The following is a 132634-nucleotide window of genomic DNA, read 5'->3' on the forward strand; positions in this document are numbered from 1 at the left end:
ACGATGACGAGAGGTTAAATTTCGAGACCAATTAGACACTTGCTTGATAAAGGTGTTAGGATCTACGCCGAAACGTCGCTCTAATTGTAATAAAGAAGTTGTTCATCCATAGAACTCGTCTTACTTTAAGCAAAAACTAACACTTAACAACATGTTAAGTCCAATACTTGTTGATAAAAAGAATTAAATATCTTTTCTATTGCATATTTGTCCCACCTTGTGACAGGAATTTTCACGCAAAAATCAAGAAATGAAACTGTTTACAATTGTTTGACCACCCCACACGGCTAGTGATGTTCCTATTGTATATCAAGAATCAATTTACACTTCCTTGTCCAACATCGCGTTCAGTGGCTCAGTGATCTCCCCCACCGAGCGCTTGTTCGACATGGAGATACATCACAGACAACGCCTATTGCAACACGGTCTGAAGACCCTATGTTCCAGAGAACACCTAATCCGCGTAAGACATATGATATTATGTTAATACATGAACGGGATCACAGCTTTGTTCACTGTCGGGGGTCGTCAGCCGTGATACAATCAATCTCTTGATTATCGACCGATTCGCACATGCGCAGAACTAATTGAAACGACGACGCTATACCCCGCATTGTTGTGTGGACCTGACAAGGAATGGCCAGACATACCTGGTAGTTAATCTGAGTATAGTTTCCAACAAGGTAAGGGCATTTTGTTGCTTGTCTTATGTTGTATCTATCTACCTGTGTAGCGTCTTTTGATCTTACCGTCAAAACGTGATGATGGAGATGAAGACGACTATTGATCACCTCCCCGAAGATAGGTAACAGAAGTAAAGGTCAGCATGACCTCCATATAGATCACCTGGGATACTCAAAGACGCTGAAGCTTTAGGAGACAGTCGTTCTACGCGAAACACGTAGTTGTATTTTCTGCCGATGTTAAATGTGTTACCAATGCTATGACCCATATCTTATTTTCGGGTCATGAAGAAAACGCTACATTGTATCTACATATGTGTATTTGAGTATGTGAGAACGTAGAAACGTATTTTTTTACATGAACCAGGAATGTTGCTTACAGGTAAATCTCGTGTCTCGTTCAAAAACACATTTGAACAATATGGTATGTTAAAATGTTCATAAGTAAATCTCCATGTCTTATTCAAAAACCATATGGTGTAACTAAGAATGCATATAAGAACATATTCCTGTCTCGTTAGCAAACACTTATTGCCATAAGGTATTACGTAAAACGCTTTTCAACTGATTGATAAAGTCAAAGTGATTTTTAATAGTCGGATAGTGTGTTCAATTAAATTAAATCAGACTGATATATGGAAATTAGCTCGAGATTACTAAATTCACCTGTTTAAACATGCCATTCGACGATTAACAATTAACCTCATTGTATTGCCGCGGTAACAATGCTACATAAGCTTTATTTAAGCCGTGTAAGTATGTGGGTACATAATTCCTCATCCCCATGTGACGTGTTTCAGTAACGCTTCAATATCCCCCGATATAGCGCCAAACCTCTAATAATAATAATAATAATTCAAATACAATGCGCGTTTTATTATTATTATCATTATTATTGACCCTAAATACCAACTGTCCCCTTCATCTTAACCTTGGCGCGGCATTTAACCAAACAGGGATAGCTATTCCTTTGTTGCATAACTGTTGCCATGACAGCAATAATAACCGCATATGTATTACCGTTATCACCATGCGCTGTAGATGCTCATCTCAAAATCAATCGTGATTTTTTAATCCCGTTGTGGGCATTTGTGTTTCATTTCCGTTTCTAAATGTCTGGTTGCAGATTAACCCATCGTCTGTCGCACAGTCCCTGAACCATATTATTTTCCCTTCCGCTCAGCCCTTATTTAACCCCTTGTGTTGACGTCACGCTGATGCTGTTACAGCTGATTCTGAGCCAGACATTCACTGACCATTTTGAACGTGAATTTTATCAAGTAAAACTGACGCAAATAAAGGTCATTATGCAAAATTATAGATAAATAATATCAAGCATAACATGGTTTAAGTCGGAGAAATTACTAGAATCTGTTGATTCCGAAAGTAGAATGAAATCGGGGGCCATTGATTCTCATTAGCAATCAAAAGATTCTCTTGAATTCTCCATTACGTATTGCTATAGCAATAAATGAAGCAAGTCTAGATTTCCCACAGGTTCAGGTTCTGAATCTCCCATCTCACTGGGGCTCCTTTTCAATTATGTAGTTGCTTGTTTCTATCACAGTGTTAACAACAAATATCTAATTTTGATCCCGAAAAGTGAGCACATTTTAAAGAAGTGTTATCACACCGACTCTTTCTTACATTGATACCATTATCTGGACCCTGTGAAGATTCGGGTTTGAACTGGACTTCAGCAACCCATGCTTGTCGATCGGGTGGCCAGGCTCGCTGACTTGTTAATGATGTCAAGCATTGTATTGTTTGTTTGTTTGTTATTCAACGCACTCAGCAATATTCCAGCTATATGACGGCCGTTTGTAAATAATCGAGTCTGGACCAGACAATCTAGTCATTGACATCATGAGCATCGATCCAGGCAAATGGCATATGATCCCGTTAGTCGCCTCTTACGACAGGCGTGGGGTGCTGAAGACCAGTGTATCGTCTGGTCCAGACATGCTGGCCGCCGTCATATATAATATTGCTGAGTGCGGAGCTAAACAAACAAACAAAACAAACAAAACGTTTTATGTTTATGGCGAAACCTGATCCAACTCTTCGCTTCTCAACCCCATTTCCCCATACATCAGCGACTCCGCTGTCAACGTTGCGATCTATTATATACCTACCAAAGCTCCAAACTAAACAAACCTGAAACTATGGGTAAATATTGTCGTGCGTGACATTTTCAAACGTTAATTGCCTGGTTCATATACAGTCAAGTATTTGCTTGACGGCCTTAAACATGTGTATGCATGAGACTTGAGTAGATTTCGAGTGTGCGCTCTGCTAGCGGCCAGGACGGCTGTATCTATACACCTGTGTTTCCCTGCTCAGTTTTTACTTTGCCGTCTTAAGGGCCATAAAACAATCCCAATACGGCCTACGTTAGTGTTTCTGAGTTCTGCGAAGAGCTACTTATGTCCACAGAAGAAAGCTCTCATACATTCACACTTTTATTATGCCAATATATCTTAAAACATTTCTAGCCCGTGAAGATCCGGGTTGGCATAGTGCTCAGCAACCATGCTTGTCTTAAGGGGCGACTATGCTTGTCTTAAGGGGCGACTATGCTTGTCTTAAGGGGCGACTATGCTTGTCTTAAGGGGCGACTATGCTTGTCTTAAGGGGCGTCTATGCTTGTCTTAAGGGGCGACTATGCTTGTCTTAAGGGGCGACTATGCTTGTCTTAAGGGGCGACTATGCTTGTCTTAAGGGGCGTCTATGCTTGTCTTAAGGGGCGACTATGCTTGTCTTAAGGGGCGACTATGCTTGTCTTAAGGGGCGACTATGCTTGTCTTAAGGGGCGACTATGCTTGTCGTAAGGGGCGACTATGCTTGTCGTAAGAGGCGACTATGCTTGTCGTAAGAGGTGACTAACGGGATAGGGTGGTCAGGCTCGCTGACTTGGTCGATGCAAGTCATCGTATCCAAATTGCGTGGATCGATGCTCATGATGCACATTTCTATTTAGTTGACCTTGAGCTAGTCGAATTCTTAAGCCCCTTTTAACAATACTACAGCAATACATCTATCCACTTTCAAAATCGAGGGGCGGGGAAAATTCAAACTGATGGCCTATAAACGTCCAGCTTTGACTTGGTCTGTGTAATGACGCTTCTGCACGTTCAAAAATAGTACTATAATTAATGATTAGTGTACCACTTCTGTGTGTTAAATACAAAACTGTTTTCCTTAGTTTTAGTCAGGTTGAGAAATTGTCCCGACATTCACATTAGGACTGATCGTTTGCACGGAGAGCGGAAGGTCGGTGGTTCGATCCCCGGCAATGTCATACCGAACAACGTTAACAGACTGTGCTTGGAATTTAAAGGTACTGGTCGGCTCGGTGTCAGTATAATGTGTCTGGGTAGTGTATCTATGTGGCGTGGTATCTCAGTGGGGTAGCTCTCTAAGCCGACATTAGTCCGTGCAGGTACACGCACCCAAACAATGCATGCACGTCACTATACAAATGCAAAAAACTTAAACGCGACGTTATAATTTAAGACCCATTCCACCTTACCTCACCCATCAGGCTAAGAGACAAAACGGTCATGTGGCGAATTAAGAAGGTTACAACAAAGTTAGTTGAATATATACGTTTTATACCATGTGTCTTAAGTTTAAACTTATAAACAAATATTTATCAGTTGAAACCCGTTAGTCCGGACACCTCGTTATTCCGGACGGTTCCTATTGTAAACCTATGGTAATAACAATGAATCAAAGGTGGTTTATTTCAGACTGTCGTCAGCCACGGGGACAGGCTGTGTATTCACACGCTGTTATCATAGGGAATGGAGCGTTACTGTCCTCTAGGCTTATCGCTAACAGAACACATAGATTACATCAGTAGGGTCTTTTAATTACAAAGTTTACATTATTAGCTGTGATGGAATGTCGTACGATTACAACGCTATATTACTCTATGGGGAAGTCTGTTATACAAGAGGGTGGTCGGGTAGCCTAGTGGTTCGCTCGTCACGCCGAAGACCCGGGTTCGATTCCCGACATGGGTACAATGTGTGAAGCCCATTGCTGGTGTCCCCCGCATTGATATTGCTGGAATATTGCTAAAACAGGCGTAAAACCTCACTCACTGTTATATAAGATGGTTCCTGTATTTTGGGTATGTACAACCTGCCTTGTATCAATGATGAACAGAACTCTACAATGAGGTTGTAGCTGGGTTTGATACACATGCCCTTCCTTGGCTGTAGGTTGGGACATGACATGGATCCTACCTGTACTTCATAATCTTCCCGAGCAACAGCGTCCACTAGCTTTTTGTCAAAGTCTTTTTTATCATTGTCTTGTAGAAACAAGGCTTTGACATAGGCCAGTGGACACGCTTGCCTCGGGAAGATGGTGTTTCATCAGTGTTATCAGATTGTATAAACGTTTTGTTTTTTTGTAATCTGATCTAAAATCGATTCGCCCGTAAAATATTCATGTGGCGTAATGGCTCGACAATCAGATACAAGAGAAATCATAAATTTGTAAATCTTGGTTTGGAACCCTTTGTTCCACTAGACAATGATTTGGAATTTGATAGTTTCAGAGCTTAAACGCTTATCATTGCAATCATAAATTATGAAACCTGTAGATTCGTCTGACAGGGTAGATAATATACACAGATAATCTTGCCGGATATTAGTTAATGCGGACAATTTCAACAGTAAGAACGGTACCGAATTGAAAAAAAGTTTTGTTCTTTGCATGTTTAGAAAACAAGCCGAGGTATGATTAAACATGCACGTAGGTAAATATTTGATTGAAGACACGCGTGACAAACACCCCCTCATCGCGGACAAGACTCTGTTCAGGTGGTTAAAAACATAACGAAAGCCGTCGTATCACATCAGCCTTCCAAGTGAAATAGAATATGTTTTGAATGTCGGGAGACAAGACGTTTGTTATACACTTGTTTGTTCTTTTGTCAGATAATTGATTTGCGTTATACACGAAGTCCATCACACTGCCTGCCCCGTGTAGTCGGCTGTAGCTGCGTTATACACGAAATACATCTCATTACCTGCCCCGTGTAGTCAGCTGTAGCTGTGTTATACACGAAGTACATCACATTGCCTGCCCCGTGTAGTCAGCTGTAGCTGCGTTATACACGAAGTACATCACATTGCCTGCCCCGTGTAGCTGTGTTATACACGAAGTACATCACATTGCCTGCCCCGTGTAGTCAGCTGTAGCTGTGTTATACACGAAGTACATCACATTGCCTGCCCCGTGTAGCTGTGTTATACACGAAGTACATCACATTGCCTGCCCCGTGTAGTTACGAAGTACATCACATTGCCTGCCCCGTGTAGTCAGCTGTAGCTGTGTTATACACGAAGTACATCTCATTGCCTGCCCCGTGTAGTCAGCTGTAGCTGCGTTATACACGAAGTACATCTCATTGCCTGCCCCGTGTAGTCGGCTGTAGCTGTGTTATACACGAAGTACATCACATTGCCTGCCCCGTGTAGTCAGCTGTAGCTGCGTTATACACGAAGTACATCACATTGCCTGCCCCGTGTAGTCAGCTGTAGCTGCGTTATACACGAAGTACATCACATTGCCTGCCCCGTGTAGCTGTGTTATACACGAAGTACATCACATTGCCTGCCCCGTGTAGTCAGCTGTAGCTGTGTTATACACGAAGTACATCACATTGCCTGCCCCGTGTAGCTGTGTTATACACGAAGTACATCACACTGCCTGCCCCGTGTAGCTGTGTTATACACGAAGTACATCTCATTGCCTGCCCCGTGTAGTCAGCTGTAGCTGTGTTATATACGAAGTACATCACATTGCCTGCCCCGTGTAGCTGTGTTATACACGAAGTACATCACATTGCCTGCCCCGTGTAGTCAGCTGTAGCTGCGTTATACACGAAGTACATCTCATTGCCTGCCCCGTGTAGTCGGCTGTAGCTGTGTTATACACGAAGTACATCACATTGCCTGCCCCGTGTAGTCAGCTGTAGCTGCGTTATACACGAAGTACATCACATTGCCTGCCCCGTGTAGTCGGCTGTAGCTGTGTTATATACGAAGTACATCACATTGCCTGCCCCGTGTAGTCAGCTGTAGCTGCGTTATACACGAAGTACATCACATTGCCTGCCCCGTGTAGTCAGCTGTAGCTGCGTTATACACGAAGTACATCACATTGCCTGCCCCGTGTAGCTGTGTTATACACGAAGTACATCACATTGCCTGCCCCGTGTAGTCAGCTGTAGCTGTGTTATACACGAAGTACATCACATTGCCTGCCCCGTGTAGCTGTGTTATACACGAAGTACATCTCATTGCCTGCCCCGTGTAGTCAGCTGTAGCTGTGTTATACACGAAGTACATCACATTGCCTGCCCCGTGTAGTCGGCTGTAGCTGCGTTATACACGAAGTACATCTCATTGCATGCCCCGTGTAGTCGGCTGCAGCTGCGTTATACACGAAGTACATCTCATTGCCTGCCCCGTGTAGTCGGCTGTGGCTGGAGGGGGATAAGTGCGGCATTAATTGTGTATACACGAAGTCTTGTGTGTTTATCTGTGTACTTAACAGTGGATGTTTCCTTGTTGCAAGAATCCAAGCAGTACACGTCCTTCCAATACCAGTTCTAACAACACAATTTAGGTTTTAGGAAAGACATAGGCTATATGTAATAGCTATGGTTTGGGTTTGAAGGTCACTGATCTTTCAGGTGTTAATCTGAGTGAGTGAGTGAGTTGGGTTTAACGCCGCTTTGAACATTATTACAGTTATATCACGGCGTTCAGCTTAATGTGGGAGGAAAGCCTGAAGTGATGCAGGTCTGAGACCTTTACCTCTTTGGTGAAATGTTACGCTGAAAATCACGGTATTAATCATGAAGGTTGAAAATAGTTCCGCCTTAAAAAGTCTTAAATATCACACGATAGACTGACATTGAGTCCCAGAAATAAAGTTATATCTTAATTATATCTATCTAAAAATAAAAACAAATAAAATACAAATGAAGCCCAGAACAATTCCTAATTTCGGAGCTGAGACAATCTAGACTTACCAAATCATTCCAGACTTCGGATGGAGTCTTTCTCTAGGGTCTGGGAGACAAATCCCTCGAGTTTCATACATATTTCAGATATGTTTTTTGTTTTAAAAATGCGAACTTTAAGTTGTTCCGGACAAGTTTTTAGCTCACCTGAATCATTCTGGATATACCTGTTGTGATTGTTTTATGCGGAACCTTTTTTAATTTATTATTTTGTTTGACTTTGTTCGTATATAAGATGTATTGTTTTCATTTTCATCTTTGACAGTTTCTTTTTCATATTTGCATCTTTATTTTATCTTATATTTAACTTTATGAATGGTAATTTTTACGATGCAGTATGATGTGTATATTGTATGACATACAGTACCTGTTTGACGTTGGAACGCACGCACGCACGCACGCACGCGCGCACACACACACACACGCACGCGCACGCGCGCACACATACATTTATGATATTTTCATCGGCGAATGAAGTAATTCCAAAGAAAAACTTCACCCGGGTGATATAGAAGTCTTTGAAAGGCATTTAGAAGTGATACATATCAGGAAGAGAATTTATGGATGTCAACTTCTTCATTATGAGGAACACAACGTTTCAGAGTATACATGTATGCTTACTCCTCAATCAGATGGATGAACTCCTTCGCCTGATGAAGGAGTAAGCATATACTCCGAAACGTCGTGTTCCTCATCATAAAGAAGTTGACCTACATAAATTCTCTTCCCGGGGGATATATGCTTATCCAGTTAAATACAGCACTTCATCACTAATTACAAGTATGTACGCTCAATACCAGACGACAATACTGAATACAAAGACAAGAATCTTGTATATTGCACAACAACAACAACAACAACAACAACATCAAGACTACATAATACATGACGAGCAGCCTCCAACCCATGTGGTTGTGTACGTTCAGTGAAAGCAATATATAGCATGTCTCACAAGCCAATTTGACTTCAGAGAGATAGGGCTGAATAATTCATTGTCGCCTTGTCTCCTTAGCTGGAGAGGTCTGTCTCATTATGTGAAATCTGATACATGCCATTATCTTAAACAGGAACAACATCAACACAAAAATATATTTTCAAACGCGGTTCCAAAATCTTGAACCAATTCAGAACGGTCCAATAATTAAAATATATTATATCTATTTATTAAGTACTTTGTTAATTGATCTTGTAAGCAACTGGATCTAGCCATGACGTCGTTAGCCAGAGATGTCGTGACATGAACTGCCTGTCGCAAAATACCTGCGTTATACGAGTATATCAAATTTTTTACAGCAAGTTTCGCGCACATAAACAAATCCTATGAGGCAGGTAACCCGCGGACTATCAATCAGCCAGTATATTGAGGCGTCCCGTTCTGTTGAATGCCTGTCAGACTGGTTACCGAATAGGAACTCTTAATGATGTTTTTAATGATTTTTAGGATTGATACTGAAGATTTCTATACGGTTCTGCTGTAGATAATCACTGATCCGTTTATAGCAATCCAAACACACACTGAGTAGTCTCATGTGTATTACCGGCATGGGAACAGCTATTTATACCATTTGTGAAGTGGAGTGACTGAGTCGAACACTGCTTTGAACAGTATTTCAGTTATATCACGGCGTGAGAGGAGACTTACTTTGGTGAGATTCACGAGCACGATCTGGTGCTATCAAACCCGGAAACATAATCAGGGATTCGAACCCACAATTACAAGGTTCTGGCACGCCCAATGATGTATATCACGTGATATATCTGGAATACTGTGAAGTACTCGTGCCTTTGGGCGCTGCCACAATTATGTGTCATATTCCACCTATCCAATCACGTGACACACCCCATCTGCCCAATCGCATAACATAATCCACCTGTATATTATATCCTTTATTCTCTCTGTCCACGCCAGAGAACAAAACCGTCAGCTCAGCTCTGTAATTTACTGAAACCCTTTTCGTAAATACCTTCTCATTTGCCATTAGCCTCAACCGCCTATTTAAAGGTAGACCCCTCTCCCATTATTCGACAGCTTAATGACTTGCCCTCTGACGTTAATACCAACGGTGAAGATTAGACATGGTCTTTACATAGACGGGTGTGCTGTATTGAGGACAACACGAGACTATCTGAACCCGTTTACGTCGGCATTCTATGGCGTGGGTAGGCAATATGGGGGTCTATTACCCGTGATCCTGACAGTGTAGGGAAAAGATCAATACACATGGGAGCGTGACATTCACTCTCATTACTAAATCGATCTATTGGTGCGTTAGGCTTGATTGATTTCTCCATGGTAAAATAAACAGACGAGATTTAAGGTTACTCTCATATCTAGGCCAAAATATTGTTATCGATTTCTCAGGATCTTTGTTAATAATTGATCTTTTTAATGTGTTTTCGTGACAAATCGTGCGAGGTACCCCGGTGCGTTTGCACAGTAGCGTTGTGTATCCTCGATCAGGGCTTTGACTGATGACAGTACCGGCCCTTCTCAAAAAGCGCTAAATGTGATGCATCATATTTACTGTTGTTGGTCAACACATATTTTATACACATAGTTTATTCCTCAATATATTGATCGATGTATCTAAGATTTGATTTACTCGTTTCTGGTAGACGAAACAGTATCCTATGACTTGCAAATAGTAGGGCACAGAGAACGTACGAAACAGTCTCTTATGACTAGCAAATAGTAGGGTATAGAGAACGTACCAAACAGTCTCTTATTTCTAGCAAATAGTAGGGTACAGAGAACGTACGAAACAGTCTCTTATGACTAGCAAATAGTAGGGTACAGAGAACGTACGAAACAGTCTCTTATGTCTAGCAAATAGTAGGGTACAGAGAACGTACGAAACAGTCTCTTATGACTAGCAAATACTAGGTTATAGAGAACATACGAAACAGTCTCTTATGACTAGCAAATAGTAGGGTACAGAGAACGTACGAAACAGTCTCTTATGTCTAGCAAATAGTAGGGTACAGAGAACGTACGAAACAGTCTCTTATGTCTAGCAAATAGTAGGGTACAGAGAACGTACGAAACAGTCTCTTATGTCCAGCAAATAGTAGGGTACAGAGAACGTACGAAACAGTCTCTTATGTCTAGCAAATATTAGGGTATAGAGAACGTACGAAACAGTCTCTTATGACTAGCAAATAGTAGGGTACAGAGAACGTACGAAACAGTCTCTTATGTCTAGCAAATAGTAGGGTACAGAGAACATACGAAACAGTCTCTTATGTCTAGCAAATAGTAGGGTACAGAGAACGTACGAAACAGTCTCTTATGACTAGCAAATAGTAGGGTATAGAGAACGTACGAAACAGTCTCTTATGACTAGCAAATAGTAGGGTATAGAGAACGTACGAAACAGTCTCTTATGACTAGCAAATAGTAGGGTACAGAGAACGTACGAAACAGTCTCTTATGTCTAGCAAATAGTAGGGTACAGAGAACGTACGAAACAGTCTCTTATGTCTAGCAAATATTAGGGTATAGAGAACGTACGAAACAGTCTCTTATGACTAGCAAATAGTAGGGTACAGAGAACGTACGAAACAGTCTCTTATGACTAGCAAATAGTAGGGTACAGAGAACGAAGCGAAGATAACGAGTACAGCCAACACCTGAATATAATCAAAGGATTACCCGGATATAACAAACAGGTATAGGGAACACCAGAGTATAAGAAGAATGGTATATCGAACACCCGGGTATAACAATATTGGTATAGTGAACACCTGGATATAATAAGAGGTGTATAGGGAACACCGGGGTACAACAAGTGGAGTGTAGCGAACATCAGGGTACAAGAGGAGTATAGCGAACACCAGGGTATAACACGAGGGATATAGCGAACACCAGGGTATAACAAGAAGGGTATAGCGAACATCATGGTATAACACGAGGGATATAGCGAACACCAGGGTATAACAAGAGGGTATAGCCAACACCAGGGTATAACACTAGGTGTATAGCGAACACCAGGGTATAAAAAGAATGGTATAGCGAACAGCAGGGTATACCAAGAGGGATATAGCGAACACCAGGGTATAACAAGAGGGATAAAGTGAACACAAGGATATAACAAGAAGGGTATACAGCGAACACCAGGGTATAACAAGAGGGATATAGCGAACACCGATTATAACAAGGTTGAAGTTAATACAGCGACGTAATTTATTTAAATGGGTATTATCGTTATTTCCCCAACTCATCCTGGCAGCCCGCTGGAAACACGCGCCTCTGTGCATGCACGTTCTGTTCTCATGGACCAAATACTTTTAATAACGCTGAAAAATTAGTGATACTTTCAGTTACACCGTTGAAAGACATCAGTTTTAGTGCAAAGTTAATTTTTGACCGATCTTTTTCATATATTCTTCTCAATATTTACGAGTGTGTAGCATGTTAACTTTTCTTATTAAGAATTGACATAGCGAATTTCCGCAAAGTGTGCAATAAAATCACGTACAATGATTTATTTACCCTTAAGAGAGAACGACCCGGCCATGGAAAGTTTCTGGACAAATTGGCTTCCAGAATTAAAATGGAAGGTTTCAAATTCAACGTAGTGCCAGGAAATCACTGAACTAAACCCAGTATGAGTATGTCTTAAACGTCTTTCGTTAACTTCAATATTATATCCCAATTCCACGCAAATATCAGCCCTATATACCTACATTTATGAAAAAGAGGGTTCAACAATTTGATTACAGTGAATGCGACAAACATGATTCCTATGATAATATGAAATCTTTACTACAAGCAGTGTATTGTACGACTCCGACCACATCACAAGCATGTTTTTATGAATCACTTTCAAATAGTGATGATGTGTCCGCGAAAATGTTAGCGTATCCTGTCCCACATGTGACACCCATCACAAACACATGCAAAGGCAAGACAATTGTTATCTGATAACTGACCACTTTTGACCAAGAGGAACATGACTCTCTTTCACATCTACGTAGAAAGCGGATGTTCGATTGTATCACAGAAGTTGTGAATGCAGACACCACATGCTGGAAGCTGGCCCTGCTCGACATAAAGGAAAGTTGTCCTACAGTCTTGTGGAGCGTTTTTCTGTCACCCTGAATCTTAATGCATAGATCTAAATATGAAACAGATGAGGCTGTTTCAGCTGGTTTTGTTTTTCTAGCTCAGGTGGGTAAATCAGTGGAAGGAAATTGTCTCAGAAATCCTTAACATACTGATGATACACATGTTATACTGAACGAAAAAGTTAGGGGTCATCAATATTTTCTTGGTCATTTTATGAAATTGTGTGCTTAGTCGTCACCACAAACAATATCCTAACTTTTTATTCAGTCTGCATACTTTGTTTTACAGCCATAATATTTTTTAGTGGGCGATGGGTATTCAATATGTCTATTCCACTTTTGTCGTTCCTGTACTTGCGCCAGAATTATTCACATTAATATCGCTATTTAAAGCAATGGCGTTTTATTTACCATTCTCTTTGAATAGAACAGTGTTGCAATAATATATTGATCATATCTCTAGATACAAAAAACAACACATACATGTACGAAGCAGTAGTGTTTTTGTATGTGTTTACTTGAAGCATGCCCAAAGTGGCCACAATGAAGCAATTTCGTTGTCCAAAACACCATGAAAGCTTCAGCGTTGAATACCGAACGTACTGAGTGTGTTCAATGATGCGTGACAGCGGTTGACGTCACGAGGTCAATCGTCGAAGAGAGAATAGGGTTATATGACAAAGCGCACCTATATAACGGAGGTGTGATAGCACGCAGCGAAAATCACTGTTCACCCGCCGAAACCCTACAAGGAATTTATTCTAAACCTTTTGTGTACAGGTAAGTTGAAAATTGAACAGCGTGATAATGCAATATATCATTTACATTTTGAGAAAGACTATTTCGTGTATGATATAGTGTATCGTAATAAATCTCATTATTGCCTGTTTGTGTCGGTGTTTGTAAAGATATGATAAATAGTTGTGTAAACCAGGGACGATCTGTACTCGTATGCAGGTTTTATTTGTTCGTGCCACGGGATATCACTCTAGAGTATAATCTTGAGACGAAGTGCTCTTTACAGGAGTCGAACGGTGATTATGATTCCAATGAAAGGGTAACGCCACCCAAATTGCTTTATTCTGAAACATGATTTGATCGACTGTTTTGTTATTTTCACTCAAGTACACCCCAGGTGATATAGACTGAAATTTGACTGACTTACACAAAGGTGAACAGTTAAGGGCTTGATGTGGTCAGCAGTTAAAGGGGGGTGGCACTCAGGCAAACATGGCTGTAATTAATGTTTATGTGTGGCAGGTTGGCCCGACCTCTCCGTCACAACTCAACTGTTTACAAAACAAGTGTTTTATTTAAACTTGGCTAAACATGCATTTCTTCCAACATCAGCTGTTACAATAAGCAACGTCGTTGTCGCCACATGCCGTGCAGGTCTAAACATCACCATGTACTTATTTATTAATCGGTCGATCCTTCCAACATCACACATCTGCCATTCATTTCACTTATGCCTCGGGGTACTTGATCAGGGGAGGGAATTCTACTCAGTTAACACGGGATTCAGTTTATCCGGACAATAATTGAGAAAACGCAATTGTCCGGATAAGCGAGGTTCGACTGTATAAATAGATCTAGCAGTTCATGGCTATCCTAATTATATAGTGATACTGTTTCAGTACTAAATTCTCGGGCAAAAAAAGTATAACTTGAAAAGTGGGTTTAACCATGAAATAACAAGAATTAACTACCTTGCTAAGTCAACGAGAAACTGCAGACTTTAGGTCCCAAACTATGATACTTGTATTAAATACATCTACATAGAAAAATAGTTTATTGTTTGTTTCATTTTTAGCCATCGTCAAATGTAGGTGGATAGTTTATTTTGCACGACAGTGTATTTACAAGACAAAGATCTAGAGTATAACCCATGCTTTGAAGTGAGGTCCTTCTTTCGTCAAGCATACGAGATCAGATATAATTGTCGTGCATAATTTATAAGTAAGAGCTGGTTGCGTTCAATAATGTATTTTACATGTAAAAACTAGATTAGTGTTAAAATATTGGTAAGGAAATACTAACCACATTGCTAATACCTTAGTATAACCCAGATCATGGATGTGTAACATTTGTAGTGAAAACCGGTTCTTGCAGACGGTTCCGTTGCTAGTACAATCAGCTGTTAATGTATCATGGATACTGATCAAACCATCTGTATCTGCAAGGTTAGAACAAAACAGCCCGCTAGAAGGGGGCGAGTACAAATTTCTGCGAGCGAGTGCAAGTTTCCCAATTTCCCATTGTTTTAACATTACAAGGGCATTTTATGTTTCCCCGGGCTTGTAAAGCTTTTGAGTTTCGTTCTAGCCCTGATCTTCATGCATTGTCTTGAGTCGTTCCCAACAGTAACTGTCCGGATGTCACAGGTTCCGGATAAACAGAGTCCACAATTAATCAAATTTATCATCGTATATCGTAGGTTAATCCTGTACCATTACTGTGGAATATATGTATTTTGTGAAAAAACAAAACAATCTAGATTTATATGAAAGCAAGTCTATCCAGCCCTCGCCAGCTCGGGTAGAGAGAAATGTATTTTGTAATAAAAAAAATCATGGACTATATGTCTAATCGAAGGCCACTGGAGGGTATTTTTGGGATAAACTCAACTGATATGACGTCAGTAATGACGTCAATAATGACGACATAGTGATAAATCGGTTCTCCCCACTACAAACGCCCTACGATATAAAGTTAATACCAGCTCTGTAAAAAAACCGGACAGTATAACGTCAGAAGATCCTTGCTGTATTTGTGCCTCCTATTTTGATACCCCCACTGAGAAACTTCTCCCGGGATCTTTCCTTTGAAGATAGCTTCATGATTTGCTAACCAATTCAACTGAATCATGATTTATTTATTTCTGGAGGCTTACGAGTGAGTCAAATCCGAACATAGCGTGGTATTGACACAACGTGACACATATGATAATATTGGCATTGTGTCAAACACGGTACAATTTACAACATATACTCCACGAGGTGTTGGCCAATATTCGTCTGGGAACTGGCGACCTGGGAGGTTTGTTGGACGAGGGTACCGCGATCTGTATTGTCATGCCGTTTTTCCGGGAATCTGCTCGTCACTGCCACGTGTTTAAGCTATTGTCAGACGCTATGGAGATATCGCTGTTTATGTCTGTTTATACCACTCCCCGCCGTGTTAATAGTCTTAGGATACAAAGGGGCACCCGTTACCCGTACATACGTTCAGTGGTATGACGACTATACCTAGAAATCTCACCTCACAAAGTCGTGAGCCGATAAGGCAATCTGAGCTCTTTACGCAGTTCAGTCGGAAACAGTATCTAGCGGATCTTTGTTTAAATATTACGCAAAGAAATAATCATTATCGGTCTGATCTGTGTACGGTCAGGCCCCGTAATCGGGATACTGGTGCACGTCCGCAGTAATATATTAAAGTATAACTGGGTTATAACCTTTGTATACTTTGTAGACATTCCGAAAACAGTAAACGACAGCTTGTGTTTTTCGGGCTAATGATAGTGAAGATTTAGTAATCAAATGCCTAGGGTGGTCAAACGACAAGTAAGGTTTGTTTTGTAAACATGTAACTTGTACCAGGAACCGTAGATAGGGTATAGAGGGTAGGTGGGGGCTGTGTTGATGGTGGTGGGGGTGGGGGGATGGGGGTGGATGTAGAAGTGAGTGAGTGAGTTGGTTTTAACGCCACCTTAACAATATTCCCTCAGAATGTCGGCTTGATGGGTGGGGAAAGCTTTAAGATAGTTGGCACTGACAGACAAAGGGTGATAATAGAGTCAAATCTGCGATTCGAACCCACGACTCAACAATCTTACTGCGAATTGCGGCACCGTAGAACTTTGCTACTAGGATAAACGGGTGGTCCTGTCGTCGTCCGAGGGGCCGCAATTCGGTGTGCAGAGTTGGGTATGCCAGAAACCAATGACTTTGGGTTCGAATCCCGGTTCGCCCCGATTATGTTTCTAGGTAGGTTTGTAGCACCATACCCGTGCTCATGGGTTCACCCCCCCCCCGCCCCCCGCCCAACACATACACAATGTTGCTGCTTTCTAATATTCATATGCATCCAGAACCGCCCTGTAAACCTCGGGGATCCGTATCACTGCATGTTTTTGTGTCCACTCTTTTCAAACTTACGGGAAAAACCAATAATTTTACATAAGAAATATCTCAATTTGGACTGAAACGAAACCTAATCGATAGTGATTCATAGACACATGTTTATCATACAGCCGGAACTAAACAATTGACTCTGGATTTAGCAAAGATTTCTTCTGGTTATAGAACAGGTTTTGTCGTTTTTATTAAGAAAAAAGTAAAACCAGTTATGTTTTTAGGTGTTTTTCTGTAATGATTATAGATTTTTTTAATTTATACATGGAAATGCTTTTATGAAAAATGGTTCCTTTCCTAACGTGTGTGTGTGTGTTGGCTTGATGATAGTCGGTAAAAGTGCATGTTCCCTTCAAACAAATTTCGTCCAAAATGAAACAGCTTCGTGTGCATGATTAGAATCACAAATGTCTACTTGGTGTGCAGAAGCCGTTCCAGATATCAATATTCTGTTAATGCGTTCTCCATGTACATACTCTTACACATTGGATATTGATAAGGTCCCAGCTTGCAGTCAAAATTTCTAAGAGCTTACGGGTTAGGCATAACTTTGTATATTCATCTGAGGAATGACATACCCACTTTGATAACACCTGGTGTCGTCACTGATTTTGAGTGATCCATTCATATAATTTTCACCGCTATTTTTCATCTTATTCCCAATGGAATCTGTCTCGGTGGAAAATCAAGGCTTGTTAATCTCGAACAATTGTTGTTTACGACAGGAGTATTGGTTGATAACAACATCTGGCGGTACATAGTACCAAATGTAAGTTTGATAAGCTTGTAATGTCGGGGGTAAGCTGGACATGGATATTTTATATTGACGGGTCACATATTTCTGCAAGAAACAATATTGAGGAACAATAGTTAATAATAGTTACCTGAAGGGACAGCTACGTGTCTCATTTTAAAATAACACGTGTTTTAATCAACAAAAATGTTCACCAAACAAAAGTGTATGTTTACCGTTATTCTTGCCTTCAAGCCAGACGCCCGCGTGTACATGTAAAAGAGATAAATGCTGTATACAGATACTGTGTGGTACTGAATACCATATTGACACGATGAACGTGCAACTATAAGACATGCTAATAACTCCATCAGGCACTGTTTGTATTTGGATTATTTTATTTGAAACATGCAAATCATGAAGACGATAGATGTAACTGTAAGACTGTTGAAAATAAGTGAAACGGACATCAACAGAAGACGGAAACTGCCGGCGGTACATGTAATGTGTAAACACGACATAACGGTGCTGATTTTACATGTATGTGGTATGTAAAGAGCATACAGTGTTCACATATAATATCCTCTGATTTCTTGTGGTGTGAAATCCAAATCCAATAGTATATTCTCTACAAGGACCAGGAGTAATATATCATATATATGTTATAGGTATACATACTTGTAAAGGGGGGCACGGGTGGCCCAGCCGTCTGAGGCGCCGCGATTCGCTGTGCAGAGTTACGTCCCTTGGGTACGCCAGAAACCTATGATTGTGGGTTCGAATCCCGGTTCACCCCGATTATGTTTCTAGGTTGTCAGCACCATACCCGTGCTCGTGGGTTTCACCGAAGTGGTCAACGTCTGAGATCTGCATCACTTCGGGCTTTCCTCCCACATTAAGCTGACACGCCGTGATATAACTGAAATACTGTTAAAAGCGGCGTTAAACCAAACTCACTCACTCACTTGTAAAGACGCAGCTTATTGTTGTCATGCGTCGAAGTTTATTAAATGATTATTAAAAAACTAAAGTCTAAATCTTCATTATGACCTTGACCTTGTGTTGCAGGTAATCGTAAGCCGCCATCATGTGTAAGTGTTTCGAGGTCATCGGCAGGATTGTCATCGGCATCCTCAGCGTCATCTTCGCCGTAAGTAGCTGTAGCCCTAATACAGGAAGTACATGTAGTGATATATATATATACATAATGTAGCCCTAATACAGGAAGTACATGTAATGATATATATACATAATGCAGCCCTAATACAGGAAGTACATGTAGTGATATATATACATAATGCAGCCCTAATACAGGAAGTACATGTAGTGATATGTATACATAATGCAGCCCTAATACAGGAAGTACATGTAATGATATGTATACATAATGCAGCCCTAATACAGGAAGTACATGTAGTGATATGTATACATAATGCAGCCCTAATACAGGAAGTACATGTTATTATATATATACATAATGCAGCCCTAATACAGGCAGTACATGTAGTGATATGTATACATAATGCAGCCCTAATACAGGAAGTACATGTAGTGATATATATACATAATGCAGCCCTAATACAGGAAGTACATGTAGTGATATGTATACATAATGCAGCCCTAATACAAGAAGTACATGTAGTGATATATATACATAATGCAGCCCTAATACAGGAAGTACATGTAGTGATATATATATACATAATGCAGCCCTAATACAGGAAGTACATGTAGTGATATATATACATAATGCAGCCCTAATACAGGAAGTACATGTAGTGATATGTATACATAATGCAGCCCTAATACAGGAAGTACATGTAGTGATATGTATATATAATGCAGCCCTAATACAGGAAGTACATGTAGTGATATGTATACATATTGTAGCCCCTATACAGGAAGTACATGTAATGATATGTATACATAATGCAGCCCTAATACAGGAAGTACATGTAGTGATATATATACATAATATTGCCCCTATATAGGAAGTACATGTAGTGATGTGTATACATAATATTGCTCCTATATAGGGAGTACATGTAGTGATATGTATACATATTGTAGCCCCTATATAGGAAGTACATGTAGTGATATGTAAACATAATATTGCCCCTATATAGGGAGTACATGTAGTGATGTGTATGCATAATATTGCCCCTATATAGGAAGTACATGTCGTGATATGTATACATAATATAGCCCCTATATAGGAAGTCCATGTCGTGATGTGTAAACATAATATTGCCCCGATATAGGAAGTCTATGGAGTGATATGTATACATAATATTGCCCCTATATAGGAAGTACATGTAGTGATGTGTAAACATAATATTGCCCCGATATAGGAAGTCTATGCAGTGATATGTATACATAATGTAGCCCTAATACAGGAAGTACATGTAGTGATATGTATACATAATATTGCCCCTATATAGGAAGTACATGTAGTGATATGTATACATAATATTGCCCCTATATAGGAAGTACATGTAGTGATATGTATACATAATATTGCCCCGATATAAGAAGTACATGCAGTGATGTATATACATAATATTGCTCCTATATAGGGAGTACATGTAGTGATATGTATACATAATGTAGCCCTTATATAGGAAGTCTATGGAGTGATATGTATACATAATATAGCCCCTATATAGGAAGTACATGTAGTGATATGTATACATAATATTGCCCCTATATAGGAAGTCCATGTAGTGATATGTATACATAATGTAGCCCTATATAGGAAGTACATGTAGTGTTATGTATACATAATATTGCCCCTATATAGGAAGTACATGTAGTGATATGTATACATAATATTGCCCCTATATAGGAAGTCCATGTAGTGATATGTATACATAATATAGCCCCTATATAGGAAGTACATGTAGTGATATGTATACATAATATTGCCCCTATATAGGAAGTCCATGTAGTGATATGTATACATAATGTAGCCCTATATAGGAAGTACATGTAGTGTTATGTATACATAATATTGCCCCTATATAGGAAGTACATGTAGTGATATGTATACATAATATTGCCCCTCTATAGGAAGTACATGTAGTGATATGTATACATAATGTAGCCCCTATATAGGAAGTACATGTAGTGATATGTATACATAATACTGCCCCTCTATAGGAAGTACATGTAGTGATATGTAAACATAATATTGCTCATTTGTAGGAAGTACATGTAGTGATGTGTATACATAATATTGCCCCTATACAGGAAGTACATGTAGTGATATGTATACATAATGTAGCCCCTATATAGGAAGTACATGTAGTGATATGTATACATAATACTGCCCCTCTATAGGAAGTACATGTAGTGATATGTAAACATAATATTGCTCATTTGTAGGAAGTACATGTAGTGATATGTATACATAATATTGCCCCTCTATAGGAAGTACATGTAGTGATATGTATACATAATGTAGCCCCTATATAGGAAGTACATGTAGTGATATGTATACATAATACTGCCCCTCTATAGGAAGTACATGTAGTGATATGTAAACATAATATTGCTCATTTGTAGGAAGTACATGTAGTGATGTGTATACATAATATTGCCCCTATACAGGAAGTACATGTAGTGATATGTATACAACAATGAATTTCAAGGGTGTTATCACGGCTTTCCCAGATTTAAACCCTAAACAAGTTTATCTGTTAAAAACAATCCTACACCTGTCCAAACTATTGGCCGAGGAACGTGTTTAGGTTTGTGTTTAGGATCTAAACACGTTGTTTATTTGGTGTACCTGTGGGTATGTATGCCAAAAATTCGATGTCTCTCCTCCAGTATGTAGACTTGGTATGTCCCATATCTTCAGGTACCTGTGTATGCACAGGGTTTTATATATTTGGTCTACTTACTATGATACAGTTCCCTTATCGCAATGACTTGTTATGCTACTGATGGGATGGGCGTCCCAGTCTGATGAGGGGCGGTCGGGTAGCCTAGTGGTTAAAGCGTTCGCTCGTCACGCCGAAGACCCGGGTTCGATTCCCGACATGGGTACAATGTGTGAAGCCCATTTCTGGTGTCCCCCGCCGTGATATTGCTGGAATATTGCTAAAAGCGGCGTAAAACCATATTCACTCACTCACTGATGAGGCGGCTGAAATCTCCGTATAGAGTTGCCTCTGTCTATATTTAGACGTGCACTGGACCTAAGGTTTGAATTCCAGTGCCACCCGAATTATGTTTCTCAGTCTGTCAGCACCATACCGTGCTTCTGGGTTCCACCAAAGTGGTAAATGTCAGAGACCTTAGGCTTTCCTCCCACATCAAACTGACACGTCGTGATATAACTGGAATATTGCTTAGCGGTGTTAAACTCAACTCATGTTCACATGTCGTGTTTCAGATTCTGGGCTTCGTGCTGCTGGTGTTTGGCATCATGGTCAAGGTGCAGTCCGACGTCATCCAGAACCTGTTCCAGTCCCTCATAGACATGGCCAAACAACAGGCGAAGTCCGCCATAGGCTCCGGCTTCGACCTGCCCACCGACAACTTCAACATCAACGACCTTGTGGGCGGCCTCGCCATCGTCTTTATCATCATCGGTGTGGTGATGTTGTTTATCGGAGTCCTCGGCATTGCGGGGGCGTGCTGCATGGTGAAGTGTATGATTGTGTTGGTGAGTTGATTCATTACGTAGTTCGTACCCTGGCCATACAACACGTGTTGACGTACACCGATGACGACGCACATTGCGCTAAAGTCCTTGTGACGTACACCGATGACTAAATATGGCTTTGCAAGTAATTTTGACATTCATTGATAGCAAAATAAATGGTATATTAATAAAATTTGACATACATCGATAGCTAAACAATGGTCCTTCAAGGATGTTTGACGTACAATGGTCATACAGGTACGTTTGACGTACATTGATAGCTAAACAATGGTCATACAGATACTTTTGACGTACAATGGTAGCTAAACAATAGTCATACAAGTACTGTGTCACATACAATGATAGCTAAACAATAGTCATACAAGTACTGTCACATACAATGATAGCTAAACAATGTTCATACAAGCACGTTTGACGTACAATGGTAGCTAAGCAATAGTCATACAAGTACTGTCACATACAATGATAGCTAAACAATAGTCATACAAGTACTGCCACATAAATGATAGCTAAACAATGGTCATACAAGTACTGTGTCACATACAATGATAGCTAAACAATAGTCATACAAGTACTGTCACATACAATGATAGCTAAACAATAGTCATGCAAGTACTGTCAAATACAATGATAGCTAAACAATAGTCATACAAGTACTGTCACATAAATGATAGCTAAACAATGGTCATACAAGTACTGTGTCACATACAATGATAGCTAAACAATAGTCATACAAGTACTGTCACATACAATGATAGCTAAACAATAGTCATACAAGTACTGTCACATACAATGATAGCTAAACAATGGTCATTCAAGGATGTTTGACGTACAATGATAGCTTAACAATTGCCATACAATAACAGTGTCCCGTACAATATAGACATACAGACATGGATGTATATACAGTAGAATATGCTTAGAGTCGCCACACCTCGGGACGTTGCTGATGCTGTATGACATGTTTCAGTATCTCATCGTCAACGTCATCTTCCTCATCAGTCAGATTGCTCTGGTCGCCATCGCTGCATCCAACAGAGGCATCGTAAGTATTTCAGACCATTAACTATACAGTGAAACCCCGGTATTCTGCTCCTCTTTATAACGCTGAACCTGCAGTCAGGGGTGTTCTATAAGGAGCATCTTCGTATACACAAGTTGCCCGTAAAACTGATTCGTTCATCCGAACAATTTCATTCAGAAGGGTACCGTCCGGATCAGCTTCGTTTACCGTAGCCCTTCATCTGTTCGTCTAAATTCGCCCCATGACTGTTCAGCCCTAATTATAGCACATTCAATACACAGCGTGTTTGAAATGCAGCAGGATACCCTCACTTTCTAGGTTTCACCACGTTGCTATTACCATATACTCCGGCATTGTGTTTAATTATCTTCAATAGTGCATCATATTTCGAACTGTCATAATGTATAATGTGTTTAATTTTGTTTCTGTAACCGGCACCTAGTTTGTCCATATGTACATTATTATTTATCTTATCTCATCTCATCGAAAGTTATTTAAAAAAAAATGATTGTAGATCGGAAACAAAAGCCGGTACGGGTTTTGGAAACACAACCGATTTCTTTTTTCGATCTAGAATCTTTATTCAAAGTTCTCTTACAATTAAATAAAGTATACGTATTTGGAGGTAAGTGATCAAGGAAGTAGGATGTAAGGAATTGAAGGTGCAGAAAAGCGCTGCGCACTTTTGAGGACCATACTCACGGCATGACCCGTGAAGATCCGGGGTAGAATAGGTCTTCAGCAACCCATGCTTGCCGTAATAGGCGACTATGGTTGTCGTAAGAGGCGACTAACAGGATCGGGTGGTCAGGCTCGCTGACTTGGTTGAAGCATGTCATTGATGCCAATTGCGTGGATCGATGCTCCTGATATCAATCACTGGATTGTCTGGTCCAGACTCAATTATTTACCGCCGCCATATAGCTGGAATATTGCTGAGTGCGGCGTAAAACAACAAACCAACCAACCAACAACAGTGGCACATAGAAAACCGATTCAAAACGAGGAACCTATACCGTAACCACATATGTCACAACACGTTCTACCCTTGCAACGGTCAGCGTGCTTCCCCAGACTAGATATGTACGTGTATACACCTGTTCTGACGAAAGGAGGCAAAAATAGGTCAGGAAATCTACTGAGGGCGGCTCGTGTGTTGAATAAATAGAGGATATTAATTATATTGCCTCTGTGACTTGATAAGTGGGTTACTTTGAAAACCATAATGTCGTTAAGACAGTAGTTCGTCAAGTAGGGGAGTGGCAATCGAGTGAAATACCGATTTTATGTTTTCAGGAAAATATGGTGTTTCAACCCTAAATATGTAAAAACGTAATCAATATCGGTAATCGTTATTACATGATCTATTCGAAAAAATGTCGTTCCAAAAAGATTTAGGTTTTTGTTAGTTTGTGGTTTAATCCCGCACTCAACAATATTCCAGCTATATGGCGGCTGTGGGTAAATAATTTGGACCAGACAATCCAGTGATCGATATTGTGAGCAATCAACCAAATTACCGAGCCTGATCACCCGAAGAATTTAGTCACCTCGTATAACCAGGATAGATTGCTTGGGACCAATCCTAGCCAGGGGGTCCTGACTATTTAAGTCCCTATTTATAACTGAATGCATGAGTGAAGACATCCAGAAAGCGAGTAACAGACAGAGAGCAGCATCACAGTAAGGAGAGTTTTCACTACCGTAACATGACTCCATGTTTCTCCCCAGATCACCGACCCCCCTAAAGCTGGGCTCAAGTCTTCTCTCCAACAGGAGTACCAAGGCGTGAACGGCACCGACGTCACCTCCCTCTTGTGGAACGTCGTCATGAACGGGGTAAGACGCCGCACAGCGGTGATCTACTTGGCTCTGTCACAGCGCTAGAACCAAGACCGTAAAATACAGAATACCTCAACAGTTTTAACAAGGCAGATAGACATTAAAAAAAAGAACACTGAGACGAACAGTGACGCTAATTTGTTTATATTATCTTTTGTAAAACAAGAAGATTAAGTCAATATATGTTTCTCGTGTAGCTGCAGTGTTGCGGTATCGATGACTCTCAGGACTTCTTAAATGCAACTAAATGGACCAGTGTTTGGGGTCCCGGGACAACCCCCAACTTCCAGACCCCGGCTGCCTGCTGTAAGTCTGGTTTGTTTACGGATAGTGACAAGACATGTGCGAAGACCCCGACAACAACCAACAACAACAAAGACACCGTGAGTGGCTTGTGGGGTGGCGGTGAGATTTGTCTTATGACTATCATATTTTGCCGCCCCCTTTAGTTTTATTACCATTTTTCATGCTACCCTATATGTCACATTTTTCGTGACCCCTTCTCTATATTTGTCATGACCCCCTCTCTATATTTGTCATGACTCCCAATCCCTGAATAATGACCAGATGTAGATTTGTTTAATTGAAAACTGGGACCCCCTTAATTTCCCCATATGATATAAGACCACTTCCTTAATACTGGACGTATTAAGTTCTTTCCTTGGTACTATCAATACTTCGGTTTGGTACTCTGCGTAATTGGCACCAATGGTTTCAAGTGCATTTTCGGTACTTTTAGAACCATTGGCACTCTCGGCATCCTTACAGAATATTGCTGTCAGATTCACCTCTAAAATGTCACTTTTTAAGTAGGTAAAAATCATAACAGCAGTAGTGGCGTTCTCAAGCAGCGTCCCATTGGGGTCCAGCAACAGATGATTGCAGTTCTGTGATGTATGTTTCAGGGGTGCTATGAGAAGATATGGGACTTCATCTTCAAGGGCACGACCTTCATCATCTTTGCGTGCGCTGACATTGGTGGTTTTGTAAGTAACCTTACTCGTTCAGTGCGCTGACATTGGTAGTTTTGTATGTAACCTCAATCGTTCTGTGCGCTGACATTGGTGGTTTTGTAAGTAACCTTACTCGTTCAGTGCGCTGACATTGGTAGTTTTGTATGTAACCTCAATCGTTCTGTGCGCTGTCATTGGTGGTTTTGTAAGTAACCTCACTCGTTCTGTGCGCAGTCATTGGTGGTTTTGTAAGTAACCTCACTCTTCTGTCTCTCTTGTGGGTGGTGGGGTGGTGATTTAGGTAACTGTGAAGGTGAGGCTGTCCGTATGGTCTACACAATGACTGGATCGATTTCCTGAAGAAGAAAAAGAAGAAGAAAATTATTTATTAAATAGCCACACATTGTAAAAAAGTGTGACAATTTAAATATTCATAAAATATACACTGCCAGACCATATGGTCAATGAAGCATGCAATACAGCATATATACACATAGGCATTAGATAACAAGATGTATATAAAGATTAAAATATATATTCCTGGGGTTAATATTTAATTTACTTAGGATAAGATAGGGTTATAGCGAAAGTCGTTGTTCTTGGCTGAAACATTTGGGATAATTCAGCGCCCAGGCGTGATATAAACCAATCATTCCGCATTAAGAGTACGTTCTGGTTTTGATTCATTGATATAAGAAGATGTCTTTTAGGGGCGAAATTACTCATTAGTTATATTCACGGTTTCACCGTTCGAGTCCAATCTGTTTCCAATCCTGAGAGTGGAAGAGCCACGCGAGTCTGTGTAAACTAAAGGATGAATAGGCCACGTGTTTAGATCCATGGGCATCAAAGTCTGTATTATGAGAGGCGATCGTACATATTTATGATCTGTTTCATAGACTAGCTCTGTTTAATACCAATAAACCATCACGAGACGACTCTCTGATATCTACCTGTACTGACCATGGTCGATGGGTATCCAGTTGTTAGATTCGATTCTGCTGTTTGTTGATATACCAAACCAAGGAACACCAGCATACTATCCCCTCCCATACTTGCCCTTTTCGCGAACACCACTAATTTGCAGTGATCCATTTAAATAATTGTTAACGCCGTTTAGCCACCCAGGGGGTCTGTTTCGGCGGATAATCGAGACTGGTTTTTTCTTTCGTTGACGTTTAATATTTCTTCACAGGCCCTGCTGACAATTTTCTCCGGGATTATCCTGCATCAGATCCTTCAGAAGAACAAGGTCGGAAACATGGCCTAGACGAGTTACATCTGGTCAGAGGTGAGTCATTACATGGCCGAGGTGAATCATCAGCGTTAGATATTTACAAGGTGGGGTAAGGTGACAGGGGGATTATTGTAGCCTTAGTGCACTTATATAGAGACGTGCATGCACGTGTGTGTGGCTCCGTGTACGAGTCCGGATTACAGTGCTTGCCCACTGAGATGCCCCACTGAGACGCAGTATACTGACTCCGAGCCGACCAGTCCTTGTTTTAGCCCCTTCATGCCGAGAGCCAGGCAGGGTAACAAGCAGCATGTTATATACATTTTGGTATTGCTCTGCCTAGGGATCGAACAACCGACCTCGCGCTCTTCGGGCAGACACTCTTTCCACTAGACCACGTAGACGATCAATGTTTACAAGGTTGCACGGCTCAGTGGACGCCTTCACTACCGGCTGATTTACATTAATTATTTCGTTGTTACGATATTCCTAACCAGGGGCAAAAGAAATGTTTGATTTTCAAATGATAACATATTAAGTAAGCGATATTTTAAAAAGAATGACACTGGCGCATAGACAGCACTCAAAGAATACTTCTGCATTGTTGTATTTTGTGATAATTTTATTTATTTAAAAAAAATTAAAAGTGAAAGAGATATATGGCATAGGACCCAAGTGGTGATAGGTATGTTGGACATGTTATCTTTGTAAAGTAACACATTTGCGTTTCGGCACATATTCACAACATTTAAAACATGGTCATGTTGTTGCAATTCGTTCTTTATTGAACCAATTTATTTTTAACCCACATTACTCAAATTCAGCAACAGTTATTTCCAGTTATAATGACATAAAAACAACTTCAGTATACTTCCATTTGCCCCCAGTCTAGATCTACATGTAGATAACAGATTTACAGCAAGCAGGCTTAAGGGGAAAGTTTGACTGTCTTGTGCCTCTTCACACACCCACTACCCCAAACGACGTGTATTAATCTCCGTGTGTTAATCTCCGTGTGTTAATCTCCGTGTGTTAATCTCCGTGTGTTTATCTTGCAGAACCCCGACGCCTGAGCAATGCTGTGATCTCCCCGAGGCTGAAGTCTTTAGAATCTTGCTGTATTTACTTTAAAAGTATTTGTTTTGTACATTGTGTAAAAATGATTCTTGATTATTGTTGTGTGGACATGTCCAAATGTGACATCAGTGACAGAATCAGGGGAGAGGTAGGAATGGGATTCAGCACCTTTTGAAATCTCATAACGGCCATTATTTCATGCCCATCTCCACCCCCTCCCCCAACCCCCCCCCCCCCCCCCCCCCCCCCCCCCTCCAATCCCCAACCCTCCCAATATATCTCTGTATTAATTTGTTCACCCCTAAACAGGAAGCAGGGCTTCAAACCTTGACCCCTCAATCTATTTGACATTTGTATGCATAAACATGCTGTAAAATTTATTCGAACATTTTGACAATATTTGGTCATTATAAATACGATCATTTTAGGTGTTTTAAGCTTGTAATGCCATCATAGCCTGTAAAGGCTCACATGCGCCCAGGTTTGTTTTAAAGGCTTTGTCTTTCATCACGTCAAATGTTCTGTATAATATAATTTATTAGGAAAGGGAAAATAGGAATATAAATGAAGCATTTACCTATAATTGGTTCTTTACCGGTGACAATTCTTAGTGTTCGAAAGTTCTTAATACACAAGGAATTGTTTCCTGTATATATCACTATTTCCCCTCTCACGTTGTTTGTACATAGATAGGAACTTGTTATCTTTGATATATACATGGCAGACATGAGACCTCGCTAATCCGGACGGTTACAACAAGGGTAAACGGGTTCCCTGATAAACCTTTGTTACAAGACAATCGCATTGAATTCGAGTGTACAAGATTAACGGGGGATATGTATTCAAGCGATGGTTGAATGAAATATTCATGATATATACGTGATATAGGCGAAGCACACGAAACATGCTTTTATACACAGACGTTTGCAATATGACACCAAAACGTCTTCCCGTAGCCGTTACAGTGCGTCTACCGTTACGATAAGGGCTGTGTCGGAAGAATGTTCTGATATCATATGCGTCAGTATCAGTATTATGTTGTATGTTATTCCATGCGATAGAATTTGTATGTATTTATGACTGTATAGAGATGTATTTGTTTTGATGTAGTGCCATCCGTCCGTAGTGAGAAATCTTATTCTTGTCCCGAATATAATTTGTTTACAATATTGATTTTCTTCAGATTTTATGTAAATGAGACAAACCCATTTGCAGCATTATACACCATCCTTTGTTGATAGGTGAGCCAATATACGTGTTTCTTACGAAGGAGAACATTATAAATGTACACTGAAACAGGCCACAATAATATATTAAATTGAATTGAATTGAATTTCGATTACATACATGGCTTTTTGTATTTTTAAAGTAATATTTTCAGACTGACACAGCTGTGGTGAAACTGTCATTATCATGTTCAGTCGACGTGGTTAAAGGAAGGGGTTTCAAATTTCGATTTCGGTTAAAAAACTTGAGACATACCCTCAAACATCCCCATAAACTCTAACTGTAAAACTGCTGACGTCCTGAAATAGATAACACTCATAGTAGCATTGCAAATGTGTTATCGAGCCATAGGACATCAGAAGTGTTGCGCATAAATATGTTTTGAACAGGCACGAGCTTTCTTGTACTTCGTCTAAGTTTCATCTCCGTTGACGATGAGAGCAAAATATGACGACGCCATGTATAAACTTGAAATGCTTTTAAAGAATTGCGAACGTTATTTATCATTTTGAAAACTTTCAAACAACCTCCAAAATGGAATGAAAATGTTTATCTGACGTCGAAATTTCAACCATTACCAATAATCACGCAGTATAAGCCACACGTGAAGAGGGTAGTTGCCGTATTAGACTGTCTGTAGTACTACGCCGTCAGGACCGCTTTACCAACAGCCAGCTTTAGCTATCGATCAATCCGACACACAAAATAACACGGTAAATTGCATCCAAGTATCACGCGGGCGGCAACCGTTCACCCAGCGAGGACAAGAATTTCAAACGGGTGTGTATCTTTCAAAGCGGAAATGATGTGTGAGGTAGGTCTTCGTGCACCTATAGTGCCTGTAAATAGATACTGACAGCGTCGTCGTTGTAGGAAAGTGAGACAGTGCTGTAGAAGATGTTGAAAGGACGTTGTAGAATTAGGTTGACAACGTTGCTGAAGGTAGTTCACAGGTTGAATAACAACACGGTGAATATTCCCACACAACTGAGAATGTTCGTGAAGCACAATTTCCCAACACAACACCAATTACTTGCACTGCTTATTTCATTCGGTGTGATACATGTTTACAAATGTGAAAAGAATAATGTGTACACTTGAATCTGAGCTAATACGTGTTTTGTCATGTTATTCTTTCTCACTCTCGTGTTTATTGGCGTCGAATTGTGACCTGAAGACAAGAACACATTTGGTCACAAACGAATAATTCTATAATTTCCATAAATGAAGTGAAGGCTCACAACATGAAATATTAACCCCCGTTAGCCCACTCCCTTATCCACACAAGCAACATTAACGGGGTTTCACAGCTATGAATACATGACATTCCGTCCATATGACCATCTGCTGTGTCCGTCCATCTGCTTTAGAACTATATTTTTGTACATACTATGTGTATTTGCTGTTGACCAGATTTATATTGACATATTATACGTTCTTGTTAACCTTTGAACCTGTTGTGATTCTCTCGAGACATGTGTGAACACTTGATCCGTCTACACAATTTACCTGCTGTCGTAATAAAGTTAATATTTCTCTTATCTTAATTGTTGTTTCGTCAATCTCCCAAATATAAAACATTACAGGATAGTAAACCATAACATTAACACAAAACACGTACGTGTAGGAAACTATACTGAACCGCAAAAAAAAACGTCACCACAAGTCACATTGCATGAAAAGTTGTCATTTACTGTATGGCAGATGAGAGAGAGAGAGAGAGAGAGAGAGAGAGAGAGAGAGAGAGAGAGAGAGAGAGAGAGAGAATGGCGACTTCGTGGGGAACGTTATTCTGATGCTTGTGTTGTTGAGAGAGATTCGTTGGGTGTTCCGAGCATCATGGTGTGGGGTGGAATTGGTCTTGCACAGAGGGTCGGCCCTGTGGACTTCCAGAACATCGGCCCAGGGAGAGGCAATGGTGTCACAGCAGCTCGGTACATTGATCAAGTCTTGAAACCACACCCATACCTCATTTGGCACGTCGCCGCAACCACGAGTTTCAGCATGACAACGCCCGTACCCACACTGCGAGAGCAACAAGAGACTTCCTCCAGCAGAATGGCATCAGAACCATGCAGTGGCCTGCCCTCAGTCCCGGTTTAAATCCCATTGAACACCTGTGGGACGAGCTTCAAATACGGCTGAATACAGTATAGTAAAACATTACAGTATAGTAAATCATTACAGTATAGTAAAACATTACAGTACTGTGAGTCATTACAGTATAGTAAAACATTACAGTACTATGAACCATCACAGCATAGTAAAACATTGCAGTACTGTAACCCATTACAGTAGGGTAAACCATTACAGTATAGTAAAACATTACAATATCGTATTACCATATTGTAAAACATTACAGTACTGTGAACCATAACAGTATAGTAAAACATTGCAGTACTGTGAGTCATTACAGTATAGTAACACATTACAGTACTATGAACCATTACAGTATAGTAAAACATTGCAGTACTGTAACCCATTATAGTAGGGTAAACCATTACAGTATCGTAAAATATTACAGTATAGTAAAACATTACAATATCGTATTACCATATTGTAAAACATTACAGTACTGTGAACCATTACAGTATAGTAAAACATTGCAGTACTGTAACCCATTATAGTAGGGTAAACCATTACAGTATAGTAAAACATTACAGTATAGTAAAACATTGCAGCATAGTAAAACATTACAGTACTGTGAACCATTACAGTCTAGTAAAGCATTACAGTCTAGTAAAACATTACAGTATAGTAAAAGATTGCAGTATAGTAAGGCATTACAGTACTGTGAACCATTACATTTTTCTGAACCATTAAAGTATTCTAAATCATTACAGTATACTAAAACATTACAGTATAGTAAAACATTACAGTCCTGTGAACCATTACAGTATAGTAAAACATTACAGTATAGTAAAACATTGCAGCAGAGTAAAACATTACAGTACTGTGAACCATTACATGTTTTAACCATTACAGTAGAGTAAAACATTACAGTATAGTAAAACATTACAGTCCTGTGAACCATTACAGTATAGTAAAACATTACAGTATTTAAACATTACAGAATAGTAAAACATCACAGTATAGTAAAACATTACAGTATAGTAAAACATTACAGAAAAGTAAAACATTACAGTATAGTAAAACATTACAGTATAGTAAAACATTACAGTACTGTGAACCATTACAGTATAGTAAAACATTACAGTACTGTGAACCATTACAGTATAGTAAAACATTACAGAATAGTAAAACATTACAGTACTGTGAACCATTACAGTAGATTAAAACATTACAGTATATTAAAACATTACAGTATAGTAAAACATTACAGTATAGTAAAACATTACAGAATAGTAAAACATTACAGTACTGTGAACCATTAAAGTATAGTAAGACATTCCAGTGTAGTAAAACATTACAGTATAGTATACCGTTACAGAACAGACCATAATAGAAAAGTGAACAGGGCCGTACAGTGAACCATTGAAGGATTATGTTTTGTTTCTTGTGCATTCATTGAGGCATAGCTGTCGCAAACTGTACACAATCGGGTTGCGTAACCTGAACCATTTTCTAACAAATTTGAGAGTGTCATAATTCGATGAAAAACACACATAATTGCCAAAGTAGTATTTTATGCAATACTTTGCCGTATCTTACATACTTTCGTCATGTTTATGGCAACAGTTTTGGATTGTTACACATCTATACATGCACAAGAATTCACGACCCTCTTCAAAGGGAAGAAGCGAAGACTTATATCACTACGCTGGGAATTCCATGCGAATTTTCCTATGAGTACACGACGATTTTGTTTGGAATTTTGCAGAATTGCGTCCCTTGGGCACGCCAGAAACCTATGAATGTGGGTTCCAATCCCGGTTCACCCCGATTATGTTTCTAGGTTTGTCAGCACCATACCCGTCATCGTGGGTTTCACCGAAGTGGTAACCGTCTGAGACCTGCATCACTTCGAGCTTTCCTCCCACATTAAGCTGACACGCCGTGATACAACTGGAATACTGCTCAAAGCGGCGTTAAACCCAACCCACTCACTCACAAAAGGAACGTGTAAAGTCGGAACGGTAAGGTACGCATGAAAGTCAAAGAATCCGACAAACAAAATATATTTCAGTGAAACACCGTTAATCCCAGGGGAAGAGTACTCCAACGATTAGCTAATTCGGAGTTTTGTTAATCTGGACGTTATAGCGCGGAACGGTCCGGATTAACTACAATTTGGGGCAGAATAAAGTATACCGAGATTGGTTTTTTATGTAACTGAAAGTCGAAAGAACTGTTGTTAAATTTGATTATGTCTATTTATAGTATTTTACAGCACTCAGTTTGTAAAAAGTGGCTGGGTAATTTTGTGTGGCAATAAACTGGTTCAATGAAGACTGGGTTTGAAATGTGCCGCAAAAAACAATTTTATGATTTTCAAAGATAAGATGTTCGTGATACCTACCAGTAGTTGTGTATTATGCGATTTAAAAATGTTTTAAAGCAAATTATATTTAAAATGATAAAACCATGTCGAAGTAATCTTTCAGTGCTGACTAAGCGCCTGTGCAGCACATGTTATCGATATAATATCGCTTTCTTTAGATATTTTGAATCGAAAATCAAACATAACTTTAGGTTTCATTTTATAATAGAAATATCGAATTTCCATATGGCAGCAATTTCTCATCGGCACCTGATATATACTGGATTCAAATGTTATGGATCATGAATTTTTTAAATATTTTTTATGAAATTATGTGCTCAGTCTTCCCCACAAAATATCCCTATAACTATTCATGATCCCTAACTTATTTTGATCAATATACTTAAACTAATCCTTGTGCACAAAATTAATATTACGGGTTTGTCGAACCTGAAATTCTTTCTTGATACAAATTCGATTCGAACTCGAGTTTTGTTCTTCCGCTATGGCTTCACCGTATCCAGGCTCTCGTATCGTAACGCGGAGAATATTCATTGACGCCCCACCCCAAACCCCCCACTCACCCTACAATGTTTGTGATTTCATAGCCATTCAAATCTTGCCGAACGTTTCATAAAGAGCACGTAGGTTTGCGCAGCGAGTCTTACAACTGGCTCTATACATCAAACCATTATTACGTTGAGAACTTATGGGTCGGTGACGGGTGTCCGGTGTCAGTGCTCGTGAATAGCTTTGCACTATCCGGGTAGCTGAGTAGTCTCCCGGTAGTTACGGTGGGGTACGGACGTAACGGTATTGCACAGAGTACTTCTAAATTGTGGTAAGTATATAGCTTTGGATTTACCACTGTCTTAACTCCTCTCAGGTCGATATTCCGGAGTTGACTTCATATCTGTCGTATATTTGTTTAGACTAAATTATGGAGTGCGCCCGACTGTCTTGTTAATATGCGGCCATTGTACCCGAGGCTTGTACTCCTCTGGTCGTGTTCGACACCGGATTTATTTTAATGTTCTCGTTAAAAGTTTAAGATTCTTTATACATGTATGCTTAGTAAGAAACTTAAATACTTCACGAAATACTTATTTTAGCAGTGAAGTCATTATACTCGGTGACCCAGTGAGGAACTTAAAGCGACAAAACCCTTTCCACAATTCTAAGAAATCCGTGCTCAAAGCGGAGTTCATTGTACGATTCCAACTTTATCATAAGCAGGTGCTTGTGAATCACTATCAGATAGTGATGACACCAGGTGTTCGTTTAAAGGTGAGCATATCCTGCTCCACCTGGGGCACCCGTCAAGAACACATGCAAAGGCAAGTCATATTGTCACTGGAAAAACAAGGGAACATTTGGTCAAGAAGGAGGCAGAGGCATGCAAATCATTGTAAATGTTTATTCAGTATATTTATTGGAGATTACTGAGTATAATATCAACGTTAATAACGGGATTACCACTACGTCTTCTATCTGCTCTGAACGGCTTCTAAACTGGGCAAAAGCAAGTATACAGCCATGTTTGATGGTGGCTACAAAAGAAACAACCAGGAACTGGTTACTAGTATTCGATGGTGATGTACAGTCAAACACCATAATGTCGAACTTTGATGTGTCGAATGTACGGTTGTCTCAAAGTAAAAACTTCGTCCCTTTTTTATTCATCATTTTCGGTTGTGTGGTGTTAAGCAACATGTTTTGGAAACATCGTCAGCAGTGTTCTAACTTATGTACAAATAATATACTAGAAAAACTATTTTATTTTAATCATTATAATCTAGCACGGGTTTCACCTTGCTCAATGTGATGTTCAAGCTTTTTTCATACTGAGTCATAATGTGAGTCTGGGTACTGCGATGCTTTATATCGTGCATGTCAACTCTCTTTGTGGTTTCCTTGAAGATGATTAAACATGTCCAAAGACATAATCTTTCATTCAAACACCCTTTTTTTAACTCCCCAAATCACTCAGTGGTAAGATTTCAGATCTCTGGGCCTTCATCTTTCAAATGAGATGATTAATTCATACACAATTTAAGTTTTATCTATCAATGTAATGAATGATTTATTGATGTTTTAATGCCATAATGAATCTGAGACCCATTGTTTAACTGCGCGATGTCATCATGCCATAGTTTCAGAAAGCTTTTTCACAGTTATTGTCATACAGTAAACTACGGTTGTGACGAACGCAGAGAGACCACTAACTTTAGTTCGTGATAACCTTAGTTCGTTTTAAGCATTTCGACTAAAATGATCGAGCTACACCATCATGTCGCTAAAGATACTGTGTTTGTGCCAAAGCTGGACATCCACTGACAATGTGTTGGACAGTCTCATTAAAATCATGGCATAATCTACATTTCATATTTACATTTTGATGCAAAATCACACATTGACGGTTTCGAGTGGGAAGTGACTGGTCCTGAGCAGCAAACAGAAAGCCTTCTGTTCCACTTTTCATGCCAGCCGATTTCATCCAAGCAAAGGACTCTGCAGGGTTGCTGACCTTCTCAACACACTACACATAAACTTGATGCAGTGGTCGTTCAGATTGCCTCTCCTTGAAAAACTGAGTCTGGGCCGATTTGATATGGCACTTGGCTTGGTTGACACTCATTTCTGTACTGTCCAGCAGTACAGAACCATCATCAAAATCAACACTGACATTGAGATTATGTCCCACATCCTTGGCTCGTTTAAGAAAAATGTGGAATGCCTTGTTTTCATCATGAGTCTTGACATGCTTCACAAGAGGATCATCAGACTAAAAAATGTGTGCAAAAGTGCACAATACAAATCAACCACACCCTACCAGTATAATTGGTAAATATACATGTAAGCTATTGAGGGAAGGGCGAGGGTGGTGGGATCTATTGTCTAACATGATTCTTCGCGTGAGGGTGTCAATACACTGAAGTTAATGTTTCGTCCAAGCAACAACACCAACAAAATATGAAAGGACTTCTACAGCATAAGTATTTGTGGCTTCAACTTTATTGCGAGCGTTCAGCTCTGAACTTCAGATTCTCTTAAGTCCCCATTTGTACTCTGCCCGAAGTTTTTCCTTGATATGACACTGTTGACTGTTCATGTCGGACAGAGTGCTGTAGCAAGATGGTGCTGTCAGGTAGTTGATGCCACGACACACCACCTGGCCTATGTAATGTTGTTGACATAGTTGTTTCCCTTAGATGTGTCAAGAATCTATGGCCGTGGGCTCGAATGCCAATGTTACCAGGTTTGCCAGCACCATAGCCGTTGTTTTGGTTTTCATCACAAACTTTGCTTTGACGGTTTTTTTAATTATTATGATGCTTGTGCTTCTTCATATGTAATACATTATTTGTAGTTTCAGTCTCAATAAAACTGACCGCCTCCGTGGTCTATTGGCTGAGCGTTTGTCCCCGGGGAGCATACAAAAGATGTTAAAAGGTGGTATATGTTGTTACCCTGCCGGATAAAACAATGACTGGACGTCTCGGAGTCAGTCAAGTGTGTCTGAGTGGGGTTTTTATGTTAAACATTAGCCCGGACTAGTACAAGCACACACACACACGCACGCACACACACACACACACGCACGCACGCACGCACACACACACACACACGTGCATCTACGTCGCTATGTAAGTGTAATAATCTTGAACGCGAATCTAACTTCATTGCACCTCACCTAAATAAGATCTTACACCGATACGACCCTTCTCTTCATGACGATCTAACGACCCCTCTCTTCATGACGATCTAACGACCCCTCTCTTCATGACGATCTAACGACCCCTCTCTGCATGACGATCTAACGACCCCTCTCTGCATGACGATCTGACGACCCCTCTCTGCATGACGATCTAACGACCCCTCTCTGCATGACGATCTAACGACCCCTCTCTGCATGACGATCTAACGACCCCTCTCTGCATGACGATCTAACGACGCCTCTCTGCATGACGATCTAACGACCCCTCTCTGCATGACGATCTAACGACCCCTCTCTGCATGACGATCTAACGACCCCTCTCTGCATGACGATCTAACGACGCCTCCTTAAAGGGTTGAATCAGGCGAACCCTTAGCGACCAATCAAAATGAAGGATTCGTTTGAATAAATGAGCTAATCAGATGTCAGCTTTCTAAAACAATTATTATTTCCTATCCCTTTAGGAAATTTCAACCTTTGCAAACAAAAAACGCCATAGAAACACAAATGTAGTTCATGCTTTTCGGTATAGATTCATGACAGGATGTATAAAATATCCACAATATATAAATAGCGCAGCTTTATTATTTTGCAATCGGATCTCTCCAGTTATATTCGTTTTCGATGAACAGAAATCAGCATGTCGGGTATAGATTCATGACATGTTCTATAAAATATCCACAATATATAAATAGCGCAGCTTTATTATTTTGTAATCGGATCTCTCCAGTTATATTCGTTTTCGAAGTACAGAAATCAGCATGTCTGAATGCTTCGTTCACTCATACCGAGAATTTAGGAGCCTCGCTGATAATAAGTCGCCTGACGCGACCTCCCACGGAGGTGTGCTCAGGTCATCAGGCAGTGTGGTGTCGTATCGGGGTGAAGATCTGATTTAATGACATTGTGGTATTATGAACATTGCCTACTCCCTACAAATCAATTTAATTTTCTGTCATTAATCTACGTAATCAGCGTATTATGATCATTGTAAACTGTAGCGATATGTGGAGAATGTCCCCCTTGTGACGTGGGGAAACGAACGTTTATATGCTCACGCTAAGGGAGGGAAGTGAGGTGCTACGATTGTTGTGGGGCGAAATGCTGAGAGTTGAGCCGAATTGAGAAGTCAAATCCGATATTGTTATCTCACAGTAGTTTTCTTGTTTGATTGTTTGTTGTTTAACGCCGAACTTCCAGCTGTATGACAACGGTCTGTAAATAATCGACAATCGGGACCATGCAGACCCCGAGCTCGTGTTGACAGAGACCAGACAATCCAGTGATTGACATGATGAGCATCGTTCCACGCAATTGGGAAACGGTGACATGCATCAACTAAGTCAGCGAGCCTGACCACCCGGTCCAGTTAGTCTCCTTTTGCCATAAGCATTGGTTGCTGAAGACCTATTCTAACCCGGATGTTCACGGTGTTGTCGAATACTTGTACATGTATTAGTAAGTCTATGATTTAAGAGTGAAGACGAACAACGTATAGAGCATGCCCAGGGAAATAAGTACAAGATATATGGGGAAAATGGTTTGAACCTGTGCCTTTTTTATGTATTTGGTAGGTTTTGAGAACGGAGACTTCGGTGCACTGCTGTCAGTGAAATAGAACGCTGCCGGAGTGGTCAGATCCTGCAAAGGGAGATAATTAAGAACAGAGAGACAGTACATCATACCTCAGCCTAGTTAGAGGTGGCACTGCATCTAGTGTTTCTGAGGCTGTGGGGTAGCCAAGTGGGTAAAGCGTTAGCTCGTCACGCCGAAGACCCGGGTTCATGGCTAGAATGTGTGGAGCCCATTTCTGGTGTCCCCCGCAAGTAATATTGCTAAAAGCGGCGTAAAACCATTGATATGACACGGCCGGGAATCGAGTCCCGACCTTCAGCTCTCCGGGCGGACGCTCTATCACTAGGCCACGGAGGCGGTCCATATGTTCAGGGACGCAAAAGGAGCAGGAGATGAGAGATTCTTTTGAACTTTTGAACCAGAGTTGATATATTTCACGTCAAAAGAAATGAGGTTGAGATTCCATTTATCATCCGAAATCATTCTTCCAACTTATTTTTAGTTCGTAAACAGTGATAACATGTGTCGTGAGTGTTAAAATGTACTGCTAACCAGCTTAGTGGCAAATACATTAATGATGTCATTTGATTGTGACGTCAAATTAACTGATGAGATCACATTGGTCTTCAGAGAATTGTGAGTGAGTGACTGCGTGAGGGTAAACGCCACTTTTAACTGTATTACACTTCAATTTAAAACGTATTTGATACGTATCCAGGTAATATCAAGGCGTGTCTGCTTGATGTGGGAGGAAAGCCCGAAGCTCCGACGTTTACCACTTTGGTGAAACCCACGAGCACGGGTATGGTGCTGACAAACCTAGAAACATAATCGGGTCCAACCGGGATTCGAACCCACAATCATAGGTTTCTGGCGTGCCCAAGGGACGCAACTCTGCACAGCGAATCGCGGCGCTTTAGACGACCGGCCACCCGTTCACCCCAGTGTCACCATATCTCCAAGCAGACATCGCTCGATCTCATCCAATCGATATATCTGACGACGTCATGATATGGGCTTCATGTGACAACGCGACGGTTGTTTTACGGGTATCGTAACTCTGACATGGTTGTAGCTTGTAGGTCGCTTTGAGGCCCGAGGCTGTGACGACTGAGCTGGTGCCTTGTTCCTGTCGTGGAACACAGCCGTGGGCGGAGACATGCCGACTGGTCGTAGCAATGTGGCGATCCTATCTCACACAGAGAATTATCTCAGTGTGTCTTGTGTGTTCTTGGATGTCAGCAGCCAGTCATGTTTGGGTCGATATATCGATGTTTCCTGAAACTGTATCGTAACATGTAGAGACAATAAAGATATTGAAATCAAACATTGAAAGCATTTACCTCACGAAAACAGGATTCCATTATGTAGTTTTTTAAAACATGGTACTGATGAAGAAGATATGAAATACAATTTCCAAGGACACTTTAAGACATTATTGATGATACATTCAAATGCTTGAATTAAAAAAAAATATATTTTCGTCTGATTGCGTAAGATTCTCTTAATAAATAATATTATTATTATCCAGCTATATCCAAATATTTATTGTTATATAAATGTTATATAAAAAAATATATTTGTTGCTTAAATCACATCTTGAAATTAATAATTATTGAAATGACAATTGATTATTTCATGATAAATAAAAGAGACAAAACACTTTCCATATTTATAAGAAATATCTGCCCAAAGCAGAGTCGATTGCACAGGTGCGGCCATATCACGAGCATGCATCAATGAATCACCATCTAAGAAATGAAAACATCTTTTATGCACTTGACTCCTCTATCAAACTAATACCTGAACAACATACGGTTCAGATGTTCAACTGTGATTCAGTTCCGTTCATTTCTGTCAAGGTCAAAGGTGACCCAGCCAGCTTGGGTGCGGAAAGTAAACTGTGTAGAGTCGCGTCGCTTAGATGTGCCAGGATCCGCTTCGAATTCGAATAACAACGTATATGGTTACTTCACTATCCATGTGAAATGAGGGGGTAGGGCAAGAAGTAGGCATACCCATGGGGACTAGTGATGCTTCCATCTTGTCGATTCGTCTCTTTATGCATACGGGTGGGCATTAGAGTCATTATAGGGGAATTCCGCCTCATCTGTTTCATGTATAGGTTTATTCTTAAAGATTCGACCCGTGAAGATCCGGGGTAGAATAGGTCTTCAGCAACCCATACTTGCCGTAAAAGGTGACTATGCATGTCGTAAGAGGCGACTAACGGGATCGGGTGGTCAGGCTCATGGCTGACTTGGTTGATGCATGTCATCGTATCCCAAATGTGTGGATCGATGCTCATGATGTCAATCACTGGATTGTTTGGTCCAGGCCAGATTATTTACAGACCACCGTCATATAGCTGGACTATTGCTGAGTGCGGCGTTAAACAAAAAAACAAACATAAAGATTCAGTGACATAAACATCAAGATACTAAGATAATATATCTGCCTTCAATATGTGCACAAAATTGTTTGATAGGTGCTACAACATTCATGGCCTCATTAAAGTTTTCAAAGAGTTTATGGTTGAACATTTCTAAATTTGACGCATCAATAACAAAAATGGTGTCAGATAGCCTATGTTCTGGTGTCATTTCAGGTGAACAACTGGATCGCCTTTACATATTAGTAAAGATTTGAAATGGACTTATATCAGGATGAATCAATCAATAAGTGATATTGGCTTGTCTTCCCAACAGTCGTGGAGCTTAGCAATGGTTGAATGTCTGAGAATGGGGTCGACTTTCTTGGAAGTGTGAACACTGGTGACAATCGCCACCTGTAGCCGATAGGGTATGACCTCCCTGTGAATGGCCTACCGTTGCGTAGCTAGGAAGTAAGATACAATAACACAAGGTCAACAGAGCAAAGAGGTAGCTGCGAAACTTCTTTGACGCTTTTCAGTCCAATTTTGCATGTTACTGCCTTAGCCAATCACCGACCCGTTCCACAGTTCTATATCCGACTGCATTGAATTTCTCTGACTGTGGTGTCTAATGCAATTCCCTATTCTAACTTACTTGTATCATATGTTGCCGTGTTATTTCCCGTGAAAAATTGACTTGCCTTTGCATGTGTGTACATGATAAAATGGACTCATATTTATATTAGTATGTTATTAGATCCGATCATTTGCAAAATACAGTGCATATGTTTGTCACTGGATTTGCATAAAAATTGTGGCGCAAATAATCCGATTACAATTCCGCAGTAGTTATGGTAAATAAAGTAAAAACTTTTTGCCCGGAACTGTAGAGCAGTTGTTATAAGATAGTAACTAGATGCCCCCTCACATGGCGGCATGTACAATAAAAATTATTTCAGGTCAACTAAATCTTTGTCTTTAGTCGGTCTTTCACTGGTGGATTATCTGATAAGCCTGTGCGTCAATGATAACACCGAGGGATTAATAACAAAGGTTGCTGTTTACTTAATCCCTGACGATGAAAACAAACCAACACGTAAATAGGTCGGTCATTGCGCTACAACGTACGTGCTGAAGTCAGTGTTGTCGTCCTCATGGCACCATCGTTCATTCTGCCAGCTTCTTGCATCTCACACAGATACTAAAATAGTCTACCTCAACAAGAACTGTGGCATCCCAGAAGGGACATTGTCGCCTTGTTGTATTGTCTCGTTTTAACTGATTTTAACACGTTTTGCTTGTTTTTTCGAGTGCGACGAGCGACAACGCGACAATGTCCCGTCTAGGTTTCCTTAGGAAGCAGTAAAGATGCATTTCACACTTCATGGGTTGAAGAATATTTTAGCCAGAGTCAAGGACGTAGACAAAAGGTTAAAAACGAAATCGATTAGAAAAAGAAATGCATACTTTAAATTTATAGGAAAATTGTGTGATATTAGTTTTATCAAACGTTTCGATCGGGGTATACATATATATGACGTCAAAGTGTTAATATATCCAGTATTGTATCGGTGAACCGTCAGAATATCTGACCAAATGCAGAACTCTGTAACAGTGGTATACAAAGTACTCGAGGTACCTACTCTATAGGCTATACCCTATTCATTACGGCCGATGTACCCGTATACGCTGCTGACGTCCTATGAATGTTCCATTATGTATTGGAGAAAACACGCTTACGAGGTTTTGGTAGACAGAGCATGCCCTGGGGGTCGGGAAAAACCAAGGGCGCGAAGCCCAGGGCATGCTCTGTCTACCAAAACCGAGGGAAAGTGTTTTTCCATACTTATAAACCGAAAAAAGAAACTTCAAAAAACATTTATCAACATTTTTATGTTTCGAACATACTTTCCATGAACCTTAGGAAACGCGCGTAAAATATCTGTTGCTGGCGTTTGGATCTTGAAATGGACATTCTGAAAAACAACGTGGCCCACAACACCTCTGTAGCCTTGTGGTACACTTACTGGGCTACAGATATGGAGGTTGCGAGTTCGATTCTCAGGAATATAAAGAAAACATTTGTCATTTGATTTTACATTTCATTACAGGTTTCAATCTGAACGGAAGTTACATTAATAAAATACCCAGGACATTATATAAAATCCCAGGGATATTATAGCAAATATGACTAGAATATCCTATAAAATTCCAGGGATATTATATAAAATCCCAGGGACATTACAACGTCCCTGTTTATGAGATTTAACCCGACTGGAAAGTAAAACCTCACAATAGGTTTTAATGCCTATAGAAAGAAGTCTCTTACTTAATAGCGATCCCAATGAATAGGTTTATAAGTAGAATATATGTTGAGGGGGTCGTGGACCTTAGCAATGGCTGCATGTCTGAGAAAGGGGTGGACTTTCTTGGAAGAAGGAACACTGGTGACAATCGCCACCCGTAAAGCAGATAGTGTAGGACCCGCTGTGAATGGTCTACCCTTGCGTAGCTAGGAAGTAAGACACAATAACACAAGGTCAACAGAGCAAACAGGCAGCTGCGAAACATCAAAGACGCATTTCAGAACTTTGTAGCAGCGGTAACTGTCGTCACCGACACGTTACACAATTCCATATCTGATAGCACTGCAAGGTCTCTCTCTCTCTCTCTCTCTCTCTCTCTCTCTCTGGCTCTCTCTCTCTCTGGCTCTCTCTCTGGCTCTCTCTGGCTCTCTCTCTCTCTTGCTCTCTCTGGCTCTCTCTCTCTCTGGCTCTCTCTCTCTCCGGCTCTCTCTGTCTGGCTCTCTCTCTGGCTCTCTCTCTCTCTGGCTCTCTCTCTCTGGCTCTCTCTCTGGCTCTCTCTCTCTCTGGCTCTCTCTCTGGCTCTCTCTCTCTCTGGCTCTCTCTCTCTCTCTGGCTCTCTCTCTCTCGCATGATGACATGAATAGTAGCATCATAATTAGTAGTAGTAACAGACATAGTAGTGGTGGTAGTTTTGTTTTTGTTTGTTTGTTTGTTGTTTAACGCCGCACTCAGCATTACTCCAGCTATATGACGGCGGTATATAAATAATCGACTCTGGACCAGACAATCCAGTGATTGATATCATGAGCATCGATCCACGCAATTGGGATGCGATGACATGTAATTACCAAGTCAGTGGTTTAGCGTGTTTTGAAGCAGTGACAGGAAACAATAGCTCACAAAAAACTGCAGCTCTCTCCCCATCCGCACTCCCCCACCCACCCCCCCACCCCCCAGCCCCACCCCCACCCCCCAATATTAGCTGGTCGCTCCCTGAGGCGGTGGTTCTTATCTGACTAGAAATCACAATGCGCACACGCAAAGGTACAGTAACATTTGGAATAAATTAAGTCATTATCAAGACAAAATGATATAGTAGCTATATATAGCGATATGGTTTTAGTGCTCCTTAATCTTGGGGAGATCGATGTCTTTGTCAACATAGTGAGTGAGTGAGTTACAATTTAAGGTCACATCGGCAATATTTCAGCCATATCGTGACGAGTTGTCAACATAGAAATCCAGTCGTACCAAGACAGCCTGGGCAAAGCAGCAATCCATGTCGGTACACATAGTGCAAGGTCCGACATTTTAACCACTCAATCCTCATTTTGGTCGCACAGTCGGAAGATTGTAAAGAAGACTTTCGGAAACTCGGAATTATCAACACATTTAAAAACACATTGAAAAGAAATCATATACATGCCATTAAAAGACTACTTCTACTTGCAGATAGTGGTACTGTAACACTGAAGCCACCATGTGTCAGTGTCTCTCCATCCTTGGCCGGATCCTCATCGGCATCCTCAGCCTCATCTTCACGGTGAGTGAGTGAGTGAGTGAGTGAGTGAGTGTGTGTGTGTGTGGGAGAGTGAGTGAGTGGGAGAGTGAGTGAGTGGGAGAGTGAGTGAGTGGGAGAGTGAGTGGGTGAGTGAGTGAGTGGGTGAGTGGGTGAGTGAGTGAGTGAGTGAGTGAGTGGGAGAGTGAGTGAGTGAGTGAGTGGGTGAGTGAGTGGGAGAGAGAGTGAGTGAGTGAGTGGGTGAGTGAGTGGGAGAGTGGGAGAGTGTGTGAGTGAGTGAGTGAGTGAGTGGGAGAGTGAGTGAGTGAGTGAGTGGGAGAGTGAGTGAGTGGGTGAGTGAGTGAGTGAGTGAGTGAGTGAGTGAGTGAGTGAGTGAGTGAGTGGGAGAGTGGGAGAGTGAGTGAGTGAGTGAGTGAGTGAGTGTGTGAGTGAGTGAGTGGGAGAGTGAGTGAGTGTGTGAGTGAGTGAGTGTGTGAGTGAGTGAGTGGGAGAGTGAATGGGAGAGAGAGTGAGTGAGTGAGTGGGTGAGTGAGTGGGAGAGTGGGAGAGTGTGTGCGTGAGTGAGTGAGTGAGTGAGTGGGAGAGAGAGTGAGTGAGTGAGTGGGTGAGTGAGTGGGAGAGTGTGTGAGTGAGTGAGTGAGTGAGTGGGAGAGTGAGTGAGTGGGTGAGTGAGTGAGTGGAAGAGTGAGTGAGTGGGTGAGTGAGTGAGTGGGAGAGTGAGTGAGTGGGAGAGTGAGTGAGTGGGTGAGTGAGTGAGTGGGTGAGTGAGTGAGTGAGTGAGTGAGTGAGTGAGTGGGTGAGTGAGTGGGTGAGTGAGTGAGTGGGTGAGTGAGTGAGTGAGTGGGAGAGCGGGTGAGTGAGTGCGTGGGAGAGTGAGTGAGTGAGTGAGTGAGTGGGAGAGTGAGTGAGTGAGTGGGTGAGTGAGTGAGTGGGTGAGTGAGTGAGTGAGTGGGTGAGTGAGTGAGTGAGTGAGTGAGTGTGTGAGTGAGTGAGTGGGAGAGTGGGTGAGTGAGTGGGAGAGTGAGTGAGTGGGTGAGTGAGTGAGTGGGTGAGTGAGTGAGTGGGAGAGTGAGTGAGTGAGTGAGTGGGTGAGTGAGTGCGTGGGAGAGTGAGTGAGTGAGTGATTGGGAGAGTGATTGGGTGGGAGAGTGAGTGAGTGGGTGAGTGAGTGCGTGGGAGAGTGAGTGAGTGAGTGATTGGGAAAGTGATTGGGTGGGAGAGTGAGTGAGTGGGTGAGTGAGTGAGTGAGTGGGTGAGTGAGTGAGTGAGTGAGTGGGTGAGTGAGTGAGTGCGTGGGAGAGTGAGTGAGTCAGTGAGTGAGTGGGAGAGTGAGTGAGTGGGAGAGTGAGTGAGTGGGAGAGTGAGTGAGTGAGTGGGTGAATGGTTGAGTGGGAGAGTGAGTGAGTGAGTGAGTGAGTGAGTGAGTGAGTGAAAAGTTTCATATAGACTACCCGTTTGGTAAAACCTACGCGGATTGGCGTGGTCATGACAAAAAAAATATTATCAGGACGAAGAATGGATCCAAACTCCTGATCCTGACACGGCATGACGCAGCTCCGCATAAGTCTCCAGCGACTTAGAGCACTTGACCACCCTAGGGCCTACGTACTATCCGTTTTCGATGACATCAACTACATGCCAACGTGTCTACAAGTTTATCTTATTATTATTTCAGGTTTATAATATTTAAGATTTTTAATCTCTTGGGCTGGATTATTTGCTGTGCGTATAATTTATCAAGCCCATCTCAATGATCTTCAAACCCAACTCACTCACTCACTCACTACTATCATCGGTCATGAGAACAACACGTCCATGTTGCCATCATGAAAACAAACGATACAAAAAGTTGGTCGTTCACACTTCTCATGTCTCCGTGGTGTAGTGGTAGAGCGTCCGCCCGGAGAGCGGAAGGTCCGGGGTTCGATCCCCGGACGCGTCATACCAAAAGACGTTAATAGATGGTACTTGTTGTTACCCTGTATGGCGCTCAGCATTACGGGGCTAAAACAAGGACTGGTCGGCTCGGAGTCAGTAAACTGTGTCTGAGTGGGGTATTCTTGTTAAACTGCGGCATGGTATCTCAGTGACCTAGCACTATAAATCGGCATCAGTCCGGACTAGTACAAGCAGCCACACAAACACACACACATACATGCACGTCGATATATAAGTGCAATAATCTTGGACGTGACGTTAAACCCCATTTCACCTCACCGCACCTCAATTCACCATATCACATACAAGGACATGTGGCAGCTTTGGTATTTAATATGTTTTGAACACTGTGATTGTATTTTTTGTACAATAATAAACATGTTAGCTGTGATACTTATTCTGTCATTTTGGTAGGTCAATGTCCGGAGGGAATTGTAGAAAGGAAATGAGTTGTGATATAAAAGTGATATTACTCAGACTTTTTTCTTGTAGATGGGAAGATTTTATTGAACACAGCTGTGGGTTATAATGAAAGATCTGCTCAGCACCATACCTGTAATTGTTGGTTGCACCAATCTGGTTCTCGCGGCTATTGTCCCACCAGCTGACACACTGTCAGATAATTCAAATTAGAGGTCACGATACACCTCCCTCACTTATCAACATAAAAGATAGATTCACAATAAACCGCAAAGAACAATGAGGTTTATTGCACAATAAAACATTGTTCTATCATGACATCATTTCTGGAGATTTGAACATGCTCACGGAAAATTGAAGACGTCGTAAATTGGATGACGTTATTTTTTAGAGGGAAGTGTCTATGTTGAGTTGTTCCCCATAGTTGTCCCCCCCCCCCCCCCCCCCCCCTCACACACACACACACTCACACCTTTTTCTTTAACTTTCCTCACTCTGTTTCAGATCATAGGCGTGGCTCTCTTGGCCGCTGGGGTCATGGTCAAGGTACAAGCGCCATTCGTATCCGGGCTCTTCGACACCGCGCTGAAAATAGTTCAAGCACAGGCCGACGCGCTTACAAGTAGTTCAAATACTTTCCCAGAAATAAACCTGGACGAGGTGATTGGCGGTCTGGCTATAGCCTTCATTGTCCTTGGGCTTGTTATGATGGTTATCGGGATCTTCGGCCTCGTGGGAGCTTGCTGTATGATCAAGTGCATGGTCATCTGTGTGAGTAGAGACAGTGTTGACTAATAATAATAATAATAATAATAATAATAATAATAATAATAACTTTGCAGTGTGCACACAGCTGTTTAAGTTCATAACTCCGTATAAACACGAAAAACGAAGAAATTAGTTTTTATAAATAAATATGTCAATAGTTTATACTTAAATTTTCGTTGTGTTCATGGAAATTCCTACATTCTGATTAGCTGAATTGGTCACGTGTTATTGCATTCATTTCCCAATGAATGTAAAAAATTAAGCCACGCCCACCGCGGCGCACTACTTTCATTACTGCGGAATGTCGGGGAATCCCAATATTACAGTCGAGGGAACTCCCTTTCTGCTCACGTGTATCGTCATGCACAGGACATTTAGCGACTTTCATGCATATTCATTGTCCAAACTACCCTTTGAAACCGAAGGTCGAGAATGAATGAAACAGCAAACGTGCAGGCTCGCTCGCCTGATTTTTTCCCGCTCGCCTCGGTTCAACTTTCATGTCTTCGGGTTTCGTTTCTAACTAGCATTTCTCCAACTGTGTTTTACCGTAATCAGGGAAGTAATGTTTGAATCACGCAGTAAAGGACCATGTTATTTGAAACAGCGCCTTTTCTCGGACATATTTCTTCCGGTTCGTTACAGTCTGACTGTTGCAGTTCTTTTCGCCTCTTGCCTTAATTGACAGGTCCAATGAACATTGTTTTAATCCCACTCTCCGTTGATTGGCTCCTGACTGTGTAGGCGTGTCCAGTTATGTGCATAAATTAAACGATCACCTGATTTATGTCACGTAACTGTATGTATTCCTACACCTGGAATGTTTATCAATGTCGTCATTTTTGTCTGTTTTGATATATGCAACTGTTTTGGGTTAAACTATTGTAGATAAAACATGTTTTACGTTGTCGAAGTTATGTACGTAAAACATACATCAGTGTATGCACATGTTTATATTTCGCAGTTACAACATGTCAACTAAGTTACAATTTGTGAGAGGAATATGATGTTCACACAGCTGACTTTAACAGCTCTGATAATGTTCCACGTGTTTGCTCACAGTACATGGTGATAGTCGGTCTACTGTTTGTCAGTCAACTGGCCCTGGTCCTCATCCTGGTCCTCAACAGAGGTCTGGTAAGTAATGATTCTCCCCTTATAAATCTATATATGTACGTCACAGAAACTTGTTAAACCTCCTGGATGTTCCTCCTCTTCAACCCTCACAATTACACAACAGATACACTTCAGAGGTGTCAATTCTGTGGGGTAGCCTAGTGGTTAAAGCGTTACCTCATCATACCGAAGACCCGGGTACAATGTGGGAAGCCCATTTCTGGTGTCGCCGTGATATTGATGGAATATTGCTAAAAGCGGCGTAAAACCATACTCACTTGGTATATCATTATGTTGTTCATATATTAGGCAGTATTTTGTTCGCTAATAATTACGGTTTGCATGAAGCTGTCAATTAAGGAAATATCACTACACAGTTCTTCCACTGCACACGGTTAAGAGTGGCGACGTGTGCTATCACGTTTTAATCGATTTGCGAAAAAAAGATTTGCGTCTTTTTTATATTTAAATTTGTCCTGCAGATTCTTGACTACCCCCGAAACGGTCTGAAGACGACACTACAGAAGGAGTTTCAGGGCCTCGATGGAAAAGATGTGACGTCACTAACCTTCAATTTGGTGATGACGCAGGTAAGTGACAGGTTGTATAATTATATAGAGAGCATCAACTGATGACGCAGGTAAGTGACAGGTTGTATAATTATATAGAGAGTATCAACTGATGACGAAGGTAAGTGACAGGTTGTATAATTATATAGAGAGTATCAACTGATGACGCAGGTAAGTGACAGGTTGTATAATTATATAGAGAGCATCAACTGATGACGCAGGTAAGTGACAGGTTGTTTAATTATATAGAGAGTATCAACTGATGACGAAGGTAAGTGACAGGTTGTATAATTATATAGAGAGTATCAACTGATGACGCAGGTAAGTGACAGGTTTAATTATATAGAGAGTATCAACTGATGACGCAGGTAAGTGACAGGTTGTATAATTATATAGAGAGTATCAACTGATGACGCAGGCAAGTGACAGGTTGTTTAATTATATAGAGAGAATCAATTCATCTTGCAAATGTGGCGACCGTAGTTACATATTAGTTTCTTTAATCCTATATAATGGTTATTTGGAATTTAGATGAATACAAGTTTTCCCTTAACTAAACTCGTTTTTGATAGCGCTTACCAAACAATTAGAACACGTCACCAAACTATATCCCTCAAACAAAATTTTGAAAACAAATATGCATTGCTGTCACTGATATTTATTTTTGGTTAGGTCTAAACGTAGGTTATTTTGTCATAATACCACACAAATCTTTAAAAGTGCGAATAATTATTTCAAATTTCGTTTTACTGCTGGATTCAATATGTTATATCCTTGAACCACATGCTAATTATTTGGGCATCATTCGAGTGGAACTTTAATAGAAAACCTTGAAAATAATGAAAATTAGTTTATTGAATGACAAAAAAAAGTCAACATGGCAATATTTCAGCAATTCTGCGAATTTTCTGTGATAGAATTTCTTTACATCCTTTCGCGATCGCCGAATCGCCGAATTCTTCTTGGACTTACCTGTCGGAGCTGCAACCAAACGATACAAGAATTGCTTTTAGTTTTACCTGACATAGCTTTGGAGCAACACTAGTAATTTGTGTTGGTAGTCGCATTGATGACATGCTTAACGTCTACATCAACTGCGACCGCCTACGTGGTCTTATACTAGAGCGTCCGCCCGGAGAGCGGAATGTCGGGGGTTCGATCCCCGGCCGCGTCATACCAAAATACGTTAAATGAAGGTACTTGTTGTTACCCTGCCTGGCGCTCGGCTTTAAGGGACTAAAACAAGGACTGGTCCGCTCGGAGTCAGAAAACTGTGTCTGAGTTTGGCATTCATGTTAACCTGCAGTGTGATATCTCAGTGGGCTAGCGCTATATAATCGGCATTAGTCCGGACTAGTACAAGCAGCCACACATGCACACACACGTGCATGCACGTCGCTATATAAGTGTAATATTCTTGAAAGCGACGTTAAGCCCGATTTCACGTCTCCTCCGTATCAACTGATCGTGTGCAATGTGTATGCGCCTGTCATCTGACTTTAATTACGTACCCCGGTGACGGTGGGGTAGCCTAGTGGTTAAAGCGTTCGCTCGTCACGCACATGACCCGGGTTCGAGACCCCACATGGATACAATGAAGCCCATTGCTGGTGTCCCCCGTCGTGATATTGCTGGAATATTGCTAAAAACGGCGTAAAACCATACTCACTCACTCTTTTTATAATATGCTTCTTTGTTTTCACACTCGACTGTTTGGGTCAGTGGACAGAAGTTCTGTTTCACCTCAGTGGACGGACAATAACTCGCTCCTGCTGTGGTCACTCTTGTCCTCGCCACTTGCAACAGAACCACGAAATATCGCGATGATTAATTAACGAAAATGGCTACATGTTGTCTAATACTTACAAAGTGAAAACAAGCCATTCCGCGTCCGGTTATAACCCGGGTCGTCTCATTGTTAGAGCTTCACCATGCATGACTGGCTTCTCCACGGCTCAGTGTAATCCGTGTGGTCACTGACCCGTATAAATGTTTGGGAGAGACTATCTATGTACATAGGGGTGTCTGGGGGGTACAACTTCAAATTGAGATTCATAGCATTGTACATGCATGTATTTAATTCAAATTCTTCGTAATGGGATAAGATTAAAATAAAGATTTTTTTTCACAATTAAGGAATGAAAGTAAAATCAGATGGTTTGACAATATAGCTATTAATAGCAGATAATAGATTCAATTTTAATTTCGTGCACCCCTGTTCGCAGTAAAATGGATTGATCCACATGCCAACATGTCTAACTTACAAAGTAACTCATCACTGACTATACATGGGTTGTCTCATAGCTACTGTTTACCTGTTTAAAAAAAATAGACGGAGCGAGTTGATACCCCGCCGATATACATACTACTTACAGTAATGAAAAACATTTCAAAGCGCGCTTTTCAAGAAATGTCAATTGTTTTTGCGATAAACATCATCATTTAGATTTGATCACGTGGTTACTATGGGTTAGGAATTGAAAGTCAGGTGACTTTGAGCGGTTATTTTTTGCAGTGACCTTGGTCAATAGCACTTTAAACACTATGTGTGCAGTATTTTTTCAGTTCGTGCTGATGATGTACGAGCGCTGCAGATGTGTGCTAACTATAGTCACCTTACCCATCAGTCTGATTGTAACCACGTTATCAAATCTCAGTGATGTTTATCGCTAAGAAAATTGTTATTTCTTTAAATGTGCATTTTGCATATTAACACACATGCTGTTATCTTCGTTAAGTAATCATCGCAATATTTCGTGATTCTGTTTCAAGTGGCGAGGTCTACAGGAACCAGCTTGGGAACATCGACGTTCTACATCCCCATTTACTCCGACCGTTTATTCATGATACAGAATGCATTTTTAAAGCCATTAAATGAATAAAGAACTAGAACACGTGATCACAAAAAAGTAAATGGGCATGCTAACATTCATGTAATGTACTATAGTTCGGGATGCTATGTTGATCCCTCAGATCGTGATTTCAGCTGGAGTGTTGTGGCATTGACAACAACAAAGACTTCGCGGAGGCGACGAAGTGGCAAGCAAATTATGGAACGATGTCTACACACATGTACACGGCACCTATTGCCTGCTGTAAGACAGGGGAGTTCACAGCCCCGACTACAGGAGATGCCTGTGCAAGAACTCCTGACGCTTCAAACAGCAACTTTAACCAGGTAATCGATCTGTGTGTGTGTGTGTGTGTGTGTGTGTGTGTGTGTGTGTGTGTGTGTGTGTGTGTGTGTGTGTGTGTGTGTGTGAAGGGTGTACTGATACACGATGTGTGTCTGGGTCGTGAATGAGGTGTGTAGGGTGTACTGATACACTATGTGTGTCTGTGTCGTGGATGATGTGTGTAGGGTGTACTGATACACTATGTGTGTCTGTGTCGTGGATGATGTGTGTAGGGTGTACTGATACACTATGTGTGTCTGTGTCGTGGATGACGTGTGTAGGGTGTACTGATACACTATGTATGTCTGTGTCGTGGATGATGTGTGTAGGGTGTACTGATACACTATGTGTGTCTGTGTCGTGGATGATGTGTGTAGGGTGTACTGATACACTATGTGTGTCTGTGTCGTGGATGATGTGTGTAGGGCGTACTGATACACTATGTGTGTCTGTGTCGTGGATGATGTGTGTAGGGTGTACTGATACACTATGTGTGTTTGTGTCGTGGATGATGTGTGTAGGGTGTACTGATACACTATGTGTGTCTGTGTCGTGGATGATGTGTGTAGGGCGTACTGATACATTATGTGTGTATGTGTCGTGGATGATGTGTGTAGGGTGTACTGATACACTATGTGTGTCTGTGTCGTGGATGATGTGTGTAGGGTGTACTGATACACTATGTGTGTATGTGTCGTGGATGATGTGTGTACTGATACACTATGTGTGTCTGTGTCGTGGATGATGTGTGTAGGGTGTACTGATACACTATGTGTGTCTGTGTCGTGGATGATGTGTGTAGGGTGTACTGATACACTATGTATGTATGTGTCGTGGATGATGTGTGTACTGATACACTATGTATGTATGTGTCGTGGATGATGTGTGTACTGATACACTATGTGTGTCTGTGCCGTGGATTATGTGTGTAGGGCGTACTGATACACTATGTGTGTATGCGTCGTGAATGATGTGTGTAGGGTGTACTGATACACTATGTGTGTATGTGTCGTGGATGATGTGTGTAGGGCGTACTGATACACTATGTGTGTCTGTGTCGTGGATGATGTGTGCTGGGTGTACTGATACACTATGTGTGTCTGTGTAGTGGATGATGTGTGTTGGGTGTACTGATACACTATGTGTGTCTGTGTCGTGGATGATGTGTGTAGGGCGTACTGATACACTGTGTGTGTCTGTGTCGTGGATGATGTGTGTAGGGTGTACTGATACACGATGTGTGTCTGTGTCGTGGATGATGTGTGTAGGGCGTACTGATACATTATGTGTGTCTGTGTCGTGGATGATGTGTGTAGGGCGTACTGATACACTGTGTGTGTCTGTGTCGTGGATGATGTGTGTAGGGCGTACTGATACATTATGTGTGTATGTGTCGTGGATGATGTGTGTAGGGCGTACTGATACACTGTGTGTGTCTGTGTCGTGGATGATGTGTGTAGGGTGTACTGATACACGATGTGTGTCTGTGTCGTGGATGATGTGTGTAGGGCGTACTGATACATTATGTGTGTCTGTGTCGTGGATGATGTGTGTAGGGCGTACTGATTCACGATGTGTGTCTGTGTCGTGGATGATGTGTGTAGGGCGTACTGATACATTATGTGTGTATGTGTCGTGGATGATGTGTGTAGGGCATACTGATACACTATGTGTGTCTGTGTCGTGGATGATGTGTGCTGGGTGTACTGATACACTATGTGTGTCTGTGTAGTGGATGATGTGTGTTGGGTGTACTGATACACTATGTGTGTCTGTGTCGTGGATGATGTGTGTAGGGTGTACTGATACACTATGTGTGTATGTGTCGTGGATGATGTGTGTACTGATACACTATGTGTGTCTGTGTCGTGGATGATGTGTGTAGGGTGTACTGATACACTATGTGTGTATGTGTCGTGGATGATGTGTGTTGGGTGTACTGATACACTATGTGTGTCTGTGTCGTGGATGATGTGTGTAGGGCGTACTGATACACTATGTGTGTCTGTGTCGTGGATGATGTGTGTAGGGTGTACTGATACACTATGTGTGTTTGTGTCGTGGATGATGTGTGTAGGGTGTACTGATACACTATGTGTGTATGTGTCGTGGATGATGTGTGTAGGGTGTACTGATACACTATGTGTGTCTGTGTCGTGGATGATGTGTGTAGGGTGTACTGATACTCTATGTGTGTCTGTGTCGTGGATGATGTGTGTAGGGCGTACTGATACACTATGTGTGTCTGTGTCGTGGATGATGTGTGTAGGGTGTACTGATACACTATGTGTGTATGTGTCGTGGATGATGTGTGTAGGGCGTACTGATACACTATGTGTGTATGTGTCGTGGATGATGTGTGTAGGGTGTACTGATACACTATGTGTGTCTGTGTCGTGGATGATGTGTGTAGGGTGTACTGATACTCTATGTGTGTCTGTGTCGTGGATGATGTGTGTAGGGCGTACTGATACACTATGTGTGTCTGTGTCGTGGATGATGTGTGTAGGGTGTACTGATACACTATGTGTGTATGTGTCGTGGATGATGTGTGTAGGGCGTACTGATACACTATGTGTGTATGTGTCGTGGATGATGTGTGTACTGATACACTATGTGTGTATGTGTCGTGGATGATGTGTGTAGGGCGTACTGATACACTATGTGTGTCTGTGTCGTGGATGATGTGTGTAGGGCGTACTGATACACTATGTGTGTTTGTGTCGTTGAGGAAACCCCTGATGACGAAGGAGGAGTTCCTGTAGGGTGCATTGAATTGCATTGCATCTACGAAGTAAAATGATTAATAAGTTGTGATAACTCTTTAAATAGGAAGCTGGTTATGTAATAGCATCAAATAGCATTCTCATTAGTGAAAGGAATATTGAAACATCCGTCTTTTCTGAAGGATGCTTTCATACAAATGCGACAAAATCATTTTCGAATCAAAGGAAAGCCCATTTTGTTACTGATAAATCACATTTGTGTCTGCCTCCACATGTCTGCCATAATTACTTTTGAAAGCCCTGCTGATGCGGGTGATTAAACAATTGTGGAGCAACCCCATGTTAAGTGTTGTCACTGCGTCTGACTGTGTTTCTGTCTCCCTAGGGATGCTTTGACACTCTCCTGGACTTCATCTTTAAAGGCGACACCTTCATCATCTTCGCCTGTGCTGATGTTGGTGGTTTGGTGAGTACAACCATTCAGGTGTGCTGATGTTGGTGGTTTGGTGAGTACAACCATTCAGGTGTGCTGATGTTGGTGGTTTGGTGAGTAATCATTCAGGTGTGCCGGACTTGACGGAGGGCATGTCGTTGCTTATGATAGGATCAGACACACCAACAGTCTGTGACAAGTACTCACAACATGTGAACCAACACAGGCCTTGATTCTGGAACACTGATGAAAGATATCTTCGACTCCTTGACTTTAGGACATAGTCAACGTGTTCATGTCATAACAAAGCCTATGAATGTGACACACATATCATACTTTAACTTGCTTGCTTCACTTCATGTCGAGTGCGACATCGGGGCCTCTGGATGAAAGAGACCTTCCCAAACCGCAAGAACAAATAAGGGTTTGGTTCCATAAGATAATTGCAACAGAAATTTGGCTTTCCTTTGTGACGGATATGACACTATAAAGTACATGCGTATTTTCTAGATCAAAATCATATCCAGATTAGACTTTACTTGACGACACATGGAAGTAGTAACTTCAACAAGACCCACGAAAGTCCAGGATATAGTTGATCTTCAGCTACGCATGCATGTCGTAAGAGGCGACTATGCTTGTCGTAAGAGGCGACTATGCATGTCGTAAGAGGCGACTATGCTTGTCGTAAGAGGCACCTATGCATGTCCTAAGAGGCAACTGTGCTTGTCCTAAGAGGCGACTATGCATGTCGTAAGAGGCGACTATGCATGTCCTAAGAGGCGACTGTACTTTTCGTAAGAGGCGACTATGCATGTCGTAAGAGGCGACTATGCTTGTCATAAGAGGCGACTATGCTTGTCGTAAAAGGCGACTATACTTGTCGTAGGAGGCGATTATGCTTGTCGTAAGAGGCGACTATGCTTGTCGTAAGAGGCGACTATGCTTGTCGTAAAAGGCGACTATGCTTGTCGTAAGAGGCGACTATGCATGTCGTAAGAGGCGACTATGCATGTCGTAAGAGGCGACTATGCATGTCGTAAGAGGCGACTATGCTTGTCGTAAGAGGCGACTATGCTTGTCATAAGAGGCGACTATGCTTGTCGTAAAAGGCGACTATACTTGTCGTAGGAGGCGACTATGCTTGTCGTAAGAGGCGACTATGCTTGTCGTAAGAGGCGACTATGCTTGTCGTAAGAGGCGACTATGCATGTCGTAAGAGGCGACTATGCTTGTCGTAAGAGGCGACTATGCATGTCGTAAGAGGCGACTATGCTTGTCGTAAGAGGCGCCTATGCATGTCGTAAGAGGCGACTATGCATGTCGTAAGAGGCGCCTATTCATGTCGTAAGAGGCGACTAAGCATGTCGTAAGAGGCCACTATGCATGTCGTAAGGGGCGCCTATGCTTGTCGTAAAAGGCGCCTATGCTTGTCCTAAGAGGCGACTGTGCATGTCGTAAGAGGCGCCTATGCATTTCGTAAGAGGCGCCTATGCATGTCGTAAGAGGCGACTATGCATGTCCTAAGAGGCGACTGTACTTTTCGTAAGAGGCGACTATGCATGTCGTAAGAGGCGACTATGCTTGTCATAAGAGGCGACTATGCTTGTCGTAAAAGGCGACTATACTTGTCGTAGGAGGCGACTATGCTTGTCGTAAGAGGCGACTATGCTTGTCATAAGAGGCGACTATGCTTGTCGTAAAAGGCGACTATACTTGTCGTAGGAGGCGACTATGCTTGTCGTAAGAGGCGACTATGCTTGTCGTAAGAGGCGACTATGCTTGTCGTAAGAGGCGACTATGCATGTCGTAAGAGGCGACTATGCTTGTCGTAAGAGGCGACTATGCATGTCGTAAGAGGCGACTATGCTTGTCGTAAGAGGCGCCTATGCATGTCGTAAGAGGCGACTATGCATGTCGTAAGAGGCGCCTATTCATGTCGTAAGAGGCGACTAAGCATGTCGTAAGAGGCCACTATGCTTGTCGTAAGGGGCGCCTATGCTTGTCGTAAAAGGCGCCTATGCTTGTCCTAAGAGGCGACTGTGCATGTCGTAAGAGGCGCCTATGCATTTCGTAAGAGGCGCCTATGCATGTCGTAAGAGGCGACTATGCATGTCCTAAGAGGCGACTGTACTTTTCGTAAGAGGCGACTATGCATGTCGTAAGAGGCGACTATGCTTGTCATAAGAGGCGACTATGCTTGTCGTAAAAGGCGACTATACTTGTCGTAGGAGGCGACTATGCTTGTCGTAAGAGGCGACTATGCTTGTCGTAAGAGGCGACTATGCTTGTCGTAAAAGGCGACTATGCTTGTCGTAAGAGGCGACTATGCATGTCGTAAGAGGCGACTATGCATGTCGTAAGAGGCGACTATGCATGTCGTAAGAGGCGACTATGCTTGTCGTAAGAGGCGACTATGCTTGTCATAAGAGGCGACTATGCTTGTCGTAAAAGGCGACTATACTTGTCGTAGGAGGCGACTATGCTTGTCGTAAGAGGCGACTATGCTTGTCGTAAGAGGCGACTATGCTTGTCGTAAGAGGCGACTATGCATGTCGTAAGAGGCGACTATGCTTGTCGTAAGAGGCGACTATGCTTGTCGTAAGAGGCGACTATGCTTGTCGTAAGAGGCGCCTATGCATGTCGTAAGAGGCGACTATGCATGTCGTAAGAGGCGCCTATTCTTGTCGTAAGAGGCGACTAAGCATGTCGTAAGAGGCCACTATGCATGTCGTAAGGGGCGCCTATGCTTGTCGTAAAAGGCGCCTATGCTTGTCCTAAGAGGCGACTGTGCATGTCGTAAGAGGCGCCTATGCATTTCGTAAGAGGCGCCTATGCATGTCGTAAGAGGCGACTATGCATGTCGTAAGAGGCGACTATGCTTGTCGTAAGAAGCGACTATGCGTGTCGTAAGAGGCGCCTATGCATGTCGTAAGAGGCGACTATGCATGTCGTAAGAGGCGACTATGCTTGTATTAAGAGGCAACTAACGGGATCGGGTGGTCAGGCTCGTTGACTTGATTGATGGATGGTCGCGATGTAAATCACTGGTCACTGATTATCTGGTCTGGACTCGATTATCCACATCCCATCGTCTTTAAACAACAAACCAACAAAGCAGTCAACAACTTTGTCATGTGCCTTTTTTTTAGAGTTGATGTGATATAATACCGGAGTAAACACCTAGTCGAGTTTTGTTGATAAATGAAAGTCTAAGCTATGCTGTTTGTTTGTTTGTTTATTTTTGTTTAACGCCGCACAAAGCAATATTCCATCTTTATGACGGCGGTCTGTAAATCATCGTGTCTGGACCAGGTAATCAAGTGATTGACCACATGAGCAACGATCCACGCAATTGGGATACGATGACATGTTTCAACCAAGTAAGCGAGCCTTACCACCCGATCCCGTTAGTTGCCTCTTACGACAAGCAGCTATGTAATTCCATGTTATCAGAAACTCACAAAGCTAAATCTCTTAAATGAAAGGGCGTTGCATGTCATACACTTCTGATGTTGTTTCCTTGAATCTCGTTCCAGTTCCTTCTGACGTTCTTCTCGGCTGTGATCCTCTATGAGATCGTCAAGAAGGACAACAAAGTAGGACCTTAGGAGGTGAGTAGAGAGGTGGGGCATAGGTGGGAGGAGAGGTGGGGCATAGGTGGGAGGAGAGGTGGGGCACGGGTGGGTGGAGAGGTGGGGCATAGGTGGGAGGAGAGGTGGGGCATAGGTGGGAGGAGAGGTGGGGCATAGGTGGGAGGAGAGGTGGGGCATAGGTGATAGGAGAGGTGGGGCATAGGTTGGAGGAGAGGTGGGGCATAGGTGGGTGGAGAGATGGGGCATAGATGGGAAGAGAGGTGGGGCATATGTGGGAGAAGAGGTGGGGCATAGATGGGAGGAGAGGTTGGGCATATATGGGAAGAGAGTTGGGGCATAGATAGGAAGAGAGTTGGGGCATAGATGGGTTGAGAGGTGGGGCATAGATGGGTGGAGAGGTGGGGCATAGATGGGTGGAGAGGTTGGGCATAGATGGGAAGAGAGTTGGGGCATAGAGGGGAAGAGAGGGGGGGGGGGGGGGCGCATAGATGGGAGGAGAGGTTGGGCATAGATGGGTGGAGAGATGGGGCATGGGTGGAGAGATGGGGCATAGATGGGAAGAGAGGTTGGGCATATGTGGGAGAAGAGGTGGTGCATAGAGGGGAGGAGAGGTTGGGCATATATGGGGAGAGAGTTGGGGCATAGATGGGAAGAGAGTTGGGGCATAGATGGGTGGAGAGGTGGGGCATAGATGGGTGGAGAGGTGGGGCATAGACGGGTGGAGAGGTTAGGCATAGATGGGAAGAGAGGTTGGGCATAGATGGGAAGAGAGGTGGGGCATAGATGGGTGGAGAGGTGGGGCATAGATGGGAAGAGAGTTGGGGCATAGATGGGAAGATAGGTGGGGCATAGATGGGTATAGAGGTTGGGCATAGATGGGAAGAGAGGTGGGGCATATGTGGGTGGAGAGGTGGGACATATGTGGGAGAAGAGGTGGGACATATGTGGGAAGAGAGATGGGGCATAGATGGGAATAGAGTTGGGGCATAGATTGGAAGAGAGGTGGGGCATAGATGGGTGGAGAGGTGGGGCATAGATGGGAAGAGAGTTGGGGCATAGATGGGAAGAGAGTTGGGGCATAGATGGGTGGAGAGGTTGGGCATAGATGGGTGGAGAGGTTGGGCATAGATCGTAAGAGGGTTGGGGCATAGATTGGAAGAGAGGTGGGGCATAGATGGGTGGAGAGGTTGGGCATAGATGGGAAGAGAGTTTGGGCATAGATGGGAAGATAGGTGGGGCATAGATGGGTGGAGAGGTTGGGCAAAGATGGGTGGAGAGGTGGGGCATAGATGGTAAGAGAGTTGGGGCATAGATTGGAAGAGAGGTGAGGCATAGATGGGTGGAGAGTTGGGGCATAGATGGGAAGAGAGGTGGGGCATAGATGGGAGGAGAGACTGGGCATAGATGGGTGGAGAGGTGGGGCATAGATGGTAAGAGAGTTGGGGCATAGATGGGAAGAGAGGTGGGGCATAGATGGGTGGAGAGTTGGGGCATAGATGGGAAGAGAGTTGGGGCATAGATGGGTTGAGAGTTGGGGCATAGATGGGAAGAGAGGTGGGGCATAGATGGGTGGAGAGGTGGGGTATCGATGGGTGGAGAGGTGGGGCATAGATGGGAAGAGAGGTGGGGCATAGATGGGTGGAGAGGTGGGGCATAGATGGGAAGAGAGTTGGGGCATAGATGGGTGGAGAGGTGGGGCATAGATGGGAAGAGAGTTGGGGCATAGATTGGAAGAGAGGTGGGGCATAGATGGGTGGAGAGTTGGGGCATAGATGGGAAGAGAGGTGGGGCATAGATGGGAAGAGCGGTGGGGCATAGATTGGAAGAGAGGTGGGGCATAGATGGGTGGAGAGGTGGGGCATAGATGGGAAGAGAGGGGCATAGATGGGTGGAGAGGTTGGGCATAGATCGTAAGAGAGTTGGGGCATAGATTGGAAGAGAGGTGGGGCATAGATGGGTGGAGAGGTTGGGCATAGATGGGAAGAGAGTTTGGGCATAGATGGGAAGATAGGTGGGGCATAGATGGGTGGAGAGGTTGGGCAAAGATAGGTGGAGAGGTGGGGCATAGATGGTAAGAGAGTTGGGGCATAGATTGGCAGAGAGGTGGGGCATAGATGGGTGGAGAGTTGGGGCATAGATGGGAAGAGAGGTGGGGCATAGATGGGAGGAGAGACTGGGCATAGATGGGTGGAGAGGTGGGGCATAGATGGTAAGAGAGTTGGGGCATAGATGGGAAGAGAGGTGGGGCATAGATGGGAAAAGAGTTGGGGCATAGATGGGTTGAGAGTTCGGGCATAGATGGGAAGAGAGTTGGGGCATAGATGGGTTGAGAGGTGGGGCATAGATGGGTATAGAGGTTGGGCATATGTGGGTGGAGAGGTGGGACATATGTGGGAGAAGAGGTGGGACATATGTGGGAAGAGAGTTGGGGCATAGATGGGAATAGAGTTGGGGCATAGATTGGAAGAGAGGTGGGGCATAGATTGGTGGAGAGGTGGGGCATAGATGGGAAGAGAGTTGGGGCATAGATGGGAAGATAGGTGGGGCATAGATGGGTGGAGAGGTTGGGCATAGATGGGAAGAGAGTTGGGGCATAGATTGGAAGAGAGGTGGGGCATAGATGGGTGGAGAGGTGGGGCATAGATGGGAAGAGAGTTGGGGCATAGATGGGAAGATAGGTGGGGCATAGATGGGTGGAGAGGTTGGGCATAGATCGTAAGAGAGTTGGGGCATAGATTGGAAGAGAGGTGGGGCATAGATGGGTGGAGAGGTGGGGCATAGATGGGAAGAGAGTTGGGGCATAGATGGGAAGATAGGTGGGGCATAGATGGGTGGAGAGGTTTGGCATAGATGGGTGGAGAGGTGGGGCATAGATGGTAAGAGAGTTGGGGCATAGATTGGAAGAGAGGTGGGGCATAGATGGGTGGAGAGTTGGGGCATAGATGGGAAGAGAGGTGGGGCATAGATGGGAGGAGAGACTGGGCATAGATTGGTGGAGAGGTGGGGCATAGATGGTAAGAGAGTTGGGGCATAGATTGGAAGAGAGGTGGGGTATAGATGGGTGGAGAGTTGGGGCATAGATGGGAAGAGAGGTGGGGCATAGATTGGAAGAGAGGTGGGGCATAGATGGGTGGAGAGGTGGGGCATAGATGGGAAGAGAGTTGGGGCATAGATGGGTTGAGAGTTGGGGCATAGATGGGAAGAGAGGTGGGGCATAGATGGGTGGAGAGGTGGGGTATAGATTGGTGGAGAGTTGGGGCATAGATGGGAAGAGAGGTGGGGCATAGATGGGTGGAGAGGTGGGGCATAGATGGGAAGAGAGTTGGGGCATAGATGGGTTGAGAGTTGGGGCATAGATGGGAAGAGAGGTTGGGCATAGATGGGTGGAGAGGTGGGGCATAGATGGGAAGAGAGGTGGGGCATAGATGGGTGGAGAGGTGGGGTATAGATGGGAAGAGTTTGGGCATAGAGGGGAAGAGAGGTGGGGCATAGATGGGTGGAGAGGTGGGGCATAGATGGGAAGAGAGTTGGGGCATAGATGGAAAGAGAGGTGGGGGATAGATGGGTATAGAGGTTGGGCATAGATGGGAAGAGAGTTGGGGCATAGATGGAAAGAGAGGTGGGGTATAGGTGGGAGGAGAGGTAGGGCATAGATGGAAAGAGAGGTGGGGTATAGGTGGATGGAGAGTTGGGGCATGTGTGGGAGGGGTGTGTGGGGCATAGATGGATGGAGAGGTGGGGGATGGGTTGGATGGAGAGGTGGGGCATGTGTGGGAGGGTGGTGTGGGGCAGACGTGGATGGAGAGGTGGGGGATGGGTTGGAGGGGTGTGTGGGGCAGGTGTGGGAGGGTGGTGTGGGGCAGACGTGGATGGAGAGGTGGGGGATGGGTTGGAGGGGTGTGTGGGGCAGGTGTGGGAGGGTGGTGTGGGGCATAGGAGGGATGGGTGGGGGGGAATAGGTGAGCCGTAAGGAGGGAGAAATGTTAGCAGCTCACGTGAACAAATAACGTGTTTGTTATTCCAGACTGGATGCATATGTTGTATTTACGCCATCACTAATATACTGATACATATTTCAGATTCTTCAATGGAGTGTGGTGTATCTGTGATCTCAAGACGCTCAACGTGGTTGTTCGATACAATTCCTCCACTGACTCTCGTGGAGAGAATGTTGTTGTAGTTTTCCTGTATATAGTGCTAAACCGTTTGCTGTAAATAGTGCTACTTGTCTGATGTACATTAAATTCAAAACCAATGGTCATCAGGACATTTTATTTGTATAAAGGCAAATTGAACCATTGTACAACACACGTTGACATCATATACATTTGATATATGAATGACCAAATGTATACTTTCTTTTGTTGAGGACACGTACATACATCATGGCATCATTGTTTGATACACTGTAATGGACAGAGTCTTTTGGTGAATTTTCCTTGTTTACAATGCAGCTATAATTAAAGATATATACCAACACACCTTTCTAAAAAGAATCTGTAGAATGCACAATATTCGTATTTTTTATCAATTTTGATTTGTCGCAAAATAGCTACCACGTAAATTGAACTGATCACGCAAACATTGTCAATTTGCAATTTTGAGATAATTTGAGGTAAAATATAACATTCTTGAGATGCGAATAATAATCCGATGGTTAGCAATATGTATACAATCAAATAAATCCAAGTTGTTCTGATAAATATCGTTTACTATTAAAATATAATAACTTGGTATCCATTTCGACAAGCCGAATGGACGCTCGTCACATTTTGGATTGAAAAGAAAATTCTTATCAAGAAAAGTGTTCTTACGCTGTGAATGTGATTTCAGGGCTTCGAATTCCATTCAACAAGTGTTTGTTGTCAGCAACAATGTAGCAGAAATTCGTGTTACAATCTTTTATTTGATAATAATATTTTGTTCTTTTTCATAAGACTGTGTTCATATTATAGATATGGTGAATTTTGTCATTCAATTTGATTTTTTCTGGGTTTTTTTACCACACCTAAGCGCACATAGTTGGACACTAACTGATGCCTTATAGTTTAATGTTTGTTAAAATAGTTTGGAAGGACTATGATATTGTAAGTATGTCAATATGCATACGCTCACCCTCGATACATCGGTGCAAGAAGAGAAATGTGAAGGATGTTAAAGCTACTGATCCGAAGTCACAAGACACAACCTAGTGTGTCTGATGTCTTGACACAGCCTAATGTGTCTGATGTCTTGACACAACCTAGTGTGTCTGATGTCTTGACACAGCCTAGTGTCTGATGTCTTGACACAACCTAGTGTGTCTGATGTCTTGACACAGCCTAGTGTGTCTGATGTCTTGACACAGCCTAGTGTCTGATGTCTTGACACAGCCTAGTGTCTGATGTCTTGACACAGCCTAGTGTGTCTGATGTCTTGACACAGCCTAGTGTCTGATGTCTTGACACAGCCTAGTGTCTGATGTCTTGACACCGCCTAGTGTGTCTGATGTCTTGACACAGCCTAGTGTGTCTGATGTCTTGACACCGCCTAGTGTGTCTGATGTTGTTTGGAATCTATGATGACACCTGACTATCCTCCAGTGGAGACCGGAAGTAGTATTGATGCTGTTTACAGGAACAACCCTTTGTTGACAGAAATGAAATAAAATCATGTTATTTGTTCCGTTAATTGTTTTCTCGTGACTTCGCAGACATATTCATCTAAGCATGAGCATGACAACAACAACAACTACTACTACTGCTACCACTACTACTACTACTACTACTATTACTACTATTACTATTATTACTACTGCCACCACCACCACCACTACTACTACTTCTACAACTACTACTACTACTACTATTGCCGGAACCACTAGTGCTACTACTCCTATACTACTACTACTACTACTACTACAACTACTACTACTACTACCTCCACCATTACTACTACTACTGCTACCACCACCACTACTACAACTACGGTCAAGAGTTTAAAAACCCCGTCTTATACAACAGCAGGGAAAATAAATTAAGAAATTTGATTGAGTCGAATGATAATCAACTCAACATCAATACATGTGCACCTTGCTGCTGTGCCCACTTTGTCACGATACACTTTGTACCCACACGACACGTGACATTTAGATACTGAAATACAGAACCCGAAATCACTTATCTGATAATAACATGTACCTCGTTAGTTAATTGTACCCTTTCAGTAGCGTCCTCTTCTTCCTTAAAGCCTACGACCGCCTCCGTAGTCTAGTGGTAGAGCGGATTGTCCGGAGCTCGATCCCCGGCCGCGTCATACCAAAAGACGTTAAAATATGGTACTTGTTGTTACCCTGTCCGGGGCTTGGTAGTAAGGCGCAAAAACAAAGACTGCTAGGCTTGGAGTAAGTATACTGTGTCTGAGTGGGGTATTCATGTTAAACTGCGGCATGGTATCTCAGTGAGCTAGCACTATAAATCGGCATCAGTCCGGACTAGTATAAGCAGCCACACACACACACACACACACACACGGTCGCTATATAAGTGCAATAATCTTGGACGCGATGTTCAACCCCATTTCACCTCACCTCGCTTAGCCTACGATGTGAACAAGTACAGTGCATGTACCAATGTTTCATCATATATCTGTGGTTTAGTGGACATTTATTCAGATAAGATCGTTGCAATATGTAAATGACTCAAAAGTAACATAGAAGTTCAGAATATATTGAAACATAGAAGGAATGGCGGTTCGGGTATCTACAACCAGGAAACAGATCACGGTGATACGTTACAGGTAGAGAGAGTTACCCGCCCTTCACAAGGTGGACAGTGGTTTTTGACGGAGGCGTAAAATTGTTGATTTGTCCCTCAATATTAACAGTGTAGTGCCGACATTAAGGGAAAAAAACGGAAGTATCCGGAAGTATGGGAATTGATTTGGGAACATGGAGGTACAGAATTGGATATAGCTGGAATATTGCTGAGTGTGGCGTTAATCAACAAACGCACATCGCACAAGACGCAAGACACAGCACACAACACACAACGCACAACACACAACGCGCCACACACAACACACAACGCACAAGGCACAGCGCACACGGCTACATCTAGTTGTTCCGCAGGTCCGCCATCATTACACTGGTTTGTGACAAGTCGGTTGAGGGCACACTCAAAGCTGTGGGGGAAAAACCAGCTAAGAGCGGAAAATACGTAAGTCCTTCCCATTCGTACATTTCTCAGTGACTAGGTTGGGTTCAACGCATCTTTGGTTGAATGGTCAGGCTCGCTGACTTGGTTGATGCATGACATCCATCCCAATTGCGTGGATCTATGCTCATGAGGTCAATCACTGGCTTGTCTGGTCCAGACTCGAAAATTTGAGGGAAAAATGCCAAACGTGTTTCAGATCGTGCTATGTTAAATATTGGTAAAAGCTATGATAACGGATATTGCGTTGACAATCTATGGATAAGAATCGGGATTTCCAACATGAAACAACGGATCCCCGCATATCCAAGGGACGTAACTCTTCTAAGTTATTAAACCACTATCTTAAACCATTTGGTGTCTGGAACTACTAAACTAAACCATGTATTGTAATAACCAGGTGAGCTGCAGTGCCGTAATATTATATTTCCTCTTTAAACTGTGTTGAACCAGCTGATGACTCTCACCAGTAAGTACGCCTGCGAATCTACCGGCGGAACCGTTACGGTCACCTACAGTCTCTCTGTAGGAAGCATCCTCGTTATAGCGTGAGTATACAGTGGGAAGCATCATCCTCCACTATAAGACATTTTATTGCAATAACAATGTTTTAATAATGTCAGCCAGTAAAGTTCACACGTGATACAGTAGATTTTAGGCGGGTAATACAACCACAGGTATGGATTAAACGCTCTGCTTGTACTAGCTACCCGCGGAGCTCGACCCCTTCCCCTTGGCGTTTATGGGGGAAGGTTGGTGTCGCTCCGACAACTTTCTTTGCTCCTTCCGCCTATTCATAAATGATGCAAATGAGCAGCCATTTTCACGCGTTTTACGCCAAAGACATTTTCGTTTCTAAACCACGGAGTAAACTACGATCGATTGGATTCCCCGCGCGCATTATTGAAAGCGAAGAGTTTTCCGAAGCTGTGCATGCGCAATAGCAATGAGAAAGTGCTGTATTTGGCCCATTCGTCACCACTCGCCCCTTTCCGTCAGCTTCAAGAAGACTCGTCCTCCTAACGATGAATGTTATGTGCGATTACCACAAACCAATCAAAATGCGCGTATCTTCGGTCAAAGAATCCCACAGGAATAACTTTTGGTTTTACATATGTCTTGCATCTACAAATATACCCACGATACAGTTAAATGTGTCAAATCATACAATATAGTACCACATATCCCGATGTGCTTTAAGTTGCATCTGAAATATATGTAATATAGGGGGAAATATACGTGAATAAATATGCAACGAGTTTACAAATCTTTTGGCTCCGCCCCTTTGCGCTTAGACGGAACCCGGTCGCAAAAATGGCCACGAGAGGGGCACGAGTCGCTATCCAGCTTTTCCCGGAATATATCGAGCTGGTCACGAATGGTATTTGTCCTTCTACGAATGCGTTACTTCGCGGAATGTTTATATCCGGTGTCTTGTAAACATTTTCATACCACTATACAGGTTTCAATTCAGATTGATGTGAATGCACCCTACCCTAGTGTATTTACTAGATCACCAATGTGCTGTTCCCAGGGTGGTGGTGTTGTCTGTCGTGTATGCCGTTGGCGGTGTCTCTATACAGAAGTTTGTGAGGAAAGCGGAGGGCAAGGAAATCATCCCCAATCTCAACTTCTGGTCCAGTATCCCCGGCCTCATCAAGGTAGGTTTGCCTGATGTCGCACATCTATATCTCCTACACCATCAAGGGGGCACGGGTGGCCCAGTCGTCTATGGCGCCGTGATTCGCTGTGCAGAGTTGCGTCCCTTGGGCACGCCAGAAACCTATGATTGTGGGTTCGAATCCCGGTTCGCCCCGATTATGTTTCTAGGTTTGTCAGCACCATACCCGTGCTCGTGGGTTTCACCGAAGTGGTAAACGTCTGAGACCTGCATCACTTCGGGCTTTCCTCCCACACTAAGCTGACACGCCCCGTTATAACTGGAATATTGTTAAAAGCGGCGCCAAACCCAACTCACTCACTCCTACACCGTCAACAAATCCTTCAATCAGTCGTGACGCTGCGACTGTTTCAATTCAAAAGGACCGTTACGAACACATGGGACATTGTGATTATCCGGCATTAATGTTTAACATAAGACGCGTTCATCTCAGTATATGCTTACTCATATGAGATATATATCTTTGGGTTTGGAAATATTGTTTTAAAAAATCTAAATTACATTTAATTTGCCATTATACAATATTGGTTTCGTGGGTTAAACACCACGTCTAGGCTCTCAGAAGCCTATTGTGTTTGATGTATTGGAGGTCGAAAGATTAGCTAACTTACCCTACATTTTATGAAATATTCAGACTGAATCAGACCTACGTCAGATTTACTACAGACTTGCTACAGACCGACGTCAGACCTACCACAGACGTACTCTAGACATATACAGACCTTTTTCAGATGTACTACAGACTTTCTTCATACTTACAAAAGACCCACTTCAGACCAACTACAGACCTACATAAACTTACTACATACCTACGTCAGACCTACTACAGAGACCAACCTCAGGCTTGCTACAGACCTACTTTAAACATACTACAGAACTACTTTAGACTTACTGCAAACCTACATTAGACTTACTGCAGAACTACTTTAGACTTACTGCAAACCTACATTAGGCTTACAGCAGAGCTACATTAGGCTTACAGCAGACCTACTTCAGACTTATAACATACCTACCACAGACGTACTACAGACCTACATTAGACTTACTGCAAACCTACATTAGACTTACTACAGAACTACTTTAGACTTACTGCAAACCTACATTAGGCTTACAGCAGACCTACATTAGACTTACTGCAAACCTACATTAGGCTTACAGCAGAGCTACATTAGGCTTACAGCAGACCTACTTCAGACTTATAACATACCTACCACAGACGTACTACAGACCTACATTAGACTTACTGCAAACCTACATTAGACTTACTACAGAACTACTTTAGACTTACTGCAAACCTACATTAGGCTTACTACAGACCTACATTAGACTTACTGCAGACCTACATTAGACTTACTGCAAACCTACATTAGGCTTACAGCAGAGCTACATTAGGCTTACAGCAGAGCTACTTTAGACTTACTGCAAACCTACATTAGGCTTACAGCAAACCTACATTATACTTACTGCAGAGCTACTTTAGACTTACTGCAGAGCCACTTTAGACTTACAAAAGACCTACATTAGACTTACTGCAAACCTACATTGGACTTACTACAGAACTACTTTAGACTTACCGTAGACCTACATTAGACTTACTGCAGACCTACATTAGACTTACTACAGACCTAGATTAGACTTACTGCAGAGCCACTTTAGACTTACAACAGACCTACATTAGACTTACCGTAGACCTACATTAGACTTACTGCTGACCTACATTGGACTTACTACAGACCTACATTAGACTTACAACAGACCTACATTAGACTTACTGCAGACCTAGATTAGACTTACTGCAGACCTTTATTAGACTAACTACATACCTACATTAGGCTTACTGCAGACCTACATCAGACTTACTGCAGAGATACATTAGACTTACTACAGACCTATATTTGACTTACTGCAGAGCTACATTAGACTTACAACAGACTTACATTAGCCTTACTGCAGAGCTACATTAGACTTACGGCAGAGCTACTTTAGACTTACTGCAGAGCTACATTAGACTTACGGCAGAGCTACTTTAGACTTACTGCAGAGCTACTTTAGACTTACTGCAGAGCTACTTTAGACTAACTGCTTACCTTAGAATGATATAAATTACACCTCAAGTTATTTTCATGGTACCAGTTGAGCACGATTGTAGCAGAATTTCTGCTGTTAATAATAACTTTCAAAGAGTAAAGTTGCAGTTCTATATACATGTACATTGTGTTGGCGACCGATGCACGAGTTATCTCCCTTCCACTGCAGGGCGGCGTGCTCTTCACTGTACGGTGTGGCAAGGTCAGCCGGTACGACCAGATCTGAGGCCTGTGTTGGCTGTCATCTTCAAGATGTCTGTGTTGGTCGGTCACGAGCAGTCTCATCATTTACACGACCGGGTCACATAATATGAGTGACACTCTTACAGCAGAGAATACATGGTGTGATTGTTATTGTGTTTTGTCGTGTTTTGTATACGTCAAAGTGTGACATTCGAATATGTATTCACATTGGATGTTCCGCAAGTCGAGGAGGCCTCGTTTTGATTCAGGACATGAATATTAATGAGCAAACGACCCCCTTCCAGCCTGCCGATGACGTCATAATAGTTTGTTCTTCGTATGGACCTCGCAGTGCAATTAATTGTTTCCAGTATAGATCATTTATTAAATTGTTTGTTTGAAAAGGGTGCGTGTTTATGTTGCCTGTCATATGCATATCTCACACAATTCGTTGACCGCCTCCGTGGTGTAGAGGATAGAGCGTGTTTGGTGAGATGTTATAAAATGGTATGTATGTACAATGTTCACACACATGCGCGCGCGCACGCACGATCACCAAACAAACACACACACACACACACACACACACACACACATGCACGTCTATATAGTAGTGGCATAATCTTGAAAGCGACGTTTAACTTTGTCCATTTCCGTAACCTGCATGAAGAATTGGGATGGGTTGTACTTTAACTAATGGACACTATCTGACAATGTGACTGGCTGAATGTACATTCGCCATTGTGACTAGCTGACACATTATGACGCAACTACTTTTCATTAATTCGCAAATCTACAACTAGCCACAGGATCAGTACCACAAAGTTAAGAAACATCACCCCACCCATTAGAAACCCCGGATTCCTATAAACCGTGGAAGCAGACAACAGACAGCAGACATGGACGGACTGCTCGTGAGATACAGCGCATGCGTCGAGTCGACGGGTCGCATGGACCAATACACGTAGAGCATCCACTTGCCCTGCGAATGTAAACAAACAATGAGTAAGTGAGTATGGTTTTACGCCGCTGTGAGCAATATCGCAGAAATACCCCGGCAGGGGACACCATACATGGGAATCGAACCCTGTGCCCCGGCGTGACGAGGGAACGCGTTCACCACTAGGATATCATCACTGCTAAGGCAGCCGACACATACTTCTTCGTCTTGGTGTTTAAGATAGTTTAAAACTTCTGTTGAAAAAACAGTGTCCCCAGCTGAAATTAGGATTTAACAATTCTTTAAAGAAATCCCCCCATGCTTCAGGTGCAATCGTAGACTACCGAACGACTCGTTAAGTATTTTTTCACAAGTCTCCAGAAAGATGTACAATTCTTATCATTTGCTGCATCACATATACTCGTAGTTACTGAAAGTTTAAAGTTAATCTTCTTTTCATTACATAAAGCTTTGAACTTATTTCTAGCTTCTTTAAATAATTTATAATTTTCTTGAGAGGAATATTTTCTAAATACATTCAATTTTTTATATTTCTCTCGTTTGGACTCCTCATAATTTCGATCAAACCATTCCGGCTGTCATAGAGATAAGCTATTAGACTGCCTTATCTTCATATCTGTCCCACAGAAATGTAAAATGTGTTGTAATTTCTCCACTGCATTTTTAACCTCTGAATATACACACTTTGTGAAATCATCAAACATGTCTTGTACTATACTACTATTAATATTGCTGGAATAAGTTACTGATTTATTCACATCTTTCCTCCACACAACTACCATCTAGCGTTGGTCGCTGGTTTTAATCAATTAGAGAGGAAAACGTGGCACACAACGGTAGATGATCTGATTAAGTTCGTGATACAACATTAAAATCTTCACATGGTCATAGATACATGCTGACACGCAAATGTAATCTGGTGTACTGTAACGTGGTGTACTGTAATCTAGTGTACTGTAACCTGGTGTACTGTAACCTGGTGTACTGTAATCCGGTGTACTGTAACCTGGTGTACTGTGACCTGGTGTACTGTAACCTGGTGTACTGTAACCTGGTGTACTGTAGCCTGGTGTACTGTAACCTTGTGTACTGTGACCTGATGTACTGTAAACCTGGTGTACTGTAACCTGGTGTACTGTAGCCTGGTGTACTGTAATCTGGTGTACTGTTACCTGGTGTACTGTGACCTGGTGTACAGTAATCTGGTGTACTATAACCTGGTGTACTGTAACCTGGTGTACTGTAATCTAGTGTACTGTAACCTGGTGTACTGTAACCTGGTGTACTGTTACCTGGTGTACTGTGACCTGGTGTACAGTAATCTGGTGTACTATAACCTGGTGTACTGTAACCTGGTGTACTGTAATCTAGTGTACTGTAACATGGTGTACTGTAACCTGGTGTACTGTAGCCTGGTGTACTGTAATCTAGTGTACTGTAATCTGATGTACTGTAACCTGGTGTACTGTAACCTGGTGTACTGTAGCCTGGTGTACTGTAATCTTGTGTACTGTTACCTGGTGTACTGTAATCTGGTGTACTGTAACCTGATGTACTGTAACCTGGTGTACTGTAACCTGATGTACTGTAATCTAGTGTACTGTAACCTGGTGTACTGTAACCTGATGTACTGTAACCTGATGTACTGTAATCCGGTGTACTGTAACCTGGTGTACTGTAATCTGGTGTACTATAACCTGGTGTACTGTAATCTAGTGTACTGTAATCTAGTTTACTGTAACCTGGTGTACTGTAGCCTGGTGTACTGTAATCTTGTGTACTGTTACCTGGTGTACTGTAATCCGGTGTACTGTTACCTGTTGTACTGTAATCTGGTGTACTGTTACCTGGTGTACTGTAATCTAGTGTACTGTAATCTGGTGTACTGTTACCTGGTGTACTGTAACCTGGTGTACTGTTTCCTGTTTTACTGTAACCCGAAGCACCAACATATGTAAAGTCACCTTCATCTGAGTGTCTTTCATTTAGTACGTACAAGCCAAAGGTTTTACACATTTCCAGGAAATCTCTGCAATAACTATTTATATACTAAGTATGCTACACGCAAGAATAGAGATCTGGTTGGAAATAGTTATTGCAGAGATTTCCTGGAAATGTGTAAAACCTTTGGCTTGTACGTACTAAATGAAAGACACTCAGATGAAGGTGACTTTACATATGTTGGTGCTTCGGGTTACAGTAAAACAGGAAACAGTACACCAGGTTACAGTACACCAGGTAACAGTACACCAGATTACAGTACACTAGATTACAGTACACCAGGTAACAGTACACCAGATTACAGTACAACAGGTAACAGTACACCGGATTACAGTACACTAGATTACAGTACACCACGTAACAGTACACCAGATTACAGTACACCAGGTTACAGTACACCAGGTTACAGTACACCAGATTGCAGTACAACAGGTAACAGAACACCAGATTACAGTACACTAGATTACAGTACACCAGGTAACAGTACACCAGATTACAGTACATCAGGTTACAGTACACCAGATTACAGTACAACAGGTAACAGTACACCAGATTACAGTACACTAGATTACAGTACACCAGGTAACAGTACACCAGATTACAGTACACCAGGTTACAGTACACCAGGTTACAGTACACCAGATTAAAGTACACCAGATTACAGTACACCAGGTTACAGTACCCCAGGTTACAGTACACCAGATTACTGTACACCAGGTTACAGTACATCAGGTCACAGTACACCAGGTTACAGTACACCAGGTTACAGTACACTAGATTACAGTACACCAGGTTACAGTACACCAGGTTACAGTACACTAGATTACAGTACACTAGATTACAGTACACCAGGTTGCAGTACACCAGGTAACAGTACACTAGATTACAGTACACCAGGCTACAGTACACCAGGTTACAGTACACCAGGTTACAGTACACTAGATTACAGTACACCAGGTTACAGTACACCAGGTTACAGTACACCAGGTTATAGTACACCAGATTACATTACACCAGGTTACAGTACACCAGGTTACAGTACACAAGATTACAGTACACCAGGTTACAGTACACCAGGTTACAGTAAACTAGATTACAGTACACTAGATTACAGTACACCAGGTTATAGTACACCAGATTACAGTACACCAGGTTACAGTACACCGGATTACAGTACATCAGGTTACAGTACATCGGGTTACAGTACACCAGGTTACAGTACACTAGATTACAGTACATCAGGTTACAGTACACCAGGTTACAGTACATCAGGTTACAGTACACCAGATTACAGTACACCAGGTAACAGTACACAAGATTACAGTACACCAGGCTACAGTACACCAGGTTACAGTACACCAGGTTACAGTACATCAGATTACAGTACACTAGATTACAGTACACCAGGCTACAGTACACCAGGTTACAGTACACCATGTTACAGTACACTAGATTACAGTACACCAGGTTACAGTACACCAGGTTATAGTACACCAGATTACTGTACACCAGGTCACAGTACACCAGGTAACAGTACACCAGGTTACAGTACACCAGGTTACAGTACACTAGATTACAGTACACCAGGTTACAGTACACCAGGTTATAGTACACCAGATTACTGTACACCAGGTCACAGTACACCAGGTAACAGTACACCAGATTACAGTACACCAGGCTACAGTACACCAGGTTACAGTACACCAGGTTTACAGTACATCAGGTCACAGTACACAAGGTTACAGTACACCAGGCTACAGTACACCAGGTTACAGTACACCAGGTTACAGTACACCAGGTCACAGTACACCAGGTTACAGTACACCGGATTACAGTACACCAGGTTACAGTACACCAGGTTACAGTACACTAGATTACAGTACACCACGTTACAGTACACCAGATTACATTTGCGTGTCAGCATGTATCTATGACCATGTGAAGATTTTAATGTTGTATCACGAACTTAATCAGATCATCTACCGTTGTGTGCCACGTTTTCCTCTCTAATTGATTAAAACCAGCGACCAACGCTAGATGGTAGTTGTGTGGAGGAAAGATGTGAATAAATCAGTAACTTATTCCAGCAATATTAATAGTAGTATAGTACAAGACATGTTTGATGATTTCACAAAGTGTGTATATTCAGAGGTTAAAAATGCAGTGGAGAAATTACAACACATTTTACATTTCTGTGGGACAGATATGAAGATAAGGCAGTCTAATAGCTTATCTCTATGACAGCCGGAATGGTTTGATCGAAATTATGAGGAGTCCAAACGAGAGAAATATAAAAAATTGAATGTATTTAGAAAATATTCCTCTCAAGAAAATTATAAATTATTTAAAGAAGCTAGAAATAAGTTCAAAGCTTTATGTAATGAAAAGAAGATTAACTTTAAACTTTCAGTAACTACGAGTATATGTGATGCAGCAAATGATAAGAATTGTACATCTTTCTGGAGACTTGTGAAAAAATACTTAACGAGTCGTTCGGTAGTCTACGATTGCACCTGAAGCATGGGGGGATTTCTTTAAAGAATTGTTAAATCCTAATTTCAGCTGGGGACACTGTTTTTTCAACAGAAGTTTTAAACTATCTTAAACACCAAGACGAAGAAGTATGTGTCGGCTGCCTTAGCAGTGATGATATCCTAGTGGTGAACGCGTTCCCTCGTCACGCCGGGGCACAGGGTTCGATTCCCATGTATGGTGTCCCCTGCCGGGGTATTTCTGCGATATTGCTCACAGCGGCGTAAAACCATACTCACTTACTCATTGTTTGTTTACATTCGCAGGGCAAGTGGATGCTCTACGTGTATTGGTCCATGCGACCCGTCGACTCGACGCATGCGCTGTATCTCACGAGCAGTCCGTCCATGTCTGCTGTCTGTTGTCTGCTTCCACGGTTTATAGGAATCCGGGGTTTCTAATGGGTGGGGTGATGTTTCTTAACTTTGTGGTACTGATCCTGTGGCTAGTTGTAGATTTGCGAATTAATGAAAAGTAGTTGCGTCATAATGTGTCAGCTAGTCACAATGGCGAATGTACATTCAGCCAGTCACATTGTCAGATAGTGTCCATTAGTTAAAGTACAACCCATCCCAATTCTTCATGCAGGTTACGGAAATGGACAAAGTTAAACGTCGCTTTCAAGATTATGCCACTACTATATAGACGTGCATGTGTGTGTGTGTGTGTGTGTGTGTGTGTGTTTGGTGATCGTGCGTGCGCGCGCGCATGTGTTTGTACATTGTACATACATACCATTTTATAACATCTCACCAAACACGCTCTATCCTCTACACCACAGAGGCGGTCAACGAATTGTGTGAGATATGCATATGACAGACAACATAAACACGCACCGTTTTCAAACAAACAATTTAATAAATGATCTATACTGGAAACAATTAATTGCACTGCGAAGTCCATACGAAGAACAAACTATTATAACGTCATCGGCAGGCTGGAAGGGGGTCGTTTGCTCATTAATATTCATGTCCTGAATCAAAACGAGGCCTCCTCGACTTGCGGAACTTCCAATGTGAATACATATTCGAATGTCACATTTTGACATATACAAAACTCGACAAAACACAATAACAATCACACCATGTATTCTCTGCTGTAAGAGTGTCACTCATATTATGTGACCCGGTCGTGTAAATGATGAGACTGCTCGTGACCGACCAACACAGACATCTTGAAGACGACAGCCAACACAGGCCTCAGATCTGGTCGTACCGGCTGACCTTGCCACACCGTACAGTGAAGAGCACGCCGCCCTGCAGTGGAAGGGAGATAACTCGTGCATCGGTCGCCAACACAATGCACATGTATATAGAATTGCAACTTTACTCTTTGAAAGTTATTATTAACAGCAGAAATTCTGCTACAATCGTGCTCAACTGGTACCATGAAAATAACTTGAGGTGTAATTTATATCATTCTAAGGTAAGCAGTTAGTCTAAAGTAGCTCTGCAGTAAGTCTAAAGTAGCTCTGCAGTAAGTCTAAAGTAGCTCTGCCGTAAGTCTAATGTAGCTCTGCAGTAAGTCTAAAGAAGCTCTGCCGTAAGTCTAATGTAGCTCTGCAGTAAGGCTAATGTAAGTCTGTAGTAAGTCTAAAGTAGCTCTGCCGTAAGTCTAATGTAGCTCTGCAGTAAGGCTAATGTAAGTCTGTAGTAAGTCTAAAGTAGCTCTGCCGTAAGTCTAATGTAGCTCTGCAGTAAGTCTAAAGTAGCTCTGCCGTAAGTCTAATGTAGCTCTGCAGTAAGGCTAATGTAAGTCTGTAGTAAGTCTAATGTAGCTCTGCAGTAAGTCAAATATAGGTCTGTAGTAAGTCTAATGTATCTCTGCAGTAAGTCTAATGTAGGTCTGCAGTAAGCCTAATGTAGGTATGTAGTTAGTCTAATAAAGGTCTGCAGTAAGTCTAATCTAGGTCTGCAGTAAGTCTAATGTAGGTCTGCAGTAAGTCTAATGTAGGTCTGTAGTAAGTCTAATGTAGGTCTGTAGTAAGGCTAATGTAAGTCTGTAGTAAGTCTAATGTAGCTCTGCAGAAAGTCAAATATAGGTCTGTAGTAAGTCTAATGTATCTCTGCAGTAAGTGTAATGTAGGTCTGCAGTAAGCCTAATGTAGGTATGTAGTTAGTCTAATAAAGGTCTGCAGTAAGTCTAATCTAGGTCTGCAGTAAGTCTAATGTAGGTCTGCAGTAAGTCTAATGTAGGTCTGCAGTAAGTCTAATGTAGGTCTACGGTAAGTCTAATGTAGGTCTGTTGTAAGTCTAAAGTGGCTCTGCAGTAAGTCTAATCTAGGTCTGTAGTAAGTCTAATGTAGGTCTGCAGTAAGTCTAATGTAGGTCTACGGTAAGTCTAATGTAGGTCTGTTGTAAGTCTAAAGTGGCTCTGCAGTAAGTCTAATGTAGGTCTGCAGTAAGCCTAATGTAGGTTTGCAGTAAGTCTAAAGTAGTTCTTTAGTAAGTCCAATGTAGGTTTGCAGTAAGTCTAATTTAGGTCTGTTGTAAGTCTAAAGTGGCTCTGCAGTAAGTCTAAAGTAGCTCTGCAGTAAGTATAATGTAGGTTTGCTGTAAGCCTAATGTAGGTTTGGAGTAAGTATAAAGTAGCTCTGCAGTAAGTCTAAAGTAGCTCTGCAGTAAGTCTAATGTAGGTTTGCAGTAAGCCTAATGTAGGTTTGCAGTAAGCCTAATGTAGGTCTGCAGTAAGTCTAATGTAGGTCTGCAGTAAGCCTAATGTAGGTTTGCAGTAAGTCTAATGTAGGTCTGCAGTAAGCCTAATGTAGGTTTGCAGTAAGTCTAATGTAGGTTTGCAGTAAGCCTAATGTAGGTCTGCAGTAAGTCTAATGTAGGTCTGCAGTAAGCCTAATGTAGGTTTGCAGTAAGTCTAATGTAGGTCTGCAGTAAGCCTAATGTAGGTTTGCAGTAAGTATAATGTAGGTCTGCTGTAAGCCTAATGTAGGTTTGGAGTAAGTATAAAGTAGCTCTGCAGTAAGTCTAATGTAGGTCTGTAGTAAGTCTGTGGTAGGTATGTTATAAGTCTGAAGTAGGTCTGCTGTAAGCCTAATGTAGCTCTGCTGTAAGCCTAATGTAGGTTTGCAGTAAGTCTAAAGTAGTTCTGTAGTAAGTCTAATGTAGGTTTGCAGTAAGTCTGAAGTAGTTCTGTAGTATGTTTAAAGTAGGTCTGACGTAGGTATGTAGTAAGTTTATGTAGGTCTGTAGTTGGTCTGTAGTGGGTCTTTTGTAAGTATGAAGAAAGTCTGTAGTACATCTGAAAAAGGTCTGTATATGTCTAGAGTACGTCTGTGGTAGGTCTGACGTCGGTCTGTAGCAAGTCTGTAGTAAGTCTGACGTAGGTCTGATTCAGTCTGAATATTTCATAAAATGTAGGGTAAGTTAGCTAATCTTTCGACCTCCAATACATCAAACACAATAGGCTTCTGAGAGCCGAGACGTGATGTTTTACCACGAAACCAATATTGTATAATGGCAAATTAAATGTATTTAGATTTTTTAAAACAATATTTGCAAACCCAAAGATATATATCTCATATGAGTAAGCATATACTGAGATGAACGCGTCTTATGTTAAACATTAATGGCGGATAATCACAATGCCCCATGTGTTCGTAACGGTCCTTTTGAATTGAAACAGTCGCAGCGTCACGACTGATTGAAGGATTTGTTGACGGTGTAGGAGTGAGTGAGTTGGGTTTGGCGCCGCTTTTCCAGTTATAACGGGGCGTGTCAGCTTAGTGTGGGAGGAAAGCCCGAAGTGATGCAGGTCTCAGACGTTAACCACTTCGGTGAAACCCACGAGCACGGGTATGGTGCTGACAAACCTAGAAACATAATCGGGGCGAACCGGGATTCGAACCCACAATCATAGGTTTCTGGCGTGCCCAAGGGACGCAACTCTGCACAGCGAATCGCGGCGCCATAGACGACTGGGCCACCCGTGCCCCCTTGATGGTGTAGGAGATATAGATGTGCGACATCAGGCAAACCTACCTTGATGAGGCCGGGGATACTGGACCAGAAGTTGAGATTGGGGATGATTTCCTTGCCCTCCGCTTTCCTCACAAACTTCTGTATAGAGACACCGCCAACGGCATACACGACAGACAACACCACCACCCTGGGAACAGCACATTGGTGATCTAGTAATTACACTAGGGTAGGGTGCATTCACATCAATCTGAATTGAAACCAGTATAGTGGTATGAAAATGTTTACAAGACACAGGATATAAACATTCCGCGAAGTAACGCATTCGTAGAAGGACAAATACCATTCGTGACCAGCTCGTGATATTCCGGGAAAAGCTGGATAGCGACTAGTACTCGTGCCCCTCTCGTGGCCATTTTTGCGACCGGGTTCCGTCTAAGCGCAAAGGGGCGGAGCCAAAAGATTTGTAAACTCGTTGCATATTTATTCACGTATATTTCCCCCTATATTACATATATTTCAGATGCAACTTAAAGCACATCGGGATATGTGGTACTATATTGTATGATTTGACACATTTAACTGTATCGTGGGTATATTTGTAGATGCAAGACATATGTAAAACCAAAAGTTATTCCTGAGGGATTCTTTGACCGAAGATACGCGCATTTTGATTGGTTTGTGGTAATCGCACATAACATTCATCGTTATGAGGACGAGTCTTCTTGCAGCTGACGGAAAGGGGCGAGTGGTGACGAATGGACCAAATACAGCACTTTCTCATTGCTATTGCGCATGCACAGATTCGGAAAACTCTTCGCTTTCAATAATGCGCGCGGGGAATCCAATCGATCGTGGATTACTCCGTGGTTTAGAAACGAAAATGTCTTTGGCGTACACCGCGTGAAAATGGCTGCTCATTTGCATCATTTATGAATAGGCGGAAGGAGCAAAGAAAGTTGTCGGAGCGACACCAACCTTCCCCCATAAACGCCAGGGGGAAGGGGTCGAGCTCCGCGGGTAGTACAACAGAGCGTTTAATCTATACCTGTGGTTGTATTACCCGCCTGAAATCTACTGTATCACGTGTGAACTTTACTGGCTGACATTATTAAAACATTGTTATTGCAATAAAATGTCTTATAGTGGAGGATGATGCTTCCCACTGTATACTCACGCTATAACGAGGATGCTTCCTACAGAGAGACTGTAGGTGACTGTAACGGTTCCGCCTGTAGATTCACAGGCGTACTTACTGGTGAGAGTCATCAGCTGTTTGAACACAGTTTAAAAAGGAAATATAATATAACGGCCCTGCTGCTCACCTGGTTAATACAAAACATGGTTTAGTTTAGTAGTTCCAGACACCAAGTGGTTTAAGATAGTGGTTTAAGATAGCGGTTTAATAACTTTGAACAGTTACGTCCCTTGGATATGCGGGGATCCGTTGTTTCATGTTGGAAATATCCATAGATTGTCAACGCAATATCCGTTATCATAGCTTTTACCAAATATTTAACATAGCACGATCTGAAACACGTTTGGCGTTTTTCCCGCATCAATACTTCCCTCACACGTTTTGAATCACGACAGTTCAAAGATGCGCTGATATTTGGGGGTTTGGTTTGGTGTTAAACGCCGCACTCAGCAATATTCCAGCTATATGACGGCGGTCCGTAAATAATCGAGTCTGGACCAGACAATCCAGTGATTGACATCATGAGCATCGATCCAGGCAATTGGGATGGATGTCATGCATCAACCAAGTCAGCGAGTCTGACCATTCCACCAAAGATGCGTTGAACCTGACCTAGTCACTGAGAAATGTACAATGGGAAGAACTTACATATTTCCCGCTCTTAGCTGGTTTTTCCCCCACAGCTTTGAGTGTGCCCTCAACCGACTTGTCACAAACCAGTGTAATGATGGCGGACCTGTGGAACAACTAGATGTAGCCGTGTTGGCTGTGCCTTTTGCCTTGTGCGTTGAGCGTTGAGCAATGTGTGTTGCGCGTTGTGCGTTGTGCGTTGTGTATTGTGTCTTGTGCGATGTGTGTTTGTTGATTAACGCCACACTCAGCAGTATTCCAGCTATATGCAGCGGCTTGTAAATAATCTGGACCAGACAATCCAGTGATTATTATTATCATCTTTGACACGCTTGTCATTGACTACACGGTCCGGGAAATAGCCCCGTTCAACCAGCAGAGGGAACTGCGTGTAGATCAAGATGTTTAAGAGGTTTTATTGTACTTAAGGCCTCCGGCCCATTACAAAACAAGAGTACAAAGAGATAATATCCGTGAGTACAACACAGCTATAGGGATGTGCTGCATACAATCAGAGACCATATACCTATATACCAAATACCGATATGGTCTCTGGTACAATACATCTGTGCAGATAATGTTACGAAGTGGGTGTACATAATTATTGTCACGATACTTTAAGATTCTTGCGCCGAGAACGTGCATGATGAACAAATAATGCTTACCTAAGAATTGTTTTTCCATCATTTTTTCCATTCAACGGAGATTTACATGAATACAAATTGGTAAACGCAGGTATTTCTGTGGGATACATACTTCCTTTAAATCAGTATAAACAGTACAGATATGCAGTAAATGAAGTTCATCCTCCATACAAGATTGACAGAAAGGACACAATCTCACTGGCTTCGGTATAGAACGATGTCGTCCAATGATAACCGTTATATCAGACAATCCGAGACGAAATCTTGATTATGTAAAGCGCAGAGGTTATAACATTTATCAGTACAGAGACGCCATATTGCTCATATTGGAGAACGGACACTTATAAAGACACATATGGGAAAATTTAGTTAGACATATATGACAGTGTCTGCAAAGCTTCTCCTTGCTCCCAAACACGCATTTGGAATATCTGTCAGTGGGAGATTTACCTGAGAAAATTGGGTGCAAGTTCCGGTCCTGTTCCAAGGAAGGTGTCTGCCGAGTAGGTCAAGGTCAAGGCCCCTTTGTTCACTTGGAATTTGGCGCTGTCCTGTGTGCCGATACTGAAGTAGGCAGGTGGATTCGCGTTCTGGATCTGACACGCCTGGGGGGAGAAAGTGTGTTAGCGGATCTGTAATATATATATATATATAAGGGATATCGCTACAGGTGGTTGCTGATCTTGCTTGTGCTCCAATGGGTGGCTGATCAATAACACGTTCTGAGACCAGGTAAGAAGGATATAAAGTACGCCTTTAACAGTTTGCATTCATTAAGTACAATACTGCTTACTGGCTGCATTTGAACAACACAACCTGGTATTCGCTGTTGATGAAAGGGGCGGTGGGGTGGTGGGGGATGGGGAGGGGGGGTAGTGCTTCTTCCTGTGGCACTGTAAGAGGTGGACATCGGAGGTCCAGAAGGGATCAGAAAGCCTTGAAGATGATCCAAGATCACGAAGACCTTCAACAGCCACCACCAAGGGAAATGTTAATAAAATGTACAATAAACGTCACACAGCCACAACGGTATGCATCTCGCACGAGCAAGTTGGGAACATTCTGCGTAATGAACTTGGCACGACGAAGGTTTCTGCAGCCAGGTTTCTGACTCCTGATAGGAACCGCCCCAGTGTCATCATCTCTCGGGAGATTTTACGATATGGAATCATGGATGAGTCTTGGTTCATCACCATCAGCCAGAAACCAAAACAACTCAGCCCAGACAGTGGAAACATGTAACGCCTTATCAAAGTTTGATGCATCAGCTGTCAGGGTGATAGCTTTGGTTCCTGGAAATATCCCAAGGAATCCTACTGATGGACAACCCTCTGAAAGGTCAGACCATAAATGGCCAATGTGCTAATCTGCTTAGGCAACTGCGTGAGCATATCAAGGCTAACCGTCGTCGAAAACTCATGAAAATTGTTTTGTTCCATCAGGGTCCAGTTACATGAAGCAATCTTAGCGCTAAGGTAATTGTAACTCCCATGCTTTAACATAGGCTTACAATCATGAGACTGCCATAAGATTATGTTAAAGTATGGGAGTTACATTCGTCTAAGCGCTACGATCGCTTTGTTGAACGGGGCCCAGGACAGTCCACCCGTGCACAGGTCTGGTGTCGCCATGGTGGATTTGAACTCGATATTCACCAGATTGGGCATCGTCAGATTTCTAACTCTTCCAAAGTGAAGAAAGAACTGTCTGGCTAGCATTAGGCAAATTCCTGCCTTGGGGGATGTATTCAACCCCAAAGACGATGCCATCTACACAAGCGGGATCTAGCTTTGTGGGCAGAAGTGTGCGGACCTCGTGTGTTGCAATGAACTCCACCAACGCAGTCCTTCATAGCAAGGCTCAGACCTTCTCAGCCACCCCTTGTAAACTAAGCGGCAAAAGAAAGTATAGGGACCAGGTACCAAAAATCACCTCACCCGAACGCGCCACCTTTGACGGCGCTCGTGCGGTGACAGAAAAATGGTGAAACAGGTTTCCCGCCTATGGCATAAACTGCACGTGCATGTTAGCTGTATAAATGCGTTCGTCTGCAGGGTATAACCACAAGTGATGAAAGCACACAAAAGAAATGCCACGACTGTCACAGGAGCAGAGAGAGAGAGAGCCATCGGTCTGGCCGAAATGGGGGCAACACAGCTCCAAATTGCCAAGTTTGGTTGTACACCATTGACAGTAGCCAGGCTTATTCAACGGTACATGCAGACAGGGAGGACACAGGACTGGCCTAGGACCGGACGACCCCGAGTGACAACACCACTGGAAGACGGTCAGATACGGCTCATTCACCTGCGAAACAGATTCGTAACAGTGACGGCGACGTGCTGCTGGAATCCGAGCGTAGCGTCCTTTCCGAGGAATGGTACTGACTGCTCAACATCGACGCCTGAGACTGTGCTGTGCAGTACAGAGACCAAGTGTTGCAGACAGTTGTGCTTCCGTTCTTACAAAACCAACAGCAGGGGACATTGTTTCAACACCCCATACTGCAAGAGTGACTCGGAACTTTCTAAATCAGCAGAAAGTTGACGTTTTGCCCTGGCCTGCCCACTCACCCGATATGAATCCTATTGAACATCTGTGGGACCATCTTGACAGACAGATTAGAGCAAGCCATCAGCCTCCCGTCAACAGACAAGAAATGCAGCAGGCCCGGAGAGACGAGTGGCAACGGATTCCAGTCCACGTCATCAGAAGACTGACGTCATCGATGAGGCGGCGTATCACAGCGAGCATCGAGGCAGCTGGACGTCATACACGCTATTGAAGGCAACTGTGTCGACAATGAACTTGAAGTATGTCTGACAATTTTTTGGTGACATTTCAGACAACCTTTGAAAATGAAATTTCTACCCCACCATTGTTTACCTTGAGCTTACATTACATGTGATTGCACAATTTCAATCAAACTGTGGTTGATCAATCATTTGTTACCCCTCCCTAGATTATATTATAATTCACAACAAAACCTCTTCTTCTTATTTTTTTATCTATCATGGAACTCGACCTATACTTTCTTTTGCCGCCCAGATCGTATTCCTGACAAACTCGCCGGGATTTCGAAGTCCTCTATCCCCATGCTGGTAGAAACAAATCGACCAAAATTAAGGGCGTTTGGTTCTTATGCATGAAATACACTGACTGTGCCCCAATGGCGTGGCTGGTTGCTGTTTTTTTCTGGTACATGCACTGTCATGCCTTGTCCTCCGAGAGCGGAACTCGTAAAGATCAATCATCCGTACATAATATATCAGGATACATCATCTCAGGGATCTAATATAATATTCCAGCGATACCTGTTACCTTCCAGTGACGTTATCCTCGCACCTGCTGTTAAACATAATGTCCCGTTACAGGAATGACATTTCAAACATATTCAAACATCTGCCAAATCAGCATATAGTACAGAATACTGCAAACATGATGGATGTGTATACCAGCCAGTCATTTGAATTACAGCGAAAAGCAGAACATACTCACTGCCACATTCTTGCAGCCCTTCTCTGTAAATGGTTTACATGGGTTCCAGGAAAACTGGTCTCCAGACGTGGCCGATATGTCTTTAAACCTGTCAGCGGAAAGCACATCCAGAAAGCAAAGTAGACACAATTTATGGATACCGACTTGTCAGGCAAGTCTTGCTAGACAACGGTTTAAGCATCTACACCGAAATGTCGCCTCCACAGTTTTAGAAGTTGTTATCCATAAACTGTGTCTGCTTTAATTTGTTATCCGTCAACTTCTAAGTAATGCCTTTTAAACAAGTCACACCCTGATAGGAATAAGACTGAAGTATCAAATTTGCCGGGGTTCCAATCACAATAGGATTCTTTTGGTTCAAGCAATCGCATCACAACGAAGGACATATACAATAGGGCACCTTTTCTCGAGCTCGTTCCAGATGGGTAGTCAGTTTCAAATACTGATATAAGTACATGTTATATATTGCTGTCTCCTGGAGTGTACAGCGTATTCGCAGCAGTACTTTGGGGGCAACGCATCCACCAATTATCGACTCTGCAACATTTGATCATGAAGGTAATCTGTAATTGTAGACATCTTAACACAATTTGTATCGGAAAACATTTAGTTATTGGCTTATCTGTAATAATACTTTGTGATTTTATCTCTTGGTGTGCATCTCGCTAAGTTTCAATTAATTAGTATGAATATTTTGTACAGTGTCACAGCGTTTAAAGTTTATTATTCCGCCAGTTTTTCTGATCCCATTTTCAAAATAGAACAAAAGTGAGTTAGATGAGTTTAACGCCGCTTTGACCAGTATTCCCTCTATACGTGGGAGGAGAGCCCGAAGTGATGCAGGTTTAAGACGTTTACCACTTCGATGAAACCCACGAGCTCGGGTATGGTGCTGACAAACCTAGCAACATAATCAGGGAAACCCGGGAATCGAACCCACAATCAGGTTTCTTGCGTGCCGAAGGGACGCAACTCTGCATAGCGAATTGCGGCGCCTCAGACGACTGAGTCACTCCTGCTCGCTGAAATAGGACTCTGACACAGATACATGATTATCCATAGTTATTTGATATGCGAATATGGATCCGAAGTTACATTCGTATGATACTACCCGGAACAATAAAGCAATATTAATGGAGGCAATGTTCATTTGCACACATACCAATTAAATATGAAACAGGCAGATTCGTACATCTTAATTCCACCCCTCACAAAGAACGTCGCTTCATAAGTATTAGTGATGTTCATCACATGGTAGCCTGGTGGTTAATGCGTCTGCTCGCCACGCCGAAAACCGGGTTTGATTCCCCATAAGAGTACAACGTGTGAAATTTCTAGTGTCATGATGTGATTTAGCTGTAATATTTCTAAAAGCGGCGTTAAACCACACTCACCCTTTCACACGTGGAGTACTTACCGCGCTCCGCCGTTACTCGCCAAGGGAGATAAGTCGATCATGCCATTATCTCCCATGCACGAACATGCAGTCGTCTTCTTACACTGTGTTATACAATCAACTTGCAATATGTAAAGTAAGATAGCAATCAGAGCAGGAATTCCTCGTTTCATGGTTAGATCTCCTGACTAGCACCTGAAGTAATGGCGGGTGTGTGAGATCACGTGATCACGACAGCCGCACGTGATGTCGTATAGCGTTACAGAGCATATCACTTAGAGTCGACTTGAGACGATTATAGCTGTAACTCTTGGTTCACGTTTCAGCCATAGTCCACACCCGGTAGAATATGTCACTCACATGTAGCTAGGTATTGCTAATGTATTATTTAGGGAGCGACATTAGATATTCTTGATTGGGGTTGGAGGTCGCTGAACAATTATTTTCAAATGTAAAATATGAGGCAATATTACGTGTTTCCAGTATTTCCCGAAACTATTAATTTAAAAAAAGAGTTTTGGCCATGAATATATTTCGAGTGGCTTACAATAGCCTTAACTGTTTTTATTAACAATAACGACGTCATGAAACTATTGAAACGAGTGTTGTAACTCGCCATTTTCGCAGTACTTTACTGCTGGCAAAACATTCCAGATTTACAGTAATTGCTTTGTACACGAAATATGTTTAAAAGACTATTTTCTTGCAAAATAATTTTGTTTGTTTAGTCCAACACGTTTGAAGTTGGTGGAACGTGTGTGACTTTAGACTTTCTGATTGGTCATTCATGTTGATTGATTGGTAATTAAACAGTAGACGACCCAGACCATGAATACACGTACACCCAAATAGTATACACATTGCAATTATAGACTTCAAACACTGAACCCATTGGGGATGGTACCTTGGTAACCGGGGTAACCGGGGTAACCGGAGTAACCGGAGTAACCCATCTCTGGGATGCAGAGGGAAGAGGGCGGAACATGTGTCAGTATTCCGTTTGGTCACCTAAGCTTCACGTGACACAACAACCATCAACTGTTCATGAACCAAACAAATAGTTTCTAGTTTACACACCTACATGCACTATGTAGACGTACTGACAACGGAGACAGCTAATGTTCACTGTCTCTAATCCACGCTTCTTCCGAGGTAGGAGGTGTGTGTGTGTGTGTGTGTGTGTGTGTGTGTGTGTGTGTGTGTGTGTGTGTGTGATAGATAGATAGATAGATGTGTGATGGATAGATGGATTGACAGACAGACAGACAGATAACAATACCCACTGCAGTAGGTCCGAGACAGAAAGGGCCTCCACTACCTGACATATGACATCCGACATCCGACATCCGACACCAGACATCCGACACCCGACATCCAACATCCATTTACCCTAATAGTAGGGCCGATGGTGTACCCTAGGGTAGAAAAGCAATCGGCCCTGATGCCGAATACCTGGATTAGATTCCCTTCATTGCGTCCAGTTGGCTGTGCTCCTCCCAGTGCTAGAATATTGCCCCAAACGGCGTAAAACCATACTCACTAATATTTCAGTAAACACTTTTGGTTGTTTGTTTGTTTGTTGTTGATAGCCGGACTCAGTAATTTTCCAGCTATATGACGGTGGTCTGTAAATAATCGAGTCTAGAGCAGACAATCCAGTGACTAATATCATGAGCATCGATCCACGCAATTGGGATACGATGACATGCATCAACCAAGTCAGCGAGTCTGACCACCCGATCCCGTTAGTCGCCTCTTACTACCAGCTATGGTTGCTGAGGACCTATTCTACTCAGGACTTTCACGGGTTTTTCAGTTTGCCACAAGGCACTGAAAGTAGGTCGCAGACTTTACACGCCTTGTTGAAACCCACACCCATGGGTATGAGGAACATTAAGTTCATTATGGTGTTGAAACTGAGATTCGAACACACGACCAATTATCCCGGCAGATAATGAACGAGAATGACCGTTGGTCTATTGCACATTCCGTGTAGTCTTTCATCAGACACTCACTATTATATTTTGTCTCTGGCGAGTTGGTGAAGTTCCACCACATAGACATGCTGTAGGGCGACCACGGCATACAACAGCATTCACTCGCTCACATACTGCAGATTTTACGTATGGTTGGATAATAGAAACAAAGACATTTATTTTCATTGTCAAAACTGTTTTTTACTTTTTGTTTAAAACATCGTAAGGCGTTAACAGGAAACCACGCAAGCACACTCAAGAATTACCCCGAGGCTCACATCGTAAACAAACAAAACAAAACACATTCCAGTTACTCATGACTTATATCAAAGCTGACCGCTTAATCTATAAAATATAATTGGCTCTAATGGACCACGTGTACATAGCCTATATTGACCGCGCCCCCTGCCTGTCGAAGTATGAAGATACATGTATGGCTACAATTACAGCCATGGTTAATACAGTTACGTCCACCCCCCCCCCCCCACCCCCGTTTCAACACTCTCTCCCCTTTCTCTTACCTCCCCCACCTCTCTCTTCATCTCTACATCGGTTAACATGGAATATCCTCCATGCGTAATCCATCCGTATTTTTCGACTGACGATCCAAGGTTGGAATGTAGGGTGTGTAGAGGTGGGGGTGGATGGTTTGGGGCATGGGATTGACCCTCCCTTTCCTACAATCGCATATGAACCCCAGTGATATGCACCCAACATAGTACCTTTTAAATTATTGAAATATGACAAATTCTAAAGTATCTCCTGAAAATCCTAGGGTTGATTGGCAAATTGCATGCCCACTTTCCTAAATGACGGTAAGAATGTTGCAGAATTCCCTGCGCGTGAGAGACCAGAGTGAGCCAGGAATGGAACTATGGAACTAGATGTTGTCGTACGTCTTATTTGTCGACCGCCTCCCACACAAGCTCACAGCGAACAACGTGCCATCCTACAATCAGACGTGATGGACAAGCTCTTAATCAGTCTCATCTACAGGTAAAATATATAGTTGCATGAAAATCTATTTTGGTTTAGAAGGCTTCGATTTGTTTGTTGTTAGCGTCGCACTCAGCAATATTCCAGCTATATGAGGGCGGTCTGTAAATATTCGAATCTGGACCAGACAATCCAGTGATTGACAGACATCATGTGCTTTGATCTACGCAAGTCCGGATAGACCCTCCCAGAACGGGTAGTTAGAACATGTACTCACTATGATAAGTCTGGATAGACCCTCCAAGAACAGGTAGATAGAACATGTACTCACTATAAGCCTGGGTAGGCCCTCCCAGAACGGGTAGATGAAAACATATACTGACTATGATAAGCCTGGGTAGGCCCTCCCAGAACGGGTAGATGAAAACATATACTGACTATTATTAGTCTAGGTAGATCCAACCAGAACGGGTAGATTAAAACATATACTCACTCTAATAAGTCTGGGTAGATCCACCCAGAACGAGTAGTGGGGCAAGATCTCTCTCCCCTCCGCCTTCCTCACGTATTTCTGGAAGCCAATCCCCACACAGACGTAGAGGACCGTACACACTAACAGGCTGCAACAAGAGGCTTGGTATTACTGGTGTATGATCTTCAAACAATTCTTAACAGTAAGTGTTGAGAGATCACCAAACTTACGCGTCTAGTTAACCTCAGTAAATGTGAGACATGTTCATTACGTAGGGCAGAAAGTCTTCCAATATGTAGAACGAGTCGCTCTTCATGTGGATTTGGCATTTTTCATATACTTAATGCTTAATATTGAAATAAATTTTAACGCAACGGTTGAAGATTTCCCTTGTCACCCTGATTGCCTGGTGTAAAGGGTAAGAGTCAAAGATATGTAACTTTACACTAGATATTACTTGGTGTGTATATTGAAGCTGGCTGTCAAATTTCAAGATGACCTCCAACTGTCATAATACATCTTCCCAAGCAAGGGAGTTAACTAACTTTATAAGTCCAGTTTCCACTCTTGCTGAACTTGGTTGGAATTACAAGGCTCGATCGCAGCGGCACCAGTGGCGATTACGAGTTATGTCCCTTTTATGTCCCTACTATTGACCAATCAGATAACATCTCTCAAATGACTTGCATTTACTTCAAATAAAATATCGGCGCTCAGTCAAGACGATCTGATCGATAATCGAGACTTTCATTGCAATAAAACTGGTCTCCCCTCGCGAAGGGCATCAAATCACTTGAACACCTTCGTTAAATACAGAACCTTCGTTAAAAAGATATGGAAAATATCTGTCGACACCCAGTTGACGGCACACATGATCTGCTAATCCTGCAATCGACCGAAATCTGCATTGCAGTCGCCATGTTGTTTATCAACCGAATGTCAATTGCGTCACTCGATTTTGATTGGACTATGCACAGACTCATTAGTCCAGCCAAAATATAACTCCATAATTGACGCCTAGTTCGGCAAGGGTGGAAACTGGACTTTTATAGTCAGAAAACCCCCTTGCCTCGGGAAGGTATTGACAAAGGACGACTAAAACATGATACCGAATTCAATCACTGCCACAGTTGATGGTGCGCTCACATGATGTCCAGGACGGTGCCAACTGAGATTCCACTGGGCGTGGCAGGGACAGACTCACAGGCATACTTGCTGGCCAGGGTCATCACCTGAAGTAAAGTTGTGGTCAGTTAGGGGTCGGGATTTGGAGGGGGGGGGGGGGGGGGGGGGGTTGCGACATTACTATATTAGTATAATATAAAAACTTTACATTTAGATTTGTTACAAACCCTGAAGTGGGTGAATCTTATGCCCTCCCTCTTCTAAATACATCACCTGGTCACGCTATAACATTATGTTTTACAGAAAACAGGAAATACATTCGTTAAACTCACGTAAACTGCACTTCCGGCTTTCGTCTCTCCATCAACAGTTAGCTCCCCTGGATCTTTACTTTCGTCACAAACTAATGATACTTTGGTGGTTCTGGAATAGCCGAAAGATATCTTTAGAATAATCTACGAATACAATGTGTCGGTGTTATAAAATGCATTTTCAAAAGGCGAGAAACAAGCCCAAAGATTTATGTGATATCGCGTGTGGGTGTTTTAAACCGTGTGCTGCCTAAGTTGTAATTATAACAACATGCCACTCATAACGGGCAACACTAAACAAAACAGAGGGGCATGTCCAACACACGTGCGGCTTCTCAGCTTCCGTGGGAGTATTCATCACAAGTTGTCTGTTTGGGCTGGTTCGCATACTATCGCGTTATCCTTGGGTAAACACAAAACCAAAGGAGACACCACATGTTTTATTACCTGTGGTTCAATGTGGGACTGAGGTCATGCTAGCAGAGAGGTCACTCATTTAGCTGCACTACGGCGTTACTTTCCTTCACCCCATAGTTTACCTTGGTGCCATCATAGAACTACAGGGGGCGCTGGGGTAGCCTTGTGGTTAAAGCGTTCGCTCGTCACGCCGAAGACCCGGGTTCGAATACCGACATAGGTACAATGTGTGAAGCCTATTTTCTGGTGTGCCCCGCCGTGATATTGCTGGAATATTGCTAAAAGCGGCGTAAAACCACACTCACTCATCGAACTACATGCCATCATATTGTATCCGACATCGAAGTTTTAGCTCACCTGACAATGTTGGGGGCGCCAGGTTGATCAAGGAATGTGTCGGCAGAGTAGGTGAGCTTCAGTCCCTGGTCTACAGTGAAGGTGGCGCTGTCTTGGTTCCCAATGTTGAAGTAGGACGGCGGTAAGAGCTTCTGTATCTGACAAGCCTGTAGCGTAGAAAAAAACATTCAAATGATGGTCCAAGCAAGATGGGTGAGGTGAGGTGAAATGGGTTTAACGTCGCGTTCAAAACTATGGCACTTATATTGCGTGTCTGTGTGTAGCTGCCAGTCCGGACTGATGCCGATTTTATAGCTCTAGCTCACTGAGATACCATGCCGCAGTTTAACATAAATACCTCGCTCGGACACAGTATGGTTACTCCAAGCAGACCAGACCTTGTTTTAGTCCCTTAACGTCAGGAAGGGTAACAACAAGTAACATCTTTTAACGTCTTTTGGTATGACGCGACCGCGGATCGAACCCAGGACCTTCCGTTCTTCGGGCCGACGCTCTACCACTGGACCACGGAGGCGGTCCCAAACAAGTCTATATGTGAAAGCCTATGCCTGTCGTTAGCAGCTTCCCGAGGGAAGAGTGTGCACCGGTCTGCACCAAGGCCCAGGCTTCACTATATATAGGATACTGGACAGTCTTGCCTCGTGAAGGTGGCCTTAGTAAAGAGGGAACTAACGAGATTGGGTGGTCAGGCTCATTGACTTGGTTGATGCTTGTCATATAATCCCAATTGCGTGGATTGATGCTCGTGATGTCAATCATTAGATTGTTTGGTCCAGACTGGATTATGTACAGACCAAAGTCATAGAAGATGTTCACCTTGCCCTCGGTTCATGATGATTAATTGGTCACAATGGCGGAAAAGCGTGGCAAGGATGGGGATTGGTAATCGCCAGACAGGGTAAATATCCCTTGTGTTTGACTGATCCAGTGGGATATTAAACACACTACAGCTGCCCGATAGATACTAGTTTATATTGAGGCTGTAGTGAGATTGAGATGCATATAAACATCAAATGCGGTTGCAAGGAGATTAGTTAGAGAGATTCACCAGGTGAGCTAAATAAACGTAAAGGGCGTTACTGACCGCTACACCCTTGCATGTCCCCTCTGAGAATGGCTTGCAGGGATTCCAAGAGAACTTGTCCCCGTTGGGTGCTAGCTTGTCTTTAAATCTGTAACAAAGGAGAGATCCCGGCGTGTGCATCAGTACCTACGTCTTTCTGCTCCTTGGGTTCTGACGACTGCACACAGGGAGATATTTTCTAGACGTGGGAATGTGCAGACGACTGTACACACTAGACGTGGGAATGTGCAGACGACTGTGCACACTAGACGTAGGAATGTACAGACGACTGTACACAAAAGACGTGGAAATGTACAGACGACTGTGCACACTAGATGTTGGAATGTGGAGACGACTGTACACACTAGACGTGGGAATGTGCAGACGACTGTACACACTAGACGTGGGAATGTGCAGACGACTGTACACACTAGACGTGGGAACGTGCAGACGACTGTACACACTAGACGTGGGAATGTGCAGACGACTGTACACACTAGACGTGGGAATGTGCAGACGACTGTGCACACTAGACGTGGGAATGTGCAGACGACTGTGCACACTAGACGTGGTAATGTGCAGACGACTGTACACACTAGACGTTGGAATGTGCAGACGACTGTACACACTAGATGTGGGAATGGGCAGACGACTGTACACACTAGACGTGGGAATGTGCAGACGACTGTACACACTAGATGTGGGAATGTGCAGACTGTACACACTAGACGTGGGAATGTGCAGACGACTGTACACAAAAGAGGTGGAAATGTGCAGACTGTACACACTAGATGTGGGAATGTGCAGACGACTGTACACACTAGATGTGGGAATATACAGACTGTACACACTAGACGTGGGAATGTGCAGACGACTGTACACAAAAGAGGTGGAAATGTACAGACGACTGTGCACATTAGACGTGGGAATGTGCAGACTGTACACACTAGACGTAGAAATGTGCAGACGACTGTGCACACTAGATGTGGGAATGTGCAGACTGTGCACACTAGACGTGGGAATGTGCAGACGACTGTACACACTAGACGTTGGAATGTGCAGACGACTGTACACACTAGACGTGGGAATGTGCAGAGGACTGTACACACTAGACGTGGGAATGTGCAGACGACTGTACACACTAGATGTGGGAATGTGCAGACGACTGTACACACTAGACGTGGGAATGTGCAGACGACTGTACACACTAGATGTGGGAATGTACAGACGACTGAGCACACTAGACGTGGGAATGTGCAGACTGTGCACACTAGACATGGGAATGTGCAGACTGTGCACACTAGACGTGGGAATGTGCAGACTGTGCACACTAGACGTAGAAATGTGCAGACGACTGTACACACTAGACGTGGGAATGTGCAGACTGTGCACACTAGACATGGGAATGTGCAGACTGTGCACACTAGACGTGGGAATGTGCAGACTGTGCACACTAGACGTGGTAATATGCAGACGACTGTACACACTAGACGTGGGAATGTGCAGACTGTGCACACTAGACGTAGAAATGTGCAGACGACTGTACACACTAGACTCGGAAATGTGCAGACGACTGTGCACATTAGATGTGGGAATATGCAGACGACTGTACACACTTTACGTGGAAATGTACAGACGACTGTGCACACTAGACGTGGGAATGTGCAGACGACTGTGCACACTAGACGTAGAAATGTGCAGACGACTGTACACACTAGACGTGGGAATGTGCAGACTGTGCACACTAGACGTGGGAATGTGCAGACTGTGCACACTAGACGTAGAAATGTGCAGACGACTGTACACACTAGACGTGGGAATGTGCAGACTGTGCACACTAGACATGGGAATGTGCAGACTGTGCACACTAGACGTGGGAATGTGCAGACTGTGCACACTAGACGTGGTAATATGCAGACGACTGTACACACTAGACGTGGGAATGTGCAGACTGTGCACACTAGACGTAGAAATGTGAAGACGACTGTACACACTAGACGTGGGAATGTGCAGACGACTGTGCACACTAGACGTAGAAATGTGCAGACGACTGTACACACTAGACGTGGAAATGTACAGACGACTGTGCACACTAGACGTGGGAATGTGCAGACGAATGTGCACACTAGACGTAGAAATGTGCAGACGACTGTACACACTAGACGTGGGAATGTGCAGACTGTGCTCACTAGACGTGGTAATGTGCAGACGACTGTACACACTAGATGTGGTAATGTGCAGACGACTGTACACACTATACGTGGGAATGTGCAGACGACTGTACACACTAGACGTGGAAATGTGCAGACGACTGTGCACATTAAATGTGGGAATGTGCAGACTGTGCACACTAGACGTGGTAATGTGCAGACGACTGTACACACTAGACGTGGGAAAGTGCAGACGACTGTACACAAAAGACGTGGAAATGTACAGACGACTGTGCACACTAGACGTGGGAATGTGCAGACGACTGTGCACACTAGACGTGGGAATGTGCAGACGACTGTGCACACTAGACATGGGAATGTGCAGACGACTGTACACACTAGACGTGGGAATGTGCAGACGACTGTGCACACTAGACGTTGGAATGTGCAGACGACTGTGCACACTAGACATGGGAATGTGCAGACGACTGTACACAAAAGACGTGAAAATGTACAGAAGACTGTGCACATTAGATGTGGGAATATGCAGACGACTGTACACACTAGATGTTGGAATGTGCAGACCACTGTACACACTATACGTGGGAATGTGCAGACGACTGTGCACACTAGACGTGGGAATGTGCAGACGACTGTACACACTAGACGTGGGAATGTGCAGACTGTACACACTAGACGTGGGAATGTGCAGACTGTACACACTAGACGTGGGAATGTGCAGACGACTGTACACAAAAGAGGTGGGAATGTGCAGACTGTACACACTAGATGTGGGAATGTGCAGACGACTGTACACACTAGATGTGGGAATATACAGACTGTACACACTAGACGTGGGAATGTGCAGACGACTGTACACAAAAGAGGTGGAAATGTACAGACGACTGTGCACATTAGACGTGGGAATGTGCAGACTGTACACACTAGACGTAGAAATGTGCAGACGACTGTGCACACTAGATGTGGGAATGTGCAGACTGTGCACACTAGACGTGGGAATGTGCAGACGACTGTACACACTAGACGTTGGAATGTGCAGACGACTGTACACACTAGAGGCTGGAATGTGCAGACGAATGTGCACACTAGACGTGGGAATGTGCAGACCACTGTACACACTAGATGTGGGAATGTGCAGACTGTAAACACTAGACGTGGGAATGTGCAGACCACTGTACACACTAGATGTGGGAATGTGCAGACGACTGTACACACTAGACGTGGGAATGTGCAGACCACTGTACACACTAGATGTGGGAATGTGCAGACTGTACACACTAGACGTGGGAATGTGCAGACGACTGTACACACTAGACGTGGGAATGTGCAGACCACTGTACACACTAGATGTGGGAATGTGCAGACTGTAAACACTAGACGTGGGAATGTGCAAACGACTGTACACATTGGCCATGGGAATGTTAACTGACTATAGAACTACCTCTCAGATCCAACTACATTTTAGACGACAATTACGAGTTTACAAAATAGAATGTTCGCTTGGCTCGCTGGATATTCTGTAAAAATCCTTAAATATTATTCGGTTCCGTCTTTCAGAGAAGAAATGCGTGTCGTGTAGCTGTCACAGAACAAATATTGTGTCTAACAAAGCGATCTCAGCGTTAAGTCGCTCATGACACTCATACATTGAACGGACATTAGTTGAGCTTAGCTCGCATTGTGAAACAGGGTCTCGATTTGGTTGAGGCGTCTTTCAATCTGATCAAGCTCCCAAACTGAAACATCTCCATTTCGAAACATGTAGCTGTCACAACAAAACATGTAGCTGTCACAACAAAACATGTAGCTGTTACAACAAAACATGCATGAATCAAGCAATGAACCTACGACACTAATGGTACTGCTAAATACAAACATAGCGATAACCAGTATGTAGATACAATGTCAAAACATGAATATACCGATAGTAATAGTTAATGACAAAAATATCGATTATATAGATACATAATTAGTTATATACAAAGAGATTGCAAGTGAAATACACAGATTGATGGTCGCAGGGCCGCATTTAAAGCAGTGTTTACCTTGGTCCATTTGTGCCCGAGAGGGGAGTTAAGTCCACCACACCTTTGTCGGTTTTACAGGAACAAGAGGACATTTTCTCACATTTGGTAATTGCTCCGGACGAGGGCACAGATAGGACTGTTAATAAAATCATCAGCATCACTTTATTATGAGTCGCCATGTTGAGAGAAGTATTGAAACGACCTGCCCTGGTCATGTGATGGAGGTGTGTGACAGGTGGCTCGAGTTTCACACATCTGCTATAACACTATACCCACTGTCATTTGAATGGTTTAATATGAACCGAGATGAACCGGTTTCAGTAGTATCAATTACTGCTTACAGGATTAGGCTGGACTACCTTGGGCTCATTTTCCAGCGTATGTATGTTGTTTGTTTGACGTTTATCGTCTGTAAACAATCGCATGCGGACCAGGCAATCCAGTGATTGCTTCAATCTACGTAATTAGAATACAATGACATGTTGTTGAAGACCAGTTCTGTCTCGGAATCTTCGCGAGGCTATATGTGTGCAATAACGGTTAGTAAGGGCGGTGGTGGAGGGGTAGCCTAGTGGTTAAAGTGTTCGCTCGTCACGCCGAAGGTAAGGGTTCGTTCTCACTCACTCACTCACTCACTCACTCACTCACTCACTCACTCACTCACTCACTCACTCACCAACAGCGATCTGAATGTTATCGACTTTGGGAACATGAACCAGGGGTTGATAGCATGAGCATCAATTCACGCCGTTGGGGCACGATGTTACACAATCAGCGAGGTCAAACGTTTATACCAAGACTAGGTTTCGGTCCCGTCTACGTATAACAGGGGATAAAACACGAGTGATATATATGTGATATATATTCGAAAGTGATTGATTTCTTTTAGATTCGATCGTTATATATCTATACAAAATGACACACGGAAGGACATGTGTATGTTAACACCCGAGAACAGATCCTTTTGGATTTGCAGTTAAGATATGCACTGCACTACATTTTCTTGTGAGTGAGTGAGTGAGTTGGGTTTAACGCCGCTTTGAACAGCATTCCAGTTTCGGGAGGAAAGCCCGAGGTGATGCGATGTTTGCTTGGAAAATGATGGAATAGTTAAAAGCTATGAAACGGAATGAGTATTGGAAGGTTGGGTTTTTAGGAATCGAGAAGAGTCAAGCACCCATCCAACTACTCTCCGAGACCGACGTTGCTTAACTTCCCATGATTTGTGATCTGTGCGCTGTGCACAGGACCACGTGCCACCATAATTGGTGCAACAAGGCTGATATCAAGCCGTCACGTTTGCCGTACTGGCGTTCTATTTCAAGAAAATGATCTTCACCCTTTTGCCATATCGTTTGTGTGATTCTTGAAAAGGCTGCGTTGATCAACCCTTTGACATGTGTGAGTTTGAATGTTTGGCCAAGAATCCTTCACAGCTCAAAAGGGTTGAGCTCACAATGTCTGACTGGCGTATGTGAGATTGTCAGAAGGGCTGTATTCCTGGCAACAAACCCGGGTACTCTCCAAATGTCAGTCAACCAATCACATTAGTGTCAAAAGGGACAGAAAATTCAATAATCTAAAGTATTTCATTGGATATATAAAAAAGGACAATATCAGGTTTGTTGGCCTGGATACGTCTGAGCTGTATACGGGCCTATTCCCAAGAAGTTTGTATTTTTCATTTTCAATGACGGCCTCTACATATTCGGGGTCATACCATGGGTTGACCTCTGTGCCAAAACCACAAGCATTGTGAAGACGGTAATAAAATGATCGCGCCACTCCATCATGTCGCTTAAGATACTGTGTTTGTGCCAAAGCTGGGCATCCACTGACAAGGTGAGGTGAAATGGGGTTTAACGTCGCGTCCAAGATTATTGCACTTAGATAGCGACGTGTGTGTGTGTGTGTGTGTGTGTGTGTGTGTGTGTGTGTGTGGCTGCGTGTGCTAGTCCGGACTGATGCCGATTTATAGTGCTAGCCCGCTGAGATACCATGCCGCAATTTAACATGAATACCCCACTCAGACACAGTATACTGACTCCGAGCCGACCAGTCCTTGTTTTAGCCCCTTAATGCCGAGCGCCAGACAGGGTAAGAACAAGTACCATCTATTAACGTCTTTTGGTATGACGCGGCCGGGGATCGAACCCCGGACCTTCCGCTCTCCGGGAGGACGCTCTACCACTAGACCACGGAGGCGGTCCCCACTAACAACCAACTACCCACAGCTAGGTAGATCCGTAGTTACTCGATATTTAAATAGCCACAGCCTGTGTAACATTCTATCTCGCTTCAACGGCAAAAGGCATTTGTCAGTATTTCCGATTGTACGTTGTTTTAGTATGTGTGATAGGCGATGTGACATGGGGTTTAACCTCGCGTTCAAAAATATTGCACTCATATAGCGACATGCATGCACGTGCGTGTGCGGCTTCTTGTACTGGTACAGTTTAACATAAATACCCCACTCAGACAAAGTATACTGACTCAGAGCCGACCACTACTTGTATTAGCCCCTCAATGCTTAACGCCAGCCAGGGTAACAACAAGTACAATATTTTAACGTCTTTTGGTATGACGCGGCCGGGATCGAATCGCTCTCCGGGCGGACGCTCTACCCCTAGACGACGGAAGCGGTCAATATGTATGCTGAGTGTTAAGTACACTGTTTGTGTATAAATAACTAATTGCTTGTTTTAAACTTAGTGTGATGCTATTTTCAAAATGACTTTTGAAGCCTCAGCCCATGCGTATTAGTGGCGTTTTCGTTTTGAGTTTCAAATAAACGTAACCTAAACCTAATAATGTTTAAGTCATGTTATGATGCAAGAGCTCACGTGAAGAGAATCACACGGAAGCGTACATAAAATAACCACTTAGCCTCATATCTATGTTGTCATAGTTCCCCACTCCACAACAATCATGTGCGCGCACTGTGATATTCTGATGCGGCGATTGTGTTTACATTCACGTGGAAGTTGATCAGCTTTACATGGACGTCTGAAATGTTTACGATGTTGAACTTGGGTAGGAACGTATTTCAATGAACTTATAAAACGTTGAAAAAGGCCAAGGCAATGCTATTGGTGAAATGTACTTGAGAATTATGATTTGTTTGTTGTTCAACGCCGCACCGTGCAATATCCCCGCCATACAACGATGGCCTGCAAATAATAAAGACTGGGCTAGACAATCCAGTGATTGATATTATGAGCTGTGATCGAAGCCATTATAACATGCACTGTCTGACTACCCGATGCATTCAGTCGCCTCTTACGACAAACACAGGTTGCAGGCGCCTTGCATGTATTCTGATCTGGGAGTCATCATAAATTAAGTGTCCCTGATCTTGTAATCACGTTATTGTCCTAAAGTGCCTGTTCCTATAATCACGTCAGCATCCTATTGTACCTTTTATAGTGGTCTTGACAGAGATTAAGCGGCTGATTGAGTGAGTGAGTGAGTGAGTGTTGTTTTTGTACTTTCTACGCATCCTGCACAATGGTCTTGACAGATATTACGTGAGTGGGCGAGTGACTGAGTGAGAGTATATTTTTACGCATTGCAATATTCCAGCTGAGAGGGGGCTACCATTGACTGTGGGTTCGAATCCCGGTTCGCCCCGATTATGTTTCTAGGTTTGTCAGCACCATACCCGTGCTCGTGGGTTTCAACAAAGTGGTAAACGGTCTGAGACCTGCATCAATTTGGGCTTTCCTCCCGCATTAAGCTGACACGCCATGATATGACTGGAATATTGTTAAAAGCGGCGCCAAACACAACTCACTCACTCCAGCTGAGAAAACAATCGTTCTACAACAGAACTTGTTATAAACGCTGTGAGTCAAATTAGGTCCCTCTAGCGAGGAGCCAGTGCTGTAACAACTAACTTTCCACATCGCCCACGCGACGATGACCTAAAACCAGCTTTGAACTGTATTGACTGGCTTCCGCACATCTGAGGGAGCTATATTGCGGTGCACCAACACGCCGTCTGAATGTAACGGTGTGACCTGTCGAATGTGTTTCGTAAGCACCAGGCTCGATAACATTACGGCCTTATAAGTAGGCCGGTAAATCAAGTCTGTAAGAAATGTTCCTTTGATTGTATTTATTGACCCTGTTAGAACATTTTGTCCTGGTCGTGTTGCACTGTTGGACTGACAAGCTATCTAAGAAGCAGGCGCCATAAAATTAAAACACAACCACATAAAATTCTCCTTCCAATGTTTCTTGCTTTGATGTCATAAAGGTCAAGAAGACATGACACATTTGATTGTGAAGGAGTTAAGGTGTTGAGAAGGTCTCTCTGTTTCTTCCAGCTGCCTCGCGACCCTCGCTACGTATCTGCTAGGTGTCCAGGTGTATCTTGGAACCTTCCCATCATTAACGCATCCACCTCCGATTTTTCTGGACCCGTGAAGATCTGGGATAGTATAGGTCTTCAACAACCCATGCTTGCCGTAAAAGGCGACTATGCTTGTCGTAAGAAGCAACTAACGGGATTTGTCGATCAGGCTCGCTGACTTGGTTGATGCATGTCAACGTATCCAAATTGCGTGGATCGCTGCTCATGATGTGAATCACTGGATTGTCTGGTCCAGACTTGATTATTTACAGACCGCCGTCATAGCTGGAATATTGCTGAGTGCGGCGTTAAACAACAAACAAACAAACAATCCTATCTCACTACCTTACATACTCACCCACCAGGGTGCATGCCGTCCGTCACCGGGGACCAGCCTCACAGAGACGATTACCCACTGTCTGCGTAGACACGTGCTTACACTTTGGCTGACACCAAATACGTTTGCAACGTGATTTTGCGTTGACCTAGCTAAGGGTTAAGCGTTTGCCTTATTCTGCAGTCCTCAAACCACGTCTTTGACGCTGAGGGGGCAAAAGTGCATTCAGGTGTTGCAATCCTCAGTAGTAAATGTTGTTGTGCTGATGATGATGTCCGTTCATCATAAAATGAGGTCTTACAGGGGCTACCCAATCATTGTGTACCCAGATATTTCAATTTTTATTTAATTGGGTGGGATGATTTTTTTTATATAATCAAACCTTGATCCTTAGCAAACAGCGAGTCGTAAATAATCAAGAAGAACAATCACCTCGGGCAGCCACTTATCTGAATATGAGTGAGTGAGTTGGGTTTAACGCCGCTTTTAACAGTATTCAAGTTATATCACGGTGTCGTATCTGAATATATGTATACACGCTCTAGGACGAAACTGTATTGTATTGTTTTACCCCGCTTTTAGCAATAGTCCAGCAATATCACGACGGAGAACACCAGAAATGGGCTTCACATATTGTACCCATGTGTGGAATCGAACCCGGGTCTTCGGTGTGACAAGCGAACACTTCCACCACAAGGCTACCCCACCGCCCCGGCCGGTTCTGTGAATGGCGTGACCAATATAATTGAATAGTATCAAGATGGACATAATACCAGCGTATCCTGATTCATGGAGAATTAGGATAACCGCGGTGTTCAACTGTACACGTACTGACTGGATATATACACGCACACACGGTCCTGTCCGACATATCGTCTCATGTAAAGTCTTTTTGCCAACGTTTTCTCATTCTGGGTCTTCTGAACCTTGGAGGTCTCTGTTGTTTTTGTATTTTTCTTAAGGTATATGACTGCAATAACAGACGCCCCTTCTTCAATAAGATTGGAATAACATACGCCCTCTTTTCAATATGACTAGAATTATCAGACTCTCACTCTTCAATTTGGCTTAAACTCGGTTTAACTGAAATCAGATCTTCTAAGCAAACTCAATAAATCTCACGGTCAATAGAGTTATCAAATTGGAGATCCGTTGTTGGTGATGTTGCCTTTAAATTAAACGCAATCGCTCACTTAATGAGTGTAAAAACTTCCATACGTTGTTTTGATCCAGAATATAAAATAACACAACTGTGTACGCTTGAGGGAATGTTGTCAGCCTTTTCCCTGCAATATGGCTCCTGCCTTGGGCATGTCAAGTGATGGATCCTACCAGATTGACGCAGAAAGGCGTCATTCGGGTACTTTCATCCCCATCTCTAGTTTTTCACAGCGTGCTTCATCCAATAGGATCATATCTTGCCAAAACCGTTGGAAAATTACGATCATGTCCCTAAGCAGTAATTATTTCCAGTTCAACGAGTCGTTTTGTACAAGCGCGATTGGAGTAAATAAGCTGGCTGTTGCCCGTTTTTGCTTGTGCTTCTGGTGTATGAGAGCACATGGCCTCGTGTCTCCGTGCAGTCCAGTGGATGTATGAGAGCACATGGTCTCGTGTCTCCGTGCACTCCAGTGGATGTATGAGAGCACATGGTCTCGTGTCTCCGTGCTGTCCAGTGGATGTATGAAAGCACATGGTCTCATGTCTCCGTGCAGTCCAGTGGATGTATGAGAGCACATGGTCTCGTGTCTCCGTGCAGTCCAGTGGATGTATGAGAGCACATGGTCTCGTGTCTCCGTGCAGTCCCGTGGATGTATGAAAGCACATGGTCTCGTGTCTCCGTGCAGTCCAGTGGATGTATGAGAGCACATGGCCTCCTGTCTCCGTGCAGTCCAGTGGATGTATGAGAGCACATGGCCTCCTGTCTCCGTGCACTCCAGTGGATGTATGAGAGCACATGGTCTCGTGTCTCCGTGATGTCCCGTGGATGTATGAGAGCACATGGTCTCGTGTCTCCGTGCAGTCCAGTGGATGTATGAGAGCACATGGTCTCGTGTCTCCGTGCAGTCCAATGGATGTATGAGAGCACATGGTCTCCTGTCTCCGTGCAGTCCAGTGGATGTATGAGAGCACATGGTCTCATGTCTCCGTGCAGTCCAGTGGATGTATGAGAGCACATGGTCTCGTGTCTCCGTGCAGTCCAGTGGATGTATGAGAGCGCATGGTCTCGTGTCTTCTTGCAGTCCAGTGGATGTATGAGAGCACATGGTCTCGTGTTTCCGTGCAGTCCATTTGATGTAAGAGAACACATAATCTCGTGTCTCCGTGCAGTCCAGTGGATGTATGAGAGCGCATGGTCTCGTGTCTCCGTGCAGTCCAGTGGTGTATGAGAGCACATGGTCTCGTGTCTCCGTGCAGTCCAGTGGATGTATGAGAGCACATGGTCTCGTGTCTCCGTGCAGTCCAGTGGATGTAAGACAGCACATAGTCTCATGTCTCCGTGCAGTCCAGTGGATGAATGAGAGCACATGGCCTCCTGTCTCCGTGCAGGCCAGTGGATGTATGAGAGCACATGGTCTCGTGTCTCCGTGCTGTCCAGTGGATGTATGAGAGCACATGGTCTCGTGTCTCCGTGCAGTCCAGTGGATGTAAGAGAGCACATAGTCTCATGTCTCCGTGCAGTCCAGTGGATGAATGAGAGCACATGGCCTCCTGTCTCCGTGCAGGCCAGTGGATGTATGAGAGCACATGGTCTCGTGTCTCCGTGCTGTCCAGTGGATGTATGAGAGCACATGGTCTCGTGTCTCCGTGCAGTCCAGTGGATGTATGAGAGCACATGGTCTCATGTCTCCGTGCAGTCCAGTGGATGTATGAGAGCACATGACCTCGTGTCTCCGTGCTGTCCATTGGATGTATGAGAGCACATGGTCTCGTGTCTCCGTGCAGTCCAGTGGATGTATGAGAGCACATGATCTCGTGTCTCCGTGCAGTCCAGTGGATGTATGAGAGCACATGGTCTCATGTCTCCGTGCAGTCTATTGGATGTATGAGAGCACATGGTCTCATGTCTCCGTGCAGTCCAGTGGATGTATGAGAGCACATGGTCTCATGTCTCCGTGCAGTCCAGTGGATGTATGAGAGCACATGGTCTCATGTCTCCGTGCAGTCCAGTGGATGTATGAGAGCACATGGCCTCGTGTCTCCGTGCAGTCCAGTGGATGTATGAGAGCACATAGTCTCCTGTCTCCGTGCAGTCCAGCGGATGTATGAGAGCACATAGTCTCCTGTCTCCGTGCAGTCCAGTGGATGTATGAGAGCACATGGTCTCGTGTCTCCGTGCAGTCCAATGGATGTATGAGAGCACATGGTCTCATGTCTCCGTGCAGTCCAGTGGATGTATGAGAGCGCATGGTCTCGTGTCCCCGTGCAGTCTATTGGATGTATGAGAGCGCATGGTCTCGTGTCTCCGTGCACTCCAGTGGATGTATGAGAGCACATGGTCTCGTGTCTCCGTGCAGTCCAGTGAATGTATGAGAGCACATTGTCTCGTGTCTCCGTGCACTCCAGTGGATGTATGAGAGCACATGGTCTCGTGTCTCCGTGCTGTCCAGTGGATGTATGAGAGCACATGGTCTCGTGTCTCCGTGCAGTCCAATGGATGTATGAGAGCACATGGTCTCCTGTCTCCGTGCAGTCCAGTGGATGTATGAGAGCACATGGTCTCGTGTCTCCGTGCAGTCCAGTGGATGTATGAGAGCACATGGTCTCGTGTCTCCGTGCAGTCCAGTGGATGTATGAGAGCACATAGTCTCATGTCTCCGTGCAGTCCAGTGGATGTATGAGAGCACATGGTCTCGTGTCTCCGTGCACTCCAGTGGATGTATGAGAGCACATGGTCTCGTGTCTCCGTGCAGTCCAGTGGATGTATGAGAGCACATAGTCTCATGTCTCCGTGCAGTCCAGTGGATGTATGAGAGCACATAGTCTCATGTCTCCGTGCACTCCAGTGGATGTATGAGAGCACATAGTCTCGTGTCTCCGTGCACTCCAGTGGATGTATGAGAGCGCATGGTCTCGTGTCTCCGTGCAGTCCAGTGGATGTATGAGAGCACATGGTCTCGTGTCTCCGTGCACTCCAGTGGATGTATGAGAGCACATAGTCTCATGTCTCCGTGCAGTCCAGTGGATGTATGAGAGCGCATGGTCTCGTGTCTCCGTGCACTCCAGTGGATGTATGAGAGCGCATGGTCTCGTGTCTCCGTGCAGTCCAGTGGATGTATGAGAGCACATGGTCTCGTGTCTCCATTGTCTCCACGGGGATATTGTCATTTGTTCCGGTGTGGGTTCTGAGAACATGTTCTTCTTTAGACGGTTATTATACGTAAAAAATAAATATGTCTGCTGACGTTCTGTAATTTGAACTTTTCTGGACAGATGATTGAGATGCTGGTGTACCAACACAGCTCAGAGAAAGTGATTATACAAGTGCACGTCTTTGCGTAAATGAAGAATAGATCCGCCAGGCTCTTGTTGACCTTTAGCTGTTGTCTCAGTGTGAACACTGTCGAGATCTGGCGACCTTCGCATCTATAGATCTGGAGTGTCCTACCCTTGAAACCACAAGAAGGATCTGTAGAGTTCATGTTCTCCGTTGAGTACGTCTAATTCTTCCAGTTGTGCTTGAACTTTTCTGGCCTGCTGGGTTTATTGTTGACACAACATGCCGCACTTTTATTACATAACTTGGATACCCACTCAGACACAGTATACTGACACCAAGCCACCCAGTCCATGTTGTAGCCCCTTAATGCAGAGCGCCAGGCACGGTAGCAACAAGTAGCATCTCTTCACGTCCTTTGGTGTGACGCGGCCGGGGATCGAACCACTGAACGTTCTCCATTCGGACGCTCTATCGAGACGAGAAGAAATTAACCACTAGGCTACCCCCCCCCCCCCCCCCCCCCGCGCCCAAACCCCGGATAATGGAGGATGTAATATAACGAAACTACAAGTCTGTAAGAAGCAGCGTTAAATACAAATTCCTCACGCATAGCACGTGACTAAGCTATCATTGTAACAGGGTGGCCACACAATGGACGGTCAGATATCAGATTTGTACCAGGCCACTGCAACCTTTGACCTTTGCTCAGTCAATCCCATGCCTTCGGTTCACCGATATAGACGCGCGTGGTTATTACAGCGATTTAACTCAACTATAGTCTATACCTTGTCTATGCACGTTCGATAAAAGCATATTTTCAATATCAATTTTCAGTATTTGACGATTCGGGTTTTCTGTTCATGGGGTTGGGGTTCATCAGTTGCTCAAGATAAAAATTTAAATAAAATATTTACAAATTGTGTTGCATGAGAAATATTGCGCTGTACTACTGAATATAAAAGCGATAAACCATCACCATAAGGAGTATCTTGCAAAGCAGAGTCCGTTGAACGATACCGACTTATGATGGACATGTGTTTATGAATGACTATCATATAGCTATGAGGTGTTCGCCAAAGGTGTACGCCAAAGGTTGAACGTTCCCTGCCAAATCGGTATCACAGACACATGCAAATGCAAGTCAATTGTTTGCCTAAACAAAACACGGGAACATATGGGACGGGTCAATATAGGGTGAGGTGAGGTGAGGTGAGGTGAGGTGAGGTGAGGTGAGGTGAGTTGAGGTGAGGTGGTAAAATCGAGTTTAACGTCGCGTCCAAGATTATTCAATAATATATAACGACGTGCATGCACGTGTGTGTCACTAGATCGGACTGATTCCGGTTAATAGTGCTAGTACACTAAGATACCATAACACAGGTTAACATGAATACCCCACTCAGACACAGTGTACTGACTCCGAGCCGACCAGTCCTTGTTTTAGCCCCTTAATGCCGAGCGCCATTTTGAAATTTCCTACACGTGTCCCATTGATCACCCAACGTCCGTGTCACCCAATGTCCGTGTCACCCAATGTCCGTGTCACCCAATGTCCGTGTCACCCAATGTCCGTGTCACCCAATGTCCGCGTCACCCAATGTCCGCGTCACCCAATGTCCGCGTCACCAAATGTCCGTGTCACCCAATGTCCGTGTCACCAAATGTCCGTGTCACCCAACACCCAATGTCCGTGTCACCCAATGTCCGTATCACCCAATGTCCGTGTCACCCAATGTCCGTGTCACCCAATGTCCGTGTCACCCAATGTCCGTATCACCCAATGTCCGTATCACCCAATGTCCGTGTCACCCAATGTCCGTATCACCCAATGTCCGTATCACCCAATGTCCGTATCACCCAATGTCCGTGTCGACCAATGTCCGTGTCACCCAATGTCCGTGTCACCCAATGTCCGTGTCACCCAATGTCCGTGTCACCAAATGTCCGTGTCACCCAATGTCCGTGTCACCCAATGTCCGTATCACCCAATGTCCGTGTCACCCAATGTCCGTGTCACCCAATGTCCGTGTCACCCAATGTCCGTATCACCCAATGTCCGTATCACCCAATGTCCGTGTCACCCAATGTCCGTATCACCCAATGTCCGTGTCACCCAATGTCCGTGTCACCCAATGTCCGTGTCACCCAATGTCCGTATCACCCAATGTCCGTATCACCCAATGTCCGTATCACCCAATGTCCGTGTCACCCAATGTCCGTAACACCCAATGTCCGTGTCACCAAATGTCCGTGTCACCAAATGCCCCAATGAGGCCTTGAATGTTGTCACCCTGATCAAACTACTGCTGATCAAGAGTCAGATCACGCATTTTGAAATCTTCGTAGAAAGAACATGTACTTCAAAAGTTGTGACACGTAGACACCAAAGGCTGGAGCTGCTGGAATATTGCTCGACATAAAGGGAAAGTTGACTATTGGAACTCTTGTCATATAGTCTTGTGGGGAGATTTTGTAACACCCCAATGATTACTGATCAAAATACTGCGTTGTAACGAGACACTGTCATCTACCAAGTGGCACTGTATAGTGAGGATGCTGGTGGCGACACCTGGCGGTTCACAGGCGACACCAGATGAAGGTGTATGCGATGAATTATAGAACGTATGGGTCGTGTCGCATGTGACAAAATATCCACGAATCAGGTCACAAACCTCGTGCGGACACTGACGAAGCACTGAGTGACCTGTCTTCTTGGATATGATACCTGTTTATTCAGTAACATGAGCCACCGCAGTATTCATCCTGTTTATATTTGTCTACTCTTCTACTCGTTCGCTCTAACTCCCTCACTCACCCAAGTATTAGACACGTGTGTTCAAGAGACGTCATGCTCGTGCAAGAATTCCAAGGGGACGATCGATCTTACCCCCCTTGCCAACACAGCCGGGTCCGCCAGGTGAGTTTTCAACATCCTTAGGTACATTCGACCGCCTGGTCTAGTGGTAGAGCGTCCGCCTTGAGGGAGGGAGGTCGGGGTTCGATCCCCTGTCGCGTCATAATAAAAGACGTTAAAAGATGGTACTTGTTATTACCCTGTCTGACGCTCGGCATTACGGAGCTAAAACAAGGACTAGTCGTCTCGGCGTCAGTATACTGTGTCTGAGTGGGGTATTCATGTTAAACTGCAGCATGGTATCTCAGGGTGCTGGCACTATAAATCGGCATCAGGCCGGACTACACACACACGTACATGCACGTCGCTATATTAGTGCAATAATCTCGAACGCGACATTAAACCCAATTTCAACTCACCTCACCTCTGGGGTAAATTCGACTGCTTTAAGTAGTTGTTTACGTGCACATTTTAAATATATATGATTATACAAAACCTGTTGTCTTCACGTATTATCAGCTGATCTATCTATAACTATTGTGTGCTCACTATTACTGTACTATACCTCTGCGTTCTGCTGCAAGTTCCTGGAATATATACCTTTTATCTCATGTATATTTCTGGAGTATAAATCTGTCATCCCTTCTACTATGAAGTATATACATGTATCTCTGCGTTCTGCTGCAAGTTCCTGGAATATATACCTTTTATCTCTTGTATATTTCTGGAGTATAAATCTGTCATCCCTTCTACTATGAAGTATATATATCTGTTATCTGTTCTATATTATGGAGTATATATCTGCCATCTGTTGTATATCATGGAGGATATATCTGTCATGTGTTGTATATTATGGAGTATATATCTGTCATGTGTTGTATATTATGGAGTATATATCTGCCATCTGTTGTATATTATGGAGTATATATCTGTTATCTGTTCTATATTATATACCTGTCATCTGTTGTATATTATGGAGTATATATCTGCCATCTGTTGTATATTATGGAGTATATATCTGTTATCTGTTCTATATTATGGAGTATATATCTGCCATCTGTTGTATGTTATCTGTTCTATATTATGGAGTATATATATCTGTCATATGTTGTATATGATGGAGTATATATATCTGTCATGTGTTGTAGATTCCTCGACCTGTCAGACGCAAGTGGGTCCAATTTTAAGTACTCCTGGAATCCCTGCCAAGACTTCACTGAGGGTACTGGCTCTTGTGACAAGGTCGCGGTGAGTCCCACACAAGGTCAAACAGAACATGTGAAGCCCAAGGCGCCGCAAGTCGCTGTTTTGAGATGTGTCCGGGATTCGAACTAACGAGCATAGATTTCTGGCACAGAAACGTATGATAGTGGGTTCCAATCTCGGTTCGCCGGCGCCATACCCACTGCAGGCTTCAGTATCACGCCCATATGACCGGGATACACTTGAAACACTCCACACTCATTTACTCTCTGTCCTGTCATCTATCATGTAGTTCACCTTACCCATTGTATTATAGGGATGCCAGTCAGACAGCAGCACCGCCACCTACTACAACCTCGGCGACCAGGCCTCAGCTCAGTTTGTGAACGACGCCACTTCTCTTAGCCTCCATTACTCAGCCACAACCGACATCACCAGGTACGCCGACCATTCGTGACCAACTCGTGTTATTCCGGGACAAGCCGAATAGCGACTCTTGCCCCTCTCATGGCCATTTTTGCGACCGGGTTCCGTCTTAGCGCAGACGGGCATACCTAAAACAATTGTCAACTCGTTGCGTAATGGTTCACATTTATTTCCCCATATATTATATATATTTCAGATGCAATTTAAAGCACATCGGGACATGCGGAATTATACAGTATGACTGAACACATTTAACTGTGTCTTGGGTATATTTTTAGATGCAAGACATATGTAAAATCAAGAAATATTTCTGAATGATTCTTTGACGAAGAACTTGAAATCATACGCGCATTCTGATTGGTTTGTCGTATATTCGCACATAACATTCATCGATAGGGGGACGAGTCTTCTTGCAGGCTACGGAAAGGGGCGAGTGGAGACGAATGGTACGCCGACGTCAATTTGTATATCTTCATGAACGCGAAAACATATTGCTATCAATTTTATAAATACATTCGTCAACAATAATAACTTAACAGACAGCTTATATAATCATCAACACACAAAAACTGAACACAACAGTACTAACTAGGTGACATCATCATGCCACACAGGCCACACCCATTCTATTATCAGATAAACTGGAAACTTGGCATAGTATTTTGTTTTGTTTGTTTGTTTAATTTGTTTGTTGTTTTACTACGCACTAGGCAATATTCCAATGATATGACGGCAGTCTGTAAAATAATCGAGTCTGGACCAGACAAGCCAGTGATTGACATCATGAGCATCGATCGACGCAATTGGGATACGATGACATGCATCAACCAAGTCAGCGAGCCTGACCACCCGATCCCGTTAATTTCCTCTTACGACAAGTATAATCGCCTTTTGAATAATATTGTGTCGGTTCGTGGACACATAAGCGCAATAAATTGCTTTATTAACCAATCAAATGCCTCGGAATCAAATGCAATTTATTTATAGAACGATGATCGTGACGTTGACGTGTGACGAAACCCAAGAGGACGCGCTTAGCATCACAGGGGAGGACCCCAATAACCCAGGGACATACGTCAGTATCTGTTGCTTATGTCCCCTCCCCAGCACCCCTCACACACCGTCCTCCTCACAAACATAACCCCTCCCCAGCACCCCTCACTCCAGACACACCCTCCTTCACACAGACATAACCCCTCCCCAGCACCCCTCACTCCCCACACACCTTCCTTCACACAGACATAACCCCTCCCCAGCACCCCTCACTCCCCACACACCCTCCTCCTCACAAACATAACCCCTCCCCAGCACCCCTCACTCTCCACACACCCTCCTCCTCTCAAACATAACCCCTCCCCAGCACCCCTCACTCCCCACACACCCTCCTTCACACAAACATAACCCCTCCCCAGCACCCCTCACTCCCCACACACCCTCCTTCACACAAACATAGCCGCACTCACTCACTCACTCACTCACACTCACTCACTCACTCACTCATAACAGTTGGTGACGTTATCTAGCACGTATGCTTGTCACAAAGCAACGTTACACAAACGCAAGTGTGTTAGTTAGTGTAACGCTGCTCTGGCGTTATAATTGATGACGTTGACCAGTAAGTATGCCTGCCCCAAAGCTACACTAATTCACTCATTCCAGTTGATTTCGTTGCCCAGCAAGTACGCTTGGATCAAAGCAGGTCTAGGACCTCACCTGAATGTGTGAGTGTAACGCTCCTTTGGGGCAAGTATTAAAGTTGATGACGTTGGCCAACAAAAATGCTTGTCCTAAAGCAAAGTTACACTAACTTGCTCACGCATTACAGTTGATGACGTTGACCAGCAAGTACGCTTGTCCCAAAGCAGGCCCAGGACCAACAAAGGGGCCCCCGGGGCCTGACGGGGGGATATCCATCGGCAGCATCCTTATCATCATGTAAGTTGCACTGAATGACGTCTGTATATTCCTTCTGTGCCATGTTGTTGGCCCTCCTGGTTGCCCCATTACCGCCATTTGTGCTGCTTTTAGGTATCCTTCATTTCCACCAGCTATGTACTCGTCATAGCAAGCTAACTGTCACATTTCTCTTACAATCTACATATCCTCCTTGACACATGTTTGTAATCACCTAGGTAACCTCCTTGCCACATGTTTGTAATCATCTATGTGCCCTCATTGCCACATGTTTGTAATCATCTAAGTACCCTCATTGCCACATGTTTGTAATCATCTAAGTACCCTCATTGCCACATGTATGCAATCATCTAAGTACCCTCATTGCCACATGTTTGTAATCATCTAAGTACCCTCATTGCCACATGTTTGTAATCATCTAAGTACCCTCATTGCCACATGTTTGTAATCATCTAAGTACCCTCATTGCCACATGTTTGTAATCATCTAAGTACCCTCATTGCCACATGTTTGTAATCATCTAAGTACCCTCATTGCCACATGTTTGTAATCATCTAAGTACCCTCATTGCCACATGTTTGTAATCATCTAAGTACCCTCATTGCCACATGTTTGTAATCATCTATGTACCCTCATTGCCACATGTTTGTAATAACCTAGGTAACCTCCTTGCCACATGTTTGTAATCATCTATGTACCCTCATTGCCACATGTTTGTAATCATCTATGTACCCTCATTGCCACATGTTTGTAATCATCTATGTACCCTTATTGCCACATGTTTGTAATCACCTAGGTAACCTCCTTGCCACATGTTTGTAATCATCTAAGTACCCTCATTGCCACATGTTTGTAATCATCTAAGTACCCTCATTGCCACATGTTTGTAATCATCTAAGTACCCTCATTGCCACATGTTTGTAATCATCTAAGTACCCTCATTGCCACATGTTTGTAATCATCTAAGTACCCTCATTGCCACATGTTTGTAATCATCTATGTACCCTCATTGCCACATGTTTGTAATAACCTAGGTAACCTCCTTGCCACATGTTTGTAATCATCTATGTACCCTCATTGCCACATGTTTGTAATCATCTATGTACCCTCATTGCCACATGTTTGTAATCATCTATGTACCCTCATTGCCACATGTTTGTAATCACCTAGGTAACCTCCTTGCCACATGTTTGTAATCATCTAAGTACCCTCATTGCCACATGTTTGTAATCATCTAAGTACCCTCATTGCCACATGTTTGTAATCACCTAGGTACCCTCCTTGCCAAATGTGGGTTGATTGTAACACAATTATGCTACTCGTATGTATTCCATACACCTCTAAGAAAACAATAGGCAACATCAAACATAATGTATAACTATCTTCCAGCTTCTTCGCGACTGTCGTCGTGTACATGTCGGGAGGGGTGGCCGTGCAGACGTTTGTCCGACGAGCCTCGGGGAGGGACATGGTCCCCAACTATGGACTATGGACAACACTGTTAGGACTCATTAAAGTAAGCTGTCATATTTCACATCTGTGCGGCCCAGCTGACAGGCTAATTGTTGCTCGCAAGTTTACATCAGACCTGATTAATAATTTTTTTTTTAATTGTTATTGTTTAACGCTGCATCCGGCCATATTCCTGCCATATGGCGGCGGACTGTAAATAATGTAATGAAAGTCCAAGGTAAGTGTCTTCCCCAGGACGCTGACTCAGCAGGTCAGCTGATTGCAGGGTTTCGGATATGGTCATTTAGAATGTGATTGATATAACTTGTCCATTTACATACCGTATAACTCCACACGCGACGTGTGCTCGAAGCGCACAAGTAAATGTAAATTATTAGCAATTACATCCAACGTCGTAGGAGGTATAATGACACAAACTTGACGTCTCATCACGCAGACCGACTTTAATCTAACCCGACGAGGTGGTGGGGTGTGTTGCCTTCCAACGTTCAAAACAGTGAGTGAGTGAGTGAGTGAGTGAGTGAGTGAGTGGGTGGGTGGGTGGTTGTGTGGATGAGTGAGTGAGTGAGTGAGTGAGTGAGTGAGTGGGTGGGTGGGTGGGTGGGTGGGTGGGTGAGTGAGTGAGTGAGTGAGTGAGTGAGTGAGTGAGTGAGTGAGTGAGTGAGTGGGTTGGTGGGTGGGTGGGTTGGTGAGTGAGTGAGTGAGTGAGTGAGTGAGTGAGTGATATCACACCTATAATGTTGAGGGGAGAGGAAAGCCGAAGTGACACAGGTCACACGTATATAGAAATCAGATTTACATAACTACATGTACTAATAAGATAACTGTGCATGTACGTGAATTTTATAACAAGGCAACAGTCCTACCACTGAAGAGACCCGGGTTGTGTCATCCATGTTCTTGGGCAATATCTAAGGCAAACTGGCCCGACTCGATAATACTAATATAAATGTTATTTACTCATATTGATAGGCCTGTTATGATGAGCAAACATATATTGTAACCCTGATCAAGAAAAGAATACGTTTTGTTCAATTTATTCGTTTCTTTCAAGGAAAAGCTTTTAATCACACGTACATTCAATGTATAGATTGGATACTTTATTAAACACACATATCCCCTTTCATAAGCCGATTCAGTATCAGGTCTTGAGGTAAGCAAATATTCAATTTTTAATTCAAAGTCACCGTGGTTGAAGACGCCATTCGCTGCGAACGTTGCCCGATGGCCACACAGGTTTTCATCCAATTACACTATCAATCAGATCCTTCATTGCCAGTTGCTGTTAGCAAATAATTTCAGTTTGGCACAGACACAGGAGTAGTGGTTTACAAGCGCTGTTCGTGACGTTGCCGTGGCGTTGTAATCATATTACCAGATAAAACCTGATGTAACGGAGCTACTGGTCAAAGTGGCGTGTCACGTGCACCCAACACAAACCTCTGACATTCACTCACTCACCCACTCACTATAGACAAGTATACATGGCTACAGACGCTGGAAGGACTAGATCAGCGAGACTGAACACCATCAGGTTTGATGATATTTCTAGAGCATTGGTGTTGTGGGGTCGCCAGAAGGTAGTTAATTAAAACCATTGGTGCGAACAATGAAGGTGGCGGCAGCCACGAATGATAAAGTGGGACACTGTCGTTGTTTGTATAAATCGGATATGAGTTTTGAAATTTGCATTTAAATACAAAAACGATTTTCTCAATAAAGGTCAGTGTTTTTACAGCAATAGAATTAAGTGTGATTTTATTGTTCTTTCGTGGAATCAATTAAGCACGTGAATTGAAATCATTTGACACTTCTGACACCCTGCAGGCCTATTTCCTAGAAGATGGAATTGGCAAAGGACATGATATTGAAATTGAACGAGTCTGTAATCGGCTTTTCAATCACAAGGACCAGCCTTGCTTGCGGATCACTGGCACTGATGATGAAGGTGCTTTGACCATGTTAGAGAATCACTGACGTGTTAATGCATGCCCCCCCTTCAATTCTCAGAAACCATCAACAGTGATCTATATTTGATTAGGGCAACTGAGTCTTTAACACGGTTTTATTCTTGAACTGTAGTTATCAGGCTATGCGTTACATGCGTTACTGACATGGCTGCACAGGGAAAACGTTTGCCTGTTGGGGAAAGAGACGAACGGTAAAGAATGGCTACTTGTTAATCTGTGAATCTCACCACGGTGAGGCGATGTGAGGTGAGGTAGCGATGTGCATGCATGAACGCTTGCGCTCCTTCCCGTGTGTGTCTTTGTGTGTGTGTGTGTGTTTGCGTGCGTGTGTGCGTGCGTGTGTGTGTGGGTGTGTGCGTGCGTGCGTGCGTGCGTGCGTGTGTATGCGCGTGCGTGCGTACGCGCGCGTGTGTGTGTGTGTGTGTGTGTGTGTGTGTGTGCACTTGTACTAGTACTATCCAGTGCCGGATTTATAGTGTTAGCTCTCTGAGATACCATGCCCTGCTCAGACACAGCACACTGACTCCAAGCAGACCATGCTTTGTTTTGTGCCATGAGAGGAAAACGACAAGTACCACATTTTAACGTCTTTTGGTATGACGGAGCCGGGGATCGAACCACGACCTTTCGCTCTCCGGGCAGACACTATCCACAAGACCACAGAATCAGTTACACGTCATCAGGGCTTCATCTTGATTGAATACATCTCACAAAGTCATGTATTCGAGTTAACAATGTACTCTGATTTCACTTCACGTAGTTTCGATCCAAGGCGTCTTTATACGATAATTTGAACTTTTCTTTTAAAGAGGCGAAATATTCTCATATCTAGGACTAGACTCTGTAATAGGTTCCCAAGATTATTGTGTCTTCATACATATCGTGTTGATGTATATATGACCACTCAGTAGATCGATAGGGGGAATACTTAGGGAGCCGAGTAAAGCATTACAAAAGCGCCTGAGGCACCGAGTCCAGCAACTACCGGGCCAAAGAACGCTTACATCCATGTATGATTGTGGGTAAAAATGAAACAACCAAGAAACAGTAATTCGATGGTAATATATTCGGTGCGGGTGTCGTTGTGTTTTGGAATTTAAGTGTTTTCAAGCTAGTTTGTTTGTTTGTTGTTTAACGCCGCACTATCAATATCCCAGCTTTATGACGGCCGTCTGTAAATAATCGAGTCTGGACAAGACAATCCAGTGATTGACATGATGAGCATCGATCGGCGCACGTTTTGATAACGTTTGTAATTTTGGTGTCACATCCAATTTTCAACTGAATACTTTCTTTTCCCCGACAGTTCAATTGGCGTATTATTGATGATGTCCGTCGTACATCCGTTTGATGTTTCTCCTTGCAGGACGGGTTCTTATTCACCTTCTCCTGCGGAAGACGAACAGGCTATGGCAAAGTTTAAAAGGTCAAGGCCACGCTTGCTTCGGGATAACCTCGCATTGATCTAGGAGTGACGTCACGTGTACGTGTGTACGTTGTGAAAGCTGGTGTAAAAAATAGTGTTGCCCCGGACAACCAGCCAACGGATTGTGCTGATGAAGGCAGTCGCCGATATGGCTACATCATTACACGGACCGTGTTCTATTCGGAATTGTTTTGTGAAGAGTCCATTGACGCTTATTGGAACCTGGATGGGATATGCATATACACGCATAGTTATTGTATTCAAAGTGTGAATTATCTTGTGGTTCATCGTGAAATATACTACTCAAAAGAAGTTAAAGACCATTCTATTCTTTTATATTACTATAGTTAATCTGTCATGCCAAATTTGACGCATCAGTGACAAAAATGATGTCCGATGCAATTCCCTATATGACTTGTACCTTATGTTCCCGTGTTTTTCCAGGTGAACAATTGACGTGTCTTTGCATGGGTTTGTGACGGGTGCCACCGTTGGGGCAGGATACGTTCACCTTTTCGCGAACACCTGGTATCATCACTCTTTGATAGTGATTCATAATCACACGACAATAGTCGGAATCGTACAATCGACTCCATTGTACGATTTCCATTGGATATGGAAAGGGTGTTGGCGCTTTATTTACAGAAATATGAAAGAATCGAGTATTTTCTAACTTATTTTCAAGTAGCATATATATATTGAGTACATGGAGTCAATTTAAACAAACACATGTCCACCTTGAATTAAACGCTTTGATTCAGCCATTTCACTATAATAATGAGAGATCGTGTGAGACCTAATATATGGTTGTACTGGACTCCAACACCTTGACCCGTCTTGCAGTCACGTGACATATCACGTGTTCGCACCTCGCAGACAGCGCATGGTGTACTTGATTGCTAAAGGCTTGTGCTCGGCGTTTTTAAAGTAGCAAGATTGTCCTAAGTTCTCCAGAAACTACATTGATTTATGGCACCGTGTTGATACTCTCATCACGGTTTTCTTTTGTGTGGGTTATTATTTGTCACTGTAGTCTGGCTACAAATTAAATTTTCTTATAGTTATGGAGATTAAAATGATGTTGGTATTTCCTCATACCAGATACAGATAAATCACCAGCTGTAATAACAGTATTGGATATAATACATTTGTTTATTTCCGCTCTTTTACGTTGCTTTAAAAAAGAGAAAGAAAGAATGACATAGCGGAACAAACTAATCTTCGACTCTAGCTTAAATAATTAAATTCCAGGTTTTCATTATGTTTCCAATACAATCATAAATTCTCCCCTGACATAAAATTGCAGGCTTCTTGCTTTCGTATTGAAAACTTCAAGCATACTGTGTTTACAGTTTTAAGCAGAGCGACACGTTGGGCACAATATATACGTAGCTTGGAGGAAGTGACGTAATGGATCGACTAATGGTGAACATCATTCCTGTTGCTTCGTCCACGCCTCTTGAGATTTACAGAAGGCATTATATGACTCTTTAGCCATCAGCGTGTACATTCAATTGTTGTAAACCTTGTTTGTTTGTTTGTTGTTTAACGCCGCACTCGGCAATATTCCAGCTACATGACGGCGGTCTGTAAATAATCGTGTCTAGATGCAGTGATTGATATTGTGAACAACGATCCACGTGTTTTGGGTACGATGACACGCAATCAGCCTTGCCCGACCACTCGATCTCTCACGACCAGCATAGGTTGCTAGTGGCCAATTCTAACCTGGAATCTCCACAAGGTTTACATCCACGTAAGCGTTGTTAGTACTTGAGCGTATACTTGAAATAAACATGTCGCCATGGAAACGGCTGACCGGCCTCGGTCGTGTTCTTATTTTAAAGGAATCTGGATTCCACACTATGGCAGCCCCCGTAGATTTGATTGCTCGCCCAAACAGTATGTGATTATCTGCTAACAGTGACACAGTCCTTACTTAACCTGACAACCACGGACAGTGTCTGTTTCACACATGGTAGTGATTACAGGTGACGATGTGAAATGGGGTTTTAACGTGGCGTTTATGCTTTTTGCACATGTGTAAAGCGACGTGCGTGTTTGTTAGCGTTAGTGGGTGTTTGTACGTTTGAGTTCAGTAGTACTAGCCCACTGAGATACCATGCCGCAGTTTAACGTGGTTACCCCTCTCAGACACAGTTTACAGACTCCGAGCCTACTGCTAGTACTACTCCTACTACTGAACCCCAGGCAACAACGGCTGCCATCTTGTGACGTCTTTTGGTATGACCCGACCAGGGAATAGTGCCACCGGTCTTCTCTGGGAGGACACTCCATCCACAGTTATCACAGAATGTATACCTGGATTCCGTCGGGACAGTCATTTCTATACGAAAAAAAAGAGAATTTGTATTTGATTAAATCAGAGTAATAAAGTTTAACAGAATTACCATAATCTATTCCCCATAGAATAACAACGGGAATATCTAAAATTTACACACACGACACGTGTGACATGGTCCAATTCATTCGTCACAACTCGCCTCTTTCCGTAACCTGCAAGAAGACTCGTCCCCCTATCGATGAATGTTATGTGCGAAAATACGACAAACCAATCAGAATGCGCGTATGATTTCACGTTCTTCGTCAAAGAATCCCTCAGAAATAATTTTTGATCTTACATATGTCTTGCATCTAAAAATATACCCAAGACACAGTTAAATGTGTTCAATCATACTGTATAATTCCGCATGTCCCGATGTGCTTTAAATTGCATCTGAAATATATATAATATATGGGGAAATAAATGTGAACCATTACACAACGAGTTGACAATTGTTTTAGGTATGCCCGTTGGCGCTAAGACGGAACCCGGTCACAAAAATGGTCACGAGAGAGGCCATTCGTGACCAACTCGTGTTATTCCGGGACAAGCCGAATAGCGACTAGTGCCCCTCTCATGGCCATTTTTGCGACCGGGTTCCGTCTTAGCGCAGACGGGCATACCTAAAACAATTGTCAACTCGTTGCGTAATGGTTCACATTTATTTATTATATTATATATATTTCAGATGCAATTTAAAGCACATCCAGACATGCGGATGATTGAACACATTTAACTGTGTCTTGGGTATATTTTTAGATGCAAGACATATGTAAAATCAAAAAATATTTCTGAATGATTCTTTGACGAAGAACTTGAAATCATACGCGCATTCTGATTGGTTTGTCGTATTTTCGCACATAACATTCATCGATAGGGGGACGAGTCTTCTTGCAGGTTACGGAAAGGGGCGAGTGGAGACGAATGGAGAGAGGCACGAGTCGCTATTCGGCTTGCCCCGGAATAACACGAGATGGTCACGAATGGGTCCAATTACCACTGTGACGTCATCTTGCAGGTGTTGCCAGGGGTAATAGCAGACACTTGAGATAGTACAAGATAGTAATGTTTCTTACCTGAGTGAATAAACAGTGAGGATATTAGTCAGCCACAGAGAGACGATATGTATGAGTGGCTGTCTTTATTCATACCTACTAGCTACCAAGGCAAACATACTTTCTGATTAAATTGGCGAAAAGATTGTTACTTCGAACTTTTGTGACGCTATTTCGACCAAAGTACATTACTCAGTTTGAGGAGGCATTGATGAAGTTGAGGATGAAGAAGAATAGCGGCCCAGATGCTACGCCACGGATGTGCACGTGGTGTATTGACACTTAATACGATGTATCTAGGGTCCATGGTGGTACGTGTGATTTTGATAAGGGTGAATGATACAGATAAAGGAGTGTGTTGTGTTTGCCTTACTCTATCTAACCGGCACAATAAGAGACATTGCCCTGGATTTTGTCCGATGCGCGTTATCAATTTGACCCATGGCAGGTTTAAGATATTGGAACACGGTCCGTTATTATATATCCTTTTTTCACAATTATCAATCCTTAATATGTCACATATAACGTGATAAAATATTTGTAAAACTTTGTTGATTTTCCGAATGTAAATACACCTTTGAAAAGTCTGTCCGTACGGACTTTGCTAGTACCCGATTTGAAATGATCTTTCTGTATCAGTTGGTACCAGCTTATCAAATAATTATCGGTCGGACGGTAGATCTAGAATTCGCTACAAATCGCTTTTGTATTGACGCGGTTGTGGTGTTAAACATACTGCATGTTCACATCGGCCAATTTTGCCGAAAAACGAGAATACTAATTCTTAAGCGGCAAGCAAGGAAAAACAAGAACAGCACAAATTTCTAATACCACACCTACATGTACGCCCGACTACTTAGACAGGGGCGCAAAAGAAACAATATACCTCTCAGTTATCATATGTTTGACTTTTAATTGAAAATATCTCAAATTAGCGATATTATATTTGTCAATAAAAATAATTCTATATAAAACTCTTCAAGATTACATAAATTCGTTTCGCATAATACCAAACTAATAATGAGTATTTTAGACGAATCTTTGAAAATCAATAAATATTTCTTTTTTTGGCACAAATTTACAACATTTCAAACATCGTCGGGGTCACGTGGTTGCAAATTCTTTCTTACCCCGATCTTCATTGAACCAATTTAGTTTTACACAATATTACCCAGATTACTGTTGAAGGAAAGAGTTATGGTTAAATAGACATAAATGAATTTAAAAACAATTCTTTTAACTTTCAATGACAAAAAATAAACTAAGTATACTTTCCTTTGCCCCTTAGATAAGTATACTCACCCACTGTTAGACATTCCGGGACATCTACCGTGTATCTATCTACATTATGTGCAACCTACCTTCACGGAGAAATATCTTTACAGCTCGGAGGTGAGATACATCACGAGACCCCGACACAGATTAGTCATAAGTGAGTGAGAATGGTTTTACGCCGCTTTTACCACAACTCAAGGAAAACACTACGCCGAGGGACCCCAGAAATGGGGTTCACACATTCTACCCATGTGGGGAATCGAACCCGGGCTGGCGGGACGAGCGAGTGCATTAACCACAAGGCTACCCCACCGCGCCTGATGAGCCACAACAACGGACTGACTACACTAGACATTTTGTATAATTAGGAACAAGTACGAAAATGCGTATCTCCGACGACTTAAACTTAGAAATAAGCAGGCTAAGCCCCCGTTTGTCGATTGGCCGCATCCTTTGCCATGGCATAAAAGAAGCTCAGTCAACAAAAAACCTGAACAGATACAAAAGGTGAGGTGAGGTGAAATGGGGTTAACGTTGCTTTCAAGGTTGTTGCACTTATATGGCGATGTGTGTGTGTGTGTGTGTGTGTGTGTGTGTGTGTGTGTGTGTGTGTGGACTAATGCTGCTTGATAGTGCTTGCCCACTGTTATTCAAACCCGCAGTTTATCACGAATACTCCACTCAAACGCAGATTTGGACAGCCCGGGCCAAGTCGGACCGAGCACTTACGACAGATACTATGTTGAGAGTATGGGGAAAAGCGGTTTACTTTTATCACCATGTCTACCTTAAATACGATAAACAGTGACATAATAAAGTGGATTTTACTTATAGTCTTATACTATAGATGTAAACGCTATGCCGGACAGATGGAAATTTGCATCACTCCAGATGGAAGTATTTGAACCGATCAAATCCTATTTCGTTTAACGATTCCCCTTTTACATGTGGAATAGCCCAGCCACGCTTACAGACAACTCCTCTAGCTGAATTACAAGCGATTTACTCGCAATAAACGTAATTATGTGGTACGTTTCTGGTTTGTGATTTCACATTAATGTCATGTGTGTATGTTGCATCAATAATATGTAGGTATGGTAGTTAATACTGGTGTAATAAGCTAGTAATAACGTTGTCCCGTCTTTGCCCGGTCCGGCTCGACTTTTAAGGCAATCCCATAATAATCATTACGTACGGTAGGGGCTGCTGGAACGGAAAGATCTGGAACGACATCAGGAACCTTGGTTCCATTAACAAGAGTATAACGGTATCTTCATGGGATGAAATAACAAAATCAACCTCTGAGCTCCCGGTTTTGGCGTAGGTGGTCGTACTCGCCAACACGGCCGTTTAACACGAAATTATACAGATTCCAATGGCTTGCTCGCCAACAAGTTCAGCTTGAAATTATATTGATCTTAACCAACTCCAAGCACATCAATCTATAACATTTATTGTAAATTTATTACATTTCGATCATCAATACTGTCAATACCTTCTACTCAGCCCATCTTTGATCCTAAACGTGCGTTATTAAAGCCAACATATTCACGGTATGCCTTCGTTAGGGTAAATATGCCTTTTCTCAACTGAAGTCTGAAGAAACTTTTCTCTATCTTTAACTCAAGATGAACCGACAGGAGGTAGGTAACATACACACAGCACAAGCTTTATATATATCCACTGCATGTTTAAAATAACATAAGGATGAAGGATTTTAGATCTTCTACATTTATAGAATCGTAACTTTACACCAGTTTAATTACTCAAGTGTTCAGTGCTGTTCTTGCAAACCAGTCTTGAAAATTTAAAGTACAAGGGAAATTGATACTATTCTGGCATCGGGTGTATACAGCTATCTATATAGAGCAACGAATTTACACGTAAATAAATAATGGTAATCATAAGCTATTGCAGGGAGGGGGTACACGTGTGGAATGTCTCCAGCGGGGTTTCTTTATCTACCGGAAATCTTTCATTGCAAGTTCTAAATTTTAATAGAGATTTATTTCTATTAATTCTTTGTTAGGTAAGAGGTATTTTTAAAATGATGATGTGGTAGATTTAAAAACAGTACTGAAAAGTTCAGTCATTTTACAAATTGACTAACTTTAGACATCGACTGTAACCTAAAAAACAGCTATGACGTCACTCTATTGTTTAAACTGAATATGATAAGTAATGAATTGACAGCCTACTGGCCTACTTCCTGAGTAAGGTCATGCATTAATTATTATAAGCAGGTGTGTTACACATGTTCCGGCTGAGACGATCAAATCGCACAAAATGCACGTGCAGTACGTATATACGGGCTAATTCAAATGCAGCAGGGATATCGAAAACACGAAATTAAAGATTCTCACGTGTTATGAATGCACTGCATGAAATGTCCATGCAGGTTATTTGTGTTGTGTAAATTTATATTTATTGATTGATTTATTATTTATTTATAGCTAAACTTCCAGGCTGTATCTTAAATCTGTATTTTGTTACTTTGGGGTCAAGTCGGATAACGCACGCAGAACTGGACATTCTCTCATATATTATTGTAACGAAAGTGCAGTCACCTGTGCGTCCTTCTTACAATGTACATATCACGGCCCAAGGGGAGTTTACTGGCTTTGCAAGTACAGTAGACTACGGTTATAACGAACTCGAGGGGACCACTAATTTTAGTTCGTAATAACCGTAGTTCGTTATAAGCATACATACATATATACAACAAATGGTCGGGACTAAAACTAAGTTCGTTATATCCGTCAGTTCGTTATGAGCATGTTCGTTATAAACGTAGTTTACTGTAAATGTTAAATGTAAATGACACTGGCCAAATAAATGGAAATAAACTGAGAACGTTTAGATTATTTATAACTACAACAGAAGTTTTAACTTATGTGTGATCTATAACCAATGGGCATCATCGCAGTGTTCTTGCAAAGTTGAGTTGGGGTTCACTCCCTCTGGAAACAGAACTCGGTCATTTCACGCCCAAAGACACACTTACTTCGTCGTAGTTGTAAATACTGTGACCACCAACAAGTGGAGGATGAAGTTCATTTTTTAACTAAATGTCCATTCTATTCTGATATAAGATTTCCATTGTGGGCACACGTCACTCAACTTGACCCGCTGCTCCCTAGTATGTCATCAATTGACCAGACCACATCAATGATGCAGAATGATCTGCTTGTGTCCCCCCTCGTCGCTGCTGCTACTCTATTGTTTAATCGCAGACAATTAAGTCACTGCGCAGTAGAATATTTTATAATGATTGTATTACTAATTGTAGCACTTACGTGCTTTTATTATGAATATATTTCTCTTCCCCTACCCACAAACCCCCCACAAATAACAAACCCACGCTGTACGTCACCTGCGGAAGAGAGAGAGAGAGAGAGAGAGAGAAATGGAGAGAGAGAGAGAGAGAGAGAGAGAGAGAGAGAGAGAGAGAGAGAGAGAGAGAGAGAGAGAGAGAGTTGGTATTTTTAGGTGTGTTTTCAGAGTTTATGCGTATTTCGCGGAGGCCAATTAGAGGTTTTGCCGAGGAGGGTATGCCCGAAAAGGAAGGGCAACCTCGGGACTTAAGGGATACTTATTTAATTTTGGGGAAATTTGGAATTTTAAAGAATGCTGTACTTTAGGTGGACAATGTACATTGATGAATGTTTTGTATTATCTTATAACGTATGTACATTGAGTGACACCGTAATAAAATAAGAGATTAGTAGGTAGGCCCCTCGCGAAGGGTGATCTCTGTGTGCTACGTGTTCACGTTTGGCGTGTAAAACTAGTGTTGTAATGCGTATCACGTAATGTTATGCTCGGTAAATAAGTAACTTTAAAGGGCACAGTTCAGGGAATAAATACACAACATAATAGCGTGTAAAACTAGTGTTGTAATGCGTATCACGTAATGTTATGCTCGGTAAATAAGTAACTTTAAAGGGCACAGTTCAGGGAATAAATACACAAAATAATAGCGTGTAAAACTAGTGTTGTAATGCGTATCACGTAATGTTATGCTCGGTAAATAAGTAACTTTAAAGGGCACAGTTCAGGGAATAAATACACAAAATAATAGCGTGTAAAACTAGTGTTGTAATGCGTATCACGTAATGTTATGCTCGGTAAATAAGTAACTTTAAAGGGCACAGTTCAGGGAATAAATACACAACATAATAGCGTGTAAAACTAGTGTTGTAATGCGTATCACGTAATGTTATGCTCGGTAAATAAGTAACTTTAAAGGGCACAGTTCAGGGAATAAATACACAACATAATAGCGTGTAAAACTAGTGTTGTAATGCGTATCACGTAATGTTATGCTCGGTAAATAAGTAACTTTAAAGGGCACAGTTCAGGGAATAAATACACAACATAATAGCGTGTAAAACTAGTGTTGTAATGCGTATCACGTAATGTTATGCTCGGTAAATAAGTAACTTTAAAGGGCACAGTTCAGGGAATAAATACACAACATAATAGCGTGTAAAACTAGTGTTGTAATGCGTATCACGTAATGTTATGCTCGGTAAATAAGTAACTTTAAAGGGCACAGTTCAGGGAATAAATACACAACATAATAGCGTGTAAAACTAGTGTTGTAATGCGTATCACGTAATGTTATGCTCGGTAAATAAGTAACTTTAAAGGGCACAGTTCAGGGAATAAATACACAACATAATAGCGTGTAAAACTAGTGTTGTAATGCGTATCACGTAATGTTAAGCTCGGTAAATAAGTAACTTTAAAGGGCACAGTTCGGGGAATAAATACACAACATAATAGCGTGTAAAACTAGTGTTGTAATGCGTATCACGTAATGTTATGCTCGGTAAATAAGTAACTTTAAAGGGCACAGTTCAGGGAATAAATACACAACATAATAGCGTGTAAAACTAGTGTTGTAATGCGTATCACGTAATGTTATGCTCGGTAAATAAGTAACTTTAAAGGGCACAGTTCAGGGAATAAATACACAAAATAATAGCGTGTAAAACTAGTAATGTAATGCGTATCACGTAATGTTATGCTCGGTAAATAAGTAACTTTAAAGGGCACAGTTCAGGGAATAAATACACAAAATAATAGCGTGTAAAACTAGTGTTGTAATGCGTATCACGTAATGTTATGCTTGGTAAATAAGTAACTTTAAAGGGCACAGTTCAGGGAATAAATACACAACATAATAGCGTGTAAAACTAGTGTTGTAATGCGTATCACGTAATGTTATGCTCGGTAAATAAGTAACTTTAAAGGGCACAGTTCAGGGAATAAATACACAACATAATAGCGTGTAAAACTAGTGTTGTAATGCGTATCACGTAATGTTATGCTCGGTAAATAAGTAACTTTAAAGGGCACAGTTCAGGGAATAAATACACAACATAATAGCGTGTAAAACTAGTGTTGTAATGCGTATCACGTAATGTTATGCTCGGTAAATAAGTAACTTTAAAGGGCACAGTTCAGGGAATAAATACACAACATAATAGCGTGTAAAACTAGTGTTGTAATGCGTATCACGTAATGTTATGCTCGGTAAATAAGTAACTTTAAAGGGCACAGTTCAGGGAATAAATACACAACATAATAGCGTGTAAAACTAGTGTTGTAATGCGTATCACGTAATGTTATGCTCGGTAAATAAGTAACTTTAAAGGGCACAGTTCAGGGAATAAATACACAACATAATAGCGTGTAAAACTAGTGTTGTAATGCGTATCACGTAATGTTATGCTCGGTAAATAAGTAACTTTAAAGGGCACAGTTCAGGGAATAAATACACAACATAATAGCGTGTAAAACTAGTGTTGTAATGCGTATCACGTAATGTTACGCTCGGTAAATAAGTAACTTTAAAGGGCACAGTTCAGGGGATAAATACACAACATAATAGCGTGTAAAACTTTCAAATGTGTTAATCGAGATAAACCGACATCAGTCGTCGTCATTCCAGTCGGCGTAGGACCACTCAGCGTTCATCATCTTCAGTGACAACGTCTTCAGTTTAAACGTCAGGAATCAGGTGTCGGAGATGATGTTGTTGTAAATATACAATATGACGTACCGATCTTTCATAACAATTCTATACGCAGATGTTATACGCTTGTAGTTTGTTGTTTAACGCCGCACTCAGCAATATTTCAACTATATGACGTCGGTCTGTAAATAATCGAGTCTGAACCAGGAAATCCACTGATAGATATCATGAGTATCGAGTTACACAAATGACATACGATGACATTCATCAACCAACGAGTCTGGCAGCCCGATCACAAACAGACTTTTACTGCAGGCAAAATTCATTACAACACCGTTACATAATAAACTACGGGTCTGGGCCACTCCGTATGCCGAGTTGGGAGTGAGACTCTTCTAAAAATGTGTTCACATATTTAGCATATATAATAAAAACAGAGCTATTTTAAACCACTTTGCCTTTTTTTGTAAAATGTCATTGCAGGTTTTGGCGGTCAGAGCACATAAAGTTTTATCTGACAAAATATAGACTATTTTCTGTACATCACAAATTAAAACTCGGAGCACATGTTTAAGAGACTACGTCGCTCACCACTATACACATGGCAATTTAAAACGACATGGCATTCATCTTCTACAACGTCGAGACACTGAATACACTTCCTATGCTAATACACCGTCCTTAGTCACTTTGGATAGGGCCTCTGTCACATATTAGAATTCTAATAATATAGTTCATGCAAATGTAGCTCTTTAAATATAGAAAAAACAAACAACTAAATGTACACCGATATCTCTTGCATTAATGTGAAATGCTGCATCGTGGGTAATTTACATAATAGAGAAGAAGGATGTGTCACATTTCTGATCGATTCGTGTTGCTAACGTCTCCCGTACATCCCCTTGAATTCAACATGTTGTGTCGGTATTTGTTCTTGAAGTAATATAGTGTGTACCTTAAAATATACAGTGATTTTGATAGGAAGTTCGTACGTGAAGCAGCGTTCCCACTGTAACGACGTTCGTACGTGAAGCAGCGTCCCCACTGTAACGACGTTCGTACGTGAAGCAGCGTCCCCACTGTAACGACGTTCGTACGTGAAGCAGCGTCCCCACTGTAACGACGTTCCTACGTGAAGCAGCGTTCCCACTGTAACGACGTTCGTACGTGAAGCAGCGTCCCCACTGTAACGACGTTCGTACGTGAAGCAGCGTCCCCACTGTAACGACGTTCGTACGTGAAGCAGCGTCCCCACTGTAACGACGTTCGTACGTGAAGCAGCGTCCCCACTGTAACGACGTTCGTACGTGAAGCAGCGTTCCCACTGTAACGACGTTCGTACGTGAAGCAGCGTCCCCACTGTAACGACGTTCGTACGTGAAGCAGCGTCCCCACTGTAACGACGTTCCTACGTGAAGCAGCGTTCCCACTGTAACGACGTTCGTACGTGAAGCAGCGTCCCCACTGTAACGACGTTCGTACGTGAAGCAGCGTCCCCACTGTAACGACGTTCGTACGTGAAGCAGCGTCCCCACTGTAACGACGTTCGTACGTGAAGCAGCGTCCCCACTGTAACGACGTTCGTACGTGAAGCAGCGTCCCCACTGTAACGACGTTCGTACGTGAAGCAGCGTCCCCACTGTAACGACGTTCGTACGTGAAGCAGCGTCCCCACTGTAACGACGTTCGTACGTGAAGCAGCGTCCCCACTGTAACGACGTTCGTACGTGAAGCAGCGTCCCCACTGTAACGACGTTCGTACGTGAAGCAGCGCTCCCACTGTAACGACGTTCGTACGTGAGGTGAGGTGAGGTGAAATGGGGTTTAACGTCGCGTCCAAGATTATTGCACTTATATAGCGACGTGCATGCACGTGTGTGTGTGTGTGTGTGTGGGGGGGGGGGGGGGGGGGTGGCTGCTTGTACTAGTCCGGACTGATGCCGATTTATAGTGCTAGCTCACTGAGATACGATGCCGCAGTTTAACATGAATACCCCACCCAGACACAGTATACTGACTCCGAGCCGACCAGTCCTTGTTTTAGCCCCTTAATGCCGAGCGCCAGACAGGGTAACAACAAGTACCAGCTTTTAACGTCTTTTGGTATGACGCGGTCGGGGATCGAACCCCGGACCTTCCGCTCTCCGGGCGGACGCTCTACCACTAGACCACGGAGGCGGTCTCGTTCGTACGTGAAGCAGCGTCCCCACTGTAACGACGTTCGTACGTGAAGCAGCGTCCCCACTGTAACGACGTTCGTACGTGAAGCAGCGTTCCCACTGTAACGACGTTCGTACGTTAAGCAGCGTCCCCACTGTAACGACGTTCGTACGTGAAGCAGCGTCCCCACTGTAACGACGTTCGTACGTGAAGCAGCGTCCCCACTGTAACGACGTTCGTACGTGAAGCAGCGTCCC

At 42.9% G+C, this 132634-nt stretch overlaps 9 protein-coding genes across 10 annotated transcripts; 6 read left to right on the plus strand and 3 right to left on the minus strand.

Annotated features, from left to right (window-relative positions):
- Nucleotides 1–513: 513 nt before the first annotated feature.
- On the plus strand, nt 514–28693 carry LOC124121812 (tetraspanin-18-like). Of its 2 annotated transcripts, none has more exons than XM_048391325.1 (9): nt 514–683; nt 18736–18817; nt 22067–22339; nt 23310–23384; nt 25095–25202; nt 25403–25588; nt 26111–26191; nt 27354–27449; nt 28454–28693. In XM_048391325.1, exons 2-8 carry the CDS (start codon nt 18755–18757, stop codon nt 27426–27428), a joined length of 861 nt encoding a protein of 286 aa, XP_048247282.1. In that variant the 5' UTR covers nt 514–683; nt 18736–18754; the 3' UTR covers nt 27429–27449; nt 28454–28693. The 2 variants fall into 2 exon arrangements, with proteins under 2 accessions (XP_048247282.1, XP_048247285.1); XM_048391328.1 differs by lacking the exon at nt 514–683 and adding an exon at nt 13429–13578.
- A 6135-nt stretch (nt 28694–34828) lies between these two features.
- Nucleotides 34829–66038, plus strand: LOC124121818 (tetraspanin-1-like). The gene is made up of 9 exons (XM_046484895.2): nt 34829–34981; nt 45566–45656; nt 48495–48761; nt 49821–49895; nt 50357–50464; nt 53430–53621; nt 56731–56811; nt 60318–60392; nt 64454–66038. The coding sequence occupies exons 2-8, from the start codon at nt 45594–45596 to the stop codon at nt 60387–60389; spliced, it is 858 nt and encodes a 285-aa protein (XP_046340851.2). The 5' UTR covers nt 34829–34981; nt 45566–45593; the 3' UTR covers nt 60390–60392; nt 64454–66038.
- Nucleotides 66039–67450: 1412 nt separating this feature from the next.
- On the plus strand, nt 67451–71922 carry LOC125377816 (cation-dependent mannose-6-phosphate receptor-like). The gene is made up of 4 exons (XM_048391857.1): nt 67451–67570; nt 68021–68115; nt 69102–69228; nt 71505–71922. Exons 2-4 carry the CDS (start codon nt 68024–68026, stop codon nt 71559–71561), a joined length of 276 nt encoding a protein of 91 aa, XP_048247814.1. The 5' UTR covers nt 67451–67570; nt 68021–68023; the 3' UTR covers nt 71562–71922.
- Nucleotides 71923–72417: 495 nt separating this feature from the next.
- LOC125374754 (ATP synthase subunit a-like) lies at nt 72418–74437 on the plus strand. The gene is made up of 2 exons (XM_048386175.1): nt 72418–72482; nt 73621–74437. Exons 1-2 carry the CDS (start codon nt 72418–72420, stop codon nt 74435–74437), a joined length of 882 nt encoding a protein of 293 aa, XP_048242132.1.
- Nucleotides 74438–74651: 214 nt separating this feature from the next.
- LOC125374755 (keratin-associated protein 10-4-like) lies at nt 74652–77361 on the minus strand. The gene is made up of 3 exons (XM_048386177.1): nt 77297–77361; nt 75503–76158; nt 74652–75418 (listed from the first exon to the last, which is right to left on the minus strand). The coding sequence occupies exons 1-3, from the start codon at nt 77359–77361 to the stop codon at nt 74652–74654; spliced, it is 1488 nt and encodes a 495-aa protein (XP_048242134.1).
- Nucleotides 77362–77850: 489 nt separating this feature from the next.
- LOC125377817 lies at nt 77851–88527 on the minus strand. The gene is made up of 7 exons (XM_048391859.1): nt 88329–88527; nt 86912–86999; nt 83864–84018; nt 82788–82875; nt 82119–82213; nt 81005–81131; nt 77851–78268 (listed from the first exon to the last, which is right to left on the minus strand). Exons 1-7 carry the CDS (start codon nt 88478–88480, stop codon nt 78212–78214), a joined length of 762 nt encoding a protein of 253 aa, XP_048247816.1. The 5' UTR covers nt 88481–88527; the 3' UTR covers nt 77851–78211.
- Nucleotides 88528–90788: 2261 nt separating this feature from the next.
- LOC124121816 (cation-dependent mannose-6-phosphate receptor-like) lies at nt 90789–99374 on the minus strand. Its single transcript, XM_048391858.1, has 7 exons — nt 99181–99374; nt 94986–95073; nt 93902–94047; nt 93149–93239; nt 92838–92923; nt 91713–91839; nt 90789–91232 (listed from the first exon to the last, which is right to left on the minus strand). Exons 1-7 carry the CDS (start codon nt 99339–99341, stop codon nt 91164–91166), a joined length of 768 nt encoding a protein of 255 aa, XP_048247815.1. The 5' UTR covers nt 99342–99374; the 3' UTR covers nt 90789–91163.
- Nucleotides 99375–109843: 10469 nt separating this feature from the next.
- LOC125374757 (cornifin-A-like) lies at nt 109844–110566 on the plus strand. Its single transcript, XM_048386182.1, has one exon. It carries the CDS (start codon nt 109844–109846, stop codon nt 110564–110566), a length of 723 nt encoding a protein of 240 aa, XP_048242139.1.
- Nucleotides 110567–110882: 316 nt separating this feature from the next.
- On the plus strand, nt 110883–119891 carry LOC124121819 (cation-dependent mannose-6-phosphate receptor-like). The gene is made up of 7 exons (XM_046484896.2): nt 110883–111211; nt 112297–112396; nt 112668–112789; nt 113765–113852; nt 114603–114712; nt 116081–116207; nt 119501–119891. Exons 1-7 carry the CDS (start codon nt 111036–111038, stop codon nt 119555–119557), a joined length of 780 nt encoding a protein of 259 aa, XP_046340852.1. The 5' UTR covers nt 110883–111035; the 3' UTR covers nt 119558–119891.
- Nucleotides 119892–132634: the final 12743 nt, after the last annotated feature.

This window comes from Haliotis rufescens, unplaced genomic scaffold (assembly GCF_023055435.1).
Source record: "Haliotis rufescens isolate VD_foot unplaced genomic scaffold, xgHalRufe1.0.p SCAF_10, whole genome shotgun sequence".
Classification (NCBI taxonomy): Eukaryota; Metazoa; Mollusca; class Gastropoda; order Lepetellida; family Haliotidae; genus Haliotis; species Haliotis rufescens.

Bases quoted from the DNA above. Each gene is read 5' to 3' on its own strand.
- LOC125374755 (XM_048386177.1), bottom strand. From the start codon at position 77,361: ATGGACGGACTGCTCGTGAGATACAGCGCATGCGTCGAGTCGACGGGT. The intron at 76,159-77,296 runs GTAGAGCATCCA...GGTGTACTGTAG, and splicing joins GGTCGCATGGACCAATACAC to CCTGGTGTACTGTAATCTGG. The intron at 75,419-75,502 runs GTAACCTGGTGT...ACTGTAATCTAG, and splicing joins GTACTGTAACCTGGTGTACT to TGTACTGTAACCTGGTGTAC.
- LOC124121819 (XM_046484896.2), top strand. From the start codon at position 111,036: ATGAGCCACCGCAGTATTCATCCTGTTTATATTTGTCTACTCTTCTAC. The intron at 114,713-116,080 runs GTAAGTTGCACT...ACTATCTTCCAG, and splicing joins GGCAGCATCCTTATCATCAT to CTTCTTCGCGACTGTCGTCG. The intron at 116,208-119,500 runs GTAAGCTGTCAT...TTCTCCTTGCAG, and splicing joins CACTGTTAGGACTCATTAAA to GACGGGTTCTTATTCACCTT.
- LOC124121816 (XM_048391858.1), bottom strand. From the start codon at position 99,341: ATGGCGACTCATAATAAAGTGATGCTGATGATTTTATTAACAGTCCTA. The intron at 92,924-93,148 runs GTGAGTTTAACG...ACTTTACTTCAG, and splicing joins AAGCCGGAAGTGCAGTTTAC to GTGATGACCCTGGCCAGCAA. The intron at 91,233-91,712 runs GTGAGTATATGT...GTCTGATTGTAG, and splicing joins ATCTACCCAGACTTATTAGA to GATGGCACGTTGTTCGCTGT.
- LOC125374757 (XM_048386182.1), top strand. From the start codon at position 109,844: ATGTCCGTGTCACCCAATGTCCGTGTCACCCAATGTCCGCGTCACCCA.
- LOC125377816 (XM_048391857.1), top strand. From the start codon at position 68,024: ATGACTCTCACCAGTAAGTACGCCTGCGAATCTACCGGCGGAACCGTT. The intron at 68,116-69,101 runs GTGAGTATACAG...TGCTGTTCCCAG, and splicing joins GGAAGCATCCTCGTTATAGC to GGTGGTGGTGTTGTCTGTCG. The intron at 69,229-71,504 runs GTAGGTTTGCCT...CTTCCACTGCAG, and splicing joins GTATCCCCGGCCTCATCAAG to GGCGGCGTGCTCTTCACTGT.
- LOC125374754 (XM_048386175.1), top strand. From the start codon at position 72,418: ATGGACGGACTGCTCGTGAGATACAGCGCATGCGTCGAGTCGACGGGT. The intron at 72,483-73,620 runs GTAGAGCATCCA...GGTGTACTGTAG, and splicing joins GGTCGCATGGACCAATACAC to CCTGGTGTACTGTAATCTGG.
- LOC125377817 (XM_048391859.1), bottom strand. From the start codon at position 88,480: ATGAAACGAGGAATTCCTGCTCTGATTGCTATCTTACTTTACATATTG. The intron at 82,876-83,863 runs GTAAATCTCCCA...GTTGTTCCACAG, and splicing joins CTTGCACCCAATTTTCTCAG to GTCCGCCATCATTACACTGG. The intron at 82,214-82,787 runs GTAAGTTCTTCC...GTGTTCAAACAG, and splicing joins CAGCTAAGAGCGGGAAATAT to CTGATGACTCTCACCAGTAA.
- LOC124121818 (XM_046484895.2), top strand. From the start codon at position 45,594: ATGTGTCAGTGTCTCTCCATCCTTGGCCGGATCCTCATCGGCATCCTC. The intron at 48,762-49,820 runs GTGAGTAGAGAC...GTTTGCTCACAG, and splicing joins TCAAGTGCATGGTCATCTGT to TACATGGTGATAGTCGGTCT. The intron at 56,812-60,317 runs GTGAGTACAACC...ATCTCGTTCCAG, and splicing joins GTGCTGATGTTGGTGGTTTG to TTCCTTCTGACGTTCTTCTC.
- LOC124121812 (XM_048391325.1), top strand. From the start codon at position 18,755: ATGTGTAAGTGTTTCGAGGTCATCGGCAGGATTGTCATCGGCATCCTC. The intron at 22,340-23,309 runs GTGAGTTGATTC...GACATGTTTCAG, and splicing joins TGAAGTGTATGATTGTGTTG to TATCTCATCGTCAACGTCAT. The intron at 23,385-25,094 runs GTAAGTATTTCA...GTTTCTCCCCAG, and splicing joins CTGCATCCAACAGAGGCATC to ATCACCGACCCCCCTAAAGC.